The 113,786-nt window shown below is 39.9% G+C and overlaps 7 protein-coding genes across 14 annotated transcripts; 3 read left to right on the top strand and 4 right to left on the bottom strand.

The window, feature by feature from the left end:
- Positions 1-652: 652 nt before the first annotated feature.
- Positions 653-12,006, bottom strand: LOC135468033 (basal body-orientation factor 1-like). Its single transcript, XM_064746040.1, has 12 exons — positions 11,867-12,006; positions 11,342-11,458; positions 10,676-10,799; positions 9,930-9,995; positions 7,244-7,387; positions 6,874-6,954; positions 6,421-6,491; positions 5,822-6,035; positions 4,681-4,952; positions 4,274-4,426; positions 2,878-3,054; positions 653-2,178 (listed from the first exon to the last, which is right to left on the bottom strand). The coding sequence occupies exons 1-12, from the start codon at positions 11,905-11,907 to the stop codon at positions 2,025-2,027; spliced, it is 1,614 nt and encodes a 537-aa protein (XP_064602110.1). The 5' UTR covers positions 11,908-12,006; the 3' UTR covers positions 653-2,024.
- Positions 12,007-12,477: 471 nt separating this feature from the next.
- On the top strand, positions 12,478-37,512 carry LOC135466368 (ectonucleoside triphosphate diphosphohydrolase 5-like). Of its 2 annotated transcripts, none has more exons than XM_064743806.1 (14): positions 12,478-12,545; positions 21,120-21,962; positions 24,661-24,740; positions 25,983-26,126; positions 26,792-26,867; positions 27,934-27,969; positions 28,238-28,323; positions 28,720-28,799; positions 29,706-29,770; positions 30,122-30,221; positions 33,277-33,437; positions 33,944-34,000; positions 34,354-34,460; positions 35,061-37,512. In XM_064743806.1, exons 2-14 carry the CDS (start codon positions 21,641-21,643, stop codon positions 35,148-35,150), a joined length of 1,404 nt encoding a protein of 467 aa, XP_064599876.1. In that variant the 5' UTR covers positions 12,478-12,545; positions 21,120-21,640; the 3' UTR covers positions 35,151-37,512. The 2 variants fall into 2 exon arrangements, with proteins under 2 accessions (XP_064599876.1, XP_064599877.1); XM_064743807.1 differs by lacking the exon at positions 12,478-12,545 and adding an exon at positions 19,961-19,978.
- A 4,104-nt stretch (positions 37,513-41,616) lies between these two features.
- Positions 41,617-58,140, bottom strand: LOC135466624 (heterogeneous nuclear ribonucleoprotein U-like protein 1). Of its 7 annotated transcripts, none has more exons than XM_064744208.1 (19): positions 57,975-58,051; positions 57,271-57,327; positions 56,435-56,561; positions 55,329-55,461; positions 55,015-55,138; positions 51,480-51,541; positions 51,196-51,335; positions 50,885-50,981; positions 50,242-50,354; positions 49,706-49,861; positions 49,428-49,535; positions 49,042-49,164; positions 48,050-48,178; positions 46,734-46,902; positions 46,350-46,505; positions 45,640-45,780; positions 45,214-45,314; positions 44,216-44,377; positions 41,617-42,451 (listed from the first exon to the last, which is right to left on the bottom strand). In XM_064744208.1, the coding sequence occupies exons 3-19, from the start codon at positions 56,558-56,560 to the stop codon at positions 42,290-42,292; spliced, it is 2,202 nt and encodes a 733-aa protein (XP_064600278.1). In that variant the 5' UTR covers position 56,561; positions 57,271-57,327; positions 57,975-58,051; the 3' UTR covers positions 41,617-42,289. The 7 variants fall into 7 exon arrangements, with proteins under 7 accessions (XP_064600278.1, XP_064600280.1, XP_064600281.1 ...); XM_064744210.1 differs by having other exon boundaries at positions 55,329-55,458; XM_064744211.1 differs by lacking the exon at positions 56,435-56,561 and having other exon boundaries at positions 57,975-58,140.
- Positions 58,141-65,975: 7,835 nt separating this feature from the next.
- Positions 65,976-68,968, top strand: LOC135469022 (dynein regulatory complex protein 8-like). The gene is given in 7 exon segments (XM_064747539.1): positions 65,976-66,056; positions 66,363-66,452; positions 67,096-67,163; positions 67,572-67,613; positions 67,615-67,652; positions 68,024-68,133; positions 68,765-68,968. Coding segments are annotated over 7 exon segments (498 nt in total). The 5' UTR covers positions 65,976-66,022; the 3' UTR covers positions 68,881-68,968.
- A 2,060-nt stretch (positions 68,969-71,028) lies between these two features.
- On the bottom strand, positions 71,029-81,715 carry LOC135468279 (delta(3,5)-Delta(2,4)-dienoyl-CoA isomerase, mitochondrial-like). Its single transcript, XM_064746439.1, has 8 exons — positions 81,563-81,715; positions 79,987-80,161; positions 77,801-77,889; positions 76,984-77,102; positions 74,833-74,946; positions 73,649-73,791; positions 72,898-73,048; positions 71,029-71,479 (listed from the first exon to the last, which is right to left on the bottom strand). Exons 1-8 carry the CDS (start codon positions 81,618-81,620, stop codon positions 71,384-71,386), a joined length of 945 nt encoding a protein of 314 aa, XP_064602509.1. The 5' UTR covers positions 81,621-81,715; the 3' UTR covers positions 71,029-71,383.
- A 19,870-nt stretch (positions 81,716-101,585) lies between these two features.
- LOC135466319 (lysosomal proton-coupled steroid conjugate and bile acid symporter SLC46A3-like) lies at positions 101,586-109,232 on the bottom strand. Its single transcript, XM_064743743.1, has 4 exons — positions 107,974-109,232; positions 106,587-106,669; positions 102,138-102,294; positions 101,586-101,676 (listed from the first exon to the last, which is right to left on the bottom strand). The coding sequence occupies exons 1-4, from the start codon at positions 109,230-109,232 to the stop codon at positions 101,586-101,588; spliced, it is 1,590 nt and encodes a 529-aa protein (XP_064599813.1).
- Positions 105,245-106,600, top strand: LOC135469128 (uncharacterized). The gene is made up of 2 exons (XM_064747659.1): positions 105,245-105,657; positions 106,167-106,600. Exons 1-2 carry the CDS (start codon positions 105,357-105,359, stop codon positions 106,349-106,351), a joined length of 486 nt encoding a protein of 161 aa, XP_064603729.1. The 5' UTR covers positions 105,245-105,356; the 3' UTR covers positions 106,352-106,600.
- Positions 109,233-113,786: the final 4,554 nt, after the last annotated feature.

Raw genomic sequence — 113,786 nt, 5'->3', positions numbered from 1 at the left:
GAGCATAATGTACATCATGCCAGGAAGGTAGCAAGCTATCCTAAGTTTGAGCATAATGTACATCATGCCAGGAAGGTAGCGAGCTATCCAAAGTTTGAGCATAATGTACATCATGCCAGGAAGGCAGCAAGCTATCCAAAGTTTGAGCATAATGTACATCATGCCAGGAAGGTAGCAAGCTATCCAAAGTTTGAGCATAATGTACATCATGCCAGGAAGGTAGCAAGCTATCCAAAGTTTGAGCATAATGTACATCATGCCAGGAAGGTAGCAAGCTATCCAAAGTTTGAGCATAATGTACATCATGCCAGGAAGGCAGCAAGCTATCCAAAGTTTGAGCATAATGTACATCATGCCAGGAAGGTAGCAAGCTATCATGCCAGGAGGATTGTCAGGTACATTAACACTACCTGTTCTGGTTGAGACAGCCCACCAATCAAATTATGACAACACAAATGGTACATGGAATTGTCACCAACTAGACGTTTAATTCTAACTTGATCATTTTGTGGATGTAGGATCAAACTGAGATGTCTACATGGGACAACCTCATGAGAAGGCTCTGGTGAAATGACCTGAACAGGAACACAGGCTATTGATACATGGTCTAATGGGATAACAGATGTCACAAAAATCCACATTTCACTCCCATCAGCTTCATCGAGAGACTCTACAAACAAAGCAACTCCAAAATTCACGTTCAAAATATATTTATTACATTAGAAGATTGATATATATCAGTCTGATTACAGTTTGGTTGGGTTTTATATTTTGTAGAATACTGTGTTTACACTTGTATAATTTTTCCTACAAATTTTAGAACTGAAAATAAAACAATGAATTCTTGTGATTCAAAAAGCATTTTTGTGGGAACAAATTTTTTACAAACTCAAACATGTTGTTTGACAATGACAATGATCATCGCAATGATGTTACTTGTTTATCTTCTGCATACATTTCTACTGAACAGAACACAAAAGTCTTCACTTCTGCTCATAACTATAAACATGTTCCAACATACACAAGCAAAAGTTTTGATCATGTTTTCAAAAGTATCAAATGAAATGCTTGCATCAGCATTAACCAGGCACTAGTCACAACACAAGGCTTCTACTACTTGTCACTATAGCAAAATTATTACACTGAGTATTTATCTGCAATCCTTTAACAAAAACCATTAATCATAACATGGGCAGATCAATGCCCAATGGAGTTACATGTATAAGAATATATCCATACACTACATGTACTTAAAGATACCACATTTGCACATGCATGCTATATCACAGGTTATAGATACTTGTACAGTCTAATGACAGTGTACACAAAACATTATCAATTAAAATATCCTCAAAAGATCAGCAGTCACACAGTAGTACAATATCTGAGAAAGGTTTTAAAAAACAGCAGTTCATCCACAAGATTGTCACAATATTAATGTGTAATCCAAACCTTATATTTATCACAAGACACAACAACACAATACAGCTTTAAATCCATGTATGAAAAAAGCTAGACCTCAAAGATAATACTGGCTGATGAATGTTAAATATTTTCTTAAATACTTTAAACAATTTGCAAGTTTGCATAATAAAGGTTGTTTTACAGTACTTCCTGATAATGGTATACACATCACAATACTTCCAAAGTAGCTATACCAATGGCTCGAAAATCACACGGAACACATTTCATGAAGTACATCAATAAATACCAAATTAAAACTACAATGCTGTGCATTTCATTTGACCACACGTTTCTCTGCATAAGAAAGACCTGCTGTCAACTTTAAACAGTGACCAGGCTTGCTTGACCTATTTTCTACGACATCTTATAAAAATTGAACAGATGTTTGCTCTGACACTACATCTTGCCACAGGTGTCTTGTGGAGATACACAATGCAGAACTGCACCTGCTAAGTGGTCTGGTGGAAACAGTTTGTGTTTGAGGTATCCAGTCTCAGGTCGGAATTATAAGTTTGAAGTTGTGCTAAATTATTTCTGAGTTGACCGAGTTTCTGCTGACATTAGGCAGCTGTTTGTGGTTCGACCCAAGTGGTACGGCCTTGAGGAATGCCGGGTAAGGGGGCAGAGCCACAGAGTGACAGATTAGGGTCATCAACCCCGGTCTGGGTAAGGAATGTCTGTTTCGGGCTGTCAGCGCCAGACAAATCAGATTCTCTGCAAGCAAAAAAAAAACAAAACAAAAAGGTTTTCATAAGAATCACAGATGTGTGTGCAATGAATATTTAGAGCTAGGTGGTGCAAATCAGATATGGCTCAGTGGTCTCAGGTGTCACTCATTATACTATGATAGACAACGTGCCATCTACCAATAAGGGAAGTTGGGAGATCAAACCTTTGTCGGGTCTACTACCAAAAGGCTGGGTAACCGCAATCGCATGAATACATGTAATAAACAAATCAAATGCAAAAGCCAAAGCCTTCAACATTCGTTTCATAACAACTTGTTTCTCTCACTACACTCCAGGTAATGCATATCATCTAATGTAGAACTTAAACAACCCCCTCCCCCCCCCCCCCCAAAAAAAAAAAACTTTCCTGCCTTTAACAAAGTGTCCAAATGCTATGTACTCGTTCAGTCTTTTGTGCAGTGCATCGCACTTATGTGCGCTCATAAAACAGTTAAGTAGTAGTCCAGCCATACAGCAGAAAGGTATACATTTTTACATCAGTTAGGACTTACTTGTGTAGCATGTCAGTGTTCCACTCACAACTTTTCAATGAAGATGTTTAGTTCACTATTCTTACCATTTTGTAACGATAATGATTAAGGAGAGTCAATATTAAACACAAATAAACAGATGACAAATTCACCATGAATATTTATGTCACGTATCTCTCGGAAAATGTACTTACTTTGACGTTTCCATGGTAATACTCAGCTGTCTGTCTTGGCGTCTAATGGCAGGAAGAGGTGAAGCTGAGGACAGACCCTTGTGACTGCCGTTCATGCGACCAAATAAGTAACGCAGCACACGTTCCTTCTGCTCCCACGTCAGCTCACTTACATCCACCTTCCCTACCTCGTTATACCTGTCAAACAAGTATGCATTATCACAACTGTTGGTATTCCACAACTGCAATTATTACCTAATTTTCTTTTATAAACATCTAAACTTCAAACATTTGAAGGAGCTTTTAAAAATGATGGCATAATGATGACAAGCTGCTTACATAAAAATCTTCCAATCAAGTCATATTCATTTCATGTATGAATTTATGTACAGTCTTCTTCAGAATTACAATATATTAGATACAGCATACTTCAAATTTTCAAATCCAGAATAGTGTTAGTATGAAGACATTTAATTTATTTCATTTTTTGTCTTGTTTTCTTTTCTTTCTTGAACATTCCACTTTGAAATGTGGTTACCAAAGGGAAAAAGATTTCTTTCTTGCATGCAGGTGCATATTTCAAATCAAAACATGAACAAGAATCATGACTGTTTTACAATCAGTGACAACATTAAGATACTGTGCTTGTTGTGCAAACATGCTAATTTTGTCCCTGGTTTCAAATTGTCTTTGTTAGCAAATACCCCTTTGTTGGGTGCATTATTGATTTGCACAACTGTTTCAAACACATCGGCCTTCATACTTTTTAAAAAAGTAGTGCCCGGATAATGCAAACATTTACTTGTATTTGTGCAGGTTGATTTTGGTATTTACATGTACATGGTGAAGTCAAGGTAAGGTGAATCATAAACGTGTTATAAAGACACTTATACAACATACTCTGCAGCCATAATTAAAACTTAATTGTCACAAACATCCAAATTTCGTTTATTTCAATATCTACAACATACTGTTATCCTCCAATCTTAATGTTGGCAAAGAAAAGAATTAAACCCATTAAGTCAAGTACATGAATACAATGATGAAGGATTGTTGGCAGGTGACTAAGTTACAAATCATTTGCACCAATGCACTAAATAACATATTGTGTTTTATGATACCATTTATATCAATTTATTTGATAAAAATAAATCTTTAATGATGAAGTCTGTTATATAAATATTAATTTCATTGTGAAAACTGGAAAATAAGACAGTGTGAAATATTTGTTCAGTGGAAGATTCAATTTCTAACATGGAGAATGTGATCCAAGAAATAAATTAAGTATTTAGAGCTACACACTTATTACTGTATACTCTATCATTTTTTTTTCTTTTTTATTCTATATCCCCTGTATATCAGAAGATTTCTTACACTCCAGCCTACATGCTTTCAATCTGTAATTAGACAAAATTACAATTTTTCTGCAGCCTCCAAATCTTTGTAGACACTATTCGTGCTGGTCTCTGATTTGTTGAATGTCCGTATTTTGGGGAATTCTGCTTTTCCGGCATGGGCTGCCAGCATCTTCTGTTGATAGGCTAGGTGGGCATCGTGTCTGTACTGAGCTCTGCAAGAGGAGATAACCCTGTAGGCTTTACTTCATGTTACCATTCATTTTTTCCTGGGACAGAAACTGAGGCATTGTACATGTACAAGAAGAAATGATTTAGTAACTACATATATAAGTTCAAATTTGTTCTCTATCCAGTGACAATAATAACTACATCAAATTTCACTTTTTTTTTTTACTTTTTCTATAATAGCTCTCTTCGATGCAGCAGAGTGTAAGCATTAGCTTGCTCCGGCTCAAGCTGAACTTACTGGTTTGCACTGATTTCACGCTTAACTTGCTCTAATGATTCCAGGAAGAAGCGTTCCAGTTCTGTCCTCTGATCAAGGATGTTCCTGGCTAGTCTCTTCACTTTGTTCATTTCTTTAGACTTGAGTTCTATCACTCGCTGTAACTTGTCCAGCTCTACTTGGGCTGCCTCGTTCTCAATCTTCGCCCGTGCTAGTATGTCTCCACGCTCTGTGTCAAACTCCATCACGACATGACTCAAAGACTTCTCCAGTACGGACACCTTTTCTGTCAGCTACAACAAACACAGAAATAATTACACATTTATTCTACTTAGCATTGTTCTCATGAATTTCTCAGTTGTACTACAGCAGTCAGGTTTATCAGAGATACGAGGAGGAAAAACAAAGAAATAAGAATCACAACTGACAACTTACTTAGTGCTTCAGCACTGTTTCCATTTCAGGCATTCACTTTTGATGCGCAGTTAACCAGACACTGGATACGGCAACAACTGTAATAGTTTTACATCTAAAGTCATAGATTTCGTCAAGAGGTTCTTTAGCCAAATGGTGAAAATTGTTCTACTATCCTCTGATTCCTCCGGTGACACATCAACCAATTCATACTGTCATTTCTACTGTGCAAATGACATGAAAAACTTTCCTATGCATATGAACAAAAAAAACAATGGGCAAACTAGTTGCATTACCACATTATGTAACAGTGACAGCCTGAAGATTTAGTAATGGATTCCATAAATTATTCGAAACACACATTATTGAAAACAGCACTATTGTATTTATTTATCTGATTGGTGTTTTGTGCCGTACTCAAGAATATTTCACTTATACGACAGTGGTCAGCATCATGATGGGAGGAAATGACCCACGGTCTTCTACAGGTTGCTGGCAGACCTTCCCATGCACGGCTGGAGAGGAAGCCAGCAGAAGCAGGACTTAAACTCACAGCAACCGCATTGGTGGGAGGCTCCTAGGCCATGCTGGTGTGCTCACCCCATTGGCCACAGACGCCCCCAACACTGTTGTAAGAAGAAAATAATCTGGTACAGTTTTAGTACAAAAAAGTAAATCTCTTCAATATTCATCTTGTTAATAAGATTTATAACAGATATAACTGATATTATGGGTCCAGTGAACACACCTGTTTTATCTGTGTCTTTTGCTGCTTGACTTGAGCCACTTTCTCCTGAACCATGGCGTCATTCAACTCCTTGTCCCCTTTGAGAGTCTCATTTTCCTCTTCTAAACGAGCCCTTATCTTCTTCAACATTTCCCCTTCCCGCATGTGGTATTGCAGAGATTCAGATAAACGTACGTTCTCTTTGTAAACTGATCTTGTGGTGTCATCTAGATTTCTGATAACACAAACAAAAGTCTGATTAAAGATCAAGGATGGATAAAATCGTTGACCTTCAAAGTAGAAAGCATTGTTGATCTTCAATAAATACTTACACATACTTTTGACAAACAAACAGATTAAAAGAGAAGCTGACTATGAGCTTAAAGTCACTACAAACATGAAATAAAATCAAAACTGAATGTCCCCAAAACAGACAATATGAACAATAGTATGATTTCTTCCTGCTATGTCAAAACCCTTGATAAATGATAACAAATACTTATTTGAAACTGGTGGTTCAAACATGTTTAAAGAAATTCAGTTAATTTTTAATCTAGTCTACTTATTATTTTTACAGGCAGGCTAACACTTTATGGTTACATGTTAAACATTAGTCTTACGCAATGGCTTCACTGTGTGCTTTTTCTGCCAGCTCTGCTATTTTTTGGTTTGCCTCTTGTTGTAACCGCATCTGTGAAAACACATAACAACAAATATGCTCTCTGTCACTGGTAACTGAGTCAAAACAACAGAGAATGTTTACACAAATTTCATATTCAAGGGGAGACCATTCACATTTCAAGTCACACTCAGGGGGAATAGCTCTGTTATGATGTCTTTCTTGATAAATCTACACATTTTTTTTTTTTTACAATAAGACAATCTCATTTGAAAACATAAACCAGTTTCAACATTTTACATGTTTACAGTTCAACATTTAATGGCAATGCACAGTATAATAAATAATGCCAATACACCCAACTGTAAACTTGTTAATGAATTTACACAAAGAAAAAAACAAAACAAAATGCACACCACGCTACAAGAGTTAATGTTTTCCTTCATAAACATACCTTTTCCTCAAAAAATTTCTGTTCCATTCTTCCCAGAGTCTCTTTGTGATCTCTGTTTGTATTGAACATTGCTTCCTTGATCTGTAAACAGTCATCACATTTGATTAACTTGGATGAATCCATATGTATCTGACCATTTTTTTCTGTGACCTTCTGAGCCTCCTTGTTCAGATGAACAATCTAGACATAAATCAGACTTCTTCTTGAACAATTTAGATGATTTAAACTTTTTACACGACTCTCACATACCACTAGCAAAAAAAATTCTTTGTAGGCTTATGTTTTTATTAATTTAAATTTCTTTGATCAAATTTAATATATAAAATATGAATAATAAATAGCCTGTAATTGAAAAGCTGGAGCATCTGACCTCATCTAGTTCCCTCTGCATCTGAGCTCTCTTTCTACGGAATTCCTTCACCATCTTCAGCTCATTCTGTAGAACATCCACTTCCTTGGTCTTCAAAACTAATTTCTCCTCCAATTCATTTATCTGACGACTGAAGTCCTCTATCTGCAGCAACAAAGGACATAAGTTCATCAATAACCACACAGACAATCTAGTTTTACATACTCTAATTCTTCAACTTTTACAACCACCTCTGCGACCAATACTTTAAAACATTCTGAGATGACTATGGGGTGTAGAGAACAACTCATTTTTAGCATCATTTTCACAGTACTACAAATCTTCAACCTTTTCAACCTCTAAAACACTTTTCTAGTGGAATTTATGTGCACGATTACTGTGAAAATGATGCTTAAAAGAGTTTTTTGTGTAATTAAAGATGCAGGCTTCGTAAAACTGTGCAACTTATTTCTCTACACCCCATAGTCATCTCAGAATGTTTTAAAGTGTTATTTTTTGCTGTTTTTTTTTCCACTGGGTTGAGCACAAGATTGTTAGAAATGAGCCACTGCACTGCTCAGCCTTTAAGCACAGAAATTAGACTCAGCATTACAGGTTTCTTCTCATAAGAAAATCTATTTTCACCCACTTTGCATCAAAACATACATAAGTCTTCACACCTTACCAATGGAGGCTTTCATGATCCAACAATATAATTCTTTGTGTAGAAAGTCTGGGGAAGAAGGGTCCATCTAAAACTGATGGTGTACTCAAATATAAACAGCCAAGTTGATATGCGAATCGCAACTTTGCACAGCTCTGCCTACAGCCTTTGAAGTTCCAACATTGTTTGTAGGACATGTCAATCACAGCAGAGACCCGATTCGACCACCTGTTGTTTTGGTAATTGTTTTGAAATCTACCCGTAGTAAAAGATTACATGTAAGTGTTGTGAATATCTTTGTAAAACACCTATACTGACGCATAACACCTATACTGGTGCATGAATTTATGATGGATTTACTGAAATGGTTTGGTAAAAAAATCAAACCTAAAAGTCCAAATTAAAATGCACAGGCTCTTCATTAGGCACATGACGGTATTTAAAATTTTGACCCACCATCTGCTAGTCTACATTTGGCGGGAGATTTCACAATCATGTCAACCGTTTTTTTTTTTGGTTTCAAGGGAAGGGTCAATGGAAATAAGTTTATCTAATTGGTCAATGTTGAATTCTGTAAGCTGTCAGTTATTTGTAAGACTTATGCAGCGACTGAGTTCTCCAAAAGTGTGAGTAGGAATTGATTTAGCAATGAATTAACACAATGTTTACAGTTGTTGCAATATGAAGCTGATAATGGGCATCCATTTCCACACATGCAAACACAATTATCAATCTGTCCATGTTGAATATATGATCGCCATTTTATGAAATTGAGTATGTCTGGAAATTGTTCTCTCCACTTATACAGGTTACCTATATGCTCTCAATACAAATTTACTGATGTACAGACATGGCAATCGGCTGTTACAATGATGTGAGAATGTGGTTTGAACACGTTTTAGTTTAGGAACCTTGTCCTGATTATGTTTATGTGTATAACCGATGGTTTCTGAAAGGAAATGGCGACAATATAGAACACTTCTAAAATGGAATGACAAAACACCACGTATGTAAAACTTCCCCCTGTATTTTACAAGAGCTTAACGACAGATACTTGTCAGCCAGGTATTTATCACTGAAATACATTTGCATGCTGATTTGTTACATTTATTTATGGGATTGTGAACAGACAACACTGTTCCCCATATACTGCATTCACGGATGCAGTGTAGCTGATGGGTGCAGAAGCAGTCATTAGCTTGCCAGTTTGACAAGAACATGCTTTGAGACAGTGTCGGAATTTACTTCATTTTAATTCATAGATAAAACTCAAGGTGTTGTCTGGAATTCCCATGGCGAGGTTTGTCTAGCCATCAGTTGAGGCAAGAAAACAATCACCCACCTCACCTTTTTAAGATTCGATCATTCGAAGTAAAAGTGACACACAGATGTGGCTTGACGCCTGCTGGTCGAAAAGGTCAACGAATTAGGGTAGTAATAAAGTATACATGTAATTTTCAAATTTGCCAAAAGATTTAACTGTGTGGTTAGGCCAACACATGTACCTTTCAGTCAATGTTTCTAAATGGGACTAAAAATAGATACATGAAATGCTTTGCTTTTATAACTTAATGTGCAGATTATCATGTGTAACAACATATAACAGTACAAACAAATTTTTCAACCTTCACTCTAGGGGGTAAAAATGGCTTCAAAGTACAGTTTTCTTAAGGCCCCAGCAATCAGCCTGGAAATTTAGTAGCTTGTAGTAGTGACGTAAGTGATAATCCCTGTTTCAAAAGAACTCTCTGGGGGAAAGACCAAACAGGGGCAGGTGTAGGGGCGCTCGGGGCACTTTGAGGGTGTTCACCAAGTGCCGAGCAAGATCAATGATGACGTAATTTCTAAAGAAATCTGACCAATGACAGAAAATTTGCATAATATAGAGGGGAAATTAACAGGTATAAAAATACCCTCAAAATGAATTGTTTTTAACAAAAATTCTGAGACATAATTTTCATAATTTGGCATAGAAACATAATCTTTGCTATAGTTCTTTTGCATACATCCTTTAAATATCATGTAAACTGAATGAAGCCTTACAATGTCCTCCTGTTCTCTTCGATGTTCCTTCTTCTGTTGTTTAATAGCAACTTGCAGTCTGTCCACCTGAACAAAGAAGATAATAAACACTCAATGCTAACATTTTTGTACAGTAGAATGAATATGGAAAATGCTGGCATAAACAACATGATCACTGAATTACAAAAATCGAGACCTGAAAACTGGCTTATGGGTATAAACCCATGTATAGTCAAACATGATTTGTAATAAAGCACATTATGTCACATTTCAAACAACATGTCCAAATTTAGAATCGAGCTTATAGCTGTGTTGACAGAGGCTTATGCTAAATGGAAAAGCATCATTTCAAAGGAATGGTTTTTGGCATTTTCATAAGCAAATTAAGACTTTCCTGAAGAGTAGCACTTAATACGACGTACACAAATTTATAGATCTCACTATTTTAATGTAATATTGTCACATTTATTATTTTTCAGAAGAGTACTACAATAATTCAAGTAATTATCATTAGACATTAAATATTAAAATAATTTAAATAAAATAATATCAGTTTCAAGAATACTGTAAATATCTGACTAAAACACCTTTTTCTTCTTGTTCTTTTTAAATTTCCTCACATTACATGGCACGGCATGAGAATGCCAGGTTGACCACATGCATAGTTCATACAAATGAAGGTGACATGGTGACAAATTGACAAAGCCATTTCAGGTGAAGTTTACATCCGACGTTCTCCTCTCCATGCAAAATGACTAATGATGTACCTGGTTGTCTTTTTCTTGGTCCTGTCTCTTAAGGTAGGTGATGACATCAATGGTGTCCTTCTCCGTCTGGACCATCTGAGTCTGAAGAGCATCATTCTCCAGCATGAGGCGTTTAGCATTGTCCCTAAGCAAACAACGTCAAGAAATTAACTCAATGCTTAAATTATAACCTTCAAGTAAATGCATACAACAATATACTGAGGCTTAGAATATGTATGTCTCCAAATGAACAACATGCTAGAAACTGCTAGAATAAAATCCTCAAACATTCCATTTCCCGCACATAATAGCACATCTTGTTTGTGCTTGTGAAGTCAACTTCAGATTTCCAAAATGCAGTAAACTGAATGTGTCCCTACAACCAGCACAGCTCACAAGTCACCATTTGCGAGCCAATGCAAAAAAACATTACACACAGCAACATTACCTGCAGTAACAGCTGCAAACAACCATCAGCAATAATAAATGTACATAATTAGGAGGGTGTAATACTAAATTAATTAGATTCGAAAACAAATTATGTCATCATCAACTGTGTAATAATTTTGTGTCTCAGCACAGCCTAAAAATATCTCATTTATATAAACTTTCATTTACTGATAACAGAGTATGCCTTGCCATTCCTCCTTTTCTCAAGTCCTTCAAATGCAATGCAGATACACTCACCTGAATTCATTCTTGGCTTGCTCAAGAAAATCTAGCTTGGCTTCCCACACTTTAGAGCTTGCTTCAGCTATGGCTACCTTACTTTCTGCCTTCTTTGATTTCTTCCCTCCCTTCTTCCTTTTGGTAAAAATAAAGTAAATAAAGAGTTGTCATAAACAAAATGTCATACCTATATTTAAGCTATCAGATCTTTTTATTCATGATCTAAGGAACTTATGGTGTGAATATGATAGGGGTACATGTATATTTAAGTAATTAAGAGTGTCAGTTGGTCTGATTAAAAACACTCGGCCAGAGCATGCCAAATCAATACTTCAAACATAAATTTTTTTCATATAAAGTTTTTAAATTAGGAAGAATGTCAGTATTGTTTAATAATACACTGAAACCATATGTACATGTAGATACAGTAATACATGTACTCCGACTATCCTCATCACGTGACTGGTTATGCGAAGCCAAGTGTTTGTGTTGCAATATCTTGGACACTTTTTCAAATTCATCGTTTTGGAATGATCAACTTACCCTTTCTTTCCCTTCTTTCCTTTGGCTTTCTTTTTCGGCATTGTGTTTAATTAGCTTGAAGTTAAGTAAGACACCGTCCTTTTACGGAGTACGCTTAAACGCCATGGTCCTAATGGCTCAACAAGCTAGCTTTCAACTAACTTGTAAACAATATGGCGGAAACTTGTTGACGTGTCTATGGTAACTGTCAACATCATGAACGTGTCACTTCTCGTCGCGCCGCATCTTCCCATTTTGCGTTAGTCAAGTAGTAAAATACATATATAGATATATACACCAGAGAGCTACACTAACGGTTACAATTCTTCTAGGAGCGTTTTTATTTCACACAAATGTAGACAAATTAGTCCATTCAGGCTTTATTTTGACTTCACTGTGAGTCATTTGAAAAAGAAATGTCCGAAAGCGGATGTTGATATATACCTTAGTTTCTCAGATTTTATCCCCATGGCATTAAGATGCAATCAGAGCACAGTTATATATTTATTTTAATAAACACACAATAAGGATTATTATTAACGTCTTGAAATAGTTGTCAGCTAAAATGATATAAAAGTCCTTTCCACATGGTCAATGAACCATGTTCCTAAATTCCGGATATCTGGGTTTAAGGTGTTTGCCGATCGTGTTCTCCCACCGATGACGTTGGACAGAAAGTTTAGTGGAGTTGGAAATCAGCGTGAGTGGTAATATCTTTGACGAAATGTACTGTAAAATAGTTTCTGTGTTTACAACTCCATGTTTACATTAATGTATCCCATTTTCTGTTGGTAGAAAAACGAAATTTCTCATGAGACCGTTATGTCCCACTTTCAAGCGTGTTGTAGTACTACAAGGGGTCCAAATTTCGTTTGTAAGGAAACGACAGACTAGTACAGTCCTAGTGCTAGCCTTAACACTAATAGCAGTCAAGTGGAATTTTATAATTGAGGTTTCTGCAAGGTGATATGGTAACATCACTTCTTTGGAGAACCATCTTTTCACAATGAACATGTGAAAAGGGGCTCATTGACTAACAAGAGGACAAACCTACACTTTACAAATGCCCAGTCTATCTTGCTATGCTTTAACCTGACAGCAGCGCTCGCACAACTCCATTAAAGTTATGGGTAGTTGTAAGGACTTGGTTTATCGTTTTGTTATTCAATGAATCCCGTTCTCAGATGTTCATCGTGTAGCCCAGGATAGCTACGCTTTTCTCTTCAATATTTGTACTGGTGCTAGCATAGTCAAGGGTGACTGCCTATGTTTACTCCCATGAACTTGGCGTAAATTTTATGATTTTGTATCATTAATTATGTCACTACGACGTCGCCAAAATAATTTCGAATAAAGTGTTTATTTCATTAAAAGAAGTGTTTATTCCGCGAATTTTAGGGAATTAATTCCGTACAGTTCCTTGACAAATATTTCGCTTTACCGCTGAATACCAACCTAGGGAAACAACTCTTTAAACGACTGAAATACAAACATAGGGGATCTCCCATTATATTGCATTCTCTGCACAGTGGTGCCAGTATTGTTAGTACTAAATCCAGTATGCTGATGTTCATTACTCCGCACCGAGGAAAAACCTGTCTGGTCGCTTTTGCCGCCAGTTCACTTCTAGCAGACTTGTTGTCAACCTTGTCAAGACACGCTCTTGAGTCTGATTCTGATATGTCCAATGGTGATCAGATACCAACCAAAAAGACACGCAAATCATCCCAACAGAGATTCCGAAGGACATGGCCAGAAAAGATTTTAGTTGTGCACACGGAGGACAAAATGACAAAAACAACATATCTACTCCTTTTATCATGGAAACATCATTTTGAGGGCTGCTTCATTAAGCAATATGACCAACTACCTCGTGAGGAGTGAGAAAAACAGCCAAACAAAGCTACAGCAACAAAACGTAAAAGCTGAACAGATGATGTGCCAAATGATTGCAGAGCTGAATTTGCCGCTTGCCACTGCTGACTGGCTAACCCAGTGCTTCCAAAGGATGTTTCCCAATTCTGAAATAGCTAAAGGTAAGGAATTCTTCTTGGTTTTTACCACCATGTTGTTCTTTGGTTAGCACCTGGGCTGTCATTACCGTTGACATGCTGTTATGTACAGATGGTACCCTAGTGTAATATTTTAACTGGACAAATCGGTTGATTTAGACTTCAGATTAAATATACAATGAAGGGAAAGGATAATATGATTTTGCTTTTATCTTGTGTGGATACCAGCTGCATGTCAGTTGATTGACAGCTATAATTTGCAATCTAGTGTTAAATTTGTGTGAAAGAATATACATATATATGCTGGTTTGGTGGAGGAGATTTTGTTTTTGTGAAATTAGTAGTAGCATACATTATACATAAACATAATATAGGATTATTTTAAAAAAGTGGTATAAAATGTGTGCAACAGGTAGTGATTTAAACTTTAATTTCATTATTATGTATATGCACTCTTCTAATTTTAATGACTTGTTTGGAAATTTACAGTGCCAGCTTGAACTTCAGCTTCTGCTTATACATGTATTGTGCCGTACATGTAATATCATATTGAAATCTTGTGGTTTATTGCAGGAGTGAAATGTTGCATAAATAAAACCAGGGCTATTATTAAAGAAGTGTCGAATACTACCCGAAAATCTCTTATTCAGAGAATAAAATGACATCCATACACCATTTCTACAGATGGAAGTAATGTCAGTAGTAATTCAATTCCCAGCAGTGCTGAAGAGCCTAAATTCAGAACCAACATTTGAATTCCTGAGACTCTCAATCTGCACTGGATCTACCACAGGCATTAAAGATAAATTTCAGCAAACAGAAAATGTATTGACTGGGATTTTTTTATAAATAATATTCCAGGTTTTCTAAATCTAAATGCTATGACATCATATAGATGATTAAGAAATCTTAACGTCCAAGTAAGTAGTGTATAATACACCTACATGTCTATGTAAGGAAATGTTCAATCCATTATTAAGTCATTTATTTTTTTGTTTACTACTGGAATTAATAATTTGTAATAAGTTGAAAAGTATTGGTAACAGCATCTTTGGTTTTGTTTCAGGTGCCTTGCCTTTATGGTTCAGAATAGGGATGCTCTGAAAGTCTGTTTTCCTCAAGAAAAACAGGAGCTAGTGAAGGGACCAAATAAGAATGGTTCTTATGCAGGAAAGAAGATTTGAAATTATACTGACTGTCGTTAGGTCACCAACAAGCTGTTTCTTGGCTCATTTCCTTCTATATATCCTTTCTCGTTTTGATTCAGTGCTTCTTGTTTTTCAAGCTGAAGAGCTGAAAATTCAGATTCTTGGTAGATGTCCTCTTAAGACTAGTGTGGATCTTATTTGATTGTTACCTAAAACCATCAGCATTGACAGGGAAATCATTACATGAAGTCCATTACATGCAGCCTTATAGCTTGAAAGACAACCAGATTAATCTTATTGGTGATGATGTGGAAGCTTTCCTGGGCAACAGAGGAGAAAATCATCTGAGGGAGGAAGAGAATCAGGGATTTTTTCCAGTCTGTTAAGAAGTATTATGAGGCATTAACAAAATACCTTTTGGAGAAATTACCTCTTTGTCTCAGATTACTAATTTTTGTTACTTTGATTACTCCAGGTAAAATTTTGAGGTAAACCGGACTGTTAATATGATTTGTACCATCTAAAGTAAAGGTGACAAAAATCAGCCAAGGCATGATTGTATAACAAAAGGACATCACAACCAGCATAACTGAAAATAGAAATAATTTTGTATCCAGGTGCCTGGCCACGCATGTGTGCTGTGTAGACAGCAGGCATTTTGTAAATGAGAAGTAATCGGAGAAGTTGAACTTTAAGAAATATGGAGGATATTTACCTTTGGGATGATCAACATCTCAGGATTTTTAACAGCCAGGTGCCATAGGACACTAAGCGTTGTAAGGAGTGACTGACCACATTTTGGAGGCTAGCAATTGACTATTTTCAAATCTAAAAGAGCTTAACATAGTCATCCAGGGCTAGTGAAAAGCTGGTTCATCAATTAATGTCAATCTACCATGTGACAGCAGCCTCGTCTATAAAAAAGTCTCAAGTTATGCTTTGGGTGTTCCTATATGTGTTTCTTAGTAAAATCCACATGTTGTTTGGCCTACCTTGTTAGAAAGAAACCTGAAGATATAGCTTCAAAACTTTGGCTCGGCGCCTTCCTCCCACTGCCATGGTTGGCCTTGTTTTGATATTCCTAGCTTTACTCCAGGAAAACGTCAGAATCTACCCCCCGGAACAAATGTGTCAAACACACATGACAACTTACTGTGGTGGGTCTATCTGTCTGTTGTGTTCTTCCAGAGAACTGCATTCATGTTACGGCATGTGACAGTAGCTGAAATTTGGTGCAGGGAGGTGGGATATTTAATTCTAAGGTTACAGATGTCAAATTGAGGCCAAACATGGCCGTGGAGGTAAACCTTGAGCCATTGGTTTGATGTTTCTCTTTGGTGTTCTTTCTAACAAGGTAGGCCTATGACCACACAACATGTAGCCCGTGATGGCTATCACTTCGCTTTCTTATATTTGACTGGCGCTCACATAGTCATGAATTGCTCCCTTTCACCCCTAAAGGAGGCATCATCAAATTTCTGAAAACATTTGATTACTAACGTCCCACGCCCATCCAGTCGTACTTTTACAATACTTAGGGTCAAAGACGGCAGAAAGCATGGCTTTAAAGGGATACAGAATTGATTTTTTTTTTTTTTTTTTTTTTTTTTTTGATTGGTGTTTTACGCCGTACTCAAGAATATTTCACTTATACAACGGCGGCCAGCATTATGGTGGATGGAAACCGGGGAAACCCACGACCATCCGCAGGTTGCTGGCAGACCTTCCCACTTACGGCCGGAGAGGAAGCCAGCACGAGCTGGACTTGAACTCACAGCGACCGCATTGGTGAGAAGCTTCTGGGTCATTACGCTGCGCTAGCGCGCTAACCGACTGAGCCACGATACAGAATTGAAGCTGTTTGGCTGACTGTGGATTAAATCCTGCAGCTGTGGTCACCTTTGAATAAATGTGCCAGAATACAACTCAGGCTAAGTATAACTTGCACCTTGCACTTGCCTATTTCTCACACCAGCCAATCAGAATCGATTCTGTGTCTAATGGAGCGTGCAAGGGCTTCAGGGCGTTCTCACCTCTGTTAGGTTAAAGCATAGCGAGGTGATAGGGCTAGGCTGTTAAGGTGAGCCCCAGAATTGTGCTAGTGTTAGACCTGCTTGACTGTAGAGATCTGCATCCTAAGTCTGATCTATACATCATGCTGCGATAATGCTTACATCACAAGGGTTTTTTCTGTGTGTCTGTGTGCATGTTTCAGTTCAAGTGTATTTAGTTTGAATACACTAACGGGACATGTAGGTTGAGGAATATTTGGATACTTCATATTCATCATGGCAGCTCAAACTGCAGTCGCGGTGATTGCACCATAGCCTAAATGGTGAAGAACAGATTGCGGCCCAAATAAGCACTCCGCTTACATGCAGCACTATCTGGTGTGGGCAGGATGGCAGGAGATTGCAATTATCTTAGGGGCGTGTCAGTGATGGTGAGAGCAAGTCTGGAAATCATTGTTATGTTGGTGCTGGCATGAACATTTAAAAAGTAGTTTTGTCCTGTACCAAAGTTGGCTTCAGTCAAAGCTGGAACTATTATATAATAGTCCAAGGTCAAAGTACTATAGGGGTGCAGGGTATTGTTCTTGTCCTGCAGCTTGTTTCCAGCTGTATAAGGGGTTAGGGGGTGGGTGGGTGGTGATGGTATTGGGGTATAGGGGATTGCAGGATTAAGGTCACAGTCAAGCTGGGGGTTTTACCAGAGCAGTGAGGGGTAAGGTCACATTCTGGCTAGGGAGAGGCAGGGAGTGTGTGTGTGTGTGGGGGTGGGGTGGGGGGGGGGTGGGGGTGGGGGTGTGAGGGGCGATGGTAGAGGGCCTATGCAGTGAGGGATCACAGTCACAGTCCTGTTGTATGGGAGGAATCCAGTGGTCTACAAGCTGTCACCTGCAGTATCAGGTTCATCCTCTACTGGCTGTCTGAATGTATACCTGTGCCTGCTTGGGTGGGTCTCCACTCTACACCAGAAAACAACTACATTACAGCTGGTGTCATTTGTTTTCTCAGCTGTGATTGACTTCTACTCATCAGGTACATGTACATTGTGCAGCTGAATGCAAAAGCTATAAAATAATACAAGACAAAATCAGAAATGTAAGTTTTGGAGATGTGTTTAATTTGACTCTTTGTGGACCAGGCCCCAGGTAGTGAAGCAGGAGGGTTACTATTTTATTATATGTTCATGTAAGAGGCCTGTGTTGATCTCTATCTATTCATGGATGGTTTGTAGGATTGGTCTTCATAGTTTTGATGATAATGGTTCTTTACAGAGTGAGAGATGGTAAATAACGTGGAGCTAAGTGGGTGAAATGCTGATTTTTGCCTATTCCTAAAGTTTAAAGTACTACAGCACACTGAAACTATCATATCTGATGGCTAAATACATTCTGATTACCTTTCCATAAAAGATTTCTTGCCTAAAAGCCAAATTTTACATTTTTTGTGCTAAAATCGTCTTTAATACTCATCTCAACTGGTTTAAATTTGCCTTATTTTCACCTCCAGTACTCAAGTCACATGACCAAAGAATGTGCTGATGATTGGCTCAGAGCAGCTATGACATTCAAAACTATGAATTGATACAAACATGTAGCAGTATATCATGCTTATATAGTGGCTTCTGTTGTGTGACATGAATGTACATTTAGCAGTATATCATCCTTATGTAGTGTCTTGTGTGGTGTGACATGTAGCAGTATATCATCCTTATATAGTCTCCTGTATGGTGTGATGTGTGTATGTGTAGCAGTATGTCCTCCTTATGTAGTGGCCTCTATTTTGTGACATGTGTACATGTAGCGTTATGTCCTTATGTAGGAGCCTCTATTTTGTGACGTGTGTACATGTAGTGGTATGTCCTCTTTATGAAGCAGCCTCTGTGGGGTGACCTGTGTGCACATGTAGCGGCATGTCCTCCTTATGCAGCGGTCTCTGTGGGGTGACCTGTGTGCACATGTAGCGGTTTGTCTTCCTTATGCAGCGGCCTCTGTGGGGTGATGTGTGTGCACATGTAGCGGTGTGGTCCTCCTTATGTAGCGGCCTCTGTGGGGTGACCTGTGTGCACATGTAGCGGGTATGTCCTCTTTGTGTGGCGGCCTCTGTGGGGTGACCTCTGTGCACATGTAGCGGTAAGTCCTCTTTATGTAGCCACCTCTGTGGGGTGACCTGTGTGCACATGTAGCTGTATGTCCTCCTTATGTGGCGGCCTCTGTGGGGTGACCTGTGTGCACACGTAGCGGTATGTCCTCTTTATGTAGCAGCCTCTGTGGGGCGACCTGTGTGCACATGTAGCGGTATGTCCTCCTTTTGTAGCCACCTCTGTGGGGTGACCTGTGTGCACATGTAGCTGTATGTCCTCCTTATGTGGCGGCCTCTGTGGGGGTGACCTGTGTGCACACGTAGCGGTATGTCCTCTTTATGTAGCAGCCTCTGTGGGGCGACTGTGTGCACATGTAGCGGTATGTCCTCCTTTTGTAGCCACCTCTGTGGGGTGACCTGTGTGCACATGTAGCTGTATGTCCTCCTTATGTCGCGGCCACTGTTGGGTGACCTCTGTGCACATGTAGCGGTATGTCCTCTTTATGTAGCGGCCTCTGTGGGGTAACATTGTATGCACATGAAGTGGTACGTTCTCCTTATATTGGGGCCTCTGTGGGGTTATCATCCTTATATAGTGGCCTCTGTGATGTGACTTGTATGTTCATGTAGCAGTATGTCACCCTTGCATGCATATGTAGGTCAGTTTGAGATGATATCCTGTGTTTATCCAAGCTTTCTGGAAGTGTCAATATTATAAGCAGCTGTGTAAAACTGCAGACCAGATTGTCGATGTTTCCTGTTATATTCATAGACTGTCTTCCTAACTCTGTTGATGTGTAGAAAGGCACGGTACTCAAGTAGTCATTGGGGTAATTCAGGAAGGTTTGAGCATAAGCGGGAGAGAGCTTGTATGTGAATCGGATGGTATGTATATACGTGTTTGGACAGAGCTACAGCCATTTCTTGCATGATGCATTACATGTATCTAATAAGTCTTTTCATGTGTAGCAATGTATTTTCTTTTAATGTGTTTTGGGAAAGTTGCCTAAACGTCAGATGTATTTCTTAAATTCTGTGAAGTGCTTTATATGTTTATAAACTTAGGAAGTGAGTTTGTATGTTGAAATTCCACACACATATATCTATACTTAGACTGCATCAACCATAAGGTAGCCTTGATGTGCAAAATGTTGAGGAATTACTCATCTGATAGTTTTTCTGAGAACTGAAAGTGTGATAGTTAATTAAAAAACGAATCGAGTGTGTCCCATTTTTAATGAATTGTACAAGGATTTATTGCTGGGGTAGATTGGTGGGGCGATAGGATCACACATATAAACACAGTTGTCACATTCTGGGCAGTGGAAACACTGTAGTGCAAGCGCCAAAGAATCCGCAATCTCATGTCGGTGGAAACAGAGCTTTATCTGTCTCACTTTTAGCACACAAGGTATTTTTAGCAACCCAAACAAATTCCTGATAGCTTTGACACCTGTCTGTCAAACAGAGCTTCAAGACAGTTAGACTGTAATAGGTCTGCTGAAAAACTGCCAGTTCCTACTGTATGTGGTGATTTCACATATAATGAAAGAGTTGAAACAGCTGTGCCTGTGAAGGATATTGATATGTCCCAGCTCTGGCCAGGTGTTGAGAGATAAGACTGTACCAGATCTGTGAAGTTTTCTTCCAGTCTGGCTAGACAATACTTGGCCAGAAGTTTTTTTTTCAAGTGTTCTCACATGACAGTGCCCTATTTGTTGGCGAATTGGTTCAGTTTTGTAAACCTGTCCTTCCTCCAGACTGCCTAGCACCCCCTCCCCAGGACACAATAAGGTTGCAGATTTCATAAATTGTTTTGACTAGTTTTACACGTTTATTTTTTTGGTTTTGACTTTAACAAAGTTAACATGTTGTACCAGACTCCAACAGTACCACCAACGATATTTCCCTACATCAAAGGTGGTAACATTCCATGGGATTGAGCCAGCTTGAAAGTTTATTTATTTAACTATTTCTGGATCTGTTTTTGAACAGTTGAATGATACGTAAATGTTTATATTTGCAGGTGATGGGGACAGTAGAAGAGGCAGCATCTGGACATGTTATGACCTCCCAATGAGGGTGGGATGGACAAAGTTTGTAGCAGTGATAATGGCATGACCTCTCCATGAGTGTGTGATGGACCAAGTTTGTAACAGGACAATCAACAGGGTTTGTTAGCGGGCCATTACACAAACATCATCCAGTAACTGGGCCTTGTAACAGGGCTTGGCCATGTAACAAGAGTAGAAATCTGAATGCTTGTCACAGGTGCTGTATCTGTCGATTATTTTTTCTCCAGTGAAGTACATGTACATATCTAGATAAAGTGTACAGTTGTAACTTTCCAACCCTCTACATAGAGGAGGAATGCTCTTGTCCTAGGGAGGAGGTTGACAGTACTTGTACCAGGGGATCACCATTCCTTTGCTGATGTACATGTAGTGTACAGTTGTAACTTTCCAACCCTGTACAGAGAGGAGGTTGATAGTACTTGTACCACGGGATCACCATTCTTTAGCTGATGTATGTGTACATGTAATAAGAATGCTGAAGACCATATCAACGAAATCCCCAAGTATTCCCACAATGTTAAAACAATATCTCTCCAGGGGAAGGTTTGTGATCTTTCTCACAATCCTTGCGGTCATGGCTTTATATGTGTTGCATCATCAAAGCTGTTTCCTGAGTTCTGGGAGTGGGACGCAAAGACCAAAAGCATTTCACAACCTTGCCCAAGATGAGATGATGGTTAAGAGTGGCCTTCACACTCCAGCAATAGAGCAACACATCTTCTATGGGATTATGTTTGATGCAGGCAGTACAGGCTCTCGAATTCATGTCTTCCAGTTCATGCAAGATAGCTATGGTAAGCATTTTAACATTTACTGATCGATTGCTAAACTCTATTTACCTAGGGTAGATAAACTCATTAGCTGTTTTGTTTGTCAACAAACAGCTAATCTTACGTGAGGCCCTCTCATTTACACATCCACCTGAGGATTGAGGATAACATCGAAAAAAAAATAATAAAGCAACCATACATATATGTCAACACAGAGCAGTAGTTAGTGTAAATATATGAAGTGGTAGTCAGACATTCTGAATGTTTGAGTTGGTTCAGCCATGGAGGTAGAAAAGAAGGAGGCACTACTCTGCTGGGTCGCGGTTGACTGACCCGCCGACTGCATGCAGGTCTATTGAGTTATGAAAAGGCGTCATGCAGTTTTGTCCCGCATTGATGTACACTGTACGTTACCAACTATCAGCTAGACTCACCCAGAAAAGGAACTTTCTCCGAAGTACACATAAATTGCATCATAACATCATAACAAGTTGGTCACCAAGAACGGTTCTCAATTGCTTATAAAATGACCTGTGAGCACATGTTTGATTGACAACTGTACGAGACTTGATTAGGTTGTTACAGTGATTTGAAATAGACTGTGCTGTAGGAGTTTTCGAAATTTATGATACTCTTCTGATCAATTGAGAAAAACAAAAATTTTGTGTGAATGTAGATAACATGTCAAGTTATTGACTGCTTACGTGAATTGGAATGATTGCTTGGGGTTTGGCATCGTTATGTGAATTGGAGGTCAGAAACATATTTTCAGAGAAGTCTTAAAAATTTCCCCAAAAAGGCCTATTTGATTAACATTAGAAAAACTGAGAAAATCAGAATATGGCCTGTCTTTGACAGAGTGCTGATATACTTTTCGATCAACTTTCTTAAAAATGATTACTCCAGCCAAAACAGCAAAATGAAAAGTTATTTGGGAGTGACATGAATTTCAAGTTCTTGAAAGTGATGCAAGAGCTACTCCTGCAATATTTTTATCTTAGCACTTGCATGCAAGCAAGAGCAGGGGCTATCTGGTGTAAATACACAGAGCAATTAAGCCTATAGGCCTACACATTGTGTAGTACTGTTCATGTATAGACTATGCATGAACAGTATTACATCATGTGTAGGCCTACATGTATAGGCTTAATTGCTCTATGTGTAAGGACACGGTTGAACAAAAGTTACTACATTGCTTTTAGAATACTCCTCCTGGGAGTTAAAAAACCTCTACACTTGTTATTTCCGAGGTTTAAACTTAAATGTTGATAACAGAGGAAACGCGATTTTTGCATGATTGGGTGGATCGTAATGGATCACAGTAAATAAAATAATTACCAGTACCTCGAGTACTTCTGAACTGATTAAAATAAACTGATAGGAATGCATTGACCTCAGATATCAGATTTGCCGAATCTTAGACAATAAGCTAATACATCCATTAGATTCAGTAACTGTAGATCAACATTTGTAACCATAGGCCCTATAATTCATGTTGATTTCGTGTATTGTGGCATAAAGGACGCTAATTAAAGAACCATCAACAACTCACATGACTTTCATAGAAACTTTAATATTACACATGTACGTGTATTTTATGCTTTGTTCGTGTGATTCCAAGATCAGCCAGTCCTTTCTTTGTCTTATTGGTCTACCTATTCGCCATTATAAACCGGCTTTAATGTTTAACACATTTATTTTTTTAACAATGAGACAACATGCAAATGACTCAGCGCAAAGACTTCCAGACTGCAACTTGTGGATTGCACATGTAAACAATGCGATAGATTTAAAAAGGAATTATAAATCCAGTAAATCAGATTCTTTTCTATCGATGTTGTTTTATAAAGTATTGGTAATGTCCTACAATCTGTATGTCAGAACTGAAGTTACATGGTAGATCGCATAATTAAAACACAATAGCGTGTCTGAAACCTTGGATATAACTGAGCATTCATTCAATGTTAGATCCGTGTAAGGACACATTTGGAAGTCTCAACTTCATGTAGATGACATCTATTATAACAGCACAATTATTCACTGTCAGAGGGATATTGATGTAATCCTTAATTCAAGTTGCTTACATGTAATTGTTGTGTTCTAACCTAAATGAAAGAGACGTATGCATTTTTGTGATTTATGTCATTTCAAATGTTTGATTGAGGTAAAACTGGCTTTGTGGAATTCACTCTTGTTTCTGATTATGTGTAACTGGTTCTGACTGTTTGACCGGTGTTAATTAATGTGTGACTGGTTCTGAAAATGTGTGACTGGTTCTGATTATGTGTGACAGGTTCTGATTACATGTGACTGGTTCTGATTATGTGTGACTGGTTGTGATTATGTGTAAATGGTTGTGATTATGTGTAAATGGTTGTGATTATGTGTAAATGGTTGTGATTATGTGTGACTGGTTGTGATTATGTGTGAATGGTTATGATTATGTGTGGCTGGTTCTGAAAATGTGTGACTGGTTCTGATTATGTGTAACTGGTTCTGATTACATGTGACTGGTTGTGATTATGTGTGAATGGTTGTGATTATGTGTGACTTTTAAAATATTATCTATAAATAGGAAGTATTAGTTTGATCCACCAGAAAACTGATTCAGCAGACATGATTTAGGTTATAATCAGAGAAAACTTTCAATTTTCTGTGTACAGTATTTACTTGTATGTGATAGGTTAGTTTTCATCCAATCCTTGTATTTCTGTGATTTCAGATTCACCTATAAAGCTGATGAATGAAACATTTGAGGCAATCAAACCAGGCCTTTCTTACTACAGACAGCAGCCAAGTGAGGTGGGCTGTTTTTTTTTTGTTTTTCTTATTGATATCTGTGAATTTAGGAAATGAGGTACATGTAGATGTAAATGAAGTTACATGTCTCAGTGCCTGCTTGTTTTTTAACTCGCCTGTACACCCATTCAGGTACATAGTGTTATATTAATGCTTTTCATGTATACAGCTAAATGGGCAATCTGAAGACACATTTCAACCATAATGCTGACTGCTGTTGTGTATAGTGAACTGTTATTGAGTATGGTGTTAACCACTATCCAAGTCCAGTTAAGACAGATTCTTTATTGTGATGTTGTACTCAAAGTTCTATGTATCATACTCAAAACTCTATATTCCAAGCTGATAATATCTATAAGTCTGGGAATATCTGAGAACAATATCTGACATGTGAATGACATGTCGTCCTACTTCATTTTGGTTTGGAGGTCCACATTTGAACATATCACCCCATTTGAACATTATGCAGTTTTTGTGAATTGCTCAATCAGGTGAGCTACCAGTGTTCTCTGAATGTCTTGTTAAGACATGTTATACTTGTTGGTTATCAGCAGGAACAAATACATGTTGCTGTTTAGTTGCTGTACCTCATTGTACCTTGCTAACACATGCTTTTAAACACTGCTTTTGGGAGTTTTTGAAGGATTCTCTTCATTACAGTATGTCTAAGATTGATAATATGGTGTGCCTATTGAATAGGGGAGTTTCAAGTTCGAACTCTCTTGTTGTTGAGGGTAAAAACAGCCTGCCTGTATCATGTAACTTGTGAAAAATGTTGATCAACCTTTGTAGACATTAAATTACCGATCACTTGTCCCACCATGTTTCAGAGGCACAAATGATACCTTTTTCCTTTAGAAACTTCTCAAGCTCGCAAACATTCAACTCCTCAATTTTCTCCATCGTTTGTATGCTCGAAACAATTGTGTGGGAAACTTTTTGCAGACACCCATGTTGTAGTGAATGTGATCCCGCAATGGTTGCATAATATCAGTGACAGGTCACGTGATACAGTAGAACTATTTCTACCTTCAGCGATAGAAGAGTTCGAACTCGAAACTCCCCTATTGAAATGAAGACATGCCACTCATTTGGAATTGAGACGTAATGTAAATGGTTGTAAATGCTCTAGCATATGGCCATCAGTTTTGTAAATACAAAATGATTTTGTACTGTACATTTCTTCTGTCTTAAGTGATATTTAGATTTGTGTATGATATTTTTGCTGACCTGTTGCATGTTCAGGGTGCCAAAAGCTTAGTTCCGTTATTGGACCTTGCCTTGACAAAAATCCCGCTTGCTAAGAGAAAGAAGACTCCCGTAGCTCTAAAAGCCACAGCTGGGTTAAGGCTGTTGCCAGGCAACCAAGCTGAAGTCATATTAAATCAGGTGAGTTATATAAACATCTGTCAGGGCCTACGTGGCCAAGGCATTTGGCGTGCCAGCTGAGCACAATGACCCAGGAGCCTCTCACCAACATTTTAAGTCTAGCTCATGCTGGCTTCCTCTCTGGCCGTACTTGGGAAGGTACTTGTCAGCAACCTGTGGGGTGGTTGTGGGTTTCCCTTGGCTCTGTTTCTTGATTGCGACATAAAACACCAATCAAATAAATAAATAACATCTGTTCACCACTGGCAGTTTTCAACTTAAAATATTAGCCAGCCAATTAAATGCCTAACTTGAAAGTCTATTTACTAGGGCAGACTGTGAGATTTATTTTTTCCCCAAAATATAAACCTGTTATGGGCATAACCTACATATATGTTCAAGCATGCTATTAGTATGCAAAATAAAATAATTTCCTTCAAGACTAATCATTGTCTCTTGAATTCCATTACAGGGACTGTATGACAGGCTAGACAAAACACTTTCCAGTTCAAACAGTGTCATGAAACTGTCAAAATATTTGTGATAAAACTCAAGTAAAATCTGAATCTGCTGCTGCTCCCCATCCCCTTGAGACTGTTCATTAACCCTGCATTGACATATCTGGCTTGGTGATGTAGTGGTTACAGGTTACCATACCATTAACATGTTTGATTGTATCTATGAAGGTGCACAGTGTAATCAGGAGCTATCCATTTCGAAGCCAAAATGACAGTGTGCAGATCATGGATGGCTCAGATGAAGGTGAGCTACAAATCATTTAATGTATATGGCTTGTTTTCGAGGATGTAAAGAGACCTCAAAAACGAAATCCTCAGTAGTTTCTGTAAAATTTTCCTCTTGTGACATAGTATTCCTTATGTAACAATGAATGTTGACGTTGAGCACGTCAGTTATGCTGGAATGACGACATACGCGTTTTAAAGTATGATGTCATTTGAGGCTCTACATCAGTGATATGTGATGTCTAATATTATTGGGCGACATCACATCAGGCAAAGTTGGAATCGACAGAAAACTTTTGTTTTCCTATTATCTTCTCAAACTAACAACAGCGGCTTTAATACAATGCATTTTTTCAATGTACAATTTAAAATAGCAGTTTTGACTTTTGATCCTTATCATTTAATCTTGTTTTAGGACGTACAGGTCTTGAGGCTAAAATAGCTCTTTAAGAAAGTGACTTTCTTCTTCTATGAAGGGGATGATTTTGCTGATTCTCTTCTGTGCCCATATTTCCCATTCTCTTTAGATCTTTGTTGATGCTTTCCATTATCTTAAGACCTTTGGTAAAGTTGTTCATAGTAGTTATAATAAATTCCAGAGATCCTTGTGCAAGCATTTCATGCTCCTTGTTTTCTTTAGATCTTTGTCGAAATTGTCAGTTTACCGTATTCTCTTTTTTAGACCTTTATCCAAATTGTTAGTCTACCCAATTTTCTTTTTTAGACCTTCGTCCAAATTGTCAGTCTACTCTATTCTCTTCTTTAGATCTTTGTCTAAATTGTTAATCTACCCTATTCTCTTTTTTATATCTTTGTCGAAATTGTCAGTCTACCCTATTCTCTTCTTTAGATCTTTGACCAAATTTTCACTCTGCCCTATTCTCTTCTTTAGATCTTTGTCCAAGTTGCCAGTCTACCCTATTCTCTTCTTTAGATCTTTTTGAAGTCCTCACTTACATCTTTCGATCTTCTTAGAAATGTTCCATGTTGTTCTTCTCATGTTTAGATCAGTGAAAAACACCGCTCACACATGTGGTGATTTGTATTGTTTTATGTCCTAAATGTCAGTCTGTTTTTCATTGCAGGAATTTTCAGTTGGATGACTGTGAATTTTCTTCTGGGTGAGAAAAAGTACATTTTCTGTTCATTTCACATTTCCTTCACTGTGACAAAGAGTACAGTAAAAGAACTCTCCAAGCAGTATCATTAAGATCATAGCAATTGCTTGGCAACAGCTCAAAATTTGAAAAGCTTGACAGCCTAATATTGGAACAGAAATTGGAGCCTGAAACAAATATATTTTCTATTTTCTGAATCCCAACTATGTATCACTAGTTGCTATTTGATGGAGTTGCTCACAGGACAGTTGAATATTCACTTTTATTTCAGGGTCATTGACTGGGAAAAACAAAATGGTTGCAGCCTTAGATCTTGGTGGGGGATCCACACAGATCACCCTTGTTCCTAATGACCCGGTAAATAACTGCTTATTACATTAACTAATCTAAGGGTTGCTTTTTACTATGTAGGCTTGAAAAGTTAAAGAAGGGTAACACACAGTTTCTTGTTTTGAGCAAGTGTGTATCATCATTACATGGAGGTCCCAAATTTGATTGTCTCACAGATTGTACCTTCGCATATTGTTTTGTTTATTGTTGAAAGAAAAGTCCACTAGAGAATACAACCTGTTAGTCTAAATTTTTATGGCACTTGTCAGAAATGTGATTTTCATACAATAACCCACTGACACATTGGCTGCTGACACAAACTTTCATCACATCTCACTCTGCTTTGTTTGGGAGAGTGACCATCACAGTTTGGATAAACATTTTAGACAATGTCATGGCTATTACTGTTCTCTTTTCCTGTAGGTTACCTATGAGAAAGCACCAAAAGATTTCCTGACTAATGTCAAGTTGTTTGGGACCAACTACAGGCTTTATACTCACAGGTCAGATGAGTTTGCTGTTCGCACTTGTGTGTGTCACAGTGTGAGATTCCAGCATGTGTGTCGTCTGTCTGTCATTTCTGTTTGTTGTGCGGGGTATAGCTAAGTCACTGTTATGTGTGCCCAGGCTCTATATTTGCAAGGTTTTTTCTTTATGGCTTATTTTCACAAAACTTCGTAAACTGGCAGATTTCTCAAACTTTTTGAAACTTCTTTCTGTAGGTTATGGAAAGCTATGAAAAATTCATTAGTTTCAAGGAGTCCATAAGAGGTAGAAGAATTTATCACTTCTGCAACAAACATCTTTGTATACATTTATGTCCTGTGCATGTAAAATAATACATGGATATCTTAACTTGTGAAATTGCTATGTACAACACTGTGTAAATGTAAAAAAAAAAGTCTTCAAATTGAGTTAGTTAAGCTCATTTTACCATGCTTTAAGCTTCAACTATATGCGTAAGTGTGGAATAATTACTCTAATATGCCTAGGAAATGTGAATTTTGTGCCTGGAAAAGCACTGAAAAAGTCTGGATATTAAGAAAGTAATGTGGCTGAGATATGAAATTTTGCATGTTATTTGTATATATATCTGGTTAATTTGTTTATTGAGTTGTCCTAGAAAACCACAGTTCTCTGACCAATGAGAATAGATGTGCATTGCTTGTTCTGTGGTAGCTTAAGAGGTATTGTCAGGTAAGGTGCAAGGGTTTCCTGTTTGGCATCTATGGGGCTTGCACCATCCATAGACCTACAGGACTATTATGATATCAGGAAACTATGCGTCAGTACTTTACGGCATATCTGAAAAACAACAAACAAATATTTGAATAAACTTACATATGCATTCCCATAAATGCCTGTAATGGCATTCAAGCTAAACTTATTTACTGTTTGTTTTTTTGCAGTTACCTGGGACTGGGTTTAATGTCAGCCAGATTTCAGATCATGGGCGGTAAAGAACATGCCACAAGTAAGCATTCCCTACATAATCAAGCATTGTTTTTAGCTTTCAGGATCCTGTTCTATGAAGCACTCATAAACCGCACCTGGCATATTTTCCATGGCAACATATAGCGAAAAAAAAAAATACCTCACCCTGGTAAATGTGCCTTGTGTAGTGCTGCGATAGCTTTGTAAAACGGGTTTCTACAACTTGCAAATTAGACATGAAATGAAAGATTTTCATGAAGACTTTTACCACTGTAGTACTTGTACATATTGAGATGCACAAGTAGTTTAATCTTGGAACTCACTGTTTGATATACTGGTACAAGGAATCCTTGACACCAGTGTTTATCATGTTTGCATTTATCTCCTTCAGCTGTTGAGCATGACGCCCAGACTCAGACTCTCACCTCCAACTGTCTTCCTCGTAGCTATGATGGCACATTTGAACATCAAGGAATAAAGTTCCCTGTGAAGTAAGTGCCCATAACACTGCAGCATAGTGAGTAAAACCAGACTTTCAACAGCAGTATGATGATTGGCAAATGGTCACCTATAACTGGTGAAATCTGGCATCTGGTCAGTTTACGTCAGTCCTAATGGTCACCTATAACTGGTGAAATCTGGCGTCTGGTCAGTTTACGTCAGTCCTAATGGTCACCTATAACTGGTGAAATCTGGCGTCTGGTCAGTTTACGTCAGTCCTAATGGTCACCTCTAACTGGCGAAATCTGGCGTCTGGTCAGTTTACGTCAGTCCTAATGGTCACCTGTTACTGGCGAAATCTGGCGTCTGGTCAGTTTACGTCAGTCCTAATGGTCACCTCTAACTGGTGAAATCTGGCATCTCGTCAGTTTACGTCAGTCCTAATGGTCACCTAAACTGGCGAAATCTGGCGTCTGGTCAGTTTACGTCAGTCCTAATGGTCACCTATAACTGGCGAAATCTGGCATCTGGTCAGTTTACGTCAGTCCTAATGGTCACCTATAACTGGCAAAATCAAGCATCTCGTCAGTTTACGTCAGTCCTAATGGTCACCTATAACTGGTGAAGTCTGGCATCTCGTCAGTTTATTTTGTCGGTCAGTATTTTATTCTGACTTGTCATGTAAATGTGAATAGTAGCAATGAAGACAGCCTTAGCTTACTACGTTAACCAGAATTGGGTAAAAAAAAAAAGGGTGCATTGATGTCAGTGGTAATTTTCTAGACATAACTGGTCTATAAATACTCAAAGTGCTGTGTTGTTAATAACAGTCAGATGAAAAGAGTACAAAGGGACCAGCTGCAGGAATGTTTTGTCCAGTGTTTGTTGTTTGTGGGGCATTTTTGTAGGTTACATGTGGGATTTAGCCCCTGTGAAGCTGCTTATGACCTAGACACACAGTCATGCTGTGGGAGTGACAAGACAGTCATAGTGGGAATTAATCTAATCTAACATCATGTAGCCATTAATCTAACATCATGTAGCCATTAATCTATCATCATGTAGCCATTAATCTATCATCATGTAGCCATTAATCTATCATCATGTAGCCATTAATCTATCATCATGTAGCCATCATGCATCTGTGAGTGACAAATTTTGTGACGTTTACCTCAAGAGGACATAGTGGGTTTGAACTAGGTTGTATCTGTATTGCACTAATAAATAAATCCTCTATCATGTTGTGTTACAGGCGTGCTTCAGGAGGTGATTGTGAGCTTGAGTCATATTATAACATCAGCACTAACATGGACTGCTTGAATGAATCTGCCCTCTGCCAGGTTAAAAAGAAGGAAATCCTCACAGGGTTTTGGTGGGTTTGAGCCGTTTTATATCAGTGTGGAGGACAGCATCTGTTTACTGTGTGTCATGTTGTGTTACAGGCGTTCTTCATGAGGTGGAGGGTTGAAGCGGTGTTATATCTGTGTGAAAAAGCTCATGGCTAGTCAGGAGTGCTCTAATGAATCTCTCTTCTGTGTCGTGTTGTGTTACAGGCGTTTTTCACAAGGTTGAGAAGCTCATGACTAGGAATCTGTCCTCTGTCATGTTTTGTTACAGGCGTTCTTCACGAGGTGGAGGGTTTGAGCCATGTTACAGTAGTGTGAAGTAGCTCATGATGAGCCAGGAGTGGGCTAATCAATCTGTATTCTGTCATGTTGTTTTACAGGCATTCTTCACAAGGTGGAGGGTTTGAGCGGTGTTATGTCAGTGTGAAGAAGCTCATGATGGGCCAGGAGAGCTCTAATCAATCTGTACTCTTGTCATGTTGTGTTACAGGCGTTCTTCACAAGGTGGAGGGTTTGAGCGGTGTTATGTCAGTGTGAAGAAGCTCATGATGAGCCAGGAGAGCTCTAATCAATCTGTACTCTTGTCATGTTGTGTTACAGGCATTCTTCACGAGGTGGAGGGTTTGAGCGGTGTTATGTCAGTGTGAAGTAGCTCATGATGAGCCAGGAGTGGGCTAATCAATCTGTCCTCTGTCATGTTGTGTTACAGGCGTTCTTCACGAGGTGGAGGGTTTGAGCGGTGTTACAGCAGTGTGAAGAAGCTCATGACTAACCAGGAGTGAACTAATCAATATGTATTCTGTCATGTTGTGTTACAGGCGCTCTTCACAAGGTGGAGGGTTTGAGCGGTGTTACAGCAGTGTGAAGAAGCTCATGATGAGCCAGGAGAGCTCTAATCAATCTGTACTCTTGTCATGTTGTGTTACAGGCGTTCTTCACAAGGTTGAGAAGCTCATGACTAGGAATCTGTCCTCTGTCATGTTTTGTTACAGGCGTTCTTCACGAGGTGGAGGGTTTGAGCGGTGTTACAGCAGTGTGAAGAAGCTCATGACTAACCAGGAGTGAACTAATCAATATGTATTCTGTCATGTTGTGTTACAGGCGCTCTTCACAAGGTGGAGGGTTTGAGCGGTGTTATGTCAGTGTGAAGAAGCTCATGATGAGCCAGGAGAGCTCTAATCAATCTGTACTCTTGTCATGTTGTGTTACAGGCGTTCTTCACAAGGTGGAGGGTTTGAGCGGTGTTACAGCAGTGTGAAGAAGCTCATGATGAGCCAGGAGAGCTCTAATCAATCTGTCCTCTGTCATGTTGTGTTACAGGCGTTCTTCACGAGGTGGAGGGTTTGAGCGGTGTTACAGCAGTGTGAAGAAGCTCATGACTAGCCAGGAGAGCTCTAATCAATCTGTACTCTTGTCATGTTGTGTTACAGGCATTCTTCACAAGGTGGAGGGTTTGAGCGGTGTTACAGCAGTGTGAAGAAGCTCATGATGAGCCAGGAGTGGGCTAATCAATCTGTCCTCTGTCATGTTGTGTTACAGGCGTTCTTTACAAGGTGGATGGTTTGAGCGGTGTTACAGCAGTGTGAAGACGCTCATGATGAGCCAGGAGAGCTCTAATCAATCTGTACTCTTGTCATGTTGTGTTACAGGCGTTCTTCACAAGGTGGAGGGTTTGAGCGGTGTTACAGCAGTGTGAAGAAGCTCATGATTAGCCAGGAGAGCTCTAATCAATCTGTACTCTTGTCATGTTGTGTTACAGGCGTTCTTCACGAGGTGGAGGGTTTGAGCGGTGTTACAGCAGTGTGAAGAAGCTCATCACCAGTCGTGACTATTCGGTGGATAAAGTTGAAGAACTGAAGACTCAGCCTGTGTATATATTCTCTTATTACTATGACCGAGCGGTGGAGTCTGGGTTGATAGGTATGTTGAAGCTAGGCTCGCACAGCATGGGTTTATGTAGAGAAAATAGGTTATGGCAGCTATTGTGATCTGAAATTTATTTTGAGAATAAAATAGTTATTTACTGATAAGGTTTTTAGAAGCTGAATGGGTGGGATGTACGTGTACTTTAGTTCCTACATGGCATGTCTTGCCCAAGGTTATGATTTAATATAGGCTTTGTTATCAAAATAGAAAGTTGTGATGAGGTCATCTGTTGTAGGAATTGGATTGAGCCAGAAAACAATGGCTGATAATGCAATCCTGAAATCAGAAAGGCACCATCTGTTGGTCAGATGTATTGTGTACAAAGCAAAAGATATAACATCACTGATATTCTGCATTGTAGATAGCATTGTGCAGGTTTTGCGGGGTTTTTGTGCTTTATACGAGATTGCGTATATGTATATTTTTGTATGACTATGTATGTTGTATGACTATGTATGTTGTATGACTATGTATGGTGTATGACTGTATTTTGGTTACAGATGAAGGAAATGGAGGAGAAATACATTTAATTGACTACCAAACCAAAGCCAATTCTAGTAAGTAGTAAACGTCTTATCCATATTATAAACAACTGCGGATGGTTGTGGGTTTTCCATGGGCTTTCCGACAAGCAGTCCCTTATAACAGTGTTCAAGACACCATCTGGCTGGTACAAAAAAACAAAATGTTCTTTTCATAGTGCCTCTGGCAGGATGGACAGTATTTTGTGAAAGTTTTACAACATTATGCATGTACGGTCACCTATTTAGTCCAGTATTTTACAGAACATTGAAATAAAACAGATAAATAATGTTGAGGGAGAAATGGAGAATGATGTATACTTTTCTGAATGCTTATTGATGTACATGTATGAAGGCACATGTTTAATTCTGAACTTTGTTATTTTCAGTATGTGGCCAACCTATAGAGAAGATGCCCTATTTGTGTATGGATTTGGTGTATATGTACAGTCTGTTACATGATGGTTTTGGTCTACCTGACAATAAACATTTATATGTGAGTATGCAAAACTGACTGAAATTTAGCTGTATATATTTCCATATTATGTAATATGTCAACAAACAAGGATGGGAATGCAAGATATTAAAATTTAAAAAGAAAATATATTCACAGTGCCATTCAGGTTTGTGAGATATTCCCAAGGGAGCCAGATGTGACATTGGTGTGCAGAGAACTATTTTAATTTGCAAAGTTTTCATCCTGCCTTTGGTAAGCCTGGTTTCTCTTGTAGTGGCTTGTCCAGAGTCGTACCTTTATTCTTTGTCCATAAACCTGAGTGTGTTGTCTTCATCAATACAGATAAAGTGCTGAGCAAAAACACGAGTAAATTTTAATTACAAGAACTGTGAATGCTGGTTGTCATCTTTAAACCAGTCATTGAAATACACACGTACAGAACATTATGTTAAGCATCTGCAGTGTACATGTAACTGTCGTCAACATCGAGAATTGACATTTATTGAATCATCATCAGGAATAATGAGGAAGTAATACCGTCCTGTACACGTCTATATTACTGCTGACACAGAAGATGTAGTACAACACAGCACTACCTGCTCCAATGCTAACCACTGCCTTGTCTTGTGTGTTTGACAGCTGAAGAAGAAGATTGCGGGTGTGGAGATTAGCTGGGCTTTAGGGGCCATGTTTGACATGTTATCTGTGGACAGTGGAGAGACCAGTTGACTGAGATCATTCCAGGATTTGTTACGAGCATACACTGGACGTGAAACCTGCCCTAAGAGAGAGCACTCATACATCAATGCACTCATCATAAGCACCCAGTGATAGATTGACTGCTCATTGTGGCTTGACTAGACAGGCCTCGCTAGATTCGGAGTGTCGCATGTGTGAATATCTGACCATGGAGGGTGTCCAGTGTTAGGACTTCATGCAAGTCCAGGGGACCACCATGTGTTCAACAGAAACTGTATATGTGAATTATGATACAACTAGCCAGATGTCTTTCACCAAACTTTGTTTTAAATTTCATGTAATGTGACCATTGTGGATTTTTAAAAATGTATGATATGAACCTTTATTACATGAATGAGTTGATATTTTTAGTACCTAAATGGGTTTATCTGGAAGTCCTCTCCTGTGATTTCCTTTTCTTTTGGAGTTTTCATTTGTTCCCAGTGTTAAGAGGCAGATCACCATATTTTGGTTTGTTTCGGGTGTGTATGGTATAAGACAGATGAGCCTGTTTTGGTTTGTTCCCAGTGTGAACGGTATAAGGCAAATATGTGACTGCTTTGACTTTTTTTCAGTGTGTATGGTATAAGACAGATCAGCCTATTTTTGGTTTGTTTCCGGTGTGTATGGTATAAGACAGATCAGCCTATTTTTGGTATGTTTCCAGTGTGTATGGTATAAGACAGATCAGCCTATTTTTGGTTTGTTTCCGGTGTGTATGGTATAAAACAGATCAGCCTATTTTTGGTTTGTTTCCAGTGTGTATGGAATAAAACATATCAGCCTATTTTTGGTTTGTTTCCAGTGTGTATGGTATAAGACAGATCAGCCTATTTTTGGTTGGTTTCTCAGTATGCATGGTATAAGACAGATCAGCCTATTTTGGGTTTGTTTCCAGTGTGAATGGTATCAGACAGATATGCGACTGTTTACTTTATTGGCAGTGTGAATGGTATGAGCGAATCAAACTGTTTTAGTTTGTTCCGAGTGTTAATGGTATAAGGCGGATCAGCCTTTTTTGGTTTGTTCCAAAGGTGAATGGTATAAAATAGATTGGCCTATTTTGGTTTGTGTCGGGTGTATACTGTTTTGGCTTTCTCATCTAAGGCACTGTCCTGATGTGTTAATAATGAGACAGGGCAAAAAAAAAAAATAAATGAGTAAGAAATTTGTAAATATAAAGAAATCTGAATGGTTGTCAGGAAAGTACATAAACATAAAATCAAGCCAACCTAGTTCATGTTTTAGCTTTGGTAAAATGCCCAGGGTTCTCCCACTATAATGCTGGCTGTCATCGTATGGGTGAAATGTCCTTGAGTATGGCATAAAACTCCAATAAAATAAATAACTGCAGTAGATGGAGGGTCTAACAGACATTATCGAGCAGAGGATGAAGGCAGTCTTGTAGACTCCAGGTCAGCTTACACTCATCTGTTAGAGATTAAACTGGCATTTTCTGTCACTGAACACCAGTTCACGGAAGAGAGAGCTTATATTATATATGTAATACTAACTGTAATAATGGATGTCAGTGTGCAAGTTGTACTCAAGGTGAACTTGTGGTTAAGTTGACACACTGTCACACCTGGCCAAGTTGTAAGCTCAGGGTTAAGATGACATACTATCACACCTGACCAAGTGGTGAGCTCAGGGTTAAGATGACATACTATCACACCTGACCAAGTTGTGAGCTCAGGGTTAAGATGACATACTGTCACACCTGACCAAGTAAGTATGTGAGTATGTGGTTAAATTGACAAACTAGAAGCTTGATACAAGTTCAGTAATCGTATGTCGTATGATCAGATGGAGACAAGGCAGGGCAAGGTATCAAATTGTATCACCATGTCGTGGCTTTTGCAAGACACAAGGGCCTGCTTTGGCATTGACATGCAGTGAACAGCTCGGAACAAAGAAGAAAAAAGTTGTCAGCTCGGCATTTGGAAAGGTGTGTTGGTTTGGCCACAGTCTTTTCCTCTTTAATTCATCAATGATGAAGCACGGATATGAATAATATAAGAAACTTATTTATGGGAGTAACGAGGAGTAGTATCAAATCATGACTTTTTGTCTCCAATTGCTTTAGAATGTAAACCAAGCTCAGCTTTTCATTGATCACTGTTGATAATGCCGCATTAGTTGGTGCCATAAATTATGTTCACTTCTAGCTGGAAATGTGGGTGTTTGGAATTTCTGTGGGTAATGTTTTCCAGCTATATTTGCAACTGTAACATTCTTCTCCAATTAAAATGTTGGATATTTTTTTATAAATTTTGTGTTTAATTTTATAGTTGACAAGTGGGTGTATAAACATGTGGATACATTCTTAGGAAATAAATGTTTCAATTGTTTGAATGCCTGTATGTCTCCTGATAATTGATGGCTTCAATGTGTTGTTACCTCACAAAAGTGAACAAAAGTGGACAACAGTAAATGACCTTCAATTTTGCCTCCAAAGTGCCTTTTTAGAAACAGAGATCATCCTTTAGTTATGAGCTTGCTTTGTTTACCTGACAAAGGTCCTCCATTAATTGCCATTGGTTATCATATACCAGCCTCTAGACATGAGCTTGCTTTGTTTACCTGACAAAGGTCCTCCATCAAATGCCATTGGTTATCATATACCAGCCTCCAGACATGAGCTTGTTTTGTTTACCTGACGAAGGTCCTCCATTAATTGCCATTGGTTATCATGTACCAGATTCTAGACATGAGCTTGCTTAGTTTACCTGACGAAGGTCCTCTATAAATTGCCATTGGTTATCAGATACCAGCCTCCAGACATAAACTTGCTTTGTTTACCTGACAAATATAAGCGTCAAGTCCGACATTCCTATACCATTCGTAGTCTGTAAAGGGCGTTCCAAGTCGATAATCGCAAGATCCATTTCCACAACAACGTTTAACACTAACTCCCGAAGACAAAGGTATGTAAGAAATTATACAAATAAGAAATAAAGCCGGGTAACACACAAGAGAGAAGCGGTCATCAGTTTTCAATGATGCGGGCAGACAATGAATATTCCAGGCATAGTTTACCTGACGAAGGTCCTCCATGAATTGCCACTGGTTATCAGATGCCAGCCTCTAGACATGAGCTTGCTTTGTTTACCTGATAATGTTCCTCCATGAATTGCCATTGGTTATCAGATACCAGCCTCTAGACATGAATTTGCTTTGTTTACCTGACGAAGGTCCTCCATGAATTACCCATCGGTTATCAGATACCAGCCTCCAGACATGAATTTGCTTTGTTTACCTGACGAAGGTCCTCCATGAATTGCCATTGGTTATCAGATACCAGCCTCCAGACATGAGCTTGCTTTGTTTACCTGACAAAGGTCCTCCATGAATTACCCATTGGTTATCAGATACCAGCCTCTAGACATGAGCTTGCTTTGTTTACCTGACAAAGGTCCTCCATCAAATGCCATTGGTTATCAGATACCAGCCTCCAGACATGAGCTTGCTTTGTTTACCTGACGAAGGTCCTCCATGAATTACCCATTGGTTATCAGATACCAGCCTCTAGACATGAGCTTGCTTTGTTTACCTGACAAAGGTCCTCCATTAATTGCCATTGGTTATCATATACCAGCCTCTAGACATGAGCTTGCTTTGTTTACCTGACAAAGGTCCTCCATCAAATGCCATTGGTTATCATATACCAGCCTCCAGACATGAGCTTGTTTTGTTTACCTGACGAAGGTCCTCCATTAATTGCCATTGGTTATCATGTACCAGATTCTAGACATGAGCTTGCTTAGTTTACCTGACGAAGGTCCTCTATAAATTGCCATTGGTTATCAGATACCAGCCTCCAGACATAAACTTGCTTTGTTTACCTGACAAATATAAGCGTCAAGTCCGACATTCCTATACCATTCGTAGTCTGTAAAGGGCGTTCCAAGTCGATAATCGCAAGATCCATTTCCACAACAACGTTTAACACTAACTCCCGAAGACAAAGGTATGTAAGAAATTATACAAATAAGAAATAAAGCCGGGTAACACACAAGAGAGAAGCGGTCATCAGTTTTCAATGATGCGGGCAGACAATGAATATTCCAGGCATAGTTTACCTGACGAAGGTCCTCCATGAATTGCCACTGGTTATCAGATGCCAGCCTCTAGACATGAGCTTGCTTTGTTTACCTGATAATGTTCCTCCATGAATTGCCATTGGTTATCAGATACCAGCCTCTAGACATGAATTTGCTTTGTTTACCTGACGAAGGTCCTCCATGAATTACCCATCGGTTATCAGATACCAGCCTCCAGACATGAATTTGCTTTGTTTACCTGACGAAGGTCCTCCATGAATTGCCATTGGTTATCAGATACCAGCCTCCAGACATGAGCTTGCTTTGTTTACCTGACAAAGGTCCTCCATGAATTACCCATTGGTTATCAGATACCAGCCTCTAGACATGAGCTTGCTTTGTTTACCTGACAAAGGTCCTCCATCAAATGCCATTGGTTATCAGATACCAGCCTCCAGACATGAGCTTGCTTTGTTTACCTGACGAAGGTCCTCCATGAATTACCCATTGGTTATCAGATACCAGCCTCCAGACATGAGCTTGCTTTGTTTACCTGACAAAGGTCCTCCATCAAATGCCATTGGTTATCAGATACGAGCCTCTAGACACGAGATTGCTTTGTTTACCTGACGAAGGTTCGCCCTGAATTACCCATATGTTATCAGATACCAGCCTCTAGACATGAACTTGCTTTGTTTACCGGACGAAGGTCCTCCATAAATTGCCATTGGTTATCAGATACCAGCCCCTAGACATGAGCTTGCTCAGTTTACCTTAGTTACAAAGGTCCTCCATCAAATGCCATTGGTTATTAGATGCCAGCAATCTGTGGATGGTCGTGGGTTTCCCTAGTACTCTGCCAGGTTTCCTCCCACCATAATGCTTGCCGCCGTCGTATAAGTGAAACATTCAGGAGTACGGCATAAAACTCCAATAAGTAGATAGTTTACTGGATGCAGGCCCTCCATTGATTATCCATTATCCATATGAACTTAGTTTACCTCGTGAAGGTCCTCCATGGTGATAAAACACGAGCTTCTATATATGAACTTGCTTAGTTTATGGGTGAAGGAAACGGAGTGTCAAGAATATATCACCGATGCCTGGAGAAGGTACAGGACAAACCTCCTGAGTTAATCACATCCAAGGCAGCAAGAACTGGATCTGAACATGTGAACTCATTACTGACATTGCTGTACTTGTAGTGTACTTCACATCATGTGAGCGACAAATCAGTGTAGGTAGCAGATACTGTTGAACTTCAGCAAGATAAGGTGATAAAGATGCCCTGGCATGAGGCCCCCACCCAAAGTATACAGACTGGGGTGAACTCTGACCTCTCTGCAAACAAGGCGCTGCCTAATTCTACCTTGTCTTGGGTAGGATGTAATGAATACTCAGTGTTTGGTGGACTAACAGCCATCACAGAGTAAAGCAATTGGTCATTCTGGTGAAGGTCTCCAGTAAACTTCATGCTCATTGAAATTTAAGGTACAGAAAAGTCTAAACATTGAAAAGTCTTCTGATGGACAGCCGTAGCTATCTATACAAAATATTTATTTATTTGTTCAGTGTTATATGTCATACCCAAGAATATTTCACTTATACAAAGGACAGGTAACAAGCTGGTACTACTGACAGACAGATAACAAGGTACATATAGTGCCAATGCCAGGCAGGTAACAAGGCTGTACCAATGCCAGACAGGCAACAAGGTTGTACCAATGCCAGACAAGTAACAAGCTTGTTCTACTGCCAAAGAGATAACAAGAGTGCACCAATGCCAGACAGGTAACAGGCTCGTTCTACTGCCAGACAGATAACAATGATGTACCAATGCCAGCCAAGAAACAAGCTTGTGCCCATGCCAGACAGGTAACAAGCCTGTTCTACTGGCAGACCTGACAAGGACGTGCCCATGTCAGACAGATGACAAGCTTGTGCCACTGTCAGACAGATAACAAGGTTGTGCCGCTGCCACACACGTAACAAGCTTGTACCAGTGCCAGACAGGTAACAAGCTTGTGCCAATGTCAGACAGATAACAAGCTTATGCCACTGTCAGACAGATAACAAGCATGTGCCACTGTCAGACAGATAACAAGCATGTGCCACTGTCAGACAGATAACAAGCATGTGCCGCTGTCAGACAGATAACAAGGTTGTACCAATGCCAGACAGGTAACAAGCTTGTGCCACTGTCAGACAGGTAACAAGCTTGTGCCACTGTCAGATAACAAGCATGTGCCGCTGTCAGACAGATAACAAGCATGTGCCACTGTAAGGCAGGTGACAAGCTTGTGCCACTGTCAGGCAGGTGGCAAGGTTGTGCCATTGTCAGGCAGGTGGCAATGTTGCACCAATGCCAGATAGATCTTTCAAAATACAACATCATGTAACTGAAGAAGTCTAAATATGGATACATTCCATGTTTATTGAACCACATCAGTCATCTCAGAACATTAGATTTCTGTCTACTTAACAGAGATATGAAGAATTGGCATTATTTATCAGAGTTAATTGAGATGACATGTAAAATACAAGATGAGGTGAGATGCAGATGATGGAATATATCATTCAGATGAAGAAGTTGTTAGCATTTGGATATGTTGAAACCCTGTACAAAATCTGTTTACATATTGTTACCAAGTTGACGGAAGATGACCTTATATAGCTATCAAACATGTTTTTAAGAAAAAACAGTTCACCATGATTACAAGAACACTGACCTAATTCAGTAATTATGTCTACGTCAGTGATTAAAATCAGATGCGAGATTTTCTGAAAACATTGAACAATGACCTAACGTTAAGGTTCAACACTACAATCATCATCTATACTACTGTACATAATAAAATGTGTAATATACAAGTATGAAATGATCCCAACAAGACATAAAATGCAGGCATCTACAGAGATGAGAAAAACCTGGACATTAACAAGAAGAAATCCTCAAAAAAAAAAAGAGAAAAAAAAAAGAAGATTTTCATAAACAATGATGCTGAGTCAGAGTCAGACTCTGTGCTGCTGGTAGTCATACCATCAGCACTGACCCTAAATATCTGGTAAGATGACGTAGGCTGGTGTTTACTTGTAGCTGCCGTACCACTGGCTGCCACTGCCGCTATTGTAGCCTGACCCCTGGTTATAACCTGAACCGCCCTGACCTCCCCAGTAGTTCTGGTTCCATGAATTTCCCCACTGACCTCCGTAACCCTGGTTAGACTGGGAACCGTAGCCCTGGTTGTACTGTGAACAGAATGAGCAAACACGTCACACACACAGATCATTATTACACTGCTCTCTGGAATTTACGTGGATAATTTTACAGCTAAATTGGAATTAACGCAATAGTGTGGCGTCCCCCATTTGGGGTTGGTATCAAAATTGTCATGGGGGAAAAACACGCCTAAATTGTTGTCACAAGTATATCATTAGGCATCACTTTTGACCAGATTTTTGATGAATTTCAACAGTGGTACACATGTTTAGGCGATTTGGTGGTGTGACATTCTGCGCATAATTATGAATTCTCCTGGTATGTGGCACTGTTCGTTTGGTGCACTTAGTTTAACAGTGCATTTATGAAAAAAATGAATAGTGGAGAGTTTGTAGGTGCAAAAAAAACTGTGAATCTCCATACAGGTTATATTTCTTTCAAATCGACATGAGGCTTGCATGAGCAGTGGGAATTTGGTTGAAAAACATTATCAATCTGTTCAGCTGTTATGTAAACAAAAAAGGAAACATATGTATTGTGTACAGATCCTCTACCTTTGCTCCACCTACAATGAATTGGCAAGAATCCTCTTTTGTGTTTATTTTGAGCGACAGATTTGTTGTCACCAGTCCAGCAATGTAACAATGTGTCGCTGCCATCTTTGTTTTCTTACACACTGTCAAGGCAGATTAAGGTTTGTTCTCTTCAAAATATATTATTCCATAAAAAAAAAAGTACAGAAATCTTGACATACCCTTGTCATGCAGGCCTAAAGTTTACCTTTCTCTAAGACTCGATTTGCAGATAAAACAATGGTAAATAACTTTACACGTGATAATGTTCCATTATTTCAAGACTTTATTGCGAGACATGCAAGAATTTTTATAATTATAGTTTTATTAAAGCGGTAACTCAATTACAAATACCTGAAATTCTTGTGTACATTTTGTATCATATCATATGAGTGTCTTCAGTCACGTTCAGATATCGCCTTATTCCAGCCATTACAAATTATCTCCCTTGTCGGGATTCGATTTTGCGTGGATTGGATCATAAAACAATATGAATCTTTTGGGTTCGGATGAGCGTGTTAGTTCCAGGGAGCAGTGTATATACCATTTTGCTGTCAACATCGTTGCCACTATAATCACACTGTGTTCATACATTCGTATTTCTGAAATTCCATAAATTCAGTCACTTTGAATACTCACTATCGCCTTTGTCGTGATTCAAAATAAAGGAAAAACAATAAAACTGAAACTTTGCCAAGTTACTCAAAATTATACCCTTTGAATGGACAAATCCAAACTTCATTTAAAACTCTTGCTTTAAATTAATATATGCTGTATGACATGATGTATGCATATTTACTAATGACATTTCAACATACATACTATCGGTGTGCTATTATATGCAGATGGGAGTAACAGCTTATCACATGTTTTAACATCTATTTACAGAATTATAGATCTCATAACGAATGAATAGTTGTAATTTATGTTGAGTACATTTTAATATTCGTGTGAGATGTATTCAGCAATGGCTTAGGCTAGGGCCTTTCAAATAGCTTCAGCTGTTTGAAACAGCTGATGTGGAGAACAGTCACTTCTGGACTTAGGCTCACCCTTCTAGGTCAAAACACACTTAGAAATGGAAGCAGTGGACAGACTGACTTCTTCATTCAAATGGCACTGTCACAAAATCCATGATCTTACACAAATAAGTGGCTTTGCGGGATTAAGAACAAAGTGATAACCTGTGCTTTATTGCACACACAACTAGCCTATACTCACGCTGCCATAGCCTCCCTGTGAGGAGCCCCAGTGACCTTGACCTCCCCAGCCAGACTGGTTATTCCAACTTCCCGAGTGACCAGATCCTCCCCATGACCCCTGACGACCTCCCCATGACCCGTGGCTGCCACTACTTCGGGAATCATAGGAACGGTTGTCCAACTAAGAACACGCAAGGAGAAACATCAATAAGCTTACAACTGGTTAGTTTGAAGTTGACAAGAAGTTGAATGAAAATAGGCATGTGCAGGGATGCTAATCTCAAGTTCATGTTTATTGCTCAGAGCTTAACACTGGTTTATGGTAAATGACTCATGTGGATATTAAAATACAAACGGCACATATCTATCAGTACTTTCACTGATTCTAAATCACTACTGAGCAATCAACACACTGTTTAACTGTTTTGTGTAACACAATACTCAAGAATTTTCAATTTAAATGAAGTTTTATTGGTGGAGGAAACCAGAGGGCTGCAGATAAATCTTCAATCCGCAGGTTGCTGGCAGACCTTCCCACATATGGCCGGAGACGGAGCCAGCACAAGCTGGACTTGAACTCAAAGCGACCACATTGAAGGGAGGTTCCTGGGTCATTGCGTCATGTGGATATTAAAATACAAACGGCACATATCTATCAGTACTTTCACTGATTCTAGATCACTACTGAGCAATCAACACACTGTTTAACTGTTTTGTGTAACACAATACTCAAGAATTTTCAATTTAAATGAAGTTTTATTGGTGGAGGAAACCAGAGGGCTGCAGATAAATCTTCAATCCGCAGGTTGCTGGCAGACCTTCCCACGGAGCCAGCACAAGCTGGACTTGAACTCAAAGCGACCACATTGAAGGGAGGTTCCTAGGTCAATGCGTCGTGCTGGCGTCCTAACCCCTCAGCCACAGAGGCACCCTGAGAGTGTGGAGTGACCACCACCAGAATAAACCCCTGACTTTGTCACAAGAATCAGGGGGAATCAGTTTACAAGGTGTACTAACATTTCTAGAGTGACTTCCTCCTGATCTGTTATCATATCTGTTCCTGTTGTCATAGCGACCACTAGAGTCATATCTGTTGTAGGACCCACGGCTTCCATAACCTAAAAAAACAACACGTATATTTAACTGCATTTTTATCTAACAAATTATCATATCAAGACCATTTCACTTAACTGTAAATTGTACAAGAATGTTGTTTGACACAGCTAAATGGTTACCAACTATACCCTTCCATGTACCCTACCCTATTTGAATAAAACTGAACTATTAACCTGAAAAATGTTTCATGAACTTCTAGGAACAAAATTGTCGCACTTTTGACATTCAACTTTTCTGACCACTGGCCCCTGAGGCAGCCAAGAGAGGCATGTGTGAGTTTTTAAAATTTCACCAATATTGTGGTTATGTCCTGAAGACCTCTCTCACCTCTATGGTTATCCCGGTAACCACCATCTTTGTATCCTCCACGGTAACCTCCTCGACCTCCATAGCGATCACCATATCGGTCCCCATGGTAACCTCCACGACCTCGGTGATCGCCACGGTAATCACTGCGTCCCCTGGGACCTAGTACACAAGTAACAATCATGAAAAAACTTCACAACGCCATGGAAATTCCACAGGAGACGATCGTCTCTCTGTTAAATCTACCAACTAAGTGCGGGAGGGCAAAACAATAAATCAGTTGTGTACCAAGTACTTCACATTATGTTTTCACAATAACAGCTTAACTGTTAAGAAGGCTACAGGAAATTTATTTCTTGAAATCTTATACTGAGCCGAAAAAATCAGAATTCTTAAAAATGAATCTGTAAAAAGTCTGAATTCCTTCTAAGCTAGGCCAGTACATTATACTGAGCAATCCAGCAATGTTAAATGTACAATAGTTACGCTAAGTGCTAAAATCTAAATCCTCTACAGTAAGTGACAAGGCTTATTTGTTACAACACAGTTCTAGACTGTCTACTTTTCTTAGCTGTTTCAATATTGTATCTTAAAATTTCTTAAGGAGATTTACATACTATTACAAAAACCATAATGTAAAAGAGAACCATTTGTATCTCTATGCTGACAAATACAACTCATCACAACTGTCATTCCAGCTGATCTGACTGGCACTGTGAGATGCTACTCACTGAAGCGATCTCCCCGAAAGCGTTTCTCTGGTGGGGGAAGAGCGGCCTTAGCCTCTTTCATGTACTTCTCCACCAGTTTGCCCCCCTCTTCCTGGTTCAGCTCAGTAAACTCCACGGTGTCAAAGAGGCTTCCCACCTCAGGCAGAGTGAAGTTAGCTACAAATAGAAACCGCAAGTAAGTTGAGTGTAGGCCGTGGGGCAGGTGTGCCCAGGTTAGGGGCAGCACCAACCCCAACATAGCAGCAACTAGATTTAAGCACAGTGTACAGACACACATAAGAGCCCTTCCCCAAGGTTAACAATTCAACTGCTTTAAGAGGCTAGTGTGTATGTGTTATGGTCAACTGGAGTTAGAATCAGTCCATTCAGTGGCATCAAGCCTACCTTTCATCTCAAGAACAGCTCGTTCTGGTACTTCTTTCCCTTCTTCTTTCTCTCTTTCAGCTATGCGGGTTTTGAAATCCTCATCAGATGGTATTACCACAACTGCCTTTCGTTGAAAACCTTCGAAAGGTTGCATTTTACGTCTCCGGGCTGATGCGTACACATTTGTCTAGCGTGGCGATAAAGAACACATATTGTAGGTTGGTCATCTTGACAGCAGTTGTCGCTATGCTTAGCTCCGCTTCAATTTGTCTGTTCTCATTTATATACCATTGCTGGTCTAAAGTCATGTCTCCCCCACATTAGGGGGAGCAGATAAACAGTTTATAACTAAGATGCCATCCTCTCTGGTCATGGCAATATCTGCAAATAACTCCAAGAACACAAAAACAGGTTATGACGTTAAGTCTGCTGCATGAAGTCTGATAAACAGACCCGGCGAGCGGGTGTGGTGACGCCACTCCCCAGCCATACTCACCCCTTCCTCCTGAGGACAACTGTAATATAAAACCCTAATCTATATCCTACTCTTCATGGAGCACACCTCAAATCAGCAATATCAAGCAGGTTAGTGCAGCATAGCAAACAGTAGTAGATTCTACAGTACACAACATTGGCTGGGTAGTCCATTTAGCAATTTAGCACTTAATTCTTCTTCCATTTCTTCTTAAAATCCAGTTTAAATATCCTTTATAGCAAATCCATGCTTTTGTAACAGTTGTCATGTTTCTCATTACATCTCCAACATGTCTTCAATATAGTGAGATGACAAGTAGAAGAGATTCCATAGAGCAGCTTTGTGCCCATATACCCATCAGCAGGTCTACAGATCTCCTCGCTCCGCTGATCACAACGCCGTTCTCATCTCGTCTGTAAACTCTCGAATAGGATTGAAATAACAAAAATGCCACCTGGTTGTTTCCTCTTCAGTTCCACAGCGTCCTTAAGCTAGGGGATTAATCTAAAGGCACTTACCTGTGATCATCTTATGGTGAATAAGGTGTTCCCACCCCCCATCCCCAGGCTACACAAATAAACACCTACCTGCACTCACCTGCTGGATATCCCTGGGGCATCAGGACTGTCAAAACTTACCGTACCTTTCCAGCTGAGGTTTAATCTGATGAACCACCCCATAACACAATGCTATTATCCGCACATCCAAGAATGCATGTGATTCTGTTTCCTTCAGCAGAGTACTCCATATACTGCTGAGTTTTGGGTTACTAGCTCCTTGTACAGATAATATACTGCCCACTCCTCACCTATGAACTGTTTACATCACTCAATCAAACAGAAGAAAATATCTGTCATACCTGATCCAGAATGTAGTTCCTGCGCTTCCGTGCTGATATTTCTATCAGCCGGTTCAGGCATCTTGTCGACTTCTCAATCAATGAATCCCAGCGGCCTGCGTAATTCTTCTTACGAGGGAGACCCATCACCTAATAACGGAGAAACAAACTCTAATCAAACCCATGAATTTACTCGTCGTCTTATGTTACAAAACCTTAAGAGAACTTCTCACGCTACTTCAGTAATTCAGTAATATGTGACAGGACTTCTTCGTTAAGACTCTGGCACTAAAGTTAATTCTTGCCGTCACCAGTTGTCTAATTTTCTCGATTATGTAGTGAATTTTCAAATTGTCTCTTCATCTTATTACGTTCGGTTTTCTACTTCCTCCTTAATAGCAATTATATTTCATACTTTCAGCAATCATATGTTAAGTTTTCTGCTCTTCAACGTGATTTACATTTCTACTATAGCATTTGTCAACTTATACAACTGCAGTAAGGTTTGTTTGTAAAGGAAACTCTTACAGCACATTTACTGGGTATGTAACAAGAACCACATGTCTATCCAGCAGGAATGCCACTTTCATTTTACATTTACAACTAGATCTCAACTTAGCACAGAATTTTTTGAAAAGAATGTGTCATTTAGACAGACTATCAAAAATGAGGGTGCATTTGTGATTTTATTATTGTTATATGTGGACAAAAGCCTTTCACCTGAGGTTTGCAGTTCAGCTAAGAAAGGTGTACAGTTTACAAAAAAACAGAAGTTGCAGGCAAGTTATAGGAACTTCATAAAGTTTCTATAAGGGTTCGAGTTGATTTCCACTTAATTCCTCAGCATTCTTTATACACAAGCGGCGGTGTTTTAAGAATCAATAAGACAATTTCTACAACATGAAAGACAACTACAAAAAGTGACATGCAATGAATGAATACTTAGGACATTACGCCATAATGTCAATGTTACATACATAATGTGGCAAAGTGTAAATAAAAAACAATCTAACCTTCATTTTATCAATGATATTGTTTGTACCAAGAACGTTGAATCGTTTCTCTGGATTAGCTGCTGAATGTTTCTGTGCCCAGTAAGTTTTCCCTGCTCCTGGCAGACCCACCATCATTATGATCTGTAACAAGAGACAAGTTCACATGAGACAAAAAACTCTGACAAAATGCTTTGGCTTGGATAATCTGTTCAGAAAATTGTTTTAGATAAGAAAGAAAAAAAAATTCAAAACTATGTGGCTGATTCAAATGAAACAAAAGAAAGAAAAGGACTTAAGCCACAACTGCAAGTTTCAATATCATTCAGAACAAAACACTGTGCATCATGTTGTTAAGGCTGAACCTGACACCCCGTGATGTCTACTGTAAAAGTTACTGTACGGACCTCACACTCTTCTTTCTTGGCTGGAGGCTCTGTCCCTCTCACTCGCTTCTCAGCCTCCACCTGATCAATGAAGACAAATTCTTCTTGCAGTGGGAACCATGGCGTCTCCTGTAACACACAATTACCTCTTGTCACTAAGATCTTCAAGTCTGTTTATCTGAAGATTTACACCAACAGAACAGAAGAGTACATCACAACAAGTATATCACAACAAAAACACTTAAGCATAAAACTTAACATGCAACCTTGTCAACATTAAAAACATGTCCTGAACTTACTAGGGCTCCAAAGTTGACCTCAAACTCTGTATTTTTCGTGAGGATGTGAGGAAAAAGGGCTTTTTCTCCTAGGGTCTCCTTGTCCACCTCAAAACAGACATCCTGGTACTCGCCGTTCTTGGAGTAGGCGATGGTGGCTGGCTCACTGTCCAGGTCCTGACAATAGACAGTATACATACTAAATGACCACACTAGTGATTTAATCCAGGGATATTGCAGAAAGTGAAATTTTAGCATCCAACAGACAGAGAGAGTTCACTAAATGACTTAGCAAACCTCACACCATTTCCAATAATTTACATTTGGCAGCAGGTGGGGTGGGGGTGGGGGATAATTGATTCAAATAATACCAGTGAAAAAATTCTCAAGGGATTATGTTAAGATTAAATCATCCGGTCAAGTTTTAAGATAACCTTTTTTTTTGAACAAAGTTTCTACCCGACTAGGCCAATTTTTCAGCACTGCCAGCAAATGCTGATGGATGTCAGTCCCTATGCTGCTGTGGACTGTCTGTCCGGTCTCTTTCCAGCACTCACCAAATACGCTGTGATCACATCTCCACTGGTGAACGTCTCCCCATAATCCTTAAATTTACAGTTCTCTGAGGCTTTGGCTGTTCCTCCATACCCGTAAGACAAAGGTTCCTCACCTGTCACACACAAGACATACACAGATCAACTTGGAATTCACACAAGTCGTTTTTCACTGACAACTGGACATTTCGATAAAAAAACATTGTTTATGAGTTACAACAGAAGCCAAGGCTACAAACAAGAGCCAGTGCTGTCACTGTTGTTATTTGCCACAGTTTTTCTAAGCATTATGCTAATACAAGTTGTTGCTGTGAAATCATTTGCGAGAAGACATCAATGTTTGAGCAAAAGAATCATTCAGCATGTATAAGATAAAATCGGATTAAAAATGAGACGTTAATATCTAAAGAAATATCAGCATGTGCAAGCTTCCCTTGACAGGATTACGAGAACAAAGCCTGATATCAATCTGTTGCTATGCTGTACAATTTAGTTTTTCTTGTAACAAAGCCTGATATCAATCTGTTGCTATGCTGTACAATTTAGTTTTTCTGGTAACAAAGCCTGATATCAATCTGTTGCTATACTGTACAATTTAGTTTTGCATAGGTAACTTTCTGGCTATGTGGTTATACACTCAACATACCAAGTTGTGTGGTTGTACTGTCGACGGACCATCCCACTCTGACAACATTCTTTGTTTCTTCAGAGGGCAAATGCTCCACTTTAATGTTTTCTGCAATCTGAAAAAAACAAGATGGAGTAGGTTTACTTCACATGAGAAATCCTATCACCAACAAGGCCAGAGAGCAAATCTTTAGAGTTAAGCTTTAACACCGTACAGACAGCATCACTCTAATTCGCACATCAATCATAAATGCATACAGTTTTTAGGTTCTTGTTTTTCACATTCACTTTATCTCTTCACACAATTAAGTTGTTTACTTCTCCCTTTACCTTGACTTCAAATGCGACTTTTCCAGAAGTAACCCCAAACATGCCCCTGGCCCCAGCCCACATAAAGGCAAAGCCCTCTGCTGTGAGAGGGTGAGCCTTCAGTCCATTCTCATCAATCCTCAGGTTCAGATCAGCGTGGTCTGTGGGGAAACAACATATCAAATAGTAGCGAAAGAAAGCAGGTAAAAAATCTCATCATAAGCGAAGAATTAAATGAAAGTTTCACTGAACTTGTGACATCTCACTGGTGATTACAGTACCTAGATTCTGTAGGAAGTACTTACATCTGTCAAGCTGACCAGCTGTAGACTGTAACCAGGAATCATCTTCCTCTTCCACAACAACCCTACAACAATAACAAAAACCTCCATGTAAACATCATGTTCCTAAACATGGGGAAAAGTTACTCACCAGTGAGGTGGAAGTTATTCTCAAAAAAATTCACAACCATAACAATAAAGATGAGCCTTTACCTTAACTACAACTGTTACATTACAATAATGATAATGAATTACAAATAAGTGAACTTGAACCTTATTCCAGATTCCGTTTTACACACACGTTAGCAATCAAGGTCATAGATGAACACTGCGCTTACTTTTCTTAAGGTGGGACACGGCCCCTCTGAATGTCAATTTTCACGTCATCTAACGATTTTCCAATTTGTGTTTCAAACGACAGCATATTTATCAAAAAACACGCCATTTAAATTTTTAATGCCCTACACGACCGTTTTTTGAAGAAATAGAGATGTTTTGATGTAGTTGCTTCCGATAAGGTCAAACATTTTGACGGTTTGATGGTAACAATCACTTGGTTTTTGTCTTCAAATTTGCCTCCCGTGTCCCTAGTGTTGTTGTTGTAATAGGACATGTTATATATCGTTCAAAAGGCCGCTCAATGCTGAGTCTCGCCATATAATCTATATAAGGAAATTCCCGGTACTTTTCGTTCAGTGTCCGGTGTAGAATTCCTGGAATTTCAACGAAAATTTCCATATAAGGTAAGAACAGCGACATATGAAGGGTATACCGGCTTCCAATTGGTCTATATTCGTCTCGTTCATCTCCGTTTACTTCCGCACATGCGCAGTGTCTACATCCAATATGGCAGACCAAATTTGAGTTGATCGGGAAAAAGCCTAGTCATTTGGTGTTCATTTTCGTTTTTTAAGTGTGTCAAGAGGCAAAATGGTTCGACAAAAGGTCAAAACAAAGGAAATGTTCGGATCTCGAAAGCGGGGGCGCAAAATGCGCGGGCGAGCTGGCGGAAGGCCGAAAAAACACGCCTTGTCGATCGCCAAAGTTGCTTCCGGGTTAAACTCGGACTTGGTGAATAGAACCGAAAGCGATTACAATTCTACCTCAGAAAATGGAATATCGTTAGCCAAAACGGCAAGTCAGTCAAAATTTGATATATTTCATGGGAACTTGGAAAGTTGGCCCAACTCGGACAGAGAAAATTCGCCGACTGAAGTTGCCAAAAAAGTTGAAATAAACAAATTGAATGGCTACAGACTGGTAAATACTGACTTCTTAGCACAGATTGTTAACAGTGTGTGTTGCAAGGTTTGTGGATCCGCAAATATAAAATTATTTAAAATAAATGACTCAACAAACTGCAAATTTGGCAGTGGTCAGGGTTTGAATTTTAAGTTTGAAATATTTTGCAGAGACTGTGAAGATGTTATTTTTCATGGCTACACATCTGAAAAGGGATGGAATCTGGCAATGAGATGTCTAATTTTGTGAACAAACGTTTTGTAGCAGCGTGCAAAAATACTGGCATAGGATATAACAAGATTTGTGAATTTTTTGCTGACATGAATTTGCCTCAGCCTATGCACATCAAGACCTGGCAAAAGATTGACAGGTTAGTTCATGATGTTTCAATTGAAGCAGCAAAGGAAAACATGCATGCAGCTGCCGAGGCACTAAAACGTGATTCAGATGAGGCAGTAAATGGACTGGTTCCACGTGTAGTCAGCTATGATGGCTCGTGGCAGAAACGTGGACACAGCTCCCATTATGGGTTAGGCTGTGTCATAGATGTGGATTCAGGTGTCGTGCTGGACACTCACGTATGTTCTAATTACTGTCATGGCTGTGCCACTGTTGGAAAAACTAAGAAAGGTGTAGATTTAGTGAAGTGGAAACAAACACACTCCTGTCAGAGAAATTTCCATGGATCAGCAAATGCTATGGAAGTTGAATGTGCTGATATTATTTTTAAGCAATCTACAAAGGACTCATGTACAACCAGGTCCTTACAGACGGAGATTCCAAAGCATATGATCATGTCCGTAATCTTAAGTTGTATGGTGACAACGACATTCAGAAAGAAGAATGTGTAAATCACGTTGCCAAGCGCATGTATACTGCTCTTGACAAATTGAAACAACGAAGTAAGGCGAGAGGGGAAAGTTTAAACAGAAAATTGACTAAGTTTGCCATGAAGAAATGTAGCAGCACATATGCCAGTAACTTGAAAAGTGGTGCTCCAGATGTGCAGACTATGAAAAACAATGTTTTTGCAGGGTATTTCCACATGCTATCAACTGACATCAAACCCCATCACAAATTTTGCCCAAAAGGTCCCAAGTCTTGGTGCCACTATAACCGTGCAGTAGCAACAGGACAGGCAGTGCGAAAACATACCCCAGCTTTTTCTGTTGATGTGGGTGAAATTATTTTACCAGTGTACAAAAGACTGACAGATGAACATCTGTTAGCTAGATGTTCCAGAATGAAAACTCAGAACGCAAATGAGTGTTTCAATGGTACTGTTTGGCAAAGATGTCCTAAAGTGGACAGTTCTTCGAAGATGAAGGTCGAAACAGCCGTAGCATTGGCCGTCCTTCACTTTAACAGTGGTCCAGAAGGATTTGAGTCAGTTCTGAACAAATTAAAACTAGTGACTGGGGAACACACTGCAAAACAAATGCAAAGGAAAAAACGAAAGCGACTATCTAAAGCTAGTTATGCAGGTGCTGAGCCACGGCGTCTACTGCGGAAACGTCGTAAGCTTGATAAGGCGAAAGAGACTGACCAATTGGAAGCTGTTGAGGGCCCAACATATGCAGCAGGGTCTTTCTAAAATATAAACTGATAGGAACCAGGGCTAACACTATTTTGAAGTCTAAGAGAGGCAAGTTTCTGGTTTTAACGCTTTGTTTACATTGTAAACATACTGTAATATAAAACCAATGGTTTTAAATGCAAAAATCTAAGAACGTGTTTTTTGGTTATATTCACGTCTTAGGAAAGCTAATAAAACTGAACTACTTGTCCGAATTGGCTGAAATTTTGAGTGAAAGTTCCTGATACTGTTCTACAGGGGGTAAGATAGTTTAAAAGGACCTAGATGAAAAACTTTTGGCTGTAGATGCTAAGAGTTATCACTTGTCCTGGACAATTATTAAATTCTTTTTCGGAAATATTCCTAAATCCTACTAAATGCAACAATTCTCATCTAATTTTGGTCTTACCCCCTGGGCAATGTATTCCTCTTTCAATTTTTGTCATATTTTGGTTGATTTGAGGTAACACAGCTATTTAATAGATTTCCTCCCAACGTATGTAGATTTTCATAGAAAATCCAAGATGGCCGCCGTTTCCATGGTAACCGCTATATATCTGGATGTAATTTTGTGTATTTTAGGTATTTATCCTAGGCCCATGTAATACATACCAGTAAGACTTTCCTACCTTAATTTTAAAATCAGAGGGTAGTGTCCCACCTTAAAGAGATTCTCTAAAATCCTGTAATAATGTATACACATTTGTGAGCCTGGAATTTTTTCTGCGCTGTGTATCTTACTTTGGTGATTCCCTGCGACGTTCTCGTGATCTAGACCGTCTGGATCTCTCTCTGGACCTGCGCCTTGGAGATCGTGATCGTGACCTGGCCCGTTTGGACGGTCGTCTCTCTCTCTCCTTCTCCTCTGTAAATAATACACACAAACCACATCAGACAAATCACTCAAGCTGGCTTTCTTATTTGACCCAGTAGTACATCATCAAACTCCAAGTTGAACCCAAGCTCTCACAAGCCCAATGCTTCTGACCAAGAGCTTGGGCATGATGACTTGATTAAGAAAAGCATCATATAAGCACACCAGATTTTCAATTTACCTTTCTTCTCATCACCATCTTCGTCATTTGTTTCATCAATTGTCTGGAACTCTTCTGGCAGTCCGTCATCGTCCTCCTCTGTGGCCTGTTCCCCTGCACTCTCAGCCTTCGCCCCATTCTCACCAGCAGACTGCTAACAATCAACATTACAAACTATTACAACAGAAACTAGATACAAAACAATCTCTTGCAAAATTCCCAATAGCTTCAACATTCTTTCAAATAAATGTATTATGGTCCCTTCAAGACTTTCTTAAATACCAGAACCAATCTCACATATCCACAAATCTACTGTATGCTTTATTTATTTATTTGATTGGTGTTTTATGCTGTACACAAGAATATCTTGCTTATACGATAGCGGCCAGCATTACGGTGGGAGGAAATCGATGAGAGCCCACCGAGGAAACAAACAACCATCCATCGGTTTCTGCCAGACCTTCCCACCCCTAGCCAGAGAAAGCCAGTATGAGCTGGACTTGAAACTCACAGCGACTGAACTAGCGAGAGGCTCCTGGGTCTTTGTGTCGAGCTTGCATGCTAACCGCCTTGGCCACGTCCCCTACAGGCCTTAATGGTTGTTTGTTGTAACAACCATGCCGACATGATAGTTATTGTTAACAAGACCAATGCAGATACTGATCATAAACTTGAGGTAAAACTTTCTCATATCATAAGCAACTAAATAGTTCAAATTAGTCCCCCCGAGCCTCAACTGAAGAAAAGATTCTAGATATACAGCAGTGTAGAAGCATAGCCCATCTGAACTCCTTACTGAGTACATAACCATCATGCACAATAATATAAGCATAGGTCATATCAGCGCAGAAGGGCAAAATAGAGCATGAGGAAGAGACTTCTACATACATACATCAGCACAAGCAGAAGGGGTGTGAGTATTAACTTACTTTTGTTTACCATTAGGTATTTGATAGATGGTCTAGCTTCACTTTCCAAATACAAACAATTGCCATTAAGACAAAATCTGGCAATAGTACCACTTGTAATACTTCAGGCAGCATTAGTACAGATAAACAATGTACTGATACAAGTATGTAGCTGCAGCAAAATCTGCAAAGGTCCTTGGTGGTGGTGAATTTATATACCTCATGCTCTGTGCTTTCCGTTTTTTTCCACGACAGATTCCTCCATCTTCTCTTCGACTTTACTCTCTTCGACTTTACTCTCTTCGACTTTACTATCTTCAGCTTTTGCATCCCCAGAGGCTCCATTCTGAGGGCAAGCATTGAGTTTCAAAATCCATTAAAGTTTAGAGAATCTATGTTACCTGTGAATTTTGTCATAACTTGCACAGATGTTAATGCTTAAATACACCGTCAACATGAAGGAAAAATCCACCAGAAAATTTAAATAACCTATCTGTACTGATGTTCAGAAGGATTAGGGACAGAGCTAGCTTTTCACATGCATGAAAAATTCTTTGCCCACCAAACTAAGACAAAACCATGTGCAACAAGGATAAAAACAAAGCACTAGAGTAATGACATGCAACTTAAATCAAGAGCACTACACTGAGCCTCCTGCCAAACAGTATCATTCTTATGCATACCTGTTTCCATCTGCTATTAGGACAAAGACAGATCTGTAGTTCTTTTCACTAGAAACACCTTGGCTATTTAGGTATGGGGCAATTTATGTTGTGTGTGTATGTTGGAAGGGTGGGGAATCTGGGTCTGGTGGGTCTAAGTGGGGAGGGGTCTCTATCACAATTTAGATGGAAGCTAATCTTGTAATCCATGAAACAAAGCACTTTTGTTCACAGAGATGATTTCTCATGCTTTTTAATATGGTTGCCTGGTGGGACAAATGTTCACAGCTCTTCAACTATTCATGTGTCACCAGATGTATTTCTCTTTGATGCGGACAGTGTTTAAGCTTAGCGGTGTGGTAGAGTTGTCTTGTTATCTAGTTGAGACTGTACCTCTGTGGTTTCCATGGCCTCCACGGCTTCCTCTACGGCCCCCTCTTTACCATCATCCTACCAAGGGTAACAGTTACAGTGCAGTCAGAAACATTTCGCCATACAATACCACCTTTAGCTCTCAACACAACATGATGTAGTACAGTATAGAGAACCTCACCTTTACTACATTTAAATCTATCATAGAACTCAAAAAACAAATATCAACTAGTCAACAGTGCAGAAAAGCAAAATCACTACCAGGTCTGCCTCAGTAAGTTGCATACGTATATTAAATTTAGGGCAGAAATACATATGTATAACAGAAATAAAAACAATTTTCAGAATCATGCAAAACTCATAGATAGACTAATGAGAACTAACAAGTCACCTGCATGTATCAAAGCCAGCAGACATTCAAACTATGGTATTTTGATTTTTCTTTAAGGTTAGAATTCTTAGATTAGTAAACGACAATGACAAACATGTATTTGTCATCCAGGTCACCTGTTTCCATCTTAATGCAGAAATTTGTCCACTGATTTAGATTGTGTCTTGTCAGTTCACAGTTGTCCAAGATATGAACACCTGTAACACGTAATCAGCCTGAATTGGGAAACCTTAACAGCCAGTGCCCATCCCACACTTCCCACATAAATGCATCTCACACCCTACAATAGCCCCAGTAGAGTTGAGGTTGGGAACCAGTGTCCAACTGCAGGTACCTGAGCAGCCTCTTCTGTTGTCACAGCCTTCACCTCCTCCATGACCCTTCACCTCCTCCACTTTCCTCTCCCTTCTCAGCATCCTCAGACTTCTCAGCGTCCTCCATCTGGGAGTCATCTTGCGAGTCTTCCTGTGAGGTGTCTAAGTCTCCCCACAGACACATCTGCATCTGCAACAAGAACAGGTGTGTTAACATCCTCTATAGGCTGAACAATCCAAAACAATGGGAACCAACCAGGGGCTTCCCTATCACCTCTCTTCTTCTAGTAACACATAGCACCACATGGACTCCATTATATGGAACACCACTTTCTTAACACCATTTATAAATTAATGCTATAAACATCAACATCAAAACAGTGAAACACATGTTTTCCATTTAAATCATATGAACTCCTTATAGATGTACAAGTAGCTTAAAAAAAAACTGGGGAAAACAGTTTCCACATAATTTTAATCAGTGTGGAACTTTTTTAATGTACAGCTGACCATATGAGGTGCATCTTGGTTTTTATTTTATTCATGTGTTGTACAGTATTTGTCTTATAAATCTATCCATGTGTGCAATAAATATGAAAGGAGTTCCAATGAAACTAAAAGTGGGACTGTTGACATCACCTGCCTTGGCCTATCCCCATCTTTAACACAACCCACAAGTTCTGCTCCTTTCTATTAGGGCAAAATTAAAATATTGTTTGTCTGATGTTGCAAGCACTTTATAACAAATGAGGGTAGGCAGGTTGTCTTTTTTTTTTTTGCAGAAGGGAAGAACAATCGTAGAATCCTGTTCAAATGATTGATCACAATTAAATTTCCTCAACATAAATCAGAACACAGTACTAAATTATATCACCAAATGCTTGGCAATTCTCAAAATACATGTTCTTAGATCTATACAATAAAACTAACAGGTTAAACCTACGTTAAACATTTTTATGAGTATAACGGCATAGTTTAAATCAACAGTTTTGTCCTAGCATTTCAGGTCCTGTACGGGAGGGGGCAAGCATGTGAAAATAGAAACCAAATCCTGTCCAGCAGATACTTTTATCACTGAAGCGAAACCTTATGAACTAGTAAAAATGAAGTCTATACTGATAAATCTGTTTCCGTTTTCCCAAATTTTGTAATTTTAATTAAACTTTGTGACATTTTGGGGATTCTTCCTTCATGTGAAGGTTCGCATATTTATTGTCTTCAATACATCATTCAATGTACAGGCTTGTCTAAAAGTATGAAGAGTGTATGCACCCAAGTGAGCCTCAGCTCATTTCAGCTATGACCTAATTTACAGTCCAAAACATTTATACAGGAGGAAGATTAGAGCCAAAATCATGTTGTTGGGGCCTGTTTTGGGATTCTTTGACAACGTTGGTTTAAAACAAAAATTTTCCCCTTTAATGTTTCATCGGATATTATGGTGTAAGGCCTCAATTTGTCACTCTGATTATACCAGCCCATGACTGAATTAATTTAATCACACAAAACAAACAAAGGGATTTATGTAAGTAGGCTTCAGTTGAACCTCAGCTATACATGTAGCTTGAGCGACTTGTCCTTGGAGGTAGGCCTATAGGCCTGTGTCCAAGTTTTGTCAGTGTTTGTAAACATTTCGCACTGGTTATAACCAGAGCCACACTTCTCAGCAATTCAATTTTGCGAGATTAGGTGTGTTTTAAAGGTACAGTGTGGCCAAAAGAATTGGATCACACAGAATTCTATATTTTGCCATCTAAAGACACTGATAGCTGCGATGTTTACAAGACTTCCTTAAACATCTTACAATGATCATCTCGCAAAATGAGTAATGTGAGATCTCAACTCCCTATGGAAACAAGGACACAGTTCATCAGTTCAGTAATGTATATATCCCCCCAAAAACTGGCAACACTATTTGACAGGTATCCAATTGGTGAAAAGACTTCACAGGTAGTTTGATCAAGGCCTACTGGTACCAGACAAGTATACTCGTCAAAGCGCTATAAGGCTGGCTTTGTTCAACAGCGGGAGAGGAAATTCTTAGCCAAAAAATCGGCTGTGATCTGTTAACATTGGGTAAGTTCTAGTTAGCAGCCGAGAAGCTATTCACAGTAAAATATGTATTTGGGAACAGTGGAATGAAAATGCGAGAAAACAACTGTGTGTCATTGGCAAAAGTCAAGTGAATTACATTCCCACGATGGCTTTGTGGTCTTCTGGACAATTTTTATCTCATTCTGTGGCGTATATGAGTGGTAATTCCATAATATCTCGCTTTCTGAGCACTATTCACAAACGTGCAGCTATTGTTTTCGCGCGTGCCGCATGCGCACACATGGCTGAACTTTAGGTGATACAGAAAAAAAAAACCTCGCAGTCACACCGTCAGTTTTTGTCATTTTAGAAGTATGTGGCACTTCTTCACTCAACAGATAGTTTCAAAACAACATCGTTGTCCACCTTTGCATGCTGAGCTGTTCTACAGATTGGAATATTTAAATAACGTGATATATTACATAATGTCACATTCTCAATAGAGACATCACCGTGATTGATGTACAAGTTCAAGCCAATCTGGCAGACGGCATCACATGGTGATTAGCTCAAAGCAGACTTTATTTTCGAATTCGACTGAGCTTTTCTGAGGAAATATCGAATAAAGGTCAGTGTCAATGGTTGCAAAAGGCAGATAAATGTCTTAGCTTGTATTAGGGGGATTTGGACATTAAGTATGGCATATGAAGCGAGATATTTCCAGATGGGGTAGCTGAATACAGATACAATGTCATAATTGGGTGCACACGTCGCCCGGGCAGCGGTCTTCGGGTAATAGTAAACATGAGCCATCGTTATCAGACCGAATTTTTGGAAATTGTACATCTTGAAAGAGTGCCCATCCCCTTTATAAACAGAGTGACATTTCAAATGATCGGCGAAAAAAAAAAAAAAAAAAAAATTAAATGAACCAAAATAAAATAATTTGGCATCTGTAAGAACATGATAAAAAGAATTTTGGTTTTGAAGGGTCGGTCGTGTAACATCAAACATGTAATATTTTAATTTTGGCCTTGTACATCAACACATGGCACTCTCAGAAGGGAGAATGAGAATTCTGACTAAGATCTTAACAAATGCTGTTTCCATACATAATGCTTTGTAGCTGTCACACCCACAGAGCAACTTTCTCAAGTTCCCTGCCAGCTAGTGGTCTAGTATCAGGCATGACCTACATCTATGTACTTCTTATCCAAATAATGCACTGTTTATTTTTGTCAGAGGTGTGGAGCATATATAATTAGGATGGGACTTCCAGTGAACATCCACCATATGGTTAATTCTGTGGTTAAAAGAGATACACACCATCAGCAGAAGCCAAAAGTAATGAATCTCAACACATATTTAAGAACAAATACCAGCCACATTTGAGCTGCCCTAAAATTTGTCTTGAAAAGGTGATAAAATATTATATAAAACAAAATATTTGATGCTAAAAGAGTTTTACATCCTTTGCAGAATATCATCCTATGTACCTGCAAACCTACAGGTAAAACATTCTTTTTAAGATCAATAGAACTCTCAGAATCCAGTAAAATGAATAACTTAGCCATGGATGATATTTTTGGCCATTTACACTAGATTGGCAGACAGAGGTTTTGTAATAACAGAATAGGCTGCATGGACGGGAGACTTCCATTAATGTCCTGACTCATCAGTAGCATGTAGCAGACACACCCACTAACACCCAACCTGTCGACCGGAGCTATAGCATACACACCCACAATATATGCACCTGTACCCACTTCAGCACCAACAAGTTTAACATGAACCTACTTATGAATGTAAGAGCTATTTCTGGCTACAATTATAGCCAATTTTACTTTGGCATATGCTTGAATCCTGATCTCTTCTGTGAAACAGCAAGACTTGTGAATCTTTGACTATCAAATACTATGGACAGCCGTTACTGGGACATTTCCTTCCTTCACTACATTTATTTTATTTCATCAGTGCTTTACACTCTACTCAATAATATTTCACTTATACAACAGCAGCCAGCATTATGGTGGGAGGAAATCCTTTACTACAATACTTGAAAATCATAAATTTAATGGAAGCTCCAATCTAATACCTTTATTCCTACAAAAACAAACCATACAGATTCAGAACCTATAGAATTTCACTCTCTGCAACTTTTCCTGTGATTTGCCTTGAAAATGAGATAGAGTTCATTTCTTTCAAAGTCAGTCCAGAATCCGCATTCTGGGCACTCCACGACATGCTCAAAATAAGTCATTCTGAAACCCCTCCAGCAGTTGCAAAGAATAGGTTGATGCTTTCGTTCGTCCAGGAGCCCCTTCGCAGATGTTCATTCTGAAAGAGCTGGTTCCAAAGCGCGTTGAAGTCATTCTACATGTACCTCATGACTGCAACCTGAGCTTAAAACTTCCCACCCCTAACTTCTAGAGTTTTCTATATGCTGATGACTGCTTTTAGAAATAAACATTGTCCCACCTGGGACAAATGAAAAATCCACGTGAGGAATTAGTCCGCTCCACACCACACCATGTTTGTAAAGGTAAGAGACGGTGAGCATGTCTGGGAAAGTTTTACTGATTGTTGGACTAGATCGGTCCATAGGGAGTTGTAAAGACTTGGGTAATATTTACGTGCTGATTTCCAAGTGCATCCATCTGTGGTCTTTTCAAAACATCTGGTATGTCCATACTTCTGATTAACCCTCGAATAAGCAGCTAAACTTAAATCTTTATCCATGTTCTATTGATTGACGGCATAGATGACTTTTAGTATCAGTTTAAATTTCAAAATATGACATTACGGAAAGGTCACCGCTTCTGCACATGTGCGCCTTGCTGACCCAGATTTTAAGAACATGGCAGCGCATGGCGACCTACTGAATATAACCGCATTTTCGACTTTGGCTACGATTTACAGGAGGAAAGAGGATGTAAAGGGCAAATAGCGATTGTGGCAAGATGTGTGGTGAATATTTTAGCTTTCAGAATTGCCCATGCTTTATGTGTATTCAGGACGAATCTAAAGCGCATGCATTTGGAACTGAACGAGGGGGTAGCTCTTTGTTAGCAATATACCAAGATCGGGTGCAGGACAAACTCTTGGGGCTAAGGGTGGCTAGCAGTCCCTGCATATCAGTATATATAAGCCACCTTTAGACCGAGGTCTCGGGCTACCATCAGAAAGCCTGTCGGGTCCGTAGTCAGTTACTTATACCACTACACCACTTGAGTTGTGCTCGAATGTGGTTTTTTTAGATGTCCTTTAAGACAGATGAACATGATAAGAGTTGAATGTCATGTGGACTACATCTGAAAAGGGCCGCCCCCAAATTTGGTCAGTCTCATTCAGAGCAGCATGAATGGGTTGATGTAAATAAGCGACATAAAAAGTTACATGTAAATATTACCCCAGTCTTCACACTTCCGACTCAATATAAGCATAACAGTAACTGACTGATGTCCAACAAAAGTGCAATTCCCTCCTAAAGAGCTTGCTAACTCAGAAAATATCAGGTAGGGAAATGCTAGAAGTTTTAAGTGCCAATAGGAAAATACCCAGCGTTTTCTGAATAAAGCTACTCCAGTTTGCATACTAAGCTTTTGAAGTTGCAAGATATTTCAAAATAATAATTTATCAATTTACTTTACCTACCACTACCAGATAACTTATCTGCAACACAAACACATAATTGTTTTTTTTTTTCTCTTTGGATAGGCTAGGTTTCAAATGCAGAATCAAGAATAATTTCCAGTTAATTACATTAATTTAACACTTTGTTTGTCGGTGGATCTAAATTACAGGCAAATCCGCAATGAATAACTAATGCAGGAGAAGGCAACTCTCAGTGCACTAGTTCAAATCCGGTATGTAGGCCCTATTCGTTTCGATTTCGTCTCATTTTGCTACGGTTAGATAGTCCCAAATCAAACAGTGAAGCATAACTATAAAGGCTAAAATAACTGGAAGATACTTTGCAAACTTAAGTTAGTAAGTAAATCATCTGTAATATTACCTTCCACCCCTCGCTCTTTGTTCAAAGCCTGTTTCAATCTTTTAACCAACACCGCTTTATTGCCCTTAGTGTCCAAACCGCGTGCCGTGAGCTCCTTGCGCAGTTCGACCACTTTCAACTTTTCCGGCTCCATGTCACTCATTATTGGCACAATATCCGCAGTACACCTCTTGATCTAAAGAAAGCACGTCTATGTTAAGTTGAAGCTGTGCCAGGACTATAAATCGTCTTTCACAATACCCCAGCTATCCACTGCTTCCTATGGTGTTGATAAAATGGCGACAGCCTGCATGCTCCTGGGTCAACCTAATACTGCAACCTAAAAATTTGAACGAAAATCATGACAAAAAAACATGCGTTAAAATGCCGATGAAAACAATTCTTAATAACAATGTTCAATTTAAAAGAACAAACGAAGATGAAATTTTATAAAATATGACATTTAGCAACAAACAAAAATTGAAAATAATACTTTTATATGTACAATTTCGGGAGCAATCCCTAGGTTCTAGTTTTTATCTACGCACATCCTTGCAGATGGAGAAATTCTTAGATGATGGTTGATTTTCTCATTTGCAAGCATATTAATTGTAGAAAATCCTTACTCAACAACGGGCATAAATATTTCTGAATACAGAGGTAGGATAAAAATGTACTAGGCAGTTAAAAATACCTAAAAACACGGAAGAATATGACGTCAATAAAAGACATACCCTTAGCTGCGCAATGAGGCGCTAATCTAAATCTCCTCGCGCATATTATTTGACGCTAAAAGATGGGCGTGGCTTGCGTAAACAACATGCTAAAGGCACGCGAAGTAAAGAACTGTGGACACTGCACAACCAAAGGATGTATATATGCAACCATACATTATACCATACAAAATACATTTTGCTTTTCTCCATTTTACTATCCCAGTCTCAGTTACCGGTACACGTGCACGCCAGCTGTTCTTTTTCCATACGCATCCTGTGTACAATCAGACTAGGGTAAAACTGGGCAGAAATAGTCATTTCACCCATGTACTGTATGGGGATATAGTTTCGTGTGAAGAAATTTCGTACCAACACCAATTCGTACACCTGTATGATGTTCCGATAACACATGAGCACCCACTCGATCACTATGTATATGTATATATGTGTGCGGTAACCCTCCGACCCAGGGAACAAAGGCCCACGTATTTCCAACTTCCTTACCATCTTACAGAATAATTGATATATTAATTATCAGAACATGGATTAATTCATATGGGAGTATAGGTACAGGAGTCACTAATTTAATTCGTAAAAGAGTCATTTCGTACCCATCATAATTCATGGTGTAGTTGATACCCCGTTTCCAGACGGGAATTTATTTCATATATAGGATAGTACCTGGTCATATAACCTCGGATTCATGAGTTTCGATCTGTAGGCAAAGCCTATATAAACTCATCTGGAAATTTATGTGAAGTACAACCAAATTTATCAAATAGGTCGACACTATTTGGTGCAGTTATCGCATGTATTTGACTGTTTTCATATATATCGATCGGATTAATTGAAACAGCGGCGCTTTGCCGTGACAGGGAAAAAGGCCCACTGGGATCGATGCCTTGGCTATTTGGCTTTACTCAAGTACCAAATTTAGCATGGTTTGGGTGATAACCTGGGCGCATATGTCGTTGTTGTGGGGAGGTACATAAGTAGGTAGTTTTCCTAGGCCTAATATTAGTCTATAATATTTTTTCGAGTATATGGTTCCCGGGAGGTGATAATGCACGTTTTCAGAAGGTCTGCTTACTGTATTTTGTTACAAAACAACCAATAGTATCCAACATGAATGTTTACAAACTACATATCTTGCTTTTTCTATGACTGATCGTTTGTGGGAACAGCGTAGATTACTTGTTTGGACACGCCTCCCGTGGTATGAATATTCAATACGTTGCAAGCTTCCAGTTGATTGGCTGCGCCGTTGCCAGAGGCAGACTTATGACAGCGCGGGCCTTCGCATGCGACAACCAGTATATACAACATGGCGACGACGGAGGAAACGAAGGAAAATGCAGGTCGGTATTTTGTAATATCCTGGCTGTTAAGAGTAAAACATGAAGTAAAAACAACTATTTCTGATAAATATGCACATAATCTGGTGAAATACAACATGACTGCTTAGACTTCTTGATTCCCCAGCCGATTTCCATCGCCTAAAATGGACTAGTTGACTGGTCCTCTTACATGCAAGCTCTGATGCCGCTGGGACGGTACCAGAGCAACGGTTTTTTTCTGAGATAAATATTGTTTTTTCTTAACCAAAATAATTGTTGCCAAATTGTCAAAAGCGAACATACATACAATCTTTTGTCATATTTCAGAATCATATGTCGCAGAATTGCAGAAGAAAGTGACAGATGCTTTTGACATTTTCGACCACGAATCAAACAAAACTGTTGATGTCAGGTACCGTACGCATTTATGTACCATGCTCTCATCTTATTTAGACACTCACTTAATGACTTCAGCCATTTTATGTTCAAAAATGTATCAAATCCATGTCAAACAATCCTATCAGAGGTTTGGTTTGCTGTAATATCTACAGTCATTTGAACTTTTGCTTAAATAAAATTCAATACTTGCCTGCTGGTACTGGTGCCAATATCCTGTTACTGGGGTCTATAAACGGGTTTATTTAGATCTACTTCACACTCTCATATGAGAGAAAAATGTTTGTTATCAGGCCCAGATGTGCCATATACAAATTTATTTGGTTACTGATCGGAATAATCTTAAGGAAAATAAACACATTGTTTAAGATTTTCCTTGTTGGCAACAGGGTAACAAATTCACAATTGTTTTTGTTACTTAACACCACAAAGGATTCACAAGAGTTATATATGTAGATGGCCATGCCTTAGATGATGTTTTGATTTAGGGCCAGTTATTTTACACCAATTTTTATGCTCTTCTGGACAACAGTACACATTTCATGTTTAGCTTGTGAACCACACTGGATTGATTATTCAGAAGTTTTAGAAAATCCTTGATTGATTACCTATATATTGAAATGTTTGCCTGATATTAATAACTTTTAATGTGTTCCATAGGGAGGTGGGAACAATCGTCGGTCATTGGGATGTTGTCCAACAGAGGGTGAACTTCATGATATTTTGGCTGAAGTAAGAACCATTTAACTTGTTATTGCTGTCACACCTGTCAGTATAGTGTCAACTCATCAGTGCTTATTCTACTATGTTGTGTACAGTTGTACATGTACATTATAATGACTCAACACTGTTTCTCTGCTACACATTTATAACATTTCAAGTGAAAGCAACACGAGAAAAAAGTCATATTTTAAGATATTAACACCACTGTACCAGCAGTTCTGTAGTAGTGAAACTGTTTCTGACATTACACTGAATTTAGTTTCAAATAAATGTGAGGTACGCACAGCAAATGATATTCAACCTTCCACATTTTCTTGTAACGTCACTGAATGTGTTTTGGACCTATGTTCATCCCTAAATATTATAATTTTAGATATAGTACACAGTTGCTGAATATTATTTTTTTCTTTTTGGCAGATAGAAGAGGAAGAGCCAACTGGTTACATTAGATTTGAGAAGGTTCCTCCCCAAAATGACAAAAATATTACTTGAACGAAGGTGGGTCTGAAAACTGAAGCAAATTGTGACTGTTTTGTGAACAGCATCTCTATTGCTCCTAAAGATTTCTGATTTATACTGAAAGAAGAAATAACTTTAAAAAGAAAGTAGGTCTATCCTTGGTTATAAACTCTGTGGTATGCTTAACTGAGACTGATTGGGTGTGTCGGGTGTAGTGTCTTAAAAGCATCATCCATGTATTATTTTAGACAGCATTTGAAATTTATACTGGGCTGTAACAAGGAGCACTTGCTGTAACAATGCAAACAAACATGAAGATTAACAAAACTGAAATCTTTGCATATACTGTCCTTTTACATGTAATGAAAAGTAAGGCTTGCGTATCATAGTGCTGGTGACATTGTTTGCAGGTACAAGCCGTCCCCCGAGGATCAGCTACTGAAGGCATTCCATGTGCTGGACAGTGAAGGCAAGGGTTACCTTACCCAGGAAGAGCTCACCAAATACATGACAGAAGAAGGTAATCAGCGGACATAACTGCTAAACAGCTCCGCACATACAGCACAGAAATACGGTTCACTTTCCATACTTTAAAAAAAGTATCATTATGATTATCATTTTTACCCGGAAACAATTTGATTTCAAAAATTTTCATGTATTTTATCTATGGTTTAGTCCCTTTTGATGTTAACTCAGATCTTCATGTAATTTATCTACACAACAATATTGTGACAACTGAAAGTACGTTTTGCCCCTTTACACATTATTAATCACCTAGGAGTTTTGTCTTGTTTAACCGAGCCATGACTGCCACCGTAGTCAGTTCGTATGGCTGAGAGGGGCTTGTTGTACAAAAGTTGTAAAGAAACACAAAAAATATAAGGAAATTACGATGGTAAAAGAAAAAATTGTGTTCAGTTTCTGTTCCATTAAAGATGTCAAGTTAAAAGCTACTTTATTTTGAGTAAAGTGTCGCTGCGCTCTGCCGTTTTTCCTTTGGATATTTATATTTTATCCTTACACATGTAATGTATATTGTGCATGTTATAACATTTTATTCATGATGACCATGTCAAGTTTTGTCCAGAGTAAAAAATCATGTTTGTGAGCTACCTGATGAATTGAGCTGAATGTGTGCTGTTTGTTTTCAGGTGAACCATTCACCCAGGAGGAAATGGAAGAAATGTTGTCAGCAGCTGTTGACCCAGACAAAGGCACAATTCTCTACAAAGACTATGCCTCATTAATGGCAGTTGAAGAAACATAACATATGTTCCCAAAAATGCAATTTGTACATAACTGTAATTTAAATATAAAATGTAAATATATAGTAACAAATATCATTGGAGACTTTATTCTTCTTTGTGTCACTGAACTTGATCAAGTGGCTATGGTGTAGACTGTGATCTGCGAAGCAAAAGATGGACATACCTGACTAAGGAGTGTTCACAGAGTATTGGGATGTCCAGTTATGTACAGGATTGTTCCAATGGCCATTACAGCAGACTGATATAATATGGTTCAATACCTTTACTTACAGGTACATGTAGGTATTTGATTGGATTTTTTACTTAGGAAATTTCATCAAAACTGCACAGACTCACAATAGCTGCAAAATACCCCATGTAGGATTTTGTGTTGTCATGAACCCTGGTCTTCTGTGAAGTGACAAAACAATATTATAGACCGCTTCAGTTTCATGAAGCATACTTTGTGTTAAGTAACCCTTAGCTGAGTGCACTCCATATCTCTACAATGATTGAGTGCTTAGGGTTTAACGTTGTACTTAACTTTACAGTCATATGATGACGAAGGAGTCTTCAGATCACATATACGTATGATGTGCAACACACACTGGACACGAACATGCCATACATATGCCGTAGATTTGCATTTGGAGTAATTGATCGTAAAGGGTCATCTGTTATCATGGATTAATATAGGCTGGGGTACACTGTATCACTATTAACATGGAAACCAACCAATGGAAACTAGTTGCAGAATTGTAAGAGAAATAGGAAGAGTCAGAGAGAAACAGAGAGATGCATGGACGTACAGAGTTAGTTTGTTTTTAATTAGGATCCTGAACATACGCAATATAATTTACATATTTATTTAATCAGTGTCTTATGTTGTGCCCAAGAACTATCACTTATAGGACGACTGTCACGTTGATCGGTGGAGGAAACCACTTGCCTTTCGCCAGGTACCTGACAAACCTCTGGTATTAACTCCACTGCTGCAAGAGCTGGATTTGAAGAGAAGACCTTGAGGGGGAGCCAGCATTTTAACTAATAAATGCAGAGTACAAAAACAGAACAGAAAAAGTTCACAGTAAGATCTGAGATATAGCCACTACTGAGTTCCAGCCACAATTATTACTTGAAAAGGATCTCAAATCAGCTCAACTAAAAAACTTGAGGCACTATGAAAGCCTTGACATCCGACGTTGCTACATGTACACATCATCTGCTTCAGACAAAGTGGCAATATCCTGTATCTATAACAAGGGTGAAGAAGTTGGAAGCTAAACAGGAAACCTTATCCTGACATCGAACACACGTTCTCTCTACTCATGATACCTCACCATTCTCAGCTCTCGCAATAATCCTACCTTAATGCTGCTGTTGTATAAGTGAAATATTCTTGAGTACCGGTCCAACATATAACATCAAATAAAAACAGAATAAATAAATTGTACTTCCCTCGATTCAGCACTTGCATAGAGCATAATGGGTTAGGCAAGTAATGGTCTGCCTCGCGTTGGCATACACTGACCAGAAGATCTCTCCACAAATACACCTGCTCTGCTGCAGAAAGACACCTTGTCCGGAAACACATAAGATGATGCAGATCTTTGCTATGCCTCCTAGACACGTAGCCATGGTAAATCACAATAGATACAAGCATACACACGTATATTACAGAAAAAGGTTTTTTCTGTTTATTCTAATTCTGAAACGATATATATAGTATTTCCACAAGACACCAAGTAATTTTCAGGCAGCGCTGTTCTCAGTTTAACCTTTCCCGGATATTTACATACATCAGTAACTGTACTGATATCTGATCAGTGCAAGTTCAGGTTTGCGATATCACTATTAAAGTTTAGCTCATCTTTTTCTTATGGCTCACTGGCGATGAAGTTAGAAGTCTGACAATACAAATTCAGTGCAGTTTTGTCCTAATGCTCAGCCCAGAAGGTTGTTTCATTTACCACAGATTGATGACAAAGACCCCCACCACATGTAATGGATCTACTCACAACAGTTATCCTCCAGCCTATGACAGCCACATAGGAGGGATCATTCTGGTCAGTTCATCTCTGCCTGTATCACCAGCCTCCAGCATACAATATAGTTATTTGCTCATAAATCCGGGTTCCAGTATATACATGTACATATAATCAACGCAATTTCTTCTACACCTCAAAATAACCCCTTGGACTGGTGGCCTCTGAACATGAATAGCCACACAGTTGTTTACAAAGACTTTTGGAAACGTGAGACTGGTTTCTTGTCCAGTAAAAGTTGTCAATCTATCGTAGAAAAAATCATTAAAGTCCTTTATACTCCTGATTCTCAATGCTGATGCTGATGTTTTCAAATTTTTCCAATGCTCAATCCTGCACTTAGAATCCACTAGAATGGAGAACTTAATCACTGTCAGCTGTCTAGAACTGGTCAGTAAATCACCATCAATCAGAACAATGCATTTCCCTGCCCCACACGTACATGGCATCTGACCCTGGCTTCAGTTGATTCCCAGTGTTATAACTTGGAGAAGACAGGGGTCTCTTTCTGCATCTGTCCAGTCACTGCCTTAATCACATCTTCACTCAGTAGCATGCCCTGGTTCCACATTGCCTATGGAAAAAAGAATGCAGTAGTGAATGGATGGTTTAAACTCTGTAACTGAACACTGTCTAGGAAAATAGATCAATTTATTTTTTAAGAATTTTTCCAAGCAAGTAAAATGGTTTTAAAACATATTTCACAGAAGTCTGTAGTGAAGTCACATCCATATTTTTGCTTGAAAAGGTTTGTTTCAGGGTCCATTCGGCGAACGCACTTGTAGTTCTATATGTATATGCATTTTGAATGATGACATCTAGCAGCCTGTGTAGGATAAGTGTGACAACATTGTTCTCAATGTGGTCAGAAAAGGCCACAGTAGAATCCAAACTTTCAAATGCATTTTACTAGGTTCGAAAAATTATGAAAAAATAAATCGAACTATTTTTATTGACAGTGATTAATGGTCTATACTCCACACTACTGTTTTCTTTGCCATTAAGAATTATCACAGAAAACAACAGACAAGATTAAAAAGACAGTGATAAATGTCATGTCATAATGTGAAATATAATCACAATTTGAATATATGGAAACACACCATGCTTTTCACTAAAGATTTATGCCCAACTGTCAACTCACGATTTGTTTTACACAGTGCTCCTGACACAGACCATATGTCTACTCACCACTTGCTCCTGACACAGACCATATGTCTACTCACCACTTGCTCCTGACACAGACCATATGTCTACTCACCACTTGCTCCTGACACAGACCATATGTCTACTCACCACTTGCTCCTGACACAGACCATATGTCTACTCACCACTTGCTCCTGGCACAGACCATACAACTACTCACCACTTGGCCCTGGCACAGACAATGTGTCTACTCACCACTTGGCCCTGGCACAGATAATGTGTCTACTCATCACTTGGCCCTGGCACAGACGATGTGTCTACTCACCACTGTGCCTGGCGCAGACCATGTGTCTACTCACCACTTGACCCTGGCATAGACCATGTGTCTACTCACCACTTGTTCCTGACACAGACCATATGTCTACTCACCACTTGCTCCTGGCACAGACCATACGACTACTCACCACTTGGCCCTGGCACAGACAATGTGTCTACTCACCACTTGGCCCTGGCACAGATAATGTGTCTACTCATCACTTGGCCCTGGCACAGACCATGTGTCTACTCACCACTGTGCCTGGCACAGACCATGTGTCTACTCACCACTTGACCCTGGCATAGACCATGTGTCTACTCGCCACTTGACCCTGGCAAAGACCATGTGTCTACTCGCCACTTGCTCCGGGCACAGACCATGTCTCTAGTCACTGCTTGGCCCTGGCATAGACCATGTGTCTACTCACCACTTGACCCTGGCATAGACCATGTGTCTACTCGCCACACCCTGGCATAGATCATGCGTCTACTCACCACTTGCTCCCTGGCATAGACCTTGTGTCTACTTACCACTTGTTCAAGTGAGTTCTGTACTGAGTTGTCCCTGGCAAAGACCATGGCCACCTTTGATCCTTGCACAGCCACAGGACTTTTGGAGGCAATGATTGTAGCGGTCTCCAGGGCACCTGCTAACAGGGACTCCTTAGACGGGAATAACAAACTGAAAGGCAGGACACATTGAGAGGGCAAGTGAGTGAAGAGTGACAGGCTGAGACTAAATCACTGATATTCTATAGAAAACAAACTGAATAGTTTCTTAGAAACTGAAAAATAACTATGCTTTGACTGTACCTGAAAACTTTTTGAGGGAGGAATTCAGAACCAGAAACAGTATCATGCCACACAAATGACAATAACACTTGTATTGCAATGGTAAAGAGTCATTACAAGCCCCCGAATAGCAAATAACAGTTACTATACACCATTAACCATGTTATAAAGCACCAATTGCCCAGTAGTTCAGGGCTTACTCTCTGTTTACTTATATAGTGCCTGAATTCTCCATTCTTTCCGCACAGAAGACCAAAAATTTATTCCTGCAATGCTTATTTAGCACTTGTTGAACACAAAAAGGTGTCACATATTCGATGAGAACGAAATTTCAAATTGCTAGCTTAAGCATATAACAGAGGGGACAACAGACAGAAAAGGTGTTGGGGAGCGCTCTTGTTTCACATTTTATTTTGCATAAACATGCACAAGAGATGTCTATGTTTGGACTGTCCAAAGTTTACACTGATCTCCACTATATTGTACACACCTGACAAGTCCACACTGCTTAGCCTCATCAGCCATCAGTTTCCTGGCTGTAAAGGCTAGCTCTCTCACCAGACTGTCATTACCCACCACTTTGGGGAAGCGCTGTAAAGTGCCCAAGTCTGCAGCTATACCTATGTCTACTTCCTGACCAAAGGCAAAACATTACTGGGTTATTATATGCACATCAACACAAAATTCCACTTCATCCCATAAAATAAAGCTGGATTTTACTAAAAGAAAACAAAATTACATAACTAGAGTGGAAAGTTTATTCTACATAATAAGTTTCAATATGCGTCTCCTTGAGCTAATGATAAATTTAGACGTAATAAAACTTACCAATGAAACAACAACAATGAAATGCACGAGCCACGAAAGACCATCATTGGTTTCTGTAACCATGTGTTGTTAACATGCCATGCTTTGGCACAATAACACAAAGTGAAATTAGCATGAAATGAAGATATAATGGCCAAGCAAGCAAGATACTGTCAAAGGAAACCATTAGGTAGACCCACAGGATATCAGTTTGTTTCAAGTTTTCTTCTGGAATTTATATCATTACTTGAATGCACCACTTACATATGTGACTATAGCATTTACACAACATTCAGTCTTAAAGTTACAAGAAGACGCCAGATTTAGATTTCAGATTTAGAAGGAACTAACAACTTTTTCAGCCATGCTGCAGGTGCATATTACATTTTGCCATGACCTCAGCAGAGATCATTTTACCATGATCTCAGCAATTTGCCTTGATTTCGACAGAGATCATTTTGCCACGACCTCAGCAGAGATCATTTGGCCATGACCTCAGCAGAAATCATTTTGCCATGACCTCAGCAGAAATAATTTTGACATGACCTCTGCAGATATCATTTTGCCATGACCTCAGCAGATATCATTTTTCCATGACCTCAGCAGATATCATTTTGCCATGGCCTCAGCAGATATCATTTTTCCATGACCTCAGCAGATATCATTTTGCCATGGCCTCAGCAGATATCATTTTGCCATGGCCTCAGCAGAGATCATTTTGCCAGGGCCTCAGCACAGATCATTTGCCATAGCCTCAGCAGAGATCCTTTTGTCATGACCTTAGCAGACATCTCATTAAGTCAAGAGAGCACTTTGCCATGGCCTCAGCAAAGATCATTTTGCCATTGCATCAACTGAACCACTTACCTTGATTTGGAACCATGCATCCCGAGTGCAGTAGCGTATGTCACAGGCTGTTACCATGTCAACACCTCCACCCACACATGGTCCGTGGATGGCAGCTATCACAGGCTTAGGACACTGCAAATACCAGGTGTGATTTAACTGTAACCCAGTCATGTATTATAAACAACAGATGTCACTGTGATACCTATGGTTGGTATGCCGTGTCATGTCTAGATTCACTAAGCTTCTTTTACAAGTGCATAAGTCACATACATTTTGACAGCCAATTTCCATCTACACTGTCACACAGACAGACCCAGTTCTCACCCATCACAATGCTTGCCATCATGTTATGACCCCTCTTTGTGCACCTGAACATGTGATGCCCCAAACCAATCAAAACACCTTGTTGTGCACCTCCACAGGTAATCTCACACACCATGTCATGACTCCTCTTTGTACATCTGCACAGATATTGCCTCACACCATGTCAAGGCTATTCTATGTTAGCCTAAACAGGCAATGTCCCAACCATGTTATGACCCCTCTTTGTGCACCTGAACATGTGATGCCCCAAACCAATCAAAACACCTTGTTGTGCACCTCCACAGGTAATCTCACACACCATGTCATGACTCCTCTTTGTGCATCTGCACAGATATTGCCCCACACCATGTCAAGGCTATTCTATGTTAGCCTAAACAGGCAATGTCCCAACCATGTCATGACTCCTCTTTGTGCACCTGAATAGGTGATGTTCCACACCATGTCATGACTCCTCTTTGTGCTCCTGAACAGGTAATGTCCCACACCACGTCATGACTCCTGTTTGATAACATGAACAGATAATGCTCCACACCGTGCCATGGCTACTCTATGTGAACCTGAAAAGGTAATGTTTCAAGCATAACATGACTTCTTTTTGTGCATCTGAATAGGTAATGTTCCAACCACATGATGATTCCTTTTTGTGCACCTGAACAGGTAATGTTCCAAACATGACTTCTTTTTTAGAGCCTGAACAGGTAATGCCTCAACCATGTCATGCCTCCTCTATGTGCACCTGAACAGGTAATGTCCCATATCATGCGATGACTCCTCTTTGAGCACCTGAACAGGTAATGTCCCACATCATGTGATGACTCCTCTTTGTGCACCTGAACAGGTAATGTCCCACATCATGTGATGACTCCTCTTTGTGCACCTGAACAGGTAATGTCCCATATCATGCGATGACTCCTCTTTGAGCACCTGAACAGGTAATGTCCCACATCATGTGATGACTCCTCTTTGTGCACCTGAACAGGTAATGTCCCAGCCATATCATGATAAGACTTTTCTGTTGTTTATACAAAATACACATTGTAAGGAGAAGCTTGAATTGTACCTTTATACATATTTACCGATGCCTTGATGTGATGCTTTGTTCTTGTGACTTAATTCCCACTGTCTGCCATCGTATAAGGGTAATTTTCTTGAGTATGAGGTAAAACACCAATCAAATAAATAAATAAATAAATAAACATTATCCCCAGGTAACCTAAACCTGGATATGATTAATCCCACAGTGAGTCAGATATGAAATAAGATGAGCAAAATATGACATTTGGGAGTCATTTGGTAGATTTTCAGTGCTTGTCACATCCTCTTTCATTTCACTTGGAAAGGTATTTTCAGCCATTTTAAGCTATTTCTGTACACATTATAACATGTATATCACTGACATCTAGCAGAGAGTTACATGTAGTCCTGCAATGAATTTAATAATACAAGCACTTAATTTTTGTCCATTTGGTTTTTAAGAAGAGCCCTTCTGACGGACACAGCAAGACCCTGCATCCATCCATGCAATTCCGTAAGTCATCCACACAAACAGCAGTTTGAGTAAACGTGGTGTTCGACCCAGATCAGAGCCTAGAGAACCCACCAGTACTGGGCATATGAACCTCACAAATCTCCTGACTTGTGCCACAGTCTGTTGTGTATTCTGCTGTCATGCTAACTTCAGTACTGTCAGTGAACATGTAACATGCATGGCACATACTGGCCATAATAACACAGTCCCATGTCTAGGACAATGCAGACACTCCAAGATGTACCTGAAATGCTTAAAGAAAATGGAAATATGCCCAATCCAGAACAAATGATCACAGATGCTAATAAAGCACTGACCTTCTCAATGACATTGAAGCTCTCCTGCATCTGTTTAACATGTCTGCGTATTACCATAGCATTCCTGGCAATGTCATCTTCCCGTGGGACCACCGAGTTCAAGTCAGACAGATCCAGCCCTAAAACACAGCCACATAAACAATTCACTGTGAACATGGTTTTTCGAAAAGTAGAAATATTTCACATATTTGACAATGTCTCAAACACAAGGGCTATATGATTCTTCAATTAATCCATATATCACCTTGGTGCAAAACAGGCATATTTCATTGATGAATTAATTAACGATTTGCACATAACTTCACAAAACTGCATGATCACAAGTGTGAAAACAATCAAGTGCATGCAGAAAAATGGCAAAAATTAGAAGCATTCCTTTCTTTGTATGGTTTCACTCATATCCTGTCTGTTTCTAGCAGCTCACATTGCTGTTATATTTACTGTGCTGACTCACTGAAGCATCCAGCCCAAGGACACCAGAAACTTCAACAAGTCAGAGCACACTGATGAGCTCTCTTTCTCTCTTGCATCTTGGCCAAAACATGAGAAACTTCAACCAGTCAGAATATACCAAGGAGCTCTTTCGCATCTTAGCTAAGACACCAGAAATTTTAACCAGTCAGAGTATCCCGAGGAGCTCTCTCGCATCTCCACCAATGCTCTAGAAACTTCAGGAGCTCTCTCCTAAAATTGGGTTGTTTTGTGAAGAAAATACTTGCACATATACTTGATACAACGTTTTAGCTTTTGGTTTGTGCTTGTTTCGAGTGGAATGTCACACATATATGTACAATTACCACATGTAGCTTGTACTGACCTGCTGTGAACACTGGCCCTGCCCCTGTCAACACAACCACACGGCACTCCGGGTCTGCTGATAGCTGGTTAAAACACTCCACCATTTCCCTAAAAAACATACAAACCACTTGCCAATAGGTTGCACACAGGTTGGGTTACACCTGCCAGACTAGTGAGATCGTTAACATTTAATGGTGCCCAGTACTGGATAATAACCACATTAGGTGACCATGTATTTGATATCATTATTTAGTAATGTTTAATAGAATAACTCCTAAAATATTAGACCATTTGTGTCTAACAGTTCATTTGGTACAGGCTAAAATTACAGCATCCAAAATTGGTAGGCCCAGTTCTATTTGTCGCCAAATACACATGTCTTTGATAGGCTTTTGTCAAGAGATACTGTAACAGAAGACTTTGTCATTTATTTGCTGCAAATGGCTGTCCACAAGCATAACTCCAACCTCCTGTACAGTATAGTGCTGAATGCCTGCTACACTTCAATGCATTTATGATAACAAATGGTATAATATGTGGCAAGTTTGGGGTGATTTAAATGTAAATTAGTAGATGAGTATAACCTGGAGACTGTAATCAACATTATAAACTAGTGCTCAAAAGAAAGTATACACCAAAACAAATACATAAAAATCGCGCAAAGTAAAAAATTGAGAAATTATCCATGATGAGCCCTATTACCCGTGTAAACGCCGATCCATCCAGGGAACAAACTGGCCCAACAAAGCAAGATTTGCCTAAACTTAGCATAAAATCGAAAAATGGCCCTTCCACGTGTAACACGACATAAACGTGCATTTTGGCGGTATAAATGAGTCGACGAGAAACGTTAGGAACACAGTCGTCAGAAAAACACCAGAGGTATGCCACGTTTGAGCCAAGTTGAGCGAGAGAGAGCTGTAGGCATGGCCCAGCAAGGAGCGACCAACACCGCCATTGCCAGAACCTTTGGTTGCACAAGAGCAACTATCGTCAGACTTATGCAGCGACTCCGGCAGACAGACGTTACATCCGACAGGCCTAGGAGCGGTCGACCACGCGTCACCACCCCCACTGAAGATCGACACATCCGGGCCATTCACCTCCGCAATCGGAACGTAACGGCAACGTCAACGGCGGCGACGGCACTAGGGCACCCGATTAGTCGACACACAGTCTACCGTCGACTACGTCAACACGGTATTAGGGCACGTTGACCGTATTGTGGAGTTTATCTGACGCCTCAAAATCAACGTCGTCGGCTGATATGGGCCAGGCGCGTTCTACGTTGGCAGAGGCGTGAATGGGCATGGGTAATGTTCTCCGACGAGAGCAGGTTTTGCGTGTACAAAAATGACGGTCGGGCTAGGGTATACAGGCGTGTAGGAGAACGTTTGGTGCCAAATTGCGTTCAGCAAGTTCGAGCGTTTGGAGGTGGTAGTGTGATGGTGTGGGGAGGCATCTGCGGCGATCTGAAGACGAGGCTGGTGGTGATTCATGGGAACCTCAATGCTCGCAGATACACGGATGAAGTTTTACGACCGGTTGTAGTGCCATTCATCCACCAACAGCAAAGAGGAATTTTGTACCAGCATGATAATGCAAGACCTCATTCTGCAAGATTGACGAACAACTTTCTACAGAACGCCAACATCGATCTCTTACCATGGCCGGCATGTTCACCCAACCTCAATCCAATTGAGCACATGTGGGACCACCTAGGCAGACAAGTCAGAAGACTGCCAGTGCCACCTGTGACCGTTCAACAGCTGGAAGAGTGTCTCCAACAAGAATGGCAATGAATCACACCTAACGTCATTTGACGCCTGACGTCATCAATGCGGCGACGTGTTGTGGCCTGCATCAATGCCAATGGAGGCCACACTCGCTACTGAGCATGATTTGAATGACATATGTGTAAATGTAAATGTTCTGTTGACACCACATCTCTTTGACTGACTGACCATCAAAACCAAACCTTCACCATTTAATGAACTGTATGTATGGACATTTCAGGTGAAATGGAATATTCTTATGGAATTAAAAATAATTTCAAATATATTTCTTTCCGTTTTTATTTGAAGTCTGATCAAACAGCTGTATACTTTCTTTTGAGCACTAGTTTACAAGGAATGACACTATTTCAGACACACCAAAGACACTCAGTTTTAGACAACTGTATTGTGTGAAAACATCAGGTCATACCCCCAGAAGATTTGGTTCATGGCATTCCGTTTCTCTGGTCTGTTCAGTTCTACTTGTGAGACATAATCCTTCACCTGGGACACTTTGAGAGTCTGGAACTGGTACTGTGTCTGAGAAGACATGGCTCTTGGGACAATTTGACCACTACATGGAAACTGATGGCATGTCAGCAGTTCTGAAACAATGTACAATAATAATAAAAAAAAATAAGAAAGTTACTGGCTGATATGTATGTGGAGGTTATCATGCACTATATAGCCAAGGACCCACATACTGTACCCTAGTTCTAAACAATATGACTGTGTTATATAGTTCTGACACCAGAGTAGCCAGAACTATAAAACACATAGTCATATTGCATCCATGACTACCACATACCTCTATTTTCCTGTTGAACCCATTTTTCCACCTAAGGTTATACTGGAGCTGTGGAGAAAACCTGGTACCAGTGCAGTAGAGATAAAATGTACCTTTAATTTAGTCTGTCATTTTATCACGATTCAGCATTCTGATCAGTGGGATCACTGAGTTTCTGCAGGGCTATTTAATGGGATACCCGCAGAAGTCCGAAGTGGTACTTATTACGTCATTTTAGTGACCCTAGTGACATTCCACTGCAGCATCAACAGTGCGACATCACAGTGGTTAGACCAAATACGTCCCCGATGAAACCAAAGCACACAATATGTTTAGCATCAAGCAACAAAAGACTAGTGACGTGCAAGTCCTATGTCACACTAGCTCCACCTGTTGTGAGAGGAAACTCCATGGAAATACCATGATACACCCATGTCAACCATGTCAACCAGAAGGCCTAGCAAACAGTAACAGGGTATGGCCTAATAAAGGGATGAAAAACCCAGATGGGCAGAAAATGTGGATAAGAGGGTACCAATGTGGATATTTAAATGCCGACTGCATGAAAACTTTTCATTAGGTCATTATACCCTACCCAGAACCATACTGCAGTAGGCTATCATGTACATTAACTGTGTTTTTCGACCACATCTTGGCTTCTGCTAAACATAGCATGACAATAAAAGGCTCAAATTAATGGTTATTAAACTTTGAATGCGGTATATACAACATACTGGTATATAAAACCATCAGTATCGGTGATTACGATGAATCTAAATCTGCTCAAAGACAATGGCATGTGTCTGACAAAAATCGTACACTTTGGATGAATAATCTAAAACTGTTCTGAAATTGTTAGAAATTTCTAAAAATGTGGGTAGGGTGCCTTATAGCGGGATGCACAAGGCTTGTTTTCTGTCATTGTCTGTGCCATTGAGTTTAAAATTTATAAAGTTCTGCATGTTCTTATCCATTCTATTGTCTTACAAGATAATGCCATGTAATTAGAAAAGATTTAATTAGTGCACTGACTTCACATGAACTGTGTTGTGAACTCTACGTGTTGTGAGAATTATTTTGATGGATTGGTCGTTCAACTTGTTGTGCTGTGTAAAATATAGCCTACGTTTTGCTTAATGGGACGGAAATAAAATCAAGCTATGCACATTTTCTAACAATTGCCACATCAGTCATCAAGTTACGGTTAATATCGCCTTACTTGCAAGCTTATGGGAAGATCGGCAGTGTGAAAGGACACGGTGACAGATGTGTGACATTACTGAACTTGCTCAGCTTCGTGCTCTTTATCTTCCTGTTTTCTGGCATCCACATTTACCGGTCAACTATCTGAAGCTATCTGTCCGTCCTGTCATTCTCGCCAACGGAGAGCTCAAAGGCCAGTTTCTGACAAGGGAGGTAATCAGTCTATTATAGCGTTATCTGCCCCTTTTCCTAACTTCTCTGCCAGACGCAGACAGGAGCCCGTTTCCATCTGTTGTTCATCTTCGCCGGACAATGAGAACCCTCGTCCCAAACTTTAGACTTTTGACAACATGTCAAATGGATACTGGTTAACAGCCAAAGATTTATACTTATAAGCTGACTGAATTAAATGTAGGCTGTATTTTTTAAAATTACCACATGTTATTTGGATAATTTTCTGTTCAAAGCAATAAGACTGAACAACAACACTGGGCATCCAAAGCTGATAACGGATTTCGATCGTTGACTGTAAGTGTCTTGGTGGAAAATAAATGTCCTCGATGGCAGAAAACAGTTGTTTCTCAAAAGGCTACTGTACTGGGTTAACTAAAGTAATGCAGATAACAACATCTGTAATTAAAAAAGTTCTTGATTGTGACCAACCCGCCCCTCTCAAAAAACCAAATACTCCGTATGTATTTGAATAAATGTTTCCAATGTGTTGAAACAGATACTAATTACGTTTCCATGTTTTTGTTTCTAACGTTGGATAAGTTTTCTAAGCCTTAAAACCTCTATGTTGTCTGCACTTAACGGGTACGGTACAGTGGTGTGAAATTGGCCGGTGGGTTGAAATTGACCGGTGGAGTGAAGTTGGCCACTTTTCCCTTTTTATATGACTTAGTTTTAACCCTAGCCTGATTCAACGGAGTGCTGCGGTTGTTAAAAGGAAGCTCCAAGGAAGTGTAGATTGGCAGCATTTTCAATTTTCTGCATACACATATTTGAATATTTGCTCTTAGGTTTGTTCATGTTACACTGTAACAAATCTCGCTGTAATTTTACAGTGAAAAGTGCTGGCAATTTTGTGACCAGTTTTTTTCACTGTAGACTGTAGATGTGCTGCTTAATATCTAATGCCAAATAGTAGTACAGGGGCGTATTTCCACATATACCATTGTAAATAATCAGTTCACTCCATCGCAAATTAACAAAATCTGCATGTCTACCAAGAAAACTTGTGTACCTTTAAAACAAAGTGGACTGTGAATGGTCCAACCGCTACAGTTTTACAGTCAATTCTGTAAATTCACAACGACTATAGTAAAATTACACAACATAGGTGCAGAATTGCGCTGGAAAATGGTGTAAAATATTTACACCACGATTTACTGTGAATGTACAGTGCGTCAGGCTGTAAATTTGCATTCAACTCTTACAGTGTAAAATACACGTCATTAACATCGGGTCAAACAGTTGAATGCTCTTCAACTGTTTTAATAGCCATGCCTTTCGTGCGGGGGACTTGTCCCCCCCTCCCTTACCCCCGCAACCTTAACCCCTGCTTACCTTTGACCATAATCTAATATAATTCTGTCAGGCTGATGACCGAATCAAGAAAGTTGAATGAACGAGACAATTAATTGTTGCCCTATGTTTATTATGTGGATGACCGTTCTGCTTTCAGATAGAGAATACGGTACATAAAACAAGCTAAATAATCTGTCTGCGGAAACCTACTAAATCCGCGTGCAGCATTTGTGAATGTTTGTTTTGTGACTGGAGACAGCGTGAATGGAATTATACAGGTGTTGCCCAACTCTATCATCTCTAAACGCATACCAGTTTCCTTTACTTTTTGACAGATTCAATCTTCAGTTAGAATTACTTTCCTGACAACGGCAGATCTTTCCTTCAGCAGCAGATTTTGACGATTCCCATGAATTAATCTACATACTGTATGTACCTTGCAAAACTATAAATGTATGGTCATCAAATTTCACCTTGTGATAGTAACACTGTCAGCCCATAAATATGAAACTGAAATGACTACCATTACTTCTTTGGTTTCCCTTTTTATGCGCAGTGCAAATGCTAAAACGTGCATCGGTTTACAAGTGAACTTTCTGAACTACTTTTCTTAAAATATTGTAAAACTCATATTTTCTAACCAAATAATTAATATTCCTCATATTTTTGGTATTATTTTATGTATTAAAATTGTCTGTCTGTATAAAGTTGATTTTTTATTTATGATTTGTATGGTGGGCTGAGAGATCCACCAACTGATTAATTGACTGAATGTCTTTTTTTCATCTGATTGATAACCCTAATCCTTCATCCATACACGAATGTACCTCGATGACAGCTCTGCATATAATGATGCTGATAACGAATATGACTTTATTCTGTGTCATCTGAGGAAGACCTCCACGGATAATATTGGGCTTATGAATGAAATATAGGCTGTACAGTAGGCCTAACTGCATGTACAGTAGGCCTAACTCGCTATATAGGAGCATGTCAACACACGTGTCAGGAATCAATAAATATAGCTACTCTCTTATCTGTTTTTAATTATATTGCTTTCTCCTTGAACAGTCCTGAGCCATGATACTTATCGGCATATGTATATAGGCCTTTTCAGGCCATCTTGTCATTGGATCCACGAGTGAATGGCACCTAAATTATGGCCATTCATTTGTGACGCCCGTGAACTTTGGAGGAAAACCACAGGCTTGGAGACTTCTGACAGCGCTATACTAGACCACCATGATCATTCCTCTTTCGTCATAAGGAGTCCATTGTGATACAGAATACTTAACACGTCTGACAAAAAGGTCACGTTCTTGGATTTTGTAGTCTACATTGCTAGGGGTCCTGTTTTCAAAGCGCATGCATATTTGTATATGTACTTTACAATGTACAAGCCACACCGTTAGGGTAGATGTGTATACTGTATTCCCTACAGTATAAATTCGTACCTTTATACCACATGGCTCATCTAAACCAGCTCGAGGGCTTGTAAAGGTAAGAAAATCCATGTTTTTGAGCTTAAGCGGCACACGACCCGTTTAATATGGATATGCTTAGCCAAGGATTCTTCTGATGATTTCACAATGATGAAATCCATATTTTCTGTTCTCGTTCACGGACAATAGATCTCCTTAGAGATGTTATTTTCACCAAACTGATGGTCAGTCTGCAGGTCAGGCCTTTAACTTTGCTTTTTCGTGCACATTATGTAGATATAAGTTGCTTTAGTTGCTTTTACTCCGACTAGAACGTAAAGGTGTGTAAAAAGTTGTATGACACTACTGGTAACATGCGATCTCCATATGTTCCATAAGACCCATTCACCTTATACTGTTTTTAAATTAGTGGAAGAAGTGTAAGTACAGATGCAGTTTTAGAAGGTCTTTCTTCTAATCCTTTACCTGACCGGGAAGGAACATAAAAAGTCATTTGTTGGACATATTAAACCATACCTGCGTAACGGAATAGTGATATACCAGGCAAATGCCATGTATTGTTATGTCTTATATACGGTGTATATGAAAGAATATCTCGATGATAATTCCCCCCACCCCTCACCCCGGCTCTTTCTCTTTTGCTAAATTAGCAGTAATCGACAGCAAGTACAGACACAGGCATCTTGGCTTATACATGCCATAAAGTTACATGAAGATATGGTATATGGCCAACATGAAATAGCCTTTACCAGAAGCCTTTCGAAGTAGGTTAAACCAGCAATCGATGTCTCATAAATATGTTATAAATGTATGTTTTTCTTCTTTGTAAACACATAGTGACATATTATATTCAGACGACAGGCAGAGAAACAAATGACAAGCTTTTGTGGTGTATACACTGTACATATATGATCTATATAACCAACAGTTGACAGTAGAACTTATACGGTATATCTCTCGTACACTGGTAGACCAAAACCATTATGTGTCTTTTAACACATTAACTATGCACGTTTTACAAAGATGCTTGAGCCTGTTGAAGTGAAAGTGCTTTTCTGTTTCGTTGTTTATCTAGTTTTAATTTTTTGTTCACAGGGTTACAAATAACGACATTGGAATCGTTAGTGAGTCTCTCACTACCACGTGGAAACTAAGCCCTGTTCTCGTCCGATTCATCGTGTGTCTCTCGGCCTATGAGGTCGCAGACTCGAATCCATGCAGTGACTTCAAGTCAAAAGGTAAAGTTTGCTAGATATCTGGTTTGCTCCGGCTTTCTCACAAAAATATACCCAAAATATTACCATTAAGAGCAACACGAACGTTAATACACGTGTATCTAGCCCGTCGTATGAAAAAGTCATAACGCAAACGACTGCCGCGGTTGGCTTTCTCTACCGAGAAATATTGCTGTAATAACGCCATAAGTGTTACAGGCTGATCAAAAGAGGACGTAGACATGTACAATTTTTTTTCTTTGGGCCTTCTTGTTCATATATAATACCTATAGGTAATGAATAGGTGCAACTGAACTGTGAAAGCATGGGTTTGGTTTCAGCTGAAATTGGCTCTATATAGCCTACATGCGGGCAGAATTGTAAAATGAGTGAAACAGACGACAGTTTGACAGTGGAATGGCGTCCAATTCCGCCTTACCACTTCAGGCGGATGAAAACCCAGTGTGAAGAAGAACTTTTGAATAAACTCGGCTCTGGACGGGAAAGAGTAAGTTGTGTTAGTTCTTAAACATGCAGAATTATGTTACTCGAAGGTAGCCTATGGAGTTCACTACATTTTCCACACCAGATTTCCCCAACAGTTATTTCCCGCATTGTAAACAAACGTTTGGCAAAATTAGATAGCGCAGATGCAATCTTGTGTGTCTGCTCGATTCTTTCTTGTGATTATACACAGACCTATTCTCGTTCTAAATGCAGCTGACTTCAAAGGCTTCAGCCACGATTCAGTGTTTTTACATATATACATGTAGAACACACACACATAAATATATATACATATAATTCCAATCCAACATTGTGTTGTTACGAGGTCACGAGGATGGATGCAGCTGGTTAACATTTGACAGTTTCTGCTTTTATCATACAAAACCTCCCTTCCTTTTCTCACAGGCACCTGTTCACCCACTGATTCAGAATCAGCGATTACACAGACCCCAGACGTGTAGTGTGATAGAGTATAGTCCCGTGCGCCTGGTAGACAAGAAGATCCCACGACTCCCGCCCTCCACTGGTACATGTACTAGTCTGCATGTCTGCTTGGTTATCTGTTCGTCTGAATGTCTAATAGACCAGTTATGTATCTGGGTTTTTTTGTCACGTGATCGATTGCCGTGAACTGATCCATCCATTTCTTGAACGATTGCTCCCCCTATTAATTTGCTTATAATTGGTCAAACGATTTACTGACTATATTGCTGAATTGATGAATACATCCCTTGATCGATACACTAAATGACTGTTAGTTAAAACCGTTGACAAATTAGAATTTCCGGAAACTGGTTGTGAGTTTATGCTCTACAAAAAGACTAAAGTGGAAGTTGTCTTCTCTTTTTGCTTGTAATTATGCAGATGGACCCTGGAGAGTACACAATGAGGCATGTCGTCAGCTACTCCAGGTAGGTCTCAGGATGGCCCGAGGAGCTCCAGCCATCCGTATGAATGCTTGTTCATCTCCAATATGTCTGTATTGATTTTATTTATTTAAATGATTGGTGTTTTACGCCATACTCAAGAATATTTCACGTATACGAAGGCGGCCAGCATTATGGTTGGAAGAAAGCGGGCAGAAACCCACGACCATCCGCAGGTTGCTGTAGGACCTTTCCACTTAATTGTGTGTACTGATGAGTGTCTTTTGGCGCTAATCAATATAAAAATACTAAAGAATAAGAGAGTAAAATCAGAGCAATGACGACAGTGTGATGGTTGACAAATGGCCATATTTATTACCGGTGAAATTCGGCCTAATTGTCAATTTACCCCAGTCATGGTTTATTCCGACTGTTCATGTGTATACTTAAAAAGTAGCAACGTAAACGCTCTCTCCACCCCCCCACCCCCGCCCCCACCTACCACCCTGGCTTAAGAAAAATTAATAAAAAATACCGTGATGTTAGTTGCAATTTATTAGGCGTCATTGGTCTAGAATCTAGCAGTAATATAATGTAATGTGAAATGCTTTTTAATCTAGAAAACTTTGAAGAAATACGACAATTATTGGAAGATTTCGCGAACAAACTGTTGCTGTAATTATCTAAAAGTTTGTACATTTCAATTTACACATGTGGGAGCTGTCAAACTGGCTTGCTGTATAATTCACAATGTTTCAACTTGACATGTCTGCATTATTACGTCAGCATTCAAGGCGTGGGCCAAGACAGGTGTTCTTCTCTGTCAGGAGACAACCTGTGTCAAGCGAGACGGAAGAAGACGTTCAAAAACTGTGGACTTCTCAGAAAAGAAAGTACGTGTATAATATAAAGACAAAATCCAAATACAGGGGAACAAGCAACAGGAAGATCGATTGCAGGAAAGTTCTTCCAGGCATGAAGGGCATATACCGTAATACTGATTGTCCGAAAGGCTTCTACACATGTTTTCATAGTTCCACAGTTCGCTCCATATGCTTGGCACGTTAAAGATTGAATGCATATGTACGTATCCCTTACGTTAATATTTTTGCCTTAGGATCTGTACTATAAAGTAGTGCTAAAATGAAATATTTTTAATATTATAATAGTTCTTGAACGGGAAGGTTGAAAATCTTTGTTGTGAAGACGATATTTTTCGAAAAATGATTTATTTTATTTATTTATTTTATTGGTGCTTTAAGCTCGTAGGCCTACTCTAGAATATTTCACATATACGACGGCGGCCAGCATTATGATGGGAGGAAACCGAGCAGAGCCCGGGGGTAACTCATGACCATCCGCCAGGTTGCTGCAGACCTTCCCACTCACGTGCGCTCTCGAAAAATGAGTTATTACCCTGTTATTTAGACAAAAGTATATTTCTACATTTATCTATAGGGATAAATCGAATCCGATACTAACCACCACTAACCATCCCGGCGATAAAATTATCACTGTGTGTTTGTTTATATGCTTGATGAGCGACAATTGTGTTTCAGAGCTCAAGATACCCATAACGATCGTTTGGAAACTGTGTTTAGCACGTGGCGAGGTAAATCTGGACCTTTTATCTACCGATTCCAACCTGACAGCGTAGACTAGAGCCAAGCCTAGAATTAGCGTGTGTAGTGTAGTGTAGTGTAGTGTAGTGATTGGGTAGCTGAAATCACAGAGAAGAACAAGTATAGTTTATAATCAGGTTGTGTGATATTACATCTTTTTTTAAGGGAAGCTCATGCGCAGTGTGTACGTACGCACATTGTAACTGCATTCTTTGGCGCTCTCTAACAGATGTAAATGGTATACACTGTATATAGTTTTTACACCGTACTTCAGGCATTTTCACTCTTATGACAGCAATCATGTTCACTGGGTGTGAAGGTAACCCAAGTACAATCTAGAGGAATCCATAACTAACTAACATAGCGCATCCTAAAAACAAACACATCATTCCATTGTTCGCAGCAGAGGCTGACCACAAGCATGCACACTGCTCGAATGGTCAAGGGCTGCACGTCCAGTGACCAGAGATGCCCTTTCAGTCAAATTGACCTTGTTACTTAATTGGACAAGCTACAGTCATCCGAAGTGTACAAAACATCGAACAGTATATCAGCGAAGATATAAAATCGGTAATGCGTGCCGTTCACTGAGGCATCTAATGAGTTCTCCTGATGTTCAAGGTTCGAATTCAGCTGTGGTATTTTCGGCGGTGGTTTTAAAGTCAGAAACAAGGCAGTTGACAGTATCTGGTAGGCGTGGCACGCTGGTTTCTCTCCATAAACATATCCGTTGTAACATAAGAGAAATAGACTGGAGTGCGGCTTAGAACACCAGGCTTTACGACAAAAAATAGTTACACAGTTGAAGATATTTGTGAGGAAACCATCACAAATTCAAATTCATCTCCGAGTGTAAAATAAGTTATTTCTATGCGATAATAACCGTTTTTATAAACAACAGTTTTGCCATGTATATACTCTTCTCTACCGTACCAATTACATATATCATATGGAAATAGTGCTAGCGTAGTAGACAGATATTTTAGTTATTTCCTTTTTAATGGCTTAGTTTAAATGATGTAAATCGTAGGTTTACTCTGCAAGAAAATAAAGGTATTTCAGTTTAAAACCTATAATGTTGTAGTTTGTTCATTCAACATTTATTTATTCTGTTAAGCCCCAAATATTAATAGATGTCTGATTTATCTGATTTGCGAAATGGTTGGTGAAGAGCCTTTATACACAAGAATTCTATTAATACAAGTAGAGAACTGAAGAAACATTAAAAGATCTGTTTTACATAACAGCATATATGACGCGTTTCATTTGAATTTTAAAACGTTATAATCTCCACTTAAAGCTCTACATAGGCGTTCCCAGCTCGAGGTGGATAAAGAGTCGAGAATGGATCAGGTGACACCTGAAATCTCTCTCCCTTGTCTGACATCGCGAGAGGAGTCACATGATCAACATACTAGACCTGAAGCGCCCGGGAACCAAGACACGGAGGTGGAAGATGTGGATTATCTTATGCAAAAAATGTCGTACTGGCGCCGACTGAGACAAGCCTCCAGGAAACTGAACAAATACACCCGAAACGTGACCCAGATGTTGGAGCATCCACGAACGGAAGTCAGAGTGTATGTCTGTTCCACGCCAGGTGAGCAGCGATTGAGGTAATCGGGAACCAGTAGAAAACCCTCACACTGGCGGGGAACTCAGGTCCAAGCTGCTTAGTGTGTGATTTGTCGAGGGATATTTCCATTTAGAATAACACCGACACTGAGCTGACGAGAAATGCGAACACCTAATCGTGTTACTATATCATGGGACACTGTACCAACCGACATATTATGCCACAATATAATAGGATCTAAAACACCAATCAACATATTGTGCCACAGTGAAACAGGACATAAAACACCAACCAACATATTGTGCCACAGTAAAATAGGACATAAAACACCAACCAGCATATTGCGCCACAATAAAATAGGACCTAAAACACCAACCAACACATTGTTCCACAAAAAAAAAACCAAAAAAAAAAAAACGGGACATACAACACCAACTAGCATATTGTGCCAAAATAGAATAGGACAGAAAACATGCACCAACCCACATATCGTGCCTCAATGAAATTGGACACAAAATAGTCGACATATTGTGGCACAAAGCAATGGAATAAAAAAGAAAAAAAAACAGTAACACCGAACACACAGTGAAACAGTATGTACATTTACTACACAGAAGACAAAATTCCAGCAGACGAATTAATTTAACATACATTTGGCAAAGCGAACAACAGAGGAGCACTGAATATATGAATGAATGAATGAGTCATAAGAGACCTTTAGCTAGAAGTTGAAAACTAGAATAACTAAACTAATTCAAATTTGAAGTAAGAAGCTACAACTTGTGACATCTATCTAAAGGTCTTTATTATGGCCTAAACGTTACGTCAGACGGGAACTCAGTACATATTCTTTAATGTCGAATTGTGTGATAATTTAAATCTCTACGGTTTTATGTTTACGTTAAACTGTAGATCTCGTAGAAGAGCGTGAGATGCTGTCCTCGGTAACACAGACTGAAGTTGAGCGCATGTGTGATAAATACGGGATAGCCTGTCACTTCGTGGATCTCCGACTCGGTGCCGACAGGCTGGCGGGAGATGCCGAGGCGACCCGAGTGATCCAGCACGAGATTGAACAGAGTAGAAAGCGATCGCTGGGAGCCTCGTTTATTGTAAGTCTGTTTGGAAAAGCAATAGCTTTACTGTTGAAATATTAACTGAATATTTGTATTGTGGGCCTAGCTGGACAAGCAACGGTTTTGTTCTTGAAATCATAATACATGGTGAATCCCGCTGGACAAGCAATGGTTTTGATTTTGAAGTGATAATTGGTTAAACAAGCAATGGCTTTGTTATTGAGATCTAATACCTGGACTTCTGTATGGTTGGATATTTTGATCATGTAATTAACAATCCCAAGTCGATAACAGGGAAAATCTGTATATAGTACGTCATTAGGATATGGCTGAAATCTCGAACATGCGGTTCCACAGTAAATCATAAATAGGATAATTCAAGGCCCAAGGTTATTTGTTAAATGGTCCCATATGAATCTATTCTGCACATTTTCCAAACAGGCTTTACTTGGCAGGGATGTGGACCGATACCCCACTCCGCTACAGATAACATCTGACGTGTTTGACGTCATCCGAGGAATTGTTCTGAAGGAGAACCTGCCAAGGCTAGAACTCATGGACGAGTATTACAGACTGGACAGTAACAACATCCCTCCTGTCTATAACCTTCAGGTAGGCTATACTGTATCGCATAAATGTGACAGACCGATGGTTGAAAAATTCCATTCTGAAACAAAATTAATTTCAAGGTTTTGTTCAATGCAAATTTCAAGGGGAAAATGAAAAACAAAAATGAAAAAAAAAGAAAGCGGGAAACCTCTTATGAGCAGATTTGCATGGAACCTTTCTCATTTCCAAGCAACCATTTGTCATTTATCCATATTATCCATATATTATAAATACTTATATCATTTTCCACTCTGTAGATAGACGAACAGACAGAGGATGTAGAAGGAATGACAAGGGAGACAATCCTGGAGAAAGTATCCTTAGTGGTCCACCAAGCCACTGCCTTAGCTGTCAGTCGTGGACTGATAGAGAAGTCCGTAGCTGAACGTATGCATGTGTCAGGTAGGAATGCTATATTGCAAGAGCATCATGTGATGTTTAGTAAGGAACGCCATTTGTTGAAGTTTTAAAATCACTGAATAATAAATAATATTTTCAACATTACAAAATTGTTTACAAAACAACAAACGGTTCGGCACTTTTTTGTTGTCAAAAATGTACCGTAAGCCCAAATGTAAGACAATACATTGTACAGTTAATGTTTTGTCATCGGCATGTGGAAATAGTTTTCTCCTTCAGAGTATTTCTTCAAGGAGATTACGGGTAGCTATGATCGTTGTTACAGTGACCCAATACGAGCTAGAAGCTGGACTGTTACACCTGGCTAATCCGGAGAGAAACGCGCTGTGTGTTATGGTCGATGAACAGACCACTATTTTACCAGACATCAACCGTACGTCTCCAGCCCTTGGGATGCCCTCTTTAGTGGACGAGGTGAAAGTAACAGTGAGAGATTTCTTCCAGGAGAACTGCCCCCAGAATCTGGTCAGAGTAACCTGTCCTGCACACAAAGACAAGGACTACCTGAGGAAACTCCACGAGGTCATCTCTGATAGAATTATTCGTCTGTTAGAAGCCGCCATTAAGGAGTCGGACTTTGACATTCGTGATCACGTTGGGGATATTTCGGAGCAATTACACCATGTCAACATGTCCAGTACGCTCTACCGTAGTTTTCAGTGCAGGCAGGATCTTGCGATTCGATTTCATGTGGGGCTTCACCAACGTTTTGATCTCACTAAACCTGTTGTGGTAATTGGAAAACAAGGCGTGGGCAAATCAACCTTCATGGCAAAGCTAGCCCGACTTTTTCCAGAATGGACGAATAACACGTGTAAAATGATCGTGAGATTTCTCGGATCGTCACCTGAAAGCAGCGATCTATTCAGCACCTTGCTTGGTCTCTGCCATCAGCTGTCCGCCATGTTTGGCTTGGCGTCGCTCACAACAGAGGAGCAGTTCTCCACGCGGAGATTGGCCTTAGCTTGGTGGGAGAGACTCCAAGACATAGGAAAAACTGTGACCGAGAAAGAACCGCTTGTCATTCTGTTAGACTCTGTAGATGCTCTTTCAACGGACAGTGGTAAAGATGATGTACAGGAATTAATGCTTCTATCACGAGAATTGCCACCAGGGGTTATTTTGGTGGTTTCCAGGAAACAGGAGGGGGATGTCATGAAGGGAGATAATGTTTTTATAGTATCTTCATTAGGTGACAAAGACGTTTTGGAGATTTGTAAGAAGGAGTTAAGGATCAATGACCGACAGGTAACAGAGGATCAGTTTGAGGAGATGAAGGCGAGCATGTCTGGGGAGCATACAGCACTCTTACTCAAGCTCCTGATAGGAAATGTTCGCACCTGGCCATCAACGTTTTTGCCTGAATCGGACCTGAAGTGTGTAGGGGCTGTCCAGAACTTCAAGAAGCTTTTTGAAGAGTTAGAAGACCAATTAGGGGTGTCCTTCACAAAGTACTGCTTGTGCTATTTGGCACTGTCACGATATGGGATATCTGAAAAAGAGTTAGGGGAGAATCTGATCAGAAATGACACTTTCATCGCTGAGTCCGTGGCTGAAAGAGGCCAGAATCACAGCTTTCTGAAGGGATTGCCTCTACAGCTGAAAGTGTCCAAACTACTGTTAAGGGTAGCAGAATTTACCATGGAAAACCGACGGGATGGGCAAACCGTTCTTCTCATCAAAGCCACACAATTCGCCACTCAAATCCTCAAGAGGTATTTTAGCGACAAGCCATGTCTTTCTGTGCACCGTGATTTAGGGATGTACTTCATGCTCCAATGCAGAGATTTTGCATTGTCTGGACGCACCACATCTGCATCTCAAGTGTTCAAGCTAAACAAACTGAACCTGCGAATACTTAGATGTGTTCCTTACCACCTCTGCCGTTCTCATTCTGACCAAACCCCCGCCGGTGACATCATCAAGACACAGTTATTCTGTAACATGCATTGGTTCCTCAACAGAGCATTGTCAGGGCCCATACACGAAGTACTAATGGATTTTGAAGACGCTTTGCGAACTTTCGATGACAAAGAACTGGAGCTGTTCTCCGAAGTAATCAGATCCTCTAGAGATGCTCTGGTTCATGACCCTTTCCATATTTTTGTGATTTTAGCGGATACCTTATCTAATGTACCTGAAATGTACGTCAGCCTGGGTAACCTGGCCAGACAGGCCCGTGAGTGTTTGAAGCGAACAGACGTTGTGCAGCTTTTACCTCGACACAAGGGATATCTAAACCTGGGGACAATCCTGAAAAGAGTCTACCCTACCTATGGCGTGATAAAATGTGTTGTCGCAAATCGAAACTTCGCGGTCATGCAAACAAAGGATCTGTGTCTTATTATTGTCGATTTGCACACGGCTGACCACCTCGTCAGTTTTCCAGACTTCGGGAATGCGTGCGTCCAAGATGATGGTGCAAACAATCGAGTCTTCATGTGCTCAAACTCAAAGCTAGTTGTATGGGACAGTGTCCAGCGTGTGACACTTCAACAACTAACCCTATCATATACCGCCTCGGTAGAAATCAGGACGGTTAACGATCACAATTTGATCCTTCTGTCAGATAAAAATCTCTCCTCGCTGAACCTGAAGGAAGAGATTTTTGTTCCAGTTTGTTCGCTGGAAAATAGTACGGCTTCAATGCAATTGTCGAACGATGTGGAAAGATGCTTCACATTACACGAAAACCCAAGCCCAACATGTTTCGTCACCGATTTGAAGACTAAGGAAATCAAGAAAATTTCGTTCGGTTACATGGGCAAGGCGCTGACCAGACGGCCATTACTTTTTTCAGATGACGGCAGGTACGTTGTCGTTTGCTTCCAATACAGCGTTACTATCCTAGATGCCAATACCCTTGAGAATTTGTTTCAAGTCGGCAAAGAGAACCAATGCTTGGTTCTCTCCACTTTGACTCGCTGTAACGAACACGTTGTTCTGGCCGACAGTTTAAACCGGGTGACGATTTGGACACTGCGGAGCGGTGAGGAGGTCTGTGCTTTTAACATGAATCTACCAAAGGGGAACCCATCGTGTGAGTCAAAGCCACGAATAACAGACATTCTGGTGAGCGAAGATGACCATTACCTATGTGTAGGATTCTCATCCGGCCAGTTTGTCGTTCAGCATATTCCCACGCAGTTCCAAGTGTTGGTTATTCAGGCCGCTTACAGTGGCATCCATTCCATGTTCTACCTTACTGAGGAGAAGTACTTCCAGCACGTCCTCACGTGCTCGGATACAGGAGTGACCAAGATGTGGAATCTGCAGCGTATCTTAGCTGAAGCCAGGCAGGCTAGTTTTCCGTTTATCATGGACGAAGACTTACTGAGTGAAGAGAAAAGGAAATTAACAAAGAGCATGTACTACAAAATATACACAACGAAGAAAACTGACAAGACGTTCCTTAATGGTGCCGATGTTACGGCGTTCTTTAAAAGCCCTACTCCGGGAACTTTTGACCCTGTAGTTGAATCCGTCTCTACTCCGGACTCTAAATTCAGATGGATTCAGTCAAAGAGACTCGTAGATTGTCGGAAGGTGGATGTTTGTGCCCGAGGTGTAGGAAAACAGAAGCTAGCAACGCACATAGCAGGTGTGGGTGTGGCTCTTTGGGACGTTGTCACAGGAACCCTTCTCAGGGTATGTCATCTTGGCCAGGATACACACCGTATAAAGGTACTACGGTTTAAAGTGGACGACCAGTTCCTTGTCGCTCTGGACACAACAAACTTAACGGTATGTTCTTTTCGAAACCTTTGATTTATGATATGGTCAGATAACTATATTACTGTAACATCATGTCGGTAACAAGAAATGTTTCCATCGAAAGAAGTGCCAGATAAATAGTTTCTATTCGGATTCCTTTGTGGAGACATGGTTTTTATCTATCAGGTTAAAGTTGGCGAAAACCACCCTGATTTGTGATCACTGTTGTATAAGTGGAATTTCAGTTCGACAACATTTAAGAACCTAGGGAATATAAAGTTAACGACATTATAGTTAAGCCACTGTAATAACCATAGCATTCTGTCAGTTTTCATATTCTTTTGCAGCTATGGGACACAAACACTGGTAAAGTGTGCATGCAGGAAAGTAGTTTACTCCACTGCACCGTTTCACCATCACTGCCTAAGGTTCTAGTCTTACAAAGTACAACGAGAGGTATGTTTTATGTGTACTATGTCTCAAGACGATTGGTAGATGGTGACAAATAAACGTATATAAGTATGACCTAGTAACATTTATTGTGAATAGCCATCATTAAATGATTGGCAATTGATAAAACTATAACTGTTATCATGACATGAGTAAATACCTTCAAAATGTTCTATGCATTTTCAAGATTCCAATAAATACAACCAAATTAATTCTGAATTTCCAAGGAACTATGAGAGCGAGCCGAGGGTTTCTGTCTAACTTTTTAACGTAAAACTCGAAAATGTCAGTTCAGAAAATACGCGAAACTGGTTGTATAAGACCGATTAGTGCAGTCTGACCTTTGCGGGAGTCTCATTAATAAAATGGCTATCATCAGGGACAATGAAGCCAGTTTCAAAGTGGCGGTGGGAAGAAGGGGAGGGGATTATTTCATGATCTTGGGGTTTTTGCCAAAAAACCGGCTGTATTTTTTTCTCAAAAGGTGTCATTCTCCCTCCCAGCCTCCCCTGTTTGCGCGACCCCCTATTATCGGATGAAAGTTTTGTTGGTTTCACGTTCTGACTCAGAATGTCATCTCGGTCTACAAGCAATGTGCTTTTAAAATTTAAATTCCTATGTCCTGTATACTTTTCATTGAACAGAAACTCACGTTAAGATGAGATGTGTTGAACTGCGGAAAACATCTCAAATCGCTCGGTCTGCTCAAGTGAATTTAGCACCGCATGTTGTGATGTCATCCGATTTCTTGTATGATACAAATGACGTCAGCGTTCTGGTTCGAAGACGAGACAAGAGTACAGAAATAAGAGTGGTTCTTATGGAAGACGAAGCCGGCGTGATATGTCCGTTGGTCGTAGATACACCTGTTGCCAAAACCCAAACTTCATCCATGAAGGAAAATGTCTCACAGGCAGCTTCAGTGAGGACATTTCGACTTCCATTTTCATCAGTATATGTTGGATTAAGTGGCGAGCATCTGGTTCTCATTACCACGCAAGTGGAAGTCATCATTCTAAGCTCCACTTCCGGTTTAATGATCAGAAAGTTCACACTTGGTGGGGAACTCCAACCTCGAGTGGATGTATTCGACTTTCACGTCCAAAATGAGGTGAGGGAAAAGACATTCAGCGACAATCGTCGACTGAGAACCCTTCTGTCGGAAGACGGGTCATTTATGCTGCTAGCTGCTGGAAGTACTGTGGTGTTGTGGTCTCTGACGTCACGACGCCAGATGTCTCAGTTTAAAGTTTCACCAGGCCAGGTACGTCAGTGGCACGACGAGCGGAAAAATGGGCATAACATCAGGGTCGTTCAATATTTGTCTTTTATAATTTGCACGTGAAACGTGACATCGAGCTGAAAAACTAATTAAAACTCATATAATCATGTTAGATGGGCATATAATAGTTATTAATAACAATTACTTCGACATTTTCCATAAGCCTCTCTCATTTTTGCCAATACTAAGCTCAAAACTATCTTGATATTTTGCAGGAACTCGATCCATTTTTAGATGTTTATTTTGACTAAATACTAGAATCGAAATCATTACAAGCTATCTAAAAGATATGTATTAAGCCTGCTCTGGCTGAATGTTTTGGAATGAAAATGATCACAATGTACTGATTACTTACACCATTCTTCCATTCCTCAACGAATAAAATTGATCGATCTCAGTAAAAATATATCTTGGAATATGCATCACCCGTGTTCCAGAGAGTAAATATTATCTGGATAACGTCTTACTACTACTGCAGGTGACGGCAATGTCGCTCTCCGGTAACGGCAGTACCGTGGTGACGGGGACTTCCTTGGGTTCCGTCCAGGTGTGGTCTGTTCATCTTGGAACCATGGTATGCAGCTTCCCAGCGATGGCCTGGGTGGACGCCGTCACGGTGGACAGGACGGGGCACGAGGTTGTGGCCGTGGTGAAAGACATGGACGAGAGGCGAGTGCTGGTGTTAGATGTGAAGTCACCGCGGGAACTGTTGGCGGATGGATAAAACGTCAGCTCACCATGGCAACATTTGACGGAGGGGTAAGAGGTCAGCTCACCACGGCAACCGTTGACGGAGGGATAAGACGTCAGCTCAGCACGGCAACTGTCGACGGAGGGATAAAACATCAGCTCACCACGGTAACTGTTGACCGAGGGATAAAACGTCAGCTCACCACGGCAACTGTTGACGGAGGAATAAAACGTCAGCTCACCACAGTAACTGTTGATGGAAGAATAAGGCCATGGTAACTGTTGACGGAAGGATAAGACGTCAGCTCACCACGGCAACAGGAACATTTTTTGCTCCCGACTATTTTACAATTTGAATTTTGGTCCGTGTGAACGGGGCATTAAAGTGTTTTTTGTAACGGCTACATCGTGAGGTGCCATCATCTCATAGTGTGGTGTTTATCGGGTATATAGTAGGATCTCGTCATCTCATAGAGTGTTGTTTTCGGGTACATCGTTGGATTCCATCATCTTATAGAGTGTTGTTTATCGGGTAGATCGTGGGATCCTATCATCTCATAGAGTGTTGTTTATCGGGTACATCGTGGGGTGCCATCATCTCATAGTGTTGTTCATCGGGTACATCGTGGGATCCAATCATCTCATTGAGTGTTGTTTATCGAGCACATCGTGGGATCCCATCATCTCATAGTGTTGTTTATCGGTTATATCGTGGGATCCCACCATCTCATAGTGTTAACGGGTACATCGTGGGATCCCATCATCTCATAAAGTGTTGGTAATCTGGTGTATCGAGAGATCCCTTCATCTCGTAAAGTGTTGTTTATAGGGTGTATGAATAATAAATAACATTATGTTCAAGGTTATAATATGTTGTATAATCAATTATTTTTTCAGTTTTTGGATGATGTACACCATCCAAATGAATGTCATGTTAAGATTATGAACTCTAGCTTATATTTATTTATTTATTTTATGTTTTACTCCGTACTCAAGAGTATTTTACTTATGCGACGGTGGCCAGCATTAATCCTGAAAAAAGTTTCCGGATATCTTGATCTTGACGGCCAGAAACTTCAAAGTCCCTGGCTGACTAAGTTAAAAAATGAGAGCTGAATCGGTGAGAACATCCTGTTTTTGAAAGACATGGACGAGAGTTGTATGGCTGGTCCTCAAAGAGAAAAATCTACATATTACATTTTCTAAACAAGGTAGCCAAATGTAACTTTTTTGGCGTTTTGTTGATGACCTTTATTTTCTTTTTAATAGCATAACTGTTTGGTGACGTTTAGAATGTCTGAAAGTAGGCCTGTTTATCACCAGATCATCGATATTTTAACGCCTTTTAGTTGAACAGTTTTTACAAAGGTTACAGACGGAGAAACACCTAACACTGTCATGTCAGTTGGTAATATCCTGGGAAATCCTCCATTGCCCAGTGGACAGGGTGCCACTGGGGTGCAATGACTCAAGAGCCTCTGACCAATGCGGTCGCTGAGAGTTCACCACGGTTGTGTGTGTAAAGAACTGTCAGCAAATTGCAGATGGTCGTGGGATCCCCAAGGGCTCTGTCCGTCCCCCCCCCCCCAACACACACCACCAACACCACCTTAATGCTGACCTCCAAGAAAGAAATATTATTCAGTACAGCTTAAAACGCCTCAAATTCTCAATTCTGCAACTGATTGGATGTTTATGCTCAGCAAAGGCCGCAGCGCGAGACACTGCAAGACTGCTACGTCCTGCTACGAGTTGAATAATGGGCTAAAGTACCCTTCTAGTTAAGTTATGGCTATTCAACACCAATTTTTCAACTTAATTTACTGGAGATCGAGAAGACAAAAGGTGGAGATTTTGGTGGAGGTTTTGAAAGATTTGTGTGGGCATGATGAAACACATCGTTTTTTCACCAGTCTAGATTCGTTTGTTTACGATTTAGTCGAACATTTCTTTACAGTGAACAAAAGGCGCAGGCTCCTGAAATGAGTCTGTAGGTGGTGTTGAAGTTTTCAGTTATAGTTTTAAAACCTTTTGCGGCGTCTAGAAAACGAAGTTAACTGAAATCCATCAGTTTTTATATTGAATATTTACGGAAATAATATTTCTTTGTTACATACTATTATTGAAGCTGTTTCACCCTAATGAGAATGGTCTGATGTATATTCAATCGGAGGAAGCGCCATATTGATGGTTCAGATAAGGTTGTGGCTCTACATACAAATCATGTGCTGCGTAAACATGCGTAAACATCGGAACATGTTTGCGTAGAAGGTGGAAAACTTTGCCTAGGAAAGATTAAGTAAAGTTACAGATTTTAACAAGACAAAAAGATGAATTTTGACTGCTTTATTAATGAAGAAGCAAACTGCCTTCATTTCAACAACTCAGCTAATGAGAACTTTTCAAACGCCCTGCAGCATTACCTAGACATTATTTTAGGTATTTCCTTCCTAACTCATCTTGATGACTTCACATTAAAGACGTTACGACGTTACAATAGGAACTGATACAATGTATCATTCTTGACGTAGCAATGACTAGACCCTGCTTCGCACTAGGCACACCTCAGGGGATTAAAAAATATGCCAACTCCCCATTAAGATGTCTGCTTTGTTTCTTCTATCTTCAGGTAGCTTTGCCTAAAAATCTCCCTCATGGAAACTGTTTGAAACGCCCACCCCGCCCAATGCCACTTCTTGAGCAGTGATCAGTCCACAAATTATATTTTATTGCCTATGACGAAATACCAGGCTATTGGAGTGGAGTTTCTTATGGCTATGACGAAAGCTGGTGACACCGCAGTTTTTCGTGAGCACACCAAGACAAATGTAACTGTAAAACTCTCAAAGACAATACACAGTCATACCACTATCACACCTCTCTGAATCTCTGAATAACACACTCTGCTGACTATAGCTACTGCGCATGCTTTGAGTCACAATGTATGACGGATATTCAGTCCGCGTACTCAACGTTAATCTGGCGCATCGGTTACATCTAATGACGTATTATTCCGCTGACAGCCATGGGTACACAGTTTCCTACTCAGACAGGGTCGGTTGTCTTACTTCATCCCCAGTTTGTGCTTTATACAGATAAGTACCTGGTCCTTTTGTACCAATATACGTCAACCTGTGAAGAAAAGGAAACTGCTATATATGAGAACAAAATACTTTTTCCACCTGTGCGATGGTGGTCAGGTATATGGGCGGGAAAACAGAAATGCTCGGGACAAACCCCCTACATTTGGCAGGTTACTGACGTTCCCACGCATATCGGTGGATGACAAGTGTCATGAAATTCCTATGAACAGTGAGGGCGGTGAAATCTACAAATTCTCTTCCCGTACACTACTTGCATCGTGGTTAGGAATTTTAAAAAATCGTGTCACAGCATGCATGCAAGCCACCTCAATCAAAGGTAAATGTATGCCATCTATTTAAAATTACATGTTGTAAGAAAGAGTAGATCCTACTGAAAGCCGATTTTTTTTTCTGGTGTCTGAATATCACATGTTTAATCCAGTTTCGAGATATAGCAATAATCCATCCATATAGTACATTAGATGTTTCAAATCCAGTTGTAATACTTACAATAATAAGAAAAAAGTGGTGAGAAGTAATGCAGCCATGGTAAGGAAGACTGTGCCCGGGAAGACAGAGAGGCTGGCGACATAGATGGAGTTGAAGACAACCTGTGCCACGCAGCTGCACACCATCTGGATGATACCGAGGCTGGCAAACATGGCACCTGCGCAAGAACAGACTAAATCTTGATACTACGTCCCAAAATGCGGATATAATACGCCGAGTTATGTTAACTTGACGTGATTGCAGGTAAGAAAAGAAGAATTAGAGATTTTCATTTGTTTTTATATAGTTTATCCAAGAAACAATATCTTTACTTATGTCAAAACATAAAAAAATATCCCATCGTTGTACATTACCAATGGGCCAAAGTGACGGTTTGTCCAGCGGATTAAAAGTTAAGAGTTTGAATATCAAACCAGTCTTGTCATACAGTTGTAATTGTTAAAGGATTTCACCACGTCGGTCACACAAGGGTTGGAATCCAGGTCTCTGCAACCGAAGTCCAGCGACCTATCAACTGAGCCAAAGTGAAATTCCCGCTGGCTACTGAAAAGCTGCTCCCGTAACACAATAAATAAGAAATGGAACGTTGGGCCTGGCTAAATCTAACACAGGACCTAACCACTTAAAATACATTAGGATATAATATTAATGCTGTTCGGCATTTTGGCATTGCAAAATAAATCCACATTATTAATATCTGTTTTTGGAAAACCTCACTATAAGATATCCTATAGGGCTCATGAGATAGTCAAAAAACAATATTGTCATCAACAACTTTTAAAATATATTCACGTTCATACGGGGAGGGATTATAAAAATGATGTTTTAGGTTGGCTGAGATGCTGCGCAACGTCATTAGAACATGTGAAGCATGACGTTAAGTCAACGGCCAACTATTCAGCACGAAGAAATTCAATAAGTTTAACAAACTCAACGTTCACTACATGCCGCCCTGCAGTAATTTTCATGGACACTTCATCCAGCTTGTAATTCTAAAGACGTCATTCTGTGTAGGTCATGGAACAGTATCAAAGTCATCAAAGCCATCTGCTTGACGCTCTGCCGGAGAGACCCGAGCACGAGCACGGGTACAACCGAAGCCCGACAGTGACGTCATGGGTTTGTGACGTCGCGTCATTGTTCTCCACAACGAAGTTCGGAAAGAGACTTGGTGCAGCTATAAGTCGTAAGTTCTGTTACAAAATCCGGATTAAACTGACTTTTTAGTACGCGTTTTTCACAGTTTGACCTAGAATGCATGTGTGTCGGTGTGATCAAGTCACTTTAAAAATACTAACATTTTAACAATCATATTGAAGTCAGTACTGGTGATAGCAGTGCAGACTGCATGATCCCATAAACTTCCTCAATTAATGTTGGGCAAAACTTATGTATATGACTTAATGGTTAGTACACTTGTGATGCCGACAGACCCTGCCCGATAACTCCCAGCTATCTGCAATGATGTGAGTTGCTAATGAGGGCTAATAAGGCAATGTCTTACTGTAACCGTTTTCCGTTCTGTTGCGTTATAAAACGTGGATTCACCTATTACCAACATTTCTCTGCAAAGAGTGACCTTGACGAATTTATCCATCACATAACAGTCAATAGTTTTGAATCATACCCAGATCAGAGGCATGGAATATTCTAGGTGCATAAATTTATTCCAAATCCTATACAATGCTAGTACACGTATATAAGTTGTCGTTAATCAAATATGTATCTCAGTTACGCTTTTATTGTCCAATGTGAAGAATAAATGTGTTTAAACCACGCGTAGATATAGCAAGTGACAACGAGATTTTGTGAACCAGCCGCCCTTCAATCAGAACAGTATTTTGCAAACTAGTCACACTTTACTGAGAACTGCATTTTATAAACAAGCCAACCTTCGGGGAGATCAGCAGTTTGTAAACTCGCCGCCCCTCAATGAGAACGACATTTTGTAAACTAGCCGCTCTTCATTGAGATAAAGCTAAAAATCAGTGGGTGTGAGTTCAAGACCACCTCATGCTCGCCTCCTCCTCGGCCGTGCCTGGGAAGGTCTGCCAGCAGCCTGCGGATGGTAATGGGTTTCCCCCTGACTTGGCCCGGTTTTCTCCCATCATAACGCTGGCCGCCATCGTATAAATGAAATATTCTTGAATACGGCGTAAAACATCAATCTAGTAAATAAATATATAAAATAACACAATCTAACATAACGTGCTTTTATAACTTTAGCAGTGTTTTCGAAACTAATATAGTTTCTTTTGCTCAGCTTGTTATAACAGGCCCTATACAACCAGTCGGTAACCATGGAGTACTATGATCGAGCGGTATCCAGCGGAGATAACACGGTGAATCCCCCCAGACGCACTTCCCGCCTAAAGTTTGCTGAGCTAGACCACGTGATGTGGTACAGTACCTCTTCCCGAGTCGAGAGCTCCGGCGAATTCTGGCTAGAAACCACGGTGAGGATGAAACGTCAACTATTGACCTTCACCGAGAGGGGGAACCGCCTTGCAGATATAGTGGAGATTTTTGAAATAGAACTTGGTGAGACTACGATTTCTTGGACAAAACCACAGAACTTCCGCACCAAAGACAGAGGAGAGGGAAGATATCTTTACGTTCCGGTACCTCAACCAAGAGTAATGAAACAGATCTCTAGGACAAAACCACAGGACTTCGGCACCAAAGACAGAGATGATAGAAAATATCTCTGCACTCCGGCACCTCAGCCAAGAGTCCTTGCGAAACAGATCTCTAGGGCAAAACCACAGGACCTCGGTAACAAAGACAGAGATGATGGAAAATATCTCCACACTTTTTTAGCCGAGCCAAGAGTTCTTGGGAAATATACGCCTAAGACAAAACGACAGGACATCGGCACGAAAGACAAAGGCGAGAGAAGATATGTCTACACTCCTGTACCTCTGACAAGAGTCCTTGAGAAACACACACTCCAGATAAGTCACAAGGCAACAGCCCAACGATCTTCAAGTCCCGCTTCAAGCGTCACAACAAAGACCTTGTCTTCCTTGAAGTTAACAGTAGTGCTGAATCCGTACGCTTTGAAAACCTCATCTCAGCTATAACAATGTCTACCGACGTAAAGGACGAAGCGATGGTGTGTGAACTACTCAATGGACGTGAGCCGCCTGTCAGCAAAGTACTGTCAACCAGCCAATCATATGCAAGCCTCTGAGCTTACCTGAGCGGAGTAAATCCGCCATGATCCAAAGGGAGGAGGCTCCAGTTAATAATGACCTAGAGGAAGAATCTGTACAGGTCTCCATCCCTGTACCAAGCCGCACTGACCCACACCTCCGCGTTGCCTCTTGGATACTGACCAGCGACTTTACTGGAAACTCTAACCTATCGTTGGACGAATTTAATACTTCATATGACGTTACCGATTCTAGCCGGAAGTGCCGGGCCTTCATTCGCGATACGACCAATGTGCGGGACATATACAGAGAACGGGAAGACTTCACCGCTGATCAGCGACTTGGGACACTCAATGCGGGGAGAGGTAAGTTCTGCTCTCTAGTATAGTGAATTAACCATGACTTAAATACTGTACTCTTATCGCCTTTTCTAATATCAAATTATAGGGAATTCAGTCGGACATTAGCATCATCATATCATCTTATCTTTAGGCTTTCTTTTCTGCCCCCGGGATTAGAGAGCTGTCTTTTACGTAGGTTAGACTTAGCCTTAACTTAATTCTAAATTTAGACTTCAGCTTACACACGAATTTTCCACTTTGTCTTGAAAGACTAAGAGAACTACCAGATAAGAGATAATATGTTAATTTCTAACATATATCACAATTTTAGCGCGGGAACTATTTGAAAGTTAACACTAATTTTGACTTAAGTCTAAGACAGGTTCGTGTTCCGGGGCCAGTAGATTTGCAAAAAAATTACGTGAAAGGAAGTGGTTGTCCAAATAAGTAAACATTATTACAAAATTAATAAAGATTGGATAATTGAAGTCATTTGTCGTTAAAGGCATGTATTTTTTTTTCCTGTTTTTTAGACCCCAGTCTAGGTCCTGAAGAACAGGGTGACTTAAAAAGCTGGCGGGAAGTGAGGTGTCCCGGAAAGCAAGCAGCGTTAAAAAGAGGTTATCGAAGAATGCTCGCTGTATTGGAAGGAGTCAGGGTGTTTGGGAAGAGAGTTGCCCACGGGATGATCGGCAGATGTGTGGATGCCATGAACTAGAATACTGGCTGCTTCAAAGTCATCATGAACAATCAGTATTGTTTGGAAACTTTCATCCTCCATTATAGCGGCAGCTGAACGTTTCACTTTTGTTCTGTTTAATGTACCGATACACATATCATACACACCACTGATGTTTTACGCGTATTATCGCAGACCATCAACATTATATTGATAACGCAGTGTTGAATACGCCACTGAATTTCGCATACAACTAACGATGACGTATATGTACCTTGTTCATGTGGCCCGACAAGTGATGACATGGCTGTTTTCACTGTTGGCGCACAAACATTTGAAAAGCTCCAACCACCGTAACTGAAAAAAAGAAAAAGTTCCTCGCACCATGTAATTTCACTGCACAGTTTGCTCTGCTTGTTCTTATATGTTCTTATGTAATATCATTACCTTCAATAAATGATATGTCTTATTCAATTTGGTGTGGAGTGCTGTCTTTACTTTGACCCACCACATGATATAATGGAAGGCGGTGAAGAAGGCGTTAAATTTATTTATTTATTTACTTAGTTGATTGAAGTTTTACTCCTAACTCAGGAATATTTCAAAGACACGACGGCGGCCAGCTTTAAGGTGGGAAGAAACCAGAGCCTGGGGAAAACCTACGGCCTTCCGCAGGTTGATGGCAGGCCTTCCGACGTGCGATCAGAGAGGAAGCCAGAATGAGCTTGACGAACTCATGGCAATCGCATTGGTGAGAGGTTCCCCATGGAGTGAGTTATATAGCATGCACTAAATGTAGACAAATGAAGAAGCAGGAAAATTCAGTCTTCTGATTTAGAGATAAGCTCACGGCTTGCAGCTGATTAGGTGCAATGTTTACTGAAGGGATATTCTTACAGATTGGTCAAGCTGATTTGACAGATTTGACCGATTGACAAAGACATTACCAGACTAGACTATACCCATCAAAATAATTTGTTTTGTTTTAGTTTTCTTGAAATTTAGCTATTCCGCTGCTAAATCTGGTCGTGGTAACAGACATTAGTATACCAGTCGTCTACGTTAATGGACGTTATGATAAATAATCACAAATTCAGTTTTCAAAACAACGTTCAACATCTTACAACAAAACTTGATCAATGTTAACAGCCGTTATCAGATGTGATTATGCACCTTCTACCATTTAATGACTTGTCACTTGACATAACTTCTGGCAAGGGAAACTTGTTGCATAAATAATTACCACGCGCATCTAAAGTCAAGAAACTGATTGACTTCAAACCAGACCGAAGTAAGCTTACCTGTTTACATCAGCAGGTTGGTGGTAGCAAAGGCTTGAAGCAGACAGGCAGTTAGCTTACCTATATATACCAGCTGGTTGGTGGTAGCAAAAGCTTGAAGTAGACAGAAAGTTAGCTTACCTGTATACATCAGCAGGTCGGTGGTAGCAAAGGCTTGAAGTGGACAGAAAGTTAGCTTACCTGTATACATCAGCAGGTCGGTGGTAGCAAAGGCTTGAAGTAGGCAGAAAGTTAGCTTACCTGTATACATCAGCAGGTCGGTGGTAGCAAAGGCTTGAAGTAGGCAGAAAGTTAGCTTACCTGTATACATCAGCAGGTCGGTGGTAGCAAAGGCTTGAAGTAGATAGAAAGTTATCTTACCTGTATACATCAGCAGGGCGGTGGTAGCAAAAGGCTTGTAGCAGACAGAAAGTTAGCTCACCTGTATACATCAGCAGATCAGTGGTAGCAAAGGCTTGTAGTAGACAGGCTGCTATTCCAGAGAGCGTACCAAAAACGGCAATCGGGAGCTCGGACAATCTTCTCCTCAGTGCAGGAAACAGGACCAAGGTGACCAGCTGCTGACCCATTGTCTGAGCAGCTCCAAAGTAGCCAATGTCCACCGCTGACCAGCACAGAGGCGATGCCAGCTGGTACAAGGACTGGACATTACCCCGCCCTGTGATGACCAGATTGAAGCTGAAGAAAGAAGCGGCAAGTGCCAGCAACTTCCACTGGCGTCCTGCAGGATGCTTCTTGTGGTACAAAAGGAATGCGGACAAGAAATGAATCAGGTTCAGAGACCGAGACTTAGTTTGTTCTTCACGCTTCCCAGACAGGGTTTCTGGGAAAAGGAAAATCGCTAATGGGAGTGACATAAGGAGAATCACAAGACTGAATAATAGTGGGTACACAAAGCCTGCGTGGGAAATGAAGAAACCCATTCCCAGATAGGTCAGTCCAATGCAGATGCCATTCAGGGCCAGGGCAATGTTAATACGGGTGGCTTTTTCTTTTGTTGTTGTTGTTATGTCCGCTAGATGAGCGAGAACTGCACAGAATACGGTTCCATAATAGCCAGAGGCACCTTCCAATACATCCGCCAAAATCAATAAGGCTATCGGCAGTTCAAACAGCACCACAGCCAAGAAGACCACAATTTTAAGGAGACTGCCTAGCATCGGGACAACAACACCGAGTTTCCTCCCCTTCATGTCGATTAATGCTCCGAGGAGACAAGTAGAGATCATGGCACATGCATTTTCGCAGAGTGTCAGCACCAGCATCCATGTGGCTGCTTCCGCCTGTACGTCGTTTTCGGCGTCAAAAGACGAGAGATTAGTCCACTGAGAGACGCACCTCTGACTGTCTATTCTATCAGTATTGCTTTCGTTTTTTAACTTTATGGAAGAGTTATCTGCTGGAGCCAATGGATTCTGGCCATGCTTGTCCTTGACACGACTAAACACGTATAACTGTTCCACAGGTACAAGCGTCATGGAGGCCACGAAATAGGACAAGAGGAGAATTTCCACAGGAACTGATCTGGGTCTTTGTGGAAATTTCTGGTCTGCAGATGACTGGCTTGAGCTCAAGAGGGGTGACCTCTCTTGACATTCAGAATGGTCAGGGATTGCCATCTCCTCCAAGTTGATTTATCTGAAAATAACCAAGTGGCTAATCATACATACAACAGCATCGGAACAAGCAAACAAATCTGTCGATACACCAAACATTTCTTGTTTGACTAGTATGTTTCTCCTAAAACACTGTTCGTTTGTTTGATTGGAGTTTGACAATATATATACTCAGGAATATTTCACGCATACGAGGGACGGTTCGGGTTCTGATCGGACAGTGAGTTAAGATGTCTGTCTTTGAATGGCTGGAATACTCGAAGAATTATTTCAGTGCAAGTCTTGGACAGGGAGTCCTTCAGATTTCCTTTTCTCCGTGGTTTTCTGGGCCTTGCATGCTGGAAATAAACAGTATACAGCTTCCGTAAAACTGTTCAGGTGATGTCGCACGGAGAGCTTTGCAGATCACTTACATTCCACCAACATGGCATTCATCAGTCACTTGGCTAAGGTTGGTGGTTTATTCCGGGTACTTCTGCACAAAAAACGTTGCCTATGAATAACTGAAGCCCTCGTCTAGTGTGAAATGTTTGAGTACGTAACAGTATTAAACTACAATCATACGAGAAAACGAGAAAATGAATCAAGCGAGAGTGGTTAGGGTTATTGCGCAGGAATCCGGATAGTGCTTGAAAAAAATCACCACTCATTGAGGTAACTTACAAACGTCAGGAATGACGGGGGCTGAATATATATATATATATATATATATATATATATATATATATATATATATATATATATATATATATATATATATATATATATATATTAGCGATATACAATTTCTCTAAAGCAACAAATATCTTACCTTCCGTAATTTTTTTCTTTCCCCAGTCTTACTCTGAGCAGTGCTTGACTTGAATGTCCATAAACACTTTATGGCCCGATGCTTATCAACTCTTCATCTACATTTTCCGGTGTTGTTTACATGTCCATGTATATCAGGTGCTCGTGCCTCAGCAAAGTTGTACCCTACAGTAATAACACCGATCTTTGGCTCTTTCAGAACAGGCCCGAAGAGTAGACTCATGGGTTGATGGACGCCCATATTTAAGGTACTTTGACCTCTGCACCTGTCTTCTGTGACAACTTCCGGCTCCTAACACTGCAGGCTAGGGATAAGTTATAAATTCTGCATTAAAAGGTTCAGTGTATATGTCCACAGAACTCAAAACCTGGTACCCTTTTCATCATAATATAAGCACGATTCATCCTTTGTTGAATATATGACGCGCGAAAATGTATTTCTATACGTAAGTCAGATTCACATTACATATGTGTGGCTCGTTACTGCGTAGACAGAGCCTTTGATTTTCTTTCATCATGTCTTTTACCTGTATATATAATTCCTCATGTTTGAACTGGATAGTGATAATGTTGGGACGTCATACTTAAATTTTGGACTAACAAAATGGCCGATTAAATGTTAAGAGACCTTCATATGATCTCTTTTTAGGTTGTCGTTCAGTGTTAAGTACACGTGAACTTAACAGAAACCCAATTAACCTGTAAAGGCGAGGCCTGAGGCAAATAGTGCTGTTATTGTTGTGCCGGTCAGCTATTTTTGTCAACTCGTGGTCAGTGTTGTTCGGGGTATTGTTACACAACACAATACGATTGCACAGCCTTTGTTTGATAAAGATCTCACTGTACATCCAGTAGAAATACATGTACAAGGAATTCATATATAGGATGTTCTATCCCAATCATATCCATGTACAAGGAATTCATATATAGGATGTTATATCCCGATCATATACGTGTATATGGGGATCATATACAGGATATGCCGATATATGCCAATCATATATGTGGAAAAGTGATACATGGAGTGCTACCAAACCTGATGGACACACTAGTTCTTTAATTATTCCAAATCACGAATTAAAATATGGATACATGGAAACGCTACCGTGAGTCTGTGTGATCATGTGCGTGTGTATGTCTCCGTGTGCATTCCCGTGAGTCTGTGTGCATGTGTGCTTGTGTATGTGTCCGTGCGCATTCCCGTGGGTCTTTGCGACCGTCCTTCAAGATAATAGCAATAAGTTAACAAGTTTAACTTAGTTTTCAACCAATGACCCTCACATTTACAAAGCGGCTTAAGGTCAGTGTAAGGACGTTGAAATTGACTGTCTTCACTCCATATGTGAATCCAGTCTTGATGCTCTGGGCCATATCAGTGTATTTCCTGGCCGCCATGCCATCCTCTCTAAGACGTTAGCATATACTGAGCGGAACTATTTGCCTGATACTAACAAAATGGCCGAGGATATGTCAAATACCTAACTTGCACTTATACAATTGCTGACTGTTTTTGGTTAACATATTTTTGATTTCATCTTTTCATTCAGTTGGACTTTTCAGTTCTTGATGAAGATTTCATTGACTCTGTGTGCTCAAGGCCTTCGATGCCTATCCACTATGCTACTGGCGTGTTCAACTCCGACAGCGTCGGTGACGCTATTGTCCGAAAGGTTGTCAGGTATAAGCCCGGCTAGTCGTCAGCTGAATTGGCTATTGCTTAATGCAGCAGATGAGACTATCACTCAGACTAGGAAAAGGTGAGACATTTTAATTATATATTTATTCGAGTGGTGTTTTACACCGTACGCCTACCCAAGAATATTTGACTCATACAAGGGTGGCCATCATTGTGATGGTAGGGTACCGGACAGAGACTAGGGGAAACCCACAACCATCTGCAGGCTGCTGGCAGACCTTCCCACGTACATCTGGATAGGAAGCCAGCATAATTTGGGCTTGAACTCAAAGCGACCGCTGATTGGTGAGTGGCCTCCTGGGTCGTTGCGCCGTGCTAGCGTGATTACCCAGGAGGCCACAGAGGCCCCGTCAGAAATTTGAGAATAAGTACTAAATTTATCCAGGTATATGGTCCCTAGTTAGGTCGAATCAAAGCGGACATGCGTGGAAATCAGAATTTTATCCAGGCTATCTTCGGAAAAAATCAAGGAAAACTGATCTCTCCCAATAGCACCCGTGTCAAATTATCTTCTTACACCTGCGATACAGATTCTGCAGGGATAGACAAACAAAGCAGCTGCCTATATATATGACATAACATGGGTGACTGAGAATTATGTAGCTTGTATATCCTGAAGTTCCATGGCTAGCTCATGCATCACATATATATGTGACCTTGGCTGTTCAAATGGAGTGATCTTTGATGGAATGTAAAACACCTGTCACAGAGGCGTCCCTGCTCAGGTAAATCACATAGGCTGATTGTTGTATCAGTCACAGTCTGATCACGAGCCCAGTCGCACATCAGTGTCACTTTAACCTCAGACTGTTTACATCGAAAACCACTTATACAACATAAAGAATCCAGCATATCTGAGCAGTTACATGTAGTCTTATCCAAATACTGTTATTTATGTATTTTATTGGGAATGGAATGGGATTTTCACTGAGTGTTGCACTATCTTGACTTTTCTTTGAAAAACAGGTGAAAAACGTCACAAAATTGGTGGATGTAAACGCGTATTAGCATTGATGAGGGTCAGGTGCACGGTTTAGGTATTGTCACTGCAATCCCAGGGTAGAAATTTTAGGTGATAAAATATTCATAAGACTTCAAGGGTATATATTGTTTGCTCATTTGCACACAAATACTGATTTATGTTGTCCCTACCTAATTTTCATGTGGTCTGACATGAATTCTACATTCGCTTAACCCAACACCTGCTGACCGAAAGTCTCGTATCACGTGAGTCCTGCGTTATTTGGATGTAGGCTGGATCAGCATGACGAGACAGTACCGTTGCAGTAAGTTAGCCCGCAAGTTGATCGCCAGCATTCTCCAGTCTGTCACGAACTCTGTCTTACTTAGAACCACCCACCGACCACGCAGGCGATTTCCGATGACGACACCTCTAAAAAACGCACAAGAAGTAAAAATTGCCACCGCTGTAAGTCAGAGGAAACTACCCACCGCTAAACAAGTAAGTCGATGATAAAATGGCAGAAAAGTCAGCGTGGAGATAAAGCTTTAAAAAACCCACTCTGTGACTGGGGCCAGTTTGAATATCAAGCTTTATTATTTTTAAATTCTTTAGGGAAAGATTATTGTAAACAATGTTTATTACATTAACAACTTTCCATGAAATGCAAATACAGTTATCGAACAGAGAGAAGGTTGAGGGGTAGCTATAGGAGTGAGGTTGCAGACATCCGTTTGCACAGATCCCCGTTTGCACAGATCCCCGTTTGCACAGATCCCCGTTTGCACATATCACCATCACCTATTTCATGTCAATATATAGTCTGAAGTTCCTTGTTTACCTGGTCTGTTGTGTGGACAAAAGCCAATGGTAGATCCCTGGTCTCCGACGACGACAACTGATGTTTAGGTCGCGATGTTTACCACCGAGATAACAATGCTGTTTTTTTTTTTATTCAGACGCCCTCAATGTGTACCACCGAGGGTTACAGTGCTGTTTTGTATTTCAGACGTCCCTCGGGCTCTGCCAGGTTTCCTCGTACCATAATGCTGGCCGCTGTCGTATAAGTAGAATATTCTTGAACACGGCA

Source organism: Liolophura sinensis, chromosome 6, assembly GCF_032854445.1.
Source record: "Liolophura sinensis isolate JHLJ2023 chromosome 6, CUHK_Ljap_v2, whole genome shotgun sequence".
Lineage (NCBI taxonomy): Eukaryota > Metazoa > Mollusca > Polyplacophora > Chitonida > Chitonidae > Liolophura > Liolophura sinensis.
The sequence above is the reverse complement of the archived record's forward strand: the minus strand, read 5'-3'. Positions and strand labels throughout refer to the sequence as shown.

Bases quoted from the DNA above. Each gene is read 5' to 3' on its own strand.
- LOC135468033 (XM_064746040.1), bottom strand. From the start codon at position 11,907: ATGCCGAAAAAGAAAGCCAAAGGAAAGAAGGGAAAGAAAGG. The intron at 10,800-11,341 runs GTGAGTGTATCT...TTGTTTGCTTAG, and splicing joins CAAGCCAAGAATGAATTCAG to GGACAATGCTAAACGCCTCA. The intron at 7,388-9,929 runs GTAAGGCTTCAT...TTGTTGCTGCAG, and splicing joins GAAGAGAACAGGAGGACATT to ATAGAGGACTTCAGTCGTCA.
- LOC135466368 (XM_064743806.1), top strand. From the start codon at position 21,641: ATGCTGAAGACCATATCAACGAAATCCCCAAGTATTCCCACAATGTTA. The intron at 24,741-25,982 runs GTGGGCTGTTTT...TTGCATGTTCAG, and splicing joins ACAGACAGCAGCCAAGTGAG to GGTGCCAAAAGCTTAGTTCC. The intron at 28,324-28,719 runs GTAAATAACTGC...CTTTTCCTGTAG, and splicing joins CCCTTGTTCCTAATGACCCG to GTTACCTATGAGAAAGCACC.
- LOC135466319 (XM_064743743.1), bottom strand. From the start codon at position 109,232: ATGGCAATCCCTGACCATTCTGAATGTCAAGAGAGGTCACCCCTCTTG. The intron at 106,670-107,973 runs GTAAGATAACTT...TCTTTTTTTCAG, and splicing joins CGCCCTGCTGATGTATACAG to TTACGGTGGTTGGAGCTTTT. The intron at 102,295-106,586 runs GTACATATACGT...GTTCTTGCGCAG, and splicing joins TGTCGGGCCACATGAACAAG to GTGCCATGTTTGCCAGCCTC.
- LOC135469128 (XM_064747659.1), top strand. From the start codon at position 105,357: ATGATCCAAAGGGAGGAGGCTCCAGTTAATAATGACCTAGAGGAAGAA. The intron at 105,658-106,166 runs GTAAGTTCTGCT...CCTGTTTTTTAG, and splicing joins GACACTCAATGCGGGGAGAG to ACCCCAGTCTAGGTCCTGAA.
- LOC135468279 (XM_064746439.1), bottom strand. From the start codon at position 81,620: ATGTCACACATCTGTCACCGTGTCCTTTCACACTGCCGATCTTCCCAT. The intron at 77,890-79,986 runs GTATGACCTGAT...TATGTTTTTTAG, and splicing joins ATGAACCAAATCTTCTGGGG to GGAAATGGTGGAGTGTTTTA. The intron at 74,947-76,983 runs GTCAGTGCTTTA...TGGTATTTGCAG, and splicing joins GCTTCAATGTCATTGAGAAG to TGTCCTAAGCCTGTGATAGC.
- LOC135466624 (XM_064744209.1), bottom strand. From the start codon at position 56,560: ATGGAGCCTCTGGGGATGCAAAAGCTGAAGATAGTAAAGTCGAAGAGA. The intron at 51,336-51,479 runs GTAAGTACTTCC...GTTTCCCCACAG, and splicing joins AGCTGGTCAGCTTGACAGAT to ACCACGCTGATCTGAACCTG. The intron at 49,165-49,427 runs GTCCGTACAGTA...CTCTTGTTACAG, and splicing joins CCAAGAAAGAAGAGTGTGAG to ATCATAATGATGGTGGGTCT.